Consider the following 144,179-nt stretch of genomic DNA (forward strand, 5'->3'; position numbering starts at 1 on the left):
GGGGGTTATGGTCTGCCGTACTGACATGGGCATCGACGTGCGCTAGTGTGGCAATAGGGCTTTTGTGTGGCAATTGGGAGGTCTCAGGTTCAACCCATGCCCCTCAAGGCCGGTGAAGTAGGGGTGAGATCAATACTGCACATCCCCCCTCAACCTGGGCCATAGATTCCCTCCGGCTCTGACCAATGTGAGATAGTGACGGGGGGGGGGGGGGGGGGGGGGGGGGGGGGTTGGGCCTCATCACTAAAGAGCATGGCGTCTTAAATGAACCCTCGGTGATGGGATCCATGGAGGAGAAGTCTAGGCACAAAAATAGAGACACACATCGTCGTCCAATCTGGAAAAAGTAAACTCGTACAGCGAGAAAGTAAACTCAAACAAGCATAAGTAAAAGTAAACACACATGCATTGCAATGAACTATAAGTGTGTGCATGGTTAGCACACATGCCTTGGACTGCAGGGACTCAAGTTTGAAAGTCGAATTCTGCAGATTTTTTTTTTGGGACTGTCCATGTTCCTCGAGATCAGTGTGTGGCTCGACAACCGTAGATCCCATCCGTGGGATTGAGTTTTGAGTGTTGAGTGTTGTGGGGGGTGGGGTCTTGAACTCAACGCCTTGGCCGCAATTAAGACACTCTCCTTCCATTTTACAGCAACGTTTCTTTTCAATGGAAGGTGTAGCCTCGGGGCTGCTCTCGCGCGTCTCGCCAGTATCAAGCAGTAGCTCTAGCAGAAGAGAGCTGTGCTCGCAAGCTTCAAGCTCCGCAACTGCATGCCGAGCGTCAAACTCTAGGAAGAAGGGCATCGACCTGCGGACAGATTTTAAGTGTTCTTACCTTACAGGAAGCCTTCATGGATCCTTCTCCGGATCTTCTCTTCGGACAGCTACACGGGACACCATCGATCAAGCCATCTCTCGTAGTAACTTTCGCAAGGGAATCGTCACAATGGTATGCTTTTCACCTTATCTTGGGGGTTTCTACCTTGTGTGGATGAGATAATGATTATGCTCCAGGGATGAAATCTCAAAGGTGGAGAGACTTCCTGGATGAGAGAGAGAGAGAGAGAGAGAGAGAGAGAGAGAGAGAGAGAGAGAGAGAGAGAGAGAGAGAGAGAGAGTATCATTGGTGCAAGATATACCAGAAAAACATTCAAAAGACCCAGTGCAAGTGGGGAGCAGGTGTTCATGAAGTGGATTTTTGAGAATTTGAGCCTAAGGACTATGTAAAAGCATTGACCTTTTGACATCAAGCTTGAAGCTTTCTTCAATTTGAAAGGAGCCTTGTGACTTCACCAAACAAGAAGTTAAGTCATCATAGGTGTCGCACACTACAAATGCAACAAGATTTGACACAGTTCCAATATGGTGCCTTCACATTGGGACTTTGCTCCTTGCAGTAGCTCCGTTATTCTCTTGTATTGAGATAAGGAAAGAATGTAAGTTAGTAGGGTTAGAAGCGGATGGCCTTCCATGTCCGGCTTGGGCACAGTGTCACAAATTGCTGACGTGTCAAGACATTGAAGAACGGAGCCAACCTGCAAATTCCGGCCGAGGGGCCTAAACCCTAAGAAGAAGCAGCAACAGAAGTAGAAGGGGCACAATAAGTTTTACCAACTTGCAAAGTCTTGTCGAGTGGCCTATTTTTAAAGAAGAGTTTCCACCAACTTATGGGACCTCGTCAGATGGGGCCCAGGGGACCTAAGGCATTAAAATAAAGCAAGACTGTGCACACACACACACACACAATCTCTTGCGTGGAGAGTTGATGATGTGGCACCTGTATGGATAGAATTCCGCAATTCATGTTGGCTGTGCTGACGTGGCACTTGTACGGATTTTACTTTTTTACAAAACGCGTTGACAGCTTTTGGCGCTAGTGCTTTTTGGGCTAGATGATTTTGAGTTTGAAGCTTTTCATGCTTTTGAGAGGCCAAGGGCCTTTAAATTTGAGCCAAGGGCTCATTCTCTGCCATGCTTCAGCGTGAAGGTGCAGAGGATGGAGTACCGACAATGTACTGAGTTCAAGCAATATAAAGAAATACCGAAAGGGGCGCCAAGGTTTGGTTCCAGTGCTCTCTTGGGGTGGAATTTTGCCACTCCCCGTCTTGTGTCGTGCATCTCTTTCAGTTCATTTGTTATTTGAAGTACTTAAAGTTGTTCAGTCTGTTCTTTTTTGTTGGCACGTGGTGTCCGTCTTGTGACAGTGGCATCCGGGCTTCATGCGTGTGCTTTTCTGAAAGCGTACCGGTCCTACCAAAAAGAAAACAGAGCAAGATGCGCTTCTAAGTTCCGCCGAAAATGTTATTAAAGAATCTTCGTGTCCCGATCCCGTCTTCATCGCTTTGTCTTACAAGGCATAAGCCATAAAGATCACTTGCACTAAGGATCAAAACTTTTTTTTTTCGAGCCACCGTTTTTCTCAAAGGCAGTGCCATGAAGTGTGGAAGTCTATAGCTACCAAGCCGCACATTCCAAGGACTTGGCAAGCTTTCAAGAATTTTTTTTGCCCGAAGTTATATGCCTTCTGACATCTTCCTTCGGAGTACAGCTTCTGGCAGAGTGGGTAATCCTGAAATGCTTGCCACGGAAACCCTAGCAGATTACTGTCACGTGTGCACTTCACTTGCGCTACGTGGACATGCTTCTGCTACAGTCTAGCATGATTCATTAGCTTAGGACCTAGCCTGCCACCTTTGTGAGCCTCTATCAGGACGTGCATGTCCAGGCCGATCATAGTTGCATACCCGCTCTTGCATAGGACAACATTTCAGCATGTAGGTAATTTGCCGCGTGTGAACCACCTCTTATCATGCTATTTTTTAATAACTCATTTTTAGCATTTTATTAGCATGGTCGTGGGGCTGCAATTGTACTTGCTCGACCCAGCCTTTGCCTCCTATATAAGGAGCCTTTGGGCGCTAGCACTTGGTAGAAGAGGAGCAACAGCAAAAGAGCCTACAGACTCGTGAAAGCAGGCCAACACCAGCGTTTTCAACCCCTTTTCTCCATCAGCGTTTTCAGCCCTTGAAGACCAGTGTTTTTCAGCCAGCCTGAGCATTGTTTTCAGCCTAGTCAGCGTTTTCAGCCCAAGACAGCCAGCGTTTTCATCTTGAAGCGCCAACAGATTTGAGTCTAGCCTCGTCGTGGTTGCAGATCCCTTGCCATCGACATGGCTAGCAGATTCCGCATTCAGCCTTAGCGTCGTCGTTGTCGTCACCGTCGTCGACAGAGTATCCCAGCACCTAGTACCCCTTGTGCCTTGGCTCGACGTAAGGATCCATAGACCCTACAATACCTCGTCGCCGTCTTCATTGTCGTCGACATAGAACCCAGCAACACCCCGCAGTACCTCAGTACCTTTAGCACCTCAGTACTTGCTGTACCCTTCTGTACCCAGCATCAGTACCCATTAGCATTAGCATCTCAACATTTAGTCATTGTATCAGCATTGTGCAAGAATAAAGAAAGTACTTGCTCTTGCAACAGAGCAAGGGGGTCTTGAGGGTTTGGGACCCAACATCCGGTGTCAACTCTCTCTCACTCTCTCATGTCTCTCTTTTCATTCAGTTCAGTTTGGTTCCGTCAAGCGAAGTAAAGTGTCCCTTGTGTTTGTGCGGAGTACTAGATCCGACATAAATCCTTAAACACTTCCGCTACACCTGACATTGGTATCAGAGCTATGTGTGTGCTTCAGCTTCGAGAACTCGAGGGAAGAACCATCAAGAACCAAAGACCCCACGAAGAACCAAAGAACCATCAAGAACCATCGAGAACCAAGAACCCCAAGAACCCAAGGACCTAAGAACCACCACGAACTCAAAGAACCTCTCCTGGTTTTTTCTCCCCGAAAGAATCTTGGAGTCCCGATCATGGACTTATTAGCTCCCATCTTCATTGCCATGTCTTTGAAGGAAGATTGACATGATACACGAAAACCCAGATCTCGAGTACCAGGATCTACTTGCCTCTTATGCGGATATGGAAGGAGTTGGAGACAAGATCCCTAACCCTCTTCTGCATTCGCATTCGCATGTAGCGTGCATTTACTTCCGTCGACAAGCAACCCTTGGAAATACCTCCGAGCACCCTTACCTTTCAACTTCACCCGCAATGTTTTCACGACATGACTATTAGAGTGGTAGTACTTGCTCGCAAGGCAGAGTCAGCACCAAGGCTGGTAATCTGTGACATCAGTAAGCCTACCTAGTAGCTTGTGTGGTCGGTGTTTACATCGCAACAGACCTACATCCGTAGTATTCACCAGTTTGGAGGAGTTTCAATCCGCTTATGCACATGCCTATACCTACTATCCGCGCCAACAACGCCACCAACCGCAACTCGGTGTGGCTCTCAATGTGAATGAGTTGGGAGTGGCCTACTGCCCAGGTCGGGGGATAAGTCTGCTGTAAGCAACTCTGAAGGTAGCAATCCAAATGATCAGGAGTGTAGAAGAGCAATTGCACTACCATCCAAGCCAAGCTCCGGGTGACTCTGGATGTAGTTAAGGGATGCCTGATCTCCCACATCTCGCGGGTAAACTCTCCAAGAGAGTCCAAAGCACTGAAGTCCCACTCCAGTTTGTAGATCCAAGCAATGAACCTGTCCAAGAAGAGATCCAAGATCTTCTCCCTAAGTCCATGTAGATGCTCGTGTGTAAGCAAGTGATCTGACGTGTCGAGGTTGAGAGCGTTTTCAGTTGCAACCTTTAGCACTAGCAGAAGAAGTTCCGAACCTCGTAGATCTCACCTTCCGGCAGTAGATCCTCGCCGCACGGTCAGATCCCGCAAGGTTCCCAGTTTCAGCCCGGAAAACGCAGATTTCAGCGTCTGCGTTTTCAGCGCGTCGTCGTTGTACCGTCGTCATCGACATCGTCACCGACATAGAGTCAGAATTCAGCAGATACAAGATTTGTAGATTTCAGCCAGTAGCGTTTTCAGATTTCAGCCCGTCTCGTCGTCGTCCTCATTGTCGTCGACATCGTCGGCAAGTCCAAGCATTGTAGAGATTTGTGCAATCATAAGTAGACCGCTCTCGCCATAGAGAGTGGGGCCTTCGGAGGAGGGTTTGACAACATTCTGGTGTTGTATTCTCTTCTCTATCTCTCAGTCTCATGCACTTCCATTCACAGTGCCCATTCACTTTGTTTGTGTCCATTGCACTCTCTCACTAAAGGAACGGAAGGCTCTTCCTTCCTTAAGTAAAAGGAGCCTTGAGCACAGTTCGGAGCACTCATCTTGAGCAAAGAACAACATTCATTCCGTTGCACCTTACATTGGTATCAGAGCTTTGGCAGTGTTCTGTATCACTCAAGGAAAGAACCACAAGATTTTTTTTTGCTTGTTGCGGTCGCACGAACCCAAGTTCACTTGGGCCTGCCGATTTCTAATCGTGTTTTTGAAGAGTGACAGGAATCCCAAGAAAGAAGGGCTTGTCCAGCCTCCCCTTGTGCCTCTTTTCACTCATTGAGAGCGGACTGTGCACTTAGCGGCCGGCCAATCGACGTGAGGTGGGAAAAATCAACCTTGGTGTGAGCGCAAGGCCGCCAAGGGGTGCGCCCGCAGAAAAGAGCCGTGTTGGGTTAAAGGCTTAAATAACCCCTTTTTGTACATTTTTATACTTTGTCCAGGAACCTAGACACATTTTTTAAAGGTCACTTATAATAAAAGTGGGAAAACCCAAAACTCACTCATTGAGTTTTTCCCAAAAACGTGAGCTCTCTCTCTCTCCCTCTTCGTTCTGATAGCGCTTCCCTTCTGCAGCACAGTGTCTCCACTTCAAGCCTCAAGGCCTGCACATCTTCGCGTGCTCTATCACTTGCACACACCGCTGCGCGCTCATCAAGCCGAACTCGGGTGAAGAGAAGATCCTTCTCTAACACAGATTGCAAGCGAAAGAAGAACCTCAAGAACTCAAGAACCCCAAGAACCAAGACCCCCAAGAACCCAAGTTCCTTGTGAACTTAAGAACCCAAGACTACAAGAACCCACGACTTCAGTGGATGGTCATCACTCGAAGCGGCATCGATACTTCGCTTGGAGGTGATGAGCATGAGAGAGGTGAAGAAGAATTCTCCCCACCAAGAGCTTTTTCTGACCCTCCCCCTTCCCCATCTATGTTAAGGATTGCACTAACTCCTATGGAGGCTTTGGACCAGATGTTTATGAAAAAGAAGTTAGAATGCGAAGCAAGAAATGCAGAAAGAATGGCAGAAATGGAACGCAGACACGCAGAAAGAGAAGTAGAAAGAGACGCAGAAAGAAAGGCAGCCAAAGCAAGACAAGAACAGAGCGACCGACACAGGAAAGAGTTCTGGCGACTCTTTTCTCAAGTTCAGGCACAGATGCAAGAGATTTGGGGAAAGGAGACTCTCTCAGTCTCTTCGTCTCGCAAGCATGACACACAGGATTTGCATGATTATGAGAAGCATGATGAATTGAATGACAATGATTTGCATGATGATTTGGATGACAATGACAAGCATGATGATTTGCACGATCAAGATGTGATTTCTCACAAGCATGATGAGTTGCATGAAGAAGATGTGATTGTTCACAAGAAGGATGATGTGTTAGTTGATACTTTTTCTAGCGAAGCTAATCTCGTTGCAAATTATGAGAAGCATGATGAATTGAATGACAATGATTTGCATGATGATTTGGATGACAATGACAAGCATGATGGTTTGCATGATCAAGATGTGATTTCTCACAAGCATGATGAGTTGCATGAAGAAGATGTGATTGTTCACAAGAAGGATGATGTGTTAGTTGATACTTTTTCTAGCGAAGCTAATCTCGTTGCAGATTCGATCAATCACGAAGGATCGATCTTGGCTCTCGAGTCGAGGTCCAAAGAACCCCCTCACGAAGAACCGATCTTGGCTCTCGAGCCTAGGTCCAAAGAACCCCCCTGTAAGGTGCAGCGGAATGAATGTTGTATTTTCTCAAGATTAGTGATCCATATTTGCTCAAGGTTCCTTTTAGTTCTTATGGAAGGGAGAGCCTTCTGTTCTTTATGGAGAGTGCTATGATCACGAACAAAGTGAGTGGATATTGTGTGTGCGAGTGAATGAGACTGAGAGAAAGAGAGAAGAGAGATACGACACCAGAGACGTTGTAAAACCCTCCTCCGAAGGCCCCACTCTCGTCGGCGAGAGTAGTCTACTATTGATTGCACAAAGGTGTACAATGATGATGCATGGACTGATGCAACTCGTGACTATGTCGGTTGACGACGACGATGACTTACGGGCTGAAATCGATGATCTTCTATCTGTTGAAAATCTGCTAAACTTGGGGCTGTGTTGGGGCGACTGAAAACGCAGGTCTGGCTGCGTTTTTAGGGCTGAAAAACGTTGCCGTTTTGATGTTGAAAAATGTTGATGGTGCTGCTGTGATTCAAGGCTGAAAACGCTCAGTATCTACAGAGATGTGGCTGCGTTTTTGCTGCTGCACTTGAGGACTGAAAACGCTGATTGTCTGATGCGACAAAGGGCTGAAAACACTGTTTTCCTGCAGCCTTGATGGCGATCTTGAAAACGCTGGGGGCTGGTTGCTGTGGCGGTTCAACCAAGGCTGAAAAATGCCAAGAGAGGGGAGGTCTCTGGCGATGAAGAAAACGCTAGGCTTATGGGGGTGCTTGAGGGGTTCTTGCTGAGAAGGTGCCTGTTGAGCGGGGAGCTCCTACTGCCTCTTCTGCCATTGAGTGCTAACTTGGGTTTGCTTATATACAAACTTAGCAAAATTGCCCTACCTACTCTTGTTGGAAAGTCACTTAAATTAATAAGTGAAAAATGTCAAAAATAGGGAAAATAGGCTAAATGCACTGGAAAAATCCCCTAACTGATTCTAATGGATTCTGATGGGAATATTGATGATCATGCTGTGTGCAACCAGAGGATATGCATCTATACCAAGTGACTGGGCATGCACGGTCTACGAATAGACTCACAAAAGTGCCAAATCACTTCTAATCTAGACTGACTGGACTGACGGAAACCCTGTTATGTTGTAGCTTCTCCACGGACACATAGGGTTGGATGTGTCACGTGACATCCCCTCCTTTTTAAAGTGAGGTACTGGTACCGAGCTGCATGGCTTCCTTGTAGTTTGCCAACAACTCTGGATAATCCTTGAAGAACTCTTCGTCTACCCATACCGCTTCATGGGTTCCTCGATCCTTGAACTTCAAAAAATATTGTCGCACTTGCCTCCGAACTATGGCGAAACTGATGCAACAATACCTGCTCCGACTCCATAACTTCAGCTTCATCGATGATCTCCGGTTCTTCTTCTTCCGAAATGTCCTTTGGAGGTGTTCCCTGAAACACTTTTAACCAAGAAACATGGAAAACGTTGTGCATTGACCATGAGTTAGGCAACTGCAATTTCATTGAAACCTCATTTGTCTTTTTAATGACTGGAAATGGACCATACATACGAAAAGACAACTTAGGACATTTCTTTCCAACTTGCTTAAGACGTTGTTTCATGATTCTTAGATATACCGAATCCCCTTCCTTGATCGAAACATCATGACGATGCTTATTAGCTTGCCGTGAATAAGATTCCTGAGCCTTGCTTAGCCGAAGCTTCACACTCTCAGAAATCTCATCCAATGACTGACTTTCAGCATTGGCATCAAGCATTTGACTGACCGAGCGAGTCAAAAGTGACTGGAACGGATGGCCAAAAGCTGCCTCATACGGAGTTCGACCAATTGCAGAAGAAAAAGAGTCATTTAAAATAGCCTGTACCAATGGAAGATAGAGCTCCCACTGAGACTGCTGATCATGCACATATGACTTTAAAACATCAAAAGCCAATCGATTGTAAATTTCTGTTTGACCATCTGAGTGTGGATGAAAAGCCGATGAAAAATTCAACTTAGTGCCAAAATTTTCAAAGAGTACGCGCCAAAAATTGGACGTGAACTTAACATCCCTATTTGAAACAATTGACTTTGGCAAACCATAGAGGGGGTACCAATGCTTAATGAACAATCGTGCTACATCTTGTGCAGTAACTATGGCTTTACAAGGAATCAACATGCAAAATTTGCTGAAACGATCAACGATTGTTAAATATTGAGTGTTCTTTGAATGCAAACTTGGTGGTAGGTTAGTCACAAAATCCATAGAAATATCTTGAAAAGGTCCATCGGGAATAGGCAGCGGAAGCAAAAGGCCTTGCTGCTTACCTCGAGGAGCTTTTACTTTTTGACATATAGTGCACTATGTGACATAACGAAACACATCTTTCCGCATTTTAGGCCAATAAAAAAATTGTTCAATTTTTTCCAATGTGGTGTTCATTCCCCTGTGCCCACCCGTGAGAGAATCATGTGCATCATGCAATATGGTTGGCCTGAGAGAGGACAACACACATAAACGTTGACGAAAAAATAACAATCCGTCACGAATGAGATAGTTGGTGGGCCCTTGGAAAGCAAGAGCCCGCAACCAATACTTACCAAACTCGGAATCCGCATACTGATTCTTCATGCTGTCAAAAGACTCACCCTGAATAGAAAATGTGAGAACCAAATTCTGTCCTTTGCGACCCAAAGCATCTGCAGCAGGGTTAGCTTTTCCAGGCACATACTCAATCAAACCTCCAAATTGCTCAAAAAATTGTGACCACCACGCTTGGCGATCACTCCAATGTGCACTAGGCATAGACTGGAGCCATTTGAGGGCTTGATGATCTGTGCGGACTGTAAACTCTCTACCATACAAAAAATGCTTCCAATGCTTAAGAGAGTGAATGACAGACAAAAGTCCTTTATTATAAACTGAATAATTCTTTTCCGCACTATTGAGCTTCCGGCTAAGGAAAGCTACAGGACGACCATGCTGCTGAAGCATAGCGCCTATGGCGACATTGCTCGCATCCGTCCATACCTCAAAGGGATCATCCCAAGAGGCAAGGATAAGAAATGGTGCTTCTGTCACCGCAACCTTGAGAGCTGTAAACGCCTCAATGGCTGCCTCGGGCAAGTCTACGCGCTGACGGCGAGTCTTTACCCCTTTCAAAACATCAGCCATAGGTGCAACAATGCGTGCAAAATTCTCTATGTGCGAACTATATGCTTGACATAAACCAAGAAAAGAACGCATATCATATGCAGTTTTGGGCAAATCCCAATTACGAACCTGTTCCACCTTCGCGGGGTCTACCTTGATGCCTTTTGCAGAAATGATATAACCCAGATAAGTGACTTCAGTAAGAAAAAATTTAGACTTCTTAGCTGCAATGTACAACTGACACTCATCCAAACGAGTTAGTACCCTTTCAACATCTCTTTCATGTTGTTCCCACGATGCAGAAAAAATGAGAATATCATCTAAAAAGATGAACACACATACACTGACCATATCGCCGAAACGACCTACCATGAGACGATTGAACGTACCCTCTGCACCTGTCAATCCAAAAGGCATAACAATATACTCTCATTGCCCTCGCTCGGTGCGAAAAGCGGTCTTGAAAATGTCGTCTTTGAATACTTGTACCTGATGGTATCCACTTTTGAGATCGACTTTGCTGAAAACCTTTGCCCCATTGAGCCTATCAAGGATATACTCAATGTGAGGCATCGGAAACTTGTTCTTGACGGTCATCTTGTTTAATGCCCTGTAATCAACACACAAACGAGACGAACTATCCTTCTTGCGAACAAACAAAATAGGAGCAACAAAAGGACTTACACTAGGACGTATGAATCCTCTAGCCACCAACTCCGTGAGTTGTCGCTCTAACTCTTCCTCTTGTGTCTTATTCAAACGGTCATGGAGCCTGATTGACAGGCTGTGCTCCCTCCATAAGCTCGATGCGATGGTCCTCCGGCCGCTCGGGTGGGAGACGAGGCGGAAGATCATCCTGCAAAAAGAGATGTTTAAACTTCGTAAACAACTCCGAATACTTAGCTGGAGCCTGAATGCTCTGGGAAACTGGAGCAGCATAGATGAATGCCGCTTGTGCTCTTCGTCGTAATTCACGCTTTACCTGCACATGAGAGATGAGAGGTAAAGAATGCAAGCCCTCCTCAACACAAATGATGAGGGGGGAATCAGTTTTGGCATGTAGAGTGAGAGTGTTAGCCTCAAAATCAATGAGAGGGTTCAGTTCACGAAACCATCTATGCCTCAAAATCAATGAGAGGGTTCAGTTCACGAAACCATCTATGCCAAAAATCATATCACATCCTGAGAGAGGAGACACAAGAAATTTCCTACGAAACGAAGCTTGTTGAACGGTAAACATCACATCAAGGCACTCCTTCGTGATGAGAGAGTCCATACCAGGAGCGAAGACAGAAACCTCGAGAGGAGATTTCTGATTAACCTCAAGGCGGGCTCTCTCAACAAGAGGGGGACTAATCGCATCATGCATACTGCTTGGATCAGACAATATGATAAAACGCTGACCTTTTACATGACCATAACACTTCATGAGAGACTCATCCATGTGTGTGTCAGAGTCAGGAGAATATACAGGTTGGTTTGTGATAGTGCTTGTGGTTGTTGTGGGTGCCTTTTGTTCTTTAGGTGGGACTGTCTTAGGACAAGCCGCCTTAATGTGACCCTTGACGTGACATTGAAAACATCTACCTTCTTTAGCATAAATCACTTGTTCTTCAGCCGTGATGTATCCTCCTACAATTCCTTGTGAAGCTTTTTCATCAGGGGTCAGCTTAGGTTTTGCAGGTGCTTTAGCTTTACCCTTAGATTCATTGTTAGAGTTCTTTTCCGAGAAATTAGAGGAAGAAGGGCTAGAAGAATTACCATTCTTTCCATTCTTACCGTTCTTACCATTCTGTGTGTTCTGAGAATTCTGCGGGGTTCCTTGAGAAGTCTTGTTTTCCTTAGGCTTTCCTTTGTTGTGCTTCATCTCGTGTGCGAGAGCAATCGCTACCGCTTTGTTGAGATCGATTGGATCTAGTACCTCGACATCATATTTGATATACTCGTCCAATCCGTAAAGAAATGCCTCCTTGCGCTCCGAATCCGATTTGCGTAATTGAGTGCCGAGCTGCAAAACACGATTAGAGAAACTTGAAAGACATAACCGGCATACCATTTTGCTTGAGAGCACGCCAATCGTCCTTCAATCGTGCAAGGTACTGAGGTGGCATAAACCGTGCCTTGAGCTTGTTTTGGAAATCAGCCCAACTGAAAGAGAGGGGCGTGAATTCGTCGGCTTCCTCTAGGTGCGCGGCTAGCTGTGCCTCTTGCCATGCGTGGTACCAATTTATGGCATCCCCGGCAAGGTACATAGCTGCCTTCAAAACTTTGCTATTTCCTGTTTTCTTAGTTGTCACAAAATAAGCATTAAATTGATGCAACCAAGAATGAATAACCGTAGCATCCATCTTACCGTCATACTTACTGAAAGTCAACTTCTTTGTGATCGGGTGGTTGGAATCCGCATCGTGGCTTGCGCCACTTGATGAACTTCCACGATCTTTGGGTGGTTCGGATTTTGAGGCACGTACCTGTTGAACCAATTCTTGAGTTCGTAGTTCTCTTTGAGCCTCTCGCTCGATCTCCAAGGCCGCGCTGCGTGCTGCTGCTTCCTCCTTTCTTAGTTCTTTTCTTTCTTTCCGTGCGTTGCGTTCGCGTTCTAAAGCAAGGCGATTGTCTTCTTGTTGTGCGGCAAGTCTCACTTTTCTTTCGTCGCGCTCACGGTCCTTAGCTGCTTGTTCTGTGGCAAGTCTTGCGTTTCTTTCGTCGCGCTCACGGTCCTTAGCTGCTTGTTTTGTGGCAAGTTTTGCGTTTCTTTCGTCGCGCTCACGGTCCTTAGCTTCTTGTTGTTCTGCTTTGCTTGCGAGTTGTGCCAACGCAACTCGATTCGTTTCTTTTTGTTGTGCCATCATGTCCAGCATCGACTTGACCATCGCCTCCATAGACGTGGGTCCAACTCGTGGCGTAGATGGCGAAGGGGGAGGGTTGGAAAAATCTCCTGGTGGGGAGAATCCTTCGTCGCCTCTCTCATGCTCATCACCTGTATGCGAAGTATCCATTCCGCTTCGGGTGACGACCATGCACTATGATCTTTGGTTCTTAAGTTCACGAGGAACTTGGGTTCTTGAGGTTTTCTTTTGCTTGCAAATCGCGTTTGAGAAGGATCTTCTCTTTACCCGAGTTCTACTCTTTTTCGCGGGCGCACCCCTTGGCGGCCTTGCGCTCACACCAAGGTTGCTTTTTCCCACCTCACGTCGATTGGCCAGCCGCTAAGTGCACGGTCCGCTCTCCATGAGTGAAAAGAGACACAAGGGGAGGCTGGACAAGCCCTTCTTTCTTGGGATTCCTGTCACTCTTCAAAAAACACGATTAGGAATCGACACGCCCAAGTGAACTTGGGTTCGTGCGACCGCAACAAGCAAAAAAAATTCTTGTGATTCTCGTGGTTCTTTCCTTGAGTGATACAGAACACTGCCAAAGCTCTAATACCAATGTAAGGTGCAGTGGAATGAATGTTGTATTTTCTCAAGATTAGTGATCCATATTTGCTCAAGGTTCCGTTTAGTTCTTATGGAAGGGAGAGCCTTCCGTTCTTTATGGAGAGTGCTATGATCACGAACAAAGTGAGTGGATATTGTGCGTGCGAGTGTATGAGACTGAGAGAAAGAGAGAGGAGAGATACGACACCAAAGACGTTGTAAAACCCTCCTCCGAAGGCCCCACTCTCGTCGGCGAGAGTGGTCTACTATTGATTGCACAAAGGTGTACAATGATGATGCATGGACTGATGCAACTCGTGACTATGTCGGTGATGACGACGATGACTTACAGGCTGAAATCGGTGATCTTCTATATGCTGAAAATCTGCCAAACTTGGGGCTGTTTTGGGGCGACTGAAAACGCAGGTCTGGCTGCGTTTTTAGGGCTGAAAAACGCTGCTGTTTTGATGTTGAAAAACGATGATGGTGCTGCTGTGATTCAAGGCTGAAAACGCTCAGTATCTGCAGAGATGTGGCTGCGTTTTTGCTGCTGCACTGGAGGACTGAAAACACTGATTGTCTGATGCGACAGAGGGCTGAAAACGCTGTTTTCCTGCAGCCTTGATGGCAATCTTGAAAACGCTGGGGGCTGGTTGTTGTGGCGGTTCAACCAAGGCTGAAAAACGCGAAGAGAGGGGAGGTGTCTGGCGATGAAGAAAATGCTAGGCTTATGGGGGTGCTTGAGGGGTTCTTGTTGAGAAGGTGCCTGTTGAGCGGGGAGCTCCTGCTGCCTCTTCTGCCATTGAGTGCTAACTTGGGTTTGCTTATATACAAACTTAGCAAAATTGCCCTACCTACTTTTGTTGGAAAGTCACTTAAATTAATGAGTGAAAAATGTCAAAAATAGGGAAAATAGGCTAAATGCACTGGAAAAATCCCCTAACTGATTCTAATGGATTCTGCACGGTCTACGAATAGACTCACAAAAGTGCCAGATCACTTCTAATCTAGATTGACTGGACCGACGGAAACCTTGTTATGGTGTAGCTTGTCCACGGACACATAGGGTTGGATGTGTCAGGTGACACCTCCCAGGAAGTATTATGTGTTCGCATGATTGATATGCACGCATTGTTTGAGTGTTTTATTCGTGATCGCTTCCTGTATTTTAGTCAGCGTCTTTATGTGATCCCCTTTCCTAGGCATGACATATTGTACGTTGAGCACGTTTCACTCATGAATGAGCACAAATGTATGCGGATTGTTCATGAAAAGCTGAAAAGTATATATGTAAGGAAGTCACATTCCATGTCTCTGCCTTGGCACGACATAGTTGTAGAAAGAGCACATGAAAGTATGAGCACCAAGCATGGGCATTTCCGTTGTGAATTGCCACAGTTGATTGAATTAGCCCAGAAGAGAAAAATTCGATCTCATTGTTTGCGCGCGTGTGGTGAACGGTTTGGCACTCCGTCTCTTTGTTCATCTACATTGCATGCATTGTCTTTTAGGAAGACGAGATTTTTTCCAATCACTTTACATGGAATAGGTATGTTCATGGTTTTGTGTTGGAAATGGTTTCAGGAATTTTTAGCCATGGAGATTCTTGAAGAAGAAAGAAGCATGGCACTAGATGAAGTTGAAGCATCGAAGGAGCCTTAAAAGACTTCGTATCGCATTCGGTGCGGCCCAAAGAAGCAAGCGTTGCAGACTTTTATGAAGTTCAAGTATCGCATGATCCACACATCAGAGTGGGACGACGAAGAGTCCCTTCCAGGATGCTGGATGCTATTGGCGATCTCCCTCGACGCCATATAGTTCGGTACCAGTACCTCACTTTGAAAAGGAGGGGATGTCACGTGACACATCCAACCCTATGTGTCCGTGGACAAGCTACAGCATGACCAAGGTTCAGTTCCATCAAGTCAGTCTAGAATAGGAAGTGATCTGGCACTTTTGTGAGTCTGTTCGCAGACCGTGCATGTCCAGACACTTAGTGTAGATGCATATCTTCTGGTTGCACACAGCATGATCATAAGCATTCCCATCAGAATCCATCAGAATCCTTCAAGAGAATTTTCCAATGCATTTAGCTTATTTTTTCTATTTTTGACATTTTTCACTTATTATTTTTAAGTGACTTTTGTTGGAAAGTAGGTAGGGCAAATTGAGTAAGTTTGTATATAAGCAAATCTAGACTAGCACTAATTGGCAGAAGAGGCAGCAGGAGCACCTTGCTCAACAGGCAACTTTTTAGCAAGACCAACCCCCGCGACAACTATGGCCTTTTCTCTCAACAGAAGGCGTAGCGTTTTTGCACAAGATCAGCCAGCGTTTTTGCTATTGCAGATTCCCGGCGACAGTAGACAACAGATTAGCCCTAGCGTTAGCAGATTCCCACAGCAACACAACAGATTTCCTAGCGTTAGTAGATTTCGCCGCAAGGTCAATTTTCAGCCCTAGCGTTTTTGGTTTGTAGATCAACCTCAACGTTTTTGCAGATCATCGCGACAGAATCAGCCATAGGACCAGTGTTTTCAATTTTCAGCCTTCAGCACTCGCAGAAGAAGTTCCGAACCTCGTAGATCTCACCTTCCCGCAGCAGATCCTCGCCGCACGGTCAGATCCCGCAAGGTTCTCAGTTTCAGCCTGGAAAACGCAGATTTCAGTATCTGCGTTTTCAGTGCGTCGTCGTATCGTCGTCATCGACATCATCACCGACATAGAGTCAGAATTCAGCAGATACAAGATTTGCAGATTTCAGCTAGTAGCGCGTTCATATTTCAGCCCGTCTCGTCGTCGTCCTCATCGTCGTCGACATCGTCGGCAAGTCCAACCAATGTAGAGATTTGTGCAATCATAAGTAGACCGCTCTCGCCATAGAGAGTGGGGCCTTCGGAGGAGGGTTTGACGACATTCTGGTGTCGTATTCTCTTCTCTATCTCTCAGTCTCATGCACTTCCATTCACAGTGTCCATTCACTTTATTTGTGTCCATTGCACTCTCTCACTAAAGGAATGAAAGGCTCTTCCTTCCTTAAGTAAAAGGAACCTTGAGCACAGTTCGGAGCACTCATCTTGAGCAAAGAACAACATTCATTCGGTTGCACCTAACAAGCATCAACGTTTTTATGCAGATCTACCAACGTTTTGCAAACAACCAGGCACGCGATCGAATAGCTACGTTTTCATCGCGGAGGACCTCCATCCACCTGCGTTTTTTCCAGACCTCATTAGCCTTGCTTGCGTTTTTACTATTGGCTGCCAACGCTAGCCTCTACACTCCTTTTCCTTGCTGGAAATGCCCTCTTCTATTAGCGTTTTTGTCTACCCCTGGCGTTTTGTTTTGGGGAGCTGCGTTTTTTGGTTGCTTCTACGTTTTCAGCACAGGACAGGTTTGGGGTGCTAGGCCTTGCCCATTGGATCTTTGCTATTCCTACAGGGCTCGGCATCGGTGCCTTGTCGGCCCGTATCCTCTTCATTTGCTACACATTTCAGCCATATGCCACTGCTTTTTTCTCTGCTTTCAGCCCACCCGGGGCTGTGCCATTGATTCCCCACCCTCCCCAAACCCTCTGCAGCGCTTCAGACCATTCCGGGAGTGTACGAGCACGCTGAAAATCGCTGGACAGCGGCGTTTTCATCACCTCGCAGTTGCGTTTTTGGGTGGACAAAATCCACATGGCTTGTGTTTTTCACAAAGGATAAAGTTACCTCCTGCCAGGACACCATCCGATGGTGGCCCATGTTAGGTAAAGGTGGTGTGCCTCACCGTGCTTTGCCCGTGTCCGCCGGTCAGTGTCCGATCGCCCACATTTATCTCCTTCTTCTTTATACATACAAAGAATAAGGAGCTCTCACTCATACCCTCACATTGTGCTCATACAGTGAGATTTGGGAGCTCCACCCCACATCCTGTGTCGTGCTCTCTCTCTCCCTCTCTCCCCTTCGCACTCTCCGCGCACGCGCACCGCATTCGCGCACTCACAACTGGTATCAGAGTGGTTTCATTCCTGAAGTCGTTTCCGTGCGCGCGTGCACTCTCAAGAGTGCAAACATGGTTCCTATTTCGGCATTGGCAAATTCAGCTTTCCGAGAGCAATTCTAGCAAGGGTCTTGGGGTTTTACCCCCCTTTCGAAGCCATTCGTGCCATTAGAAACCTCATTCGAGCTACGGTTTAGGAGCTGTATTTTTCAGCTCTCTTTTGGTAGTTCATGCTGCGTTTTTGGGTCGAAAACGGAGGTTTTTGGCATATCTCCCACACCCGGACTCGGATACATGTGATCCAGGAGTCTACCTTGGGGTTTTGGCACGCTCCGGACGCGCTGGTCATATCAGAATTTTGAAATTCTGACCGTTGAATTTTTTGCTGCAGTTGTCTATTGTGTGTCGAGGATTCCACACATGGTTTTCTCTCGGATGTGAGAGTGGTATTTGCTACAAGTTTCCTCACAGGTGGGAGGATACGATGTATGCCTTATGTGGTTTGATGCTTAGGGAGACTCATGTGATTGCATTTTGAGCTCCGCAATGTATGATTCGAGCATGTGTTTTGGCAATCACAGGCAGAGCAGGTATTTGTGTACTAGATTGTCACGTGCACATCTAACCCTATGTGTACGTGGACAAGCTACTTCATGACAAGGGTTGGGTTCGGTTCAGTTCAGTTCAGTCAGTCTAGAATAGGAAGTGATCTCGCACTTTTGTGAGTCTGTTCGCAGACCGTGCATGTCCAGACACTTAGATTAGATGCATATCCTCTGGTTGTACACATCATGATCATCAGATTTTCATCAGAACCCATCAGGAGCATTTTTACAGTGCACAGAACCTATTTTTCCTATTTTCGACATGTTTCACTTATTATTTTTAAGTGACTTTCGTTGGGAACTAGGTAGGGCAATTTTGCTAAATTTATATATCTAGAAACCTAGCGCTAGCACTTTCTGGCAGAAGAGGTAGCAGGAGCACTTGCTCAACAGGCAACTTCTCAACAGGACCCCCCTCAGCAAAGACCTAGCGTTTTTGCTACAGACAGCCCAGCGTTTTTCAGCAAGAGCAGCCCGCTGGCGTTTTTGCATTGAAGATCAGCCGGCGACAGCAAGACCACAGCAAGGACCTAGCGTTTTTGCAACAAGAACAACAGATCAGCCCTAGCGTTAGCAGATTTCCCTCGCAGAACAATCAACCCTAGCGTTAGCAGATTCTCCGCAGCAGATAGTTTTCAGCCCTAGCATTTTTGGTTGCAGATCAGCCCCGGGTTTTGCAGTTCCATCGCGACAAGGACCCAAGAAGCATCAGCATTTTCAGTTTTCAGGAGTTAGACTCCGCACTAGAACCCCCGAACCTCGCAGATCTCACCTTCCCGCAGCAAATCCTCGCCGTAGGGTCAGATCCATTTCAGTTTGCAGTTTCAGCCCGGAAAACGCAGATTTCAGCATCTGCGTTTTCAGCGCGTCGTCGTCGCATCGTCGCCATCGACATCGTCACCGACATAGAGTCAGAATTCAGCAGACAAAGATTTGCAGATTTGAGCCTGTCTCGTCGTCGTCCTCATCGTCGTCGACATCGTCGGCAAGTCCAAAGCATTGTAGAGATTTGTGCAATCAATAGTAGACCGCTCTCGCCATAGAAGAGTTTTTGCCACTAGGAGATTTTTCCGACCCTCCCCCTTCTCCATCTACGACAAGGATTGCACTAACTCCTATGAAGGCTTTCGACAAGATGATCATGGACATGAAGTTAGAAAGCGAAGCAAGAACAATAGAAAGAATGGTAGAAGTTGATCGTAAGTACCAAGAAAGGATGGCAGCCATAGCGCGTGAGCGCGACGAAAGAGAAGCAAAATTTGATCGCGAGAACAAAGCAAGAATGAAAGAGATGTTGCAACTCTTTTCTCAAGTTCAGGCACAGATGCAAGAGATTCGGGAAAAGGAGACTCTCTCAGTCTCTTCTTCTCCAAAGCCTGACACATAGGATTTGCATGATGATAAGCATGAAGAATTGCATGACAATGACAAGCATGATGATTTGCATGATCAAGATGTGATTTCTGACGAGCATGATGATTTGTATGACCACGATGTGATTGTTCACAAGAATGATGGGTTAGTTGATACTGTTTCTAGTGAAGCTAACCTCATTGCAGATTTGATCAATCATGAAGAACCGATCTTGGCTCTTGAGTCAAGGTCCAAAGAACCCCCTCAGGAAGAACCGATCTTGGCTTTCAAGTCGAGGTCCAAAGAACCCTCCCAGAAAGAACCGATCTTGGCTCTCGAGCCTAGGTCCAAAGAACCCTCACAGAAAGTACTATGTGTTCTAATGATTAGTCAGCACGCATTGTTCGAGTGTTTCATTCGTGATCGTTTCCTGTATTTTAGTCAGCGTTCTTATGTGATCCCTTTTCATAGGCATGACATATTGTACGATGAGCACGATTCACTTATGAATGAGCACGGATGTATGCGGATTACTCATGGAAAGATGAAACGTTTGCATTTAAGGAATTCACATTCCATGTCTCTTCCTTGGCATGACACAGTATCAGAAAGAGGACAAGAAAGATTGAGCATCAAGCATCGGCATTTCCATTGTGATTTGCCACAGTTGATTGATTTAGATCAGAAAGTCGAGATTCAACCCCATTGTTTGCGTGTGTTTGATGAACGGTTTGACACTCAATCTATATGTTCATCTACATTGCATGCACAGTCTTTAAACAAGACTAGAATTTTTCCAGTCACAATGGAATGGGTATGTTCATGTTCTTGTGTTGGAAGTGGTTTCAGGAATTTTCAGCCTCAGAGATTCTTGAAGAAGGTAGAGGCATGACTATAGACAAAGATGAAGCATTGAAAGAGCCACAGATGACTTTGTGTTGCTTTCGGCGCGGCCCAAAGAAGCAAGCGTTGCAGACCTTTATGAAGTTCAAGTATCGCATGACCCATGCATCAGAGTGGGTCGGCTAAGAGTCCTTTCCAGGATTCTAGACCCTGTTGGCGATCTCCCTCGACGCCATACAGTTCGGCACCAATACCTCACTTTGAAAAGGAGGGGATGTCACGTGCACATCTAACCCTATGTGTACGTGGATAAGCTACTTTCATGACAAGTGTTTAGTTCAGTTCAGTGTCACAAAGTGATGACGTGGCGGACAACAGAAACCCTAATTTCTGCCAAAAACCCTAGAATTCTTGCAAACCCTAATTTTTGCAAGAAACCCTAATTTCCAGAAATCGCGGAGGCTGCAAGTTTTTTGAAATGATGGGTGACGCGAATTTTGCTTTTTTAAAAAAAAAAAAAGAAGAAAAGGTTCTCTAAGAGAGAGAGAACTGATGCTTTTTGTTTTAAAAGCTTTTGGGGCTCTGCTTTTGGGCATCCCTTGTATCTTTAAATAAGTGGTGAGGGCTTCACTTCTTAGAGCATCTGGACGCAGAGTCTGAGAGTGAAACCCTAGCCACTCTCTTGTACTTTGATCTGATTAATATAAAAAGAAATACCGAAAGAGGCGCCAGTCTTTGGGGCCAATATCTCTAGGCTCGGAACTCCGCCGTGCCAGTGCAAATCTATAGTGATCTGTGAATTGTTTTGAAGTGGTTATTTGGTGCTATCGCGATTGATTCTTGACTTGGAGTGTCCAAGTCTGTTACAGTGGTATCAGAGCACGGCCGATTTCTCTTCTACGGGAAATCTGATCCCCGAAATTTTTTTCTGCGGCACCTATGACTTCAGGCAATGATCAGTCGACTCCCTCTGCATCTGGAGATGCGGGCTGGGATCACAATGAAGATTTAGACAGAGAGTATGGCCCGCCTCGGCCTACTCAGGCGAAGCAAAGAGAGATGGAGCGTCGTCAATTGATTGGTGATGCAACAAAGATGATGCTCAATTTTGCCAAGGACCCGAAGATGGCAAAATATATGAACCAGACTCTATGGAAGAGGTACAGATGGAGTGGCAAAGAACCACAACACCACTCCCGAAACCCGCTCTCAAGAAATCTTCTGTCTCCAAGAAATATACGGAGAAGGAACTGGAGAACGTGGTTGATGCACGGATTGCTCAGCTTTTCGACGTGCAAAAGGACAAAAAGCACGGCAAAAAGCAAAAGAAAGGCACCGACTTCTCGAGATATTTGGGTCGTCGGTCGACATTTGACTGTAAGGTGCAGTGGAAAGAATGTTGTATTTTCTCAAGATTAGTGCTCTTTACTGCTCAAGGTTCCTTTTAGTTCTTAGGGAAAGAGAGAGCTTTCCGTCTTATAGAGAGTGTGGTGATCACGAACAAAGTGAGTGGATCTAGTGCGTGCAAATGAATGAGACTGAGAGAAGGAGAGAGAAGAGATACGACACCGAGGGGTTGTAAAACCCTCCTCTGAAGGCCCCACTCTCGTCGGCGAGAGTGGTCTACTTTGATTGCACGAAAGAGTACAATGCGAATGCAAAGGATTGATGCTGTTGGACTATGCTGATGACGACGATGGTGACGATGTCGACGGCTTCGTGGTTGAAAAGGGGACTGTTTTCTTTGCTGAAAATGGAGGGAATCTTGGGGGCTTATGGCTGAATCTGAGTGCTGGACAAAACACTAGGTTCCGGGTCTCTTTTGGCTGCGTTTTTGGGGGATAAGGCTGGCTGAAAAACGCTGTTACAGCAGAGCTTTGATTGCTGAATATTGACTGTTTTACAAGGCCCAATTCACCCTTATGGCATGTGGATCTTCTGCTGCGATCGAGAATGAAAAACGCTGCTGCTGTAGACACCTCCTCTTGCGTTTATGGTGCTGATTTGCTGCAGTTCTTCCTTGCTTCCTAGCATTAGTAATTGCAGGTTTACTGCTGCCAAGGGAAGAGCAAAACGCTGGATAGGCTGAGACTGAAAACACTGAATTTGCTGTGGCTGCTGGCGTTAGTAGCTTCGGAAGAAAACGCTGACTGTGCTGAGGTTCCTGGCGATGCCTCCAAGAAGGAAGCGCTAGGCTCTGCAAGGGGAGAAGGTGACACCAAGGCTGAAGATGCGGGGGGGAATGGCCTCACCGAAGTTGGAGAGGTTCTTGCTGAGAGGGAAGGAACACCTGTTGCTTTGGAAAAGCCTGTTGTGTGCTCTCTGCTCATCCGCCAATTAGTGCTAACTTGGGTTTGCTTATAAATAAACTTACCCAATTTGCCCTACTGACTACCCAATAAAAGTCACTTAATAAATAAGTGAAAAATGTCAAAAATAGGAAAAAATGGGATAAAGTCATCTGAAAAATCCCCAAACTGACTCTGATGGAATCTGATGGAAATGCTTATGCTTGTGCAAGGTGCAACCAGAGGATATGCATCTATATTGAGTGACTGGGCATGCACGGTCTACGAATAGACTCACAAAAGTGCCAGATCACTCCTAATCTAACTTGACTGGACTTTGACGGAAACCTTGCTATGGTGTAGCTTGTCCACGGACACATAGGGTTGGGATGTGTCACGTGACATCCCCTCCTTTTTAAAGTGAGGTACTGGTACCGAGCTGCATGGCTTCCTTGTAGTCTGCCAACAACTCTGGATAATCCTTGAAGAACTCTTCGTCTACCCACACCGCTTCATGGGTTCCTCGATCTTTGAACTCCAAAAAATACTGTCGTACTTGTTTCTTCGAACCATGGCGAAACCGATGCAGGACTTGCTCTGGCTCCATGACCTATGCTTCATCGATGATCTCCGGCTCATTTCTTCCGAAACGTCCTTTGGAGGTGTCCCCTGAAACACTTTCAACCAAGAAACATGGAAAACGTTGTGCATTGACCATGAGTTAGGCAACTTTAATTTCATTGAAACCTCATTAATCTTTTTGATGACTAGAAATGGACCATACATACGAAAAGATAATTTAGAACATTTCTTTCCAACTTGCTTAAGACGTTTCATAATCCGTAGATACACCCAATCTCCTTCCTTGATCGAGACCTCCTGACGATGCTTGTTAGCCTGTCGAGAATAAGATTCCTGAGCCTTGCTTAGCCGAAGCTTCACACTCTCAGAAATCTCATCCAATGACTGACTCTTAGCATTGGCATCAGGCATTTGACTGACCGATCGAGTGAACAATGACTGGAATCGGCGGCCAAAAGCTGCCTCATATGGAGTTCGACCAATAGCAGAAGAGAAGTAATCATTGAGAATAGCCTGTACCAATGGGAGATAGAGCTCCCATTGAGACTGCTGATCATGAACATAAGACTTCAACACATCAAAAGCTAACTGATTATAAATTTCCGTTTGACCATCTGACCGTGGATGAAAAGCGGATGAAAAATTCAACTTTGTGCCAAAATTTTCAAAGAGTGCACACCAAAAGTTGGACGTAAACTTAACATCCCTATCTGAAACAATGGACTTTGGCAAACCACAGAGGGGGTACCAATGCTTTATGAACAATCGTGCAACATCCTGTGCAGTAACTGTGGCCTTACAAGAAATCAACATGCAGAATTTGCTGAAACGATCAACAATAGTTAAACATTGAGTGTTCCTTGAATGCTGACTTGGTGGTAAGTTAGTCACAAAATCCATAGAGATATCCTGGAAAGGTCCCTCGGGAATAGGCAGCGGAAGCAAGAGGCCTTGCTGCTTACCCCGAGGAGCCTTCACTTTTTGACAAATAGTGCAATGTGTGACATAACTAAACACATCTGTTCGCATTTTAGGCCAATAGAAAAATCGTTTAATCTTTTCCAATGTGGTGTTCATACCCCTGTGCCCACCCGTGAGAGAGTCATGTGCATCATGCAATATGGCTGGCTTAAAAGAGGGCAACACACATAGACGCTGACGAAAAAATAACAATCCATCACGACTGAGATAGTTGTTGGGCCCTTGGGAAGCAAGAGCCTGCAACCAATACTTACCAAACTCCGAATCTGCATACTGACTCTTCATGCTGTCGAAAGACTCACCCTGTATAGAAAATGTGGTTCTTGACTCAAGAGCCAAAATCTGTCCTTTGCGACTCAACGCATCTGCAACAGGGTTAGCTTTTCCAGGCACATACTCAATCAAACCACCAAATTGCTCAAAAGATTGTGACCATCGCGCTTGGCGATCACTCTAATGTGCACTAGGCATAGACTGGAGCCACTTGAGGGCTTGATGATCTGTGCGCACTGTAAACTCTCTACCATACAAAAAATGCTTCCAATGTTTAAGAGAGTGAATGACAGACAACAGTTCTTTATCATAAACTGAATAATTCTTTTCCGCACTATTGAGCTTCCGGCTAAGGAAAGCTACTGGGTGACCATGCTGCTGGAGCACAGCGCCTATGGCAACATTGCTCCCATCCGTCCATACCTCAAAGGGGTCATCCCAAGAAGCAAGGATAAGACACGGTGCTTTTGTCACCGCAACCTTAAGAGCTGCGAAAGCCTCAATGGCTGCTTCGGGCACGTCTACGCGTTGACGGCGAGTCTTTACCCCTTTCAAAACATCAGTCATAGGTGCAGCAATGCGTGCAAAATTCTCTATGTGCGAACTATATGCTTGACATAAACCAAGAAAAGAACGCACATCATATGCAGTTTTGGGCAAATCCCAATTACGAACCTGTTCCACCTTCGCGGGGTCTAGCTTGACGCCTTCTGCAGAAATGATATAACCCAGATAAGTGACTTTAGTAAGAAAAAATTCAGACTTCTTAGCTGCAATGTACAACTGACACTCATCCAAACGAGTTAGTACCCTTTCAACATCTCTTTCATGTTGCTCCCACGATGCAGAAAAAATGAGAATATCATCTAAAAAGATGAACACACATACACCTACCATGTCGCCGAAACGACCTACCATGAGACGGTTGAATGTACCCACGGCTCGTGTCAATCCAAAAGGCATAACAATATACTCCCATTGCCCTCGCTCGGTGCGAAAGGCGGTCTTGAAAATGTCGCCTTTGAATACCCGTACCTGATGGTATCCACTTTTGAGATCGACCTTGCTGAAAACCTTTGCCCCATTGAGCCTATCCAAGATATACTCAATGCGGGGCATCGGAAACTTGTTCTTGACGGTCATCTTGTTCAATGTCCTGTAATCAACACACAAATGAGACGAACCATCCTTCTTGCGAACGAACAAAATAGAGGCAGCAAAAGGACTTACACTAGGACGTATGAATCCTCTAGCCACCAACTCCGTGAGTTGTCGCTGTAACTCTTCCTCCTGTGACTTGTTCAAACGGTAGGGAGCCTTACTGACAGGCTGCGCTCCCTCCACAAGCTCGATGCGATGGTCCTCCGACCGCTCTGGTGGAAGATGAGGTGGAAGATCATCCTGCAAAAAGAGATGTTTAAATTTCGTAAACAACTCCGAATACTTAGCTGGAGCCTAAATGCTCTGGGAAACCGGGGCAGCATATATGAATGCCGCTTGTGCTCCTCGTCGTAATTCACGCTTTACCTGCCCATGCGAGATGAGAGGCAAAGAATGCAAGCCCTCCTCAGCACGAATGAGGAGGGGGGAATCTGTTTTGGCATGCAAAGTGAGAGTTAGAGCCTCCCAATCAACAAGAGGGTTCAGTTCACGAAACCACTTCATGCCCAAAATCATATCACATCCTGAGAGAGGAGACACAAGAAATTTCCTACTAAAAGAAGCTTGCTGAACGGTAAACATCACACCAAGGCACTCCGTCGTGATGAGAGAGTCCATACCAGGAGCGAAGCCAGAAACCTCGATAGGAGATTTCTGACTAACCTCTAGGTGAGCTCTCTCAACAAGAGGGGGACTAATCACATCATGCATACTACCTGGATTAAACAATATGATAAAACGTTGTCCTTTTACATGACCATAACACTTCATGAGAGATTCATCAATGTGAGTGTCAGAGTCATGAGAAGATGAAGGTTGTGTTGTGACAGAGTTTGTGGTAGTTGTAGGTGCCTTTGGTTCTTTAGGTGCGACTGTCTTAGGACAGTTTTTCTTAATGTGACCCTTAATGTGACATTGAAAACATCTACCTTCTTTAGCATAAACCACTTGTTCTTCAGCTGTGATGTATCCTCCTACAATTCCTTGAGAAGCTTTTTCATCAGGGGTTAGCTTAGGTTTTGCAGGTGCTTTAGCTTTACCCTTAGATTCATTGTGAGAGTTCTTTTCCGAGGAATTAGAGGAAGAAGGGCTAGAAGAATTACCATTCTTACCGTTCTTACTGTTCTTACTGTTTTGTGTGTTCTTAGAATTCTGAGATGTCCCTTGAGAAGACTTGTTCTCCTTAGGCTTTCCCTTGTTATGCTTCATCTCTTGGGCGAGAGCGATTGCTACCGCCTTGTTGAGATCCGCGGGGTCAAAGACTTCAACATCAAACTTGATGTATTCGTCTAACCCAAAGAGAAAAGCCTCTTTGCGCTCATCATCCGACTTGCGTAGTTGAGTGCCTAGCTGTAAAACACGGTTAGAAAAAGACATGACTGGCATACCATGTTGCTTGAGATTACGCCAATCCTCTTTCAAGCGTGCAAGATACTGAGGTGGCATAAACCGCGCCTTGAGCTTGTCTTGGAAATCAGCCCAACTAAAAGAGAGGGGCGTGAAATCGTCGGCTGCCTCTAGGTGCGCGGCTAGCTGTGCCTCTTGCCATGCATGGTACCAATTGATGGCATGACCGGCAAGGTACATAGCTGCCGTCAAAACTTTGCTATTTCCTGTTTTCTTAGTTGTGCAAAATAAGCATTAAATTGATGCGACCAAGAATGAATAACTGTAGCATCCATCTTACCGTCATACTTACTGAAAATTAACTTTTCTGTGACTGGATGATTGGAATCCGCGTCGTGGCTTGCGCCACTTGACGAACTTCCCCGATCTTTGGGTGGATCGGTCTTCGAGGCTAGGACTTCGGCAAGAAATTCTTGATTGCGAAGCTCCCTTTGAGCTTCACGATCGGCCTCCATAGCCAATCTATACGTAGCACGATCGGCCTCCAATGCTGCGTTTCTTGTTGCGGCTTTTTCCTTCCTTAGTTCTTTTCTTTCTTTTCTTGCGTCGCGCTCGCGTTCCAAAGCAAGGCGCTTGTCGTCCTGTCGATCCATCGTGGCCATCATTTGCTTCATCATTGCCTCCATAAGGTCTGGCGTAGATGGCGAAGGGGGAGGGTTGGAAAAACCTCCTGGTGGGGAGAATCCTTCGTCGCCTCTCTCATGCTCATCAGCTGAAGGCAAAGTATCCATGCCGCTTCGGGTGACGACCATGCACTATGATCTTGGGGTCTGAAGCTCGCGAGGAACTTGGTTCTTGAGGGTCTTGAGGTTCTTGAGGTCCTTGATTCGTGAGAATCTTGGGTTCTTGAGGGTTTCTTTTGCTTGCAAATCTCGTTGGAGAAGGATCTTCTCTTCATCCGAGTTCTACCCTTTTCTGCGGGTGCACCCCTTGGCGGCCTTGCGCTCACACCAAGGTTGCTTTTTCCCACCTCACGTCGATTGGCCGGCCGCTAAGTGCACGGTCCGCTCTCAATGAGTGAAAAGAGACACAAGGGGAGGCTGGACAAGCCCTTCTTTCTTGGGATTCCTGTCACTCTTCAACAAAACACGATTAGGAATCGCCACGCCCAAGTAAACATGGGTTCGTGCGATCGCAACAAGCAAAAAAAATTCTTGTGGTTCTTGTGGTTCTTTCCTTGAGTAATGCAGAATACTTCCAAAGCTCTGATACCAATGTTAGGTGCAGCGGAAAGAATGTTGTATTTTCTCAAAATTAGTGATCTTTACTGCTCAAGGTTCCTTTTAGTTCTTAGGGAAAGAGAGAGCTTTCCGTCTTATAGAGAGTGTGGTGATCACGAACAAAGTGAGTGGATCTAGTGCGTGCAAATGAATGAGACTGAGAGAAGGAGAGAGAAGAGATACGACACCGAGGGGTTGTAAAACCCTCCTCCGAAGGCCCCACTCTCGTCGGCGAGAGTGGTCTACTTTGATTACACGAAAGAGTACAATGCGAATGCAAAGGACTGATGCTGTTGGACTATGCCGATGACGACGATGGTGACGATGTCGACGGCTTCGTGGTTGAAAAGGTGACTGTTTTCTTTGCTGAAAATGGAGGGAATCTTGGGGGCTTTTGGCTGAATCTGAGTGTTGGACAAAACACTAGGTTCCGGGTCTCTTTTGGCTGCGTTTTTGGGGGATAAGGCTGGCTGAAAAACGCTGATACAGCAGAGCTTTGATTGCTGAATATTGACTGTTTTACAAGGCCCAATTCACCCTTATGGCATGTGGATCTTCTGCTGCGATCGGGAATGAAAAACGCTGCTGCTGTAGACACTTCCTCTTGCGTTTATGGTGCTGATTTGCTGCAGTTCTTCCTTGCTTCCTAGCGTTAGTAATTGCAGGTTTACTGCTGCCAAGGGAAGAGCAAAACGCTGGATAGGCTGAGACTGAAAACGCTGAATTTGCTGTGGCTGCTGGCGTTAGTAACTTGGGAAGAAAACGCTGACTGTGCTGAGGTTCCTGGCGATGCCTCCAAGAGGGAAGCTCTAGGCTCTGCAAGGGGAGAAGGTGACACCAAGGCTGAAGATGCGGGGGGGAATGACCTCACCGAAGTTGGAGAGGTTCTTGCTGAGAGGGAAGGAACACCTGCTGCTTTGGAAAAGCCTGTTGTGTTTTCTCTGCTCATCCGCCAATTAGTGCTAACTTGGGTTTGCTTATAAATTAACTTACCCAATTTGCCCTACTGACTACCCAACAAAAGTCACTTAATAAATAAGCGAAAAATATCAAAAATAGGGAAAAATGGGATAAAGTCATCTGAAAAATCCCCAAACTGACTCTGATGGAATCTGATGGAAATGCTTATGCTTGTGCAAGGTGCAACCAGAGGATATGCATCTATACTGAGTGACTGGGCATGCACGGTCTACGAATAGACTCACAAAAGTGCCAGATCACTCCTAATCTAACTTGACTGGACTTTGACGGAAACCCTGCTATGGTGTAGCTTGTCCATGGACACATAGGGTTGGGATGTGTCACGTGACATTGACAAGGCAAAGAAACAGAAGAAGCGTGTTCGATTTGAAGGAGTACCCAGTTCTTCTTCTTCTTCTTCTTCTTCTGAGAGTTCTTCTAGCTCTTCAGATTCGAGTGAAGAAGACAGAAAAGGTAAAAAGCGAAGCAAGAAACAAAGCTTCGGAAAGGGCAAGAAGAAGGCTACATCTCCCGCAGAGACTGACAGTTCTACTGAGGACTCGTCTATAGACAGCTCAGATTCCGATGACGGGAACTTTTATGCGAACAAGAAGAATTTTTTTACAAAGCTAACCAGTATGACTTTCTCGAAGATAAAAGCAAGAAAGTCCAAGAGTTCAAGGAAGGTGGCCAGTCGATCAAGTTTGATACTTTTTAGGATACTCAAATGCTTCAAAGGCTTTTCCTTTTATACAACAGTTTGACATCGCTTTCGCGGGAGGACGCTATTCAGAGCACTCCAAGATTCGGAGAGCTACCTCTTACTCTAAGGGGAATGCTCGTACTTGGTGGTCCACGCTTCTTTTAAACAAGACTGCGCGAGTTACATGGCTGAAATTTAAGAGGCTTTTTATTTCTTCTTGGTTGACGCAAGAGTTTGAACGAGATATACGAGCTGCTTGGAACCATCTTCGGATGACCAAGAGCGATACAACAAATACTTACTGTGAAAGATTCTGGAGCTCTTTTCTACCCGCCTCTTCATTCAAGAAGATCTTGTTCAGAGAACAGATTGAGCGGTTTACCTTGGGTCTACCTACAGAGATCCGAGATCATTGCTTGGAACAGAAGTCAGCTTCTATTCAAGAGTTGATGAGTCATGCGAAGCGGGGCTTTGCCATTCACTCTGGCAGTTTGACCTACCCCACAGATGAGGCCATGACACAACGAGCCGAACAGACTTCTGGGAATGAAAGTAGAAAGAAAAAGAGCAACCCAGAGAAAAAGGATGCACGACCCAAGCTTACTCCTGAGGAGAGAGCTCGCTTCATCAGAGAGGGGAAGTGCTTTGGATGCGGGGAACATGGCCATATCTCTGCGAAGTGCCCTAAAAAGGCACAGAAAGAACAGAATGATAAAGACGACGACTGGCCTGAGAGTTCGAGAGCATTGAGGAACGTGGCAGAAAAGGCAGATAGAAAAACAGAATTGGTACCACATGGCGTGGAACCTGCACCGAATCTAATGAATGAAAGTACAAACTTTGCCGCTTTTGGGGCAAAGTGAAGGATCAGGAAGCTCTTTTGAAGGAGCCAAGGCCAACTTCTTTTCACTTGGAATTGGCAGCTCGATTTGGAAATTACGCCCGACAGACTGACGCCACAGGCGGAGGTAGTTCGACTGGCACCCGGATGGGATGTTGCCATTACACCGAGCATTGGCAAACATCGTTTGCAATGACATGGGTGTTCAGGGCACGCGAGTGACGTTCTACTCAGGATCCCTTGGTACCACAAGAACTACGCCGTGGTTGACTACCGGGCCAAGAAAGCGTCTTTGATAATTGAAGGGCTTAGAGATTGTACTTGATGAACTTCAGTTTCTTCCTCATTCTTTTGGGAGAGAACTGAACGATGGATAAAGGTTGAATATGTTTTGACCTGATCAAAAGAACGCCAAGATTTTTCTCCACACTCATGCCGATTGCTTTTCAGAGGGCCTGAAGATCAAACCATTGATCTGATACTTGGAAGCACGCCACCGCATCGGCCACCTTACTGTGTGAGCCGATTACAGAATGAAAAGATTATGAACCCAGTGAAAGACCTCGTGGAAAAGGGTCTTGTCCAGCCTAGTACTTCACCGTATTGCTCTCCAGTGTTGTTGGTTTTGAAGAAAGACGGATCTTGGAGAATGTGCATCGATTATAGCACTCTCAACAAAATCACCATCAAGAACAGATTTTCGATTCCTAGGATCGATGATATACTCAACAGGTTACAGGGATCCTCGTGCTTTAGCAGGATTGACTTGAAGAGTGGATATCATTAGATCAGGATAGCGCCAGGAGATGTCTACAAGACAACTTTTCGGACGACTTTTGTGTTATTTGAGTTTTTGGTGATGCCTTTTGGCTTAACCAATGCTCCTGCGACATTTAACCGGATGATGGACATGATTTTTTCGAGAGTACAGGCTATTTGTTGGCACTTTCTTTGACGACGTCATTGTTTTCTCCAAGAATGAGGCAGAACACAGAGATCATTTGCTTCAAGTCTTTCAGGCATTACGAGATCACACGTTAGTGATTAATGCAAAGAAAAGTGAATTTTTCCTACCAGAGATACACTTTTTGGGACACATTGTGTCAGCAGAGTGCAAATGGACCCGGCCAAGATAGAGACTATCCGTGATTGGCCCGATTTGAGGAATGTCCATGAAGTTAGAAGCTTCTTGGGACTGTGTTCGTACTACAGGCGGTTCATACGAAAGTTTGTAGAGGTTGCTTCCCCTTTGCATACCTTGACACAGAAAGGAGTACCTTGACCCACAGAGGTGACTACCTTTCAGACATTGAAAGAGAAATTGACTACGGGACCTATTTTGACTTTGCCGGACTTGCAGAAGTCATTTGAAGTATATTGTGATGCTTGTGGTCATAGTCTGGGTACGGTCTTGATGCAAGAAGGCTATGTCATAGCTTACGAGAGCCGTTTGTTCTCTAGGCCGGAGATGACAACACAGATTTATGAGAAAGAGCTTTTGGCGGTTATCCATGCTCTTACTCAGTGGCGGCATTACCTACTCGGAGCGGATTTTACTCTCTTTACAGACCATCAGAGTTTGCGCTACTTCTTGTCACAGAAGCAGCTTTCGGAAAAGCAGATGCGGTGGACGAACATCTTGTCACAGTTCCACTTCCAGATTGTCCATGTGCAGGGACAGAAGAATGTGGTGGCAGATGCTTTGTCTCGGAAGCCGTTGGTTTTGGCTATTTCCGCGATACATCATAGGAGCTTCGAGGATATGGTCGATCAGTAAGCCACAGATGTAGATTTTGCAGATATTTTCACACGGATACTGGATGGGGAGACAATAGCTGGATACTCCCTTTGGGAAGGCTACTTGATGAAAAAGACTATGTTGTGCGTTACACAACCGTTGAGGGAAAAGGTTATGACTGAATGTCACTGTTCACCTTTTACGAGTCACCGCGGCATTGCTACCACCATGAACGGGGTAGAGAGATACTTTTTGGCCAAGACTCAAAAAGGATGTGGAAGAGTTTGTGCGCAGTTGCTTAGTATGCCACAGAAGGTCAATTTTGACAGGCATAAGGCACAAGGATTGTTAAAGCCTTTACCCATACCCACCTGTCCCTGGGAAAATATTGAAATGGATTTCATTTTTGATTCCCCGAGAACACAGAATGATCACGATGATTTTCCGATTACATGGCATGTCTGAGACGATTGTCTTCGACAGAGACTCCAGATTTATGAGTTTGTTTTGGAAGGCAATTTGGGAGAACATTGGCACGCGGTTGCAGTTCTCGTCATCGTTCCACTTGCAGACTGATGGGCAATTTGAGATTGCCAATTCAGTGGTTTTAGATTTTTTGAAGTCTTGTATCTTGGATCAGAAGACTCAATGGGAAAAGAACTTACCTTTGGTGGAATTTGCCTACAATAACACGATACACTCTTCGACGGGGAAGACGCCATGTGCGATTGTTGAAAGTGCTGCGAAGGTTCCATCCTTCTTGAGCACGAAAGATTAGATATTTGAAGCGGATGAATATTCGTGAGATTTGGATACGGCTTTTGCCAAGGTTCGCGAGACTTTGCAAGAGTCTCAAGAACGACAAAAAAAGGCAGCGGATCGCCATCGTCGCGATTTGAAATTGAAGGAGGATGATTGGGTGCTCTTACGTTTTGAGAAGGCACGCCTAAGAAAAGGAGATGCTTTTTTTTTTCCAAAGCTTAGTATGCGATACTACGGACCTTTCCAGATCACTGACAAGATAAATGATGTCTCCTTCCGATTGAAACTGCCAGATACTTGGAGGATTCACAATGCATTGCATGTGAGTCTCTTGAAACCTATTAAGGGTGATGTGCCTGATGATGGGGAGCCTGATGAGCAACCCGAAGTGGAAGAAAACGAGGAGATCCTTGTTCTTGAACAGATTTTGGCACATAACGATACGAAAAAAAGATAAAGTCCGAAGGGGGTTCTTGTTTAAGTTCAACAACTTTCTTGCATTTGATGCGAAGTGGATGGAGGAGGAGGACCTAGCAGATACTCCTCAGATTGTGAAACTTTACCTCGATGTTTTGGTTTAGCATAGTCTACTCCAAACGGAACCTAGAATTCAGCTTGGCCGAAGATGTGGTGCAGTGGGATGCACAAGAGGGGAGTCACTCTTCTCCTTTGTCAACAGATGCCTCGATTTTGATACTAAAGTCACTGATGTCTCTTTGAGCTTCAGGGATACTGATAGCTGACAGTATTCTGCTGGATGACTTTATGAAATGGAATTCCTGATAATGATACTGATTTGTTCTTGACTTCTTGTGAGTGCAGGAACTAATAGACGAAATGACTGGAGCATTTTGGTCTGATTGATCTCGAATAGACATGGTTGCAATAGGGGTTAGTCAATTCGACATCGATGAGGTCCTGATTGGACCTAGATGTGATTGCTAGCTACATTGCTGATAAATCATGGTCTAAGATCCGAATGAATGTTGAATGTCATGTGATGTCTGGTGATGTCCTGTGATGTTGTGTGATATGACTGTCGATTTTGTACATTTGCTAGATGTGTGTTCCTAGTACGTAGGTACTAACAGTCAGTGTCTGCTAAGACGGTTTATGGCTTTTGTCGGTTTTGCAGGCGTAATCGCGGTCGATTACAATGCTTTCTAGAGGGGGGTATGTCACAAAGTGATGACGTGGCGGACAGCAAAAACCCTAGAATTCCTCCAAACCCTAATTTTTGCCAGAAACCCTAATTTTCGGAAATCACGGAGACTGAATTTTTTTTTTCTTTTTGAAATGATGAGCGACGCGAATTTTGCTTAAAAAAAAGAAAAAAGAAAAAAGAAAAGACTCTTTAAGAGAGAGAGAGAACTGATGCTTCTTATTTTAAAAGCTTTTGGGGCTCTGCTTTTGGGTATCCCTTGTATCTTTAAATAAGTGGTGAGGGCTTCACTTCTCAGAGCATCTGGACGCAGAGTCTGAGAGTGAAACCCTAGCCACTCTCTTGTACTTTGATCTTATTAATATAAAAAGAAATACCGAAAGGGGCGCCAGTCTTTGGGGCCAATATCTCTAGGCACGGAACTCTGCCGGGCCAGTGCAAATCTATTGTGATCTGTGAATTGTTTTGAAGTGGTTATTTGGTGCTATCGCGATTGATTCTTGACTTGGAGCGTCCAGTCTGTTACATCAGTCAGTCTAGAATAGGAAGTGATCTCGCACTTTTGTGAGTCTGTTCGCAGACCGTGTATGTCCAGACACTTAGATTAGATGCATATCCTCTGGTTGCACACAGCATGATCATCAGATTTCCATCAGAACCCATCAGGAGCATTTTTACAGTGCACATAACTTATTTTCCCTATTTTTGACATTTTTCACTTATTATTTTTAAGTGACTTTTGCTGGGAACTAGGTAGGGCAATTTTGCTAAGTTTGTATATATAGAAACCTAGCGCTAGCACTTTCTGGCAGAAGAGGCAGCAGGAGCTCTTGCTCAACATGCAACTTCTCAGCAGGACCCCCCTCAGCAAAGACCTAGCGTTTTTGCTATAGATAGTCCCACGTTTTTCAGCAAGAGCAGTCCCCTGGCGTTTTTGCATTGAACATCAACTGGCGACAGCAAGACCATAGCAAGGACCTAGCGTTTTTGCAACAAGAACAACAGATCAGCCTTAGCGTTAGCAGATTTCCCTCACAGAACAACAATCAGCCCTAGCGTTAGCAGATTCCCCGCAGCAAACAGTTTTCAGCCCGAGCTTTTTTGGCTGCAGATCAGTCCTGACGTTTTGCAGTTCCATCGCGACAAGGATCCAAGAAGCATCAGCGTTTTCAGTTTTCAGCAGTCAGACTCCGCACTAGAACCCTCAAACCTCGCAGATCTCACCTTCTTGCAGCAGATCCTCTCCGCACGGTCAGATCTAGCGCAGTTTGCAGGTTCAGCCTGGAAAACGCAGATTTCAGCATCTGCGTTTTCAGCGTGTCATCGTGGCATCGTCGCCATCGACATCGTCACTGACATAGAGTCAGAATTTAGTGGACAAAGATTTGCAGATTTCAGCCATTAGCGTTGTCAGGAGTTTTTTGGAGCAAGGGATTGCACATATGTACATATACATGCATGGTGCATCAAATAAAGAATTGCCCATTTTTCAGAGCCAGGTGGTTACGTGGGGCCCACATGTGTACAGGTAGGACAGGGTGTACATAGTGCATCGATTTTCACTATTACCAGTACCATTGTGTTTTTTCTACAATAAGGAGGAGTTGGTACCGCGTAAAACTTCTCGAGGAAGCTATCCACGGGCGACGACATTAGGTGAACAGGTGCGTTAGATGGCATCGAATGGCGTCAGGAGGTCGAACGGGGTCAAGTATGGACTCGACGTGGGTGTTTTCTTGTGATACTTATGCAGAAAGGTCATCATGAGGACCACTTTTTGGGGCCACTTCACGTGGTTGCGAGATGCATTATTTGGAAAAACTGAGTGTCAGGTGTGCGGATGATGCAAAAAGGTGACAACTATGCACTGCGAGGTCAGTTTTTGGCCTGTTCGTGGTCCGTTTGAGGTCATCTAAAAGGCCACGGGTGCCCAACTAATAAAGCTAAGTGTGGGAACTGAAAAAATTGAGAGAAGACCAGAAAAAAACATGGAGAAGAGAGGAGGAACAGCTGCAAGTGTGTTTTTGTTGTTTTTGGAGCATTTTTTGGCCCTAAACTACTCATCCGAGGTCGGATTTGAGCACTGTGACATTGTAGGGTGGGGTTTTTGGGCGTTCCGGACGCAATGGCGCTGTCCATTTTGCCAAATTCCTCACAGATTTTCTGCTGTTTTTTCTGTGTAATCTTCTCCGGTGAGTGAAGCCTCTGCTTAACTTTGTGGTTGTATCTGGTGTATTTCCTCAATACTGTGTAAACTATTTGCTCCATTGGTGTTGGGCTGAGCTTCATTGAGTCTAAATAACAGCAATTTGCCTCCTTTGAGCTGAATTGAGAGTGTGTGTGAGTGTGTATGTGTGAGTGTTGAGTGGGCAAGTGGGAAATCTCTCTCTTCTCACTCCGTCTGTGTGTTTCCTGTCTCGGCCAGGCTGGTTGTGTAAGCCGAGTGGTGCCCCATAATGTGTGTGTATCATCCCAAGAGTGTGTGTTGGGTCATTATAGAGGCGTTGTGTGTGTTTTCATCCCGCTCACATTCTTTTGGCGCCCCCACGGAGGATCTTCTTGGAGTACCTTCTGCTTCGACCTTCAAGCTTCGAGATTCAGGGCTACAGGTTACAGGTTACATGGACAGGTACATGTACAGGTACAGGTACAGGTGATTCACACAGGTACAGGTAGCTGGAGTACAGTGATATACTAGCAGTGATGTCACTTGCAGTTGTTGTGGGTATGCATCACTTGGCGCCTATTTGAGCGCATTGTCTGCTGGATTGTACGTTACTTGTGGAAACTGCCATTGTACGCATTTATGGAGCCATACTTGGTTGTATTTGGCAGTCCCAACCATTTCTGAGACTTGGTCTGGAAGATAGTCATTTCTGAGACTTGACTATACGCGATTTGCATTAGCCTTCGTGTGAGGGTCGATAGCGTGAGGTTTTTATTGAGCTGGGGGATTCTCAAATGTGGAGATCCTTTCGGTGATACAGGTAGCTGCAGCACCCTTTTTGTGACCTCGCCATAGGCTATGTACTAGTGAGTCCTACTTGATGCTCGGGGTCTATTGTTGACAGTTTATGCATACATATACAGTCTATATTTTGGGTTCCTACTGCTCTATTTCTGGGGAAACTCGGCCAAAATTTTTTCAAGTTATGATGGCTGGTTTTTTGGTCTTTTGAGCCATTTATGTTGTTATGCTACTGAAATTTTGGCAAAATCAGAGATTAAGTCAGGTGTGCATTCTTGGGAGCTTCATGGTTGGCTTTAATGGATAATCAAAATGGCCCTCAATTCACTCCATTTCATTTAACTCAAAGAATCCAGATAAATATTCATGTGTCCAGGAAGATTTTTTTCCAGCAGCGCATAGTCTTTATGTTCGGGCCAAGAAGATTACGAGAGATCTTGGAATGTCCTTTGCCTGTTGTAATTCCGATGATCAACTATGAAAACTCATTTGATGTGCATGTGTTTGTCCTTATCTAAAGTTGAGCTCCATTGAAGTTTTTGGGGATTGGGTAGTCAAAAGTTTTGGGTTCTTGCACGTGTGTTCAAAGGGGTTCTCGAAGCATTGTAACTTGGGTAGCCATGGCTTTCTCTTATCCGGAGTTTCATGGAAGAAGTGATGAAGATGTGGAAGATTTTTTGGAAAAGATGGAGGTTGTCTGCATTAGCAACCAGATTCATGACCCTGCGCAGATGTTACGTCTTCTCCAAATTTGTTTGAAGAGTGATGCACGAGTCTGGTCCAAAACATTTGAAGAGGAGTTGCGTGCAGCGGATCCACCTATAAGATTGAGTTGGGACAATCTAAGGCATGGGTTGGAAGTGGAGTTTATGAAGATAGAAGATCCTGACAAAGTGTGGCAAGAAGTATAAGGTTTGGTGCAAAAGGAAGGTAAGCCAGTAGATGCGTACATACGTAAGTTCTCATTGGCATGGGAGCGGATGTGCAAGGCCTTAGCACCACAGGTATCCCCACCTGACATGATGAAGAAGGACAGGTTCTTGGCTGGTCTTTGGCAGAATATACGTTGGAGAGTGGAGCTAAAGAAGCCTAGGACATATGAAGATGCACTAGCGGTAGCAAGGAACAAAGAGTGGAAGTTGAGGAAAATGAGCCAATTAGGGGTGGAGTCTTTGCCCCTGAGGTCTGAATTTCAGCCTATAGAGTCTTTACAAGGTCACATGTCAGGGGTTCATTATGAACCGGTGGTTCCTGTTACTACTCAGGTTATGCCAGCAGTGGTCACTACATCGGTGCAAGATGATGGGCTAAGGCAAGACATGAGGCAAGTGGTAGATTTGATGAAGAATCTCAGCCTAAACATGTTAGGTCAAGTGGGAAATATCGAGGTCGAGGGAGGTTTGCAAATCAGCCAGGAGGTGAAGAAAAGCCTAGGAATGGTGTTGGATAAAGCAATGCTAGGTTTTGGAGGCAGACGCCCACATGTTATAATTGTGGAGAGTTGGGTCACATCAGTCCGCAATGTGATAAGCCACCAAGGATGGGGGGAGACATGTATCCATTGCCAAGACAGGTGCTAACTAGGTCAAATGATTATGGCATCGAAATTAAGGGAGACGAAGGAACCAGTGGACTGACCCAAGAAGAAAAGGGAAAGACAAAAGTGCTAAGTGTAGTCACCTTGGAGAAGGCATCAAAGCTAGAGGATACATTAGTGATGCCTATTGGGAAGAGGACCACAGAGGATAAGGAAGGAAGAAGTGTCCCAGGTTCTAGTAAAAAGAAAGGAAAGAGCCATGAAGGCGAGGATGTCAAGGCCAAGAGGAAAAGGAGAGCTCGTCGAAAGTTTCATGTTTCAGATTTTCCACTAGGGGATGGGCAATTAAGCTATGACTTGAAGGAGGATCTGACGAGCAGGAAGGCAGATGTTACTTTTGGGCAGCTTATAGAGATGGTGCCTAAGCTAAAACGACAGTGGAAGAGGATGGTTAACCCAATGGAGAAAGAGCCAGAGAGAGGTTCAGTAAAGGTGTTGGCAATGGATGAGCTACCAGACATTTGTCCAATAGTAGATGTGTGGCATAAAAGGAAAAATTTGGGACAAGGTTATGTGGATGGCGGAGCCCAAATATGCGTCATAACACACTCATGCGTTGAGAAGATGGGTCTGACAGTGGTTGGGGTGTCAGGTTTTCGGATCAGATTGGCAAACCATCAAAAAGTAAAATGCTTGGGTGCTGTAAAGAGCTTAGAAGTGGAGGCATATGATGCAAAGGCAGTGGTTGATTTTCATGTGATGCCAGTAGGGTTGGGAGCATATCCTATTATACTGGGCAGACCATGGTTACGTGCAGTGGGAGCTGTTCAAGATTGGCGACATGGTACGATTAGCCTCTATGGAAAGACAGGTACCAAGAAGCTTTATAATATGGACACAAGGAAACGATTAGAGGAGCTTTATGAAGATGAGGATGAGTCTAGTGATGAAGACTCTTCCACGGTGACAGATGAGGACAGTGATAGCACTACCAGCAGTGATGAGGATGCTGATGTTGCATTTCTTTTGATGGACAAAGAAATCCAGGAGTTTGGTTTAGTTGCATTTGCGAATGAGGTTGAAGAAGAAAGTGAAGGGCCTTATGAAGTGATTGAAGGGCTGATGCAAACCAAGGTTGAGTTGTCAAAGAAGTAGGAATTGATGACACAAATGATCAGTGGAGACCTCTCAGCTATGGAGAAGGATATATATTTACACATGCTGGCTAGTTTTCCTGATTTGTTCATTACTTCATACGAAGAGATCAGAGGGTTCAAGGGCGAAGAGATGCATATAGAGCTGAAAGAAGGTGCTAAGCCAGTGCGGCAAAGGCTAAGAAGGATGGGTCAAGAGCAAATGGAAGCCTTGCGAGAAGAGGTGGACAAGTTGTTGAAGGCAGGGTTCATAGTCCCTGTGGAGACCACAGAATGGGTGAGTCCAGTTGTAGTCAGTCCAAAGAAGGATGGGAAGTGGAGAATTTGTGTAGATTTTAAACCCTTAAACACAGCCACTAAGAAGAACCCATATCCTCTTCCATTCATCGATCAGATCTTGGATTCAGTGGCAGGTTATGAGAGGTACAGTGTGTGTGATGGTTTTTCAGGCTATTTTCAATTGATGATTGCTCTTAAAGACCGCACAAAGACCACTTTTATTACGCCATGGGGTGCTATTGCTACACAGTATTGCCATTTGGGTTGTCAAATGGACCTTCCTTCTATCAAGAGAGAGCAAATTGGGTGTTGGAACCATTCATTGGTAGTTGTGTTAAAGCTTTTATGGATGACTTCTGTGTTTATAGCAGTAGGGCTGAACACCATGAGAAGCTGCAGATGGTATTGGCTCGATATGATGAATGTGGAGGACAACTAAATCCAAAGAAATGTCATCTAGCACAACCAAGGGTGAAGTTATTGGGCCATATGGTGTCAAAAAATGGCATTGAGGCTGATCCAGATAAGGTTAAGTCTATTATTCTTCTTCCATCACCTACGAGTACGAAGCAATTGGCAACTTTTATACACAAAGTGAAGTACATGGCACGGTTTATTCCATTGTCTTCGCAGCTTCTTTATCCATTACAGCAAGTGGCAAAGCATGATCCATTGCAAGGGGATGACAAGTGTGAAGAAGTGTTTCAAGAGGTGAAAGAGGTGTTAGGGGGGTTGTCAGCCATGCAGGCTCCTGATTGGGAGAAAGTGTTTTATGTAAATCCATCAGTAGGGGATGATGCCATTGGAGCCATGCTATTGCAAAAGGGGAAGGGCAGCCATTATATGAGGCCAGTGTATTGTGCAAGCCGAGTGAAGTTGGTAGCGGAGAGAAAGTTCTCGGAAGTAGAGCTAGTGATGGCCAGTGTAATATTTGCTTGTCGATGATTTCGTCATTACTTGCTACCACGGCCTTTTGTTTTCTTGACGAGTTATGCCTTTTTGCCACAGTTAATTAATGGTACTAACATGTCAAATGTGGTGAAGAAATGGGTAATTGAGCTGCAAGAGTTTGAGTTCTCTTTTCTAGTGGAAGATAGTACAAGGGCTACCCTAGCTGATTTGTTGACCTACAAGGAGAATCCCCTTATTGTTAAGGAAGAGGTGGTGAGAAAGGTAGTTGAAGAAGTGCCACAGATCAACAATGCACATGTGTTGTTCTTTGATGGTTCATACAGAAAGAGCCATGATGCAGCTTCAGGGGGTATAGCACTTTATGATCCAGAGGGGAAGCTAGTATGCAAGAGAGGGTTCAAATTGGATGCTCATAGTAACAATGAGGCTGAATATGCTACTCTGGAAGCCGGATTACACATTTGTTTGAAGCATGGGGTTCGAAGGTTGAGCATATAAGGTGATGCCTTGTTAGTGGTGAAGCAAGTGCTGGGTGTGTGGAAGAGCAAGAACACCTCATTGAAGGAAATGTGCTTCAGAATTAAAGGCCTGTTAAAAAAGTTCGAAGCATGGATCATCAGACACATTGAACGTGCTCTAAATGGAGAGGCACATGAAGCAGCTCAAGGCATGATTGGGGAGCTATTTGTGTTGAAGAACACTTTATCTCTTTATCATGGCCGGGAAAGTTTGGCTCAAGAAGAGGAGTTTTTGCTAACAAGAATCATTCCAAAGGAGATTCAGAAGTCTAAGAAGTATGGCTTTGTGCGTAGAGCATACAGGTACAAATTGATTGGTGATGTCTTATATCTGAAAGGGGCTGATCTCGTGTTGAGATGTGTATCTTGGCGGGAGGAGCTTTACAGAGTGTTGGAAGAGAATCATGAAGGCGCATGTGGTGCCCATTTTGCTCTAAAGATAACCTTGCATAAGATTTTGCAAGAGGGGTATGTATGGCCTAGTTTGCACAAGGATGTTCACCATTGGTGTAGGTCTTGCAATAGGTGTCAAACATTTGGGAAGAGAGTGTTGAAGCCAGAGCTACGAAAAACCATTATGGCGTTTGATGTGTTTGAAAAGTGGGGGATTGATGCAATAGGTCCGTTACCTATCACAAGCAGGGGCAATAGCTATATCTTGACGGCAGTGGACTATCTCTCTAGATGGGCAGAGGCTATAGCAGTAAAACAGATCACTGCAAAGGATGTAGCAAAATTTTTGTATGATGAAATATGTTGCAAGTTTGGGGAGCCATTAGAGCTACTCTCAGATAAGGGGCCAGGATTTAGAGCTAAACTGCTAGACTTCTTATGCACAAAGATGAAGATTAGGTGCCAGCATACCACTCCTTATTACCCGCAGTGTAATGGCTTAAATGAAAGATTCAATGGTGAGTTGGTACAAATTCTTTCTAAAGTGACAGAGAACCAAGGAAAGAATTGGGATTTGGAATTTCCTAGTGCATTATGGGCTTACCGTACTTCGGTGAAGACAGGTACAGGGTTTACTCCATTTCATTTGATGTATGGAAAGGAAGCACTATTGCCTGTGGAGGTAGAGTTGCCTGCGGTCAAGATGTTAGAGAAGTTGCTTGGGCCGCCTAGTGATGCATTCAAAGAGAGGCTCTTGCAGTTACAAGAGGTCTAGTTGGATAGGATGAGCAGATGCAGGATAAGGCTTTGGCAAAGATAAATGAAAAGGTCAAAAGTAAGGGTATCAAGAAACATGACTTGGTTTTGCGCGACAACAGTAAGCTGGACAACACCTTCCAAAAGAAGTTTCAAATTAAGCGGGAAGGCCCTTTCAAGGTAGTGGAGTGTTTTTCAAATGGCACATATCAGTTGGCTAACCTGGATGGTGTTCTACATAAGTCAAGGGTAAATGGATTGCGTCTTAAATTGTATCATGCTAGATTGATGATGGTGGAGCAAGATGAGCTGTCTATGGATCAAGCAGTGTTGGTAAGGGATGAGGAGACCTGTGATGCGGCGAGTCTCATATCTCTCTTTGTTGCTGCTGATCATGAATGATCTAGCAGGCTAGGGGATGGGCAAATTATGTCAGGAGTTTTTTGGAGCAAGGGATTGCGCATATGTACATATACATGCATGGTGCATCAAATAAAGAATTGCCCATTTTTCAGAGCCAGGTGGTTACGTGGGGCCCACATGTGTACAGGTAGGACAGGGTGTACATAGTGCATCGATTTTCACTATTACCAGTGCCACTGTGTTTTTTCTACAATAAGGAGAAATTGGTAGCGCGTAAAACTTCTCGAGGAAGCTATCCACGGGCCGACGACATGAGGTAAGCAGGTGCGTCAGATGACATCGAGTGGCGTAAGGAGGTCGAACGGGGTCAATACTTGCACGCGGAGAAGTATGGACACGACGTGGGTGTTTTCTTGTGATACTTATGCAGAAAGGTCATCATGAGGACCACTTTTTGGGGCCACTTCACGTGGTTGCGAGATGCATTATTTGGAAAAACTGAGTGTCAGGTGTGTGGATGATGCAAAAAGGTGACAACTATGCACTGCGAGGTCAGTTTTTGGCCTGTTCGGGGTCCGTTTGAGGTCATCTAAAAGGCCACGGGTGCCCAACTAATAAAGCTAAGTGTGGGAACTGAAAAAACTGAGAGAAGACCAGAAAAAAACGTGGAGAAGAGAGGAGGAACAGCCGCAAGTGTGTTTTTGCTGTTTTTGGAGCATTTTTTGGCCCTAAACTGCTTATCCGAGGTTGGATTTGAGCACTGTGACATTGTAGGGTGGGGTTTTTGGGTGTTCCGGACGCAATGGCGCTGTCCATTTTGCCAAATTCCTCACAGATTTTCTGCTGTTTTTTTGTGTAATCTTCTCCGGTGAGTGAAGCCTCTGCTTAACTTTGTGGTTGTATCTGGTGTATTTCCTCAATACTGTGTAAACTATTTGCCCCATTGGTGTTGGGCTAAGCTTCATTGAGTCTAAACAACAACAGTTTGCCTCCTTTGAGCTGAATTGAGAGTGTGTGTGTGAGTGTGTATGTGTGAGTGTTGAGTGGGCAAGTGGGAAATCTCTCTCTTCTCACTCCGTCTGTGTGTTTCGTGTCTCGGCCAGGTTGGTTGTGTAAGCCGAGTGGTGCCCCATAATGTGTGTGTGTATCATCCCAAGAGTGTGTGTCGGGTCATTATAGAGGTGTGTGTTTTCATCCCGCTCACAGCGTTTTCAGATTTCAGCCTGTCTCGTCGTCGTCCTCATTGTCGTCGACATCGTCGGCAAGTCCAAAGCATTGTAGAGATTTGTGCAATCAATAGTAGACCGCTCTTGCTATAGAGAGTGGAGCCTTCGGAGGAGGGTTTGACAACATTCTGGCATCGTATTCTTCTCTCTCTATCTCTCAGTCTCAGTACTTTCATTCACAGTGTCATTCACTTTGTTTGTGATCATTTGCACTCTCTCACTAAAGGAACGGAAGGCTCTCCCTTCCGTAAGTAAAAGGAACCTTGAGCACAATTGGGAGCACTCATCTTGAGCAAAGTTCAATATTCACTTCCGTTGCACCTTACATAGATTTACAGGTGTTTGCATTGATGTATGCAAAGTGTGGAGATTGGTACATGCATTTGGAGTGCGGTTTGATGCGCTTTGGTTGCTTATGGTTTTGAGCGTGCAGTCACTGGTTTTGTAGTCGTTTTGCTCTCGAAACTTTGGCGAAATTTTTCCAACAGTTTTATGCGCATCATCAGTGCGATCGAGATTGCGATTGCTTGTAGCACTCGGGATTTGCGTGCAGTGTTTTCCCTTTTGGGTGGTGCATCGCGAGCGTGTTTCGCTCTACATTTTTGGTCTTGACCTGTGAGTGTTTGGCCATTTGGAGCTTCCAGTTTTGACTCCCAGCTACAAGTTGAGTCTAGTACTACCACAGGTGTTGCCATTTGCAGTTGAGGACATCTTCTGCAGTGTTTTGGCTTGCATACCATTTTCGACACCGCAAGTGTCTTGAGCTTTAGCTTTGTGTATGCTTTTGTGGGATAGTGGCTGGAGTTTACTCGCCATAGTTTGTGATCGAGCTTAGCTCTCACTTTTGCAGGTTTTGTCAGTTTAGACACAGTTTAGTGTTCTTATATCCATTCTTGCAGGAGTGAGGAGTTGTGTATGCTATGGTTTTTTGGCACATTGGTCATTCATTGACACGTTTTGGCAGCAGTTTTTCACTCACATATGTATGTCATTTGTGGCGCCGTTGAGTGATACTCCGGCTAGAGCGGTTTGGCTCTGTGTATGACTTTGTGAGGTGATCCCGGACGAGTACATTCCGGGATTGGCCATTTGGGCATTTGTTGTTTTCTCCATTGCGATTTACTGTTGAGTTTTTACTCCAGTTACAGAGGAGACTTTGCCGAAATTTTACCAGAAATGTATGCCTATTGTAGAGGCTAGTGCGCTTGACCTTTTGGTCACCTTCTTTGCTTGAGACAGTGGTTTGCTCTCGTGTGGGAGTCTCGTGATCTCGAGCTTTGTTTGCCATAGTTTTGGCATAGATATGGAGACGCTTTAGGTTAGAGGCGGTTCTCGATCACGATCACGACTGAATGTTGGCACTGCGGCCACGATAGGCATATTAGGCGTCGTTGCTTCAGGCGTATGAGGCAGCGGAAGAGGCAAATGCATGGTGCTACTGTGAGGACAGATGCTAGAGAGTATACATGTGACGGGCATGTTACTCTTGAGTCTGCTTGCCTTTAGACTACTTTGTGTCTTGGGATAGCACATTGTCTACGCGCTTTCTACTAGACGAGTATGCAGTTTTTCACGTGACGTCACGTCGTGATTTGTTTTTCTCTTTCTCTAGTGGGAGACTTGGTTGTGTGCAGTTTGCTGATGGTTCAGCATATGACATAGAAGGTGCCAGAGATGTATGCATGTCCTTACCTAGCGGTGCATTGCTTACGCTACGAGATGTACGTTATGTATCAGGACTCAGCCAGAGTCTCATTTCAGTGCGTCAGTTGCAAAGTAGTGGACATTCTGTATTGCTTAGAGAGCGGTCATTTTAGATGCATAGGGGATCACTGGTGATAGCCAGAGGTGCTAGGAGTGGTCTGGTGACACACGAGGCGATGTAGTCTCTGTGTATCTGCAGCCATGTTTGGAGTGAGAGACAGGCGTGTCTCTTCTGCAGATGTGCTGCATGGAGAGCAGGTTGTGCATTTGTCTTGTGGTGACGTTCATGCAGACAGTGGTATCTCTGGGGATGCACAGCTTGGTTTTTCACGGAGGATGAAGTTACCTCCTGCCAAGACACCATCCGGTGGTGGTCTGTGCGGTCTCTTAGTGACTGCTGCAGTACACGCTATCTTCGACATCGGCTTGATCATCGGGACGGGCGTACGATCCTTGGGAGATCCATTCATTCTAGCCATCATTTGGCGGTTGCGCACTCCAGAGGGGTGGTGACTTGTGGTTTGCTATGGACACACCTATACACTCATCAGAGGAGTTCACACGAGATATGGCCGTGCTCATGGCATATGGGATTCCGACATTCCCAGAGAAGACACCACTATCTTAGGTGGACACACTTACCACTTGACCTCGACACGTCAGGTCACTTGCTTACACAGGAGCATCTACATGGACTTAGGGAGAGGATCTTGGATCTCTTTTTGGACAGGTTCATCGCTTGGATCTACAGACTGGAGTCGGACTTCAGTGCTTTGGACTCTCTTGGAGAGTTTACCTGCGAGATGCGGGAGATCAGGCATCCCGCGACTACATGCGGAGTCACCCGGAGCTTGGCTTGGATGGTAGTGCAGTTGCTCTTCTACACTCTTGATCATTTGGATTGCTACCTTCAGAGTTGCTTACACTCACCCTCGATAACCTTCCAACAGACTTATCTCCCGACCTGGGCAGCAGGCTACTCCCAGCTCATTCACATTGAGAGCCACACCGAGATGCGGTTTGGTGGCGTTGTTGGCGCGGATTTTGTTTTGGTTGACACCGGACGATTGGAGGCAGGAGATACAGGCAAGACGGCGCAAACACATTGGTCTGACCTTTCCTCTTCTCAGAGGTTCTGCACAGGGTAGACTGTTGAGTCTGGCTTTCCCCTCATCTTGGATTACCCTACCTACTTGTCAAAGTGTGCAACGGAAGGTGAGAGAGAGAAAGAGACAATGGCACGAGAGAGAGAAGAGACATGACATGAGACAGATGGTGGAAAGGCTGGTAGCCTAATAACTCCAAATGGCTACATGGTGTGAGAAAATACAAGACAATGAGGGTGCCCCCCCTCCTATATATAAGAGAATAGGGGCTGGTTGGGCAATAATCCTCAATATAGCCCAATGACCTAAAAATATGACCCTCCAATATAAATGGGAGAATATGTGACCAAAGCAGGTCTAAAGTGGGAAATGTACTGAACAACCCTAAGTGTGCGTGAGATCCCTGTCAAGCTGGTGTACGGGTGGCTAACCCACAACCAAGGGCCAGTGCACGTGATGTGTGTCAAGCCTGTAGACAGTGTGCGAAGTATCTGGAGAGTACTTTCCAAAAGAAGTGTCTGACGTGCCAAGGGGCACGGGTCTATCGTACAGAGAACCAATGAAGGAGGTGGACAGGGAAATCCCAAATAGAGAAACAACAGTCGAGGGAGAGGGAGGGAGGGTTACTGAGGGAGAAGTAGCAGTGGAAAATACAAGCCACGTCCACATAAGTACCTGTACCAATCCAATCCCCTGCATCTTCCCGAGGGCAAGAGAGCCTCGAGGAGGGAAGATCTGCAATGTCGAGGGAGATCCGTCCGTTGTGCCAGAACCTATATTTGAGTCCATGTCTCAATGTCGGAGAAGGAGCGAAGGTGAGAAGAGGATCTGAGTAACCGCGCCCGATAGAACGCCAAATGACCGCGAAGTAGGGTGTAAGTGACGGGAGAGGCAAGGGAAACCCGAAGGGATGCTGAGGCGCAAAGTAGAGGTGCTGCCCAAAACCTGAAAATGCAGCAAAAGGGATCTCGAAACACCGCGAGAACGCAGGGGTTTGAGCAATATTGTAGGTGATGGAATCACCAGATGGCGAGATCGTAAGGTGAGGGCTGTAAATACACCAAAACAGGCTGAAAATCAGCAAGTAGTTGATCGGGAAGTCACCGGCAAAGTCATGTGAGGGTTCAACTTCCAAGCGGGAAGACCAAGGGGCAAGGAGTGGGGCTCCGGTTGTCCAAGATCGGCAAGTAGAGGCTGAAATGAAAAACGCTTGTTGATGTTGTCCTGCCCAAAAAACGGCAAGGTCTGCTCGCTGCCCTTTTGCAACAGAAAACGCAAGGGCAAAAGCTGGCTGAAAAGCGCTGAGGCAAGTGAGGAAACGCAGAGCCAAAAGGGGCTGCCCTCCTGCAAAAAACACTAGGCCAAAGTGCTGGCTGAAAAACGCAAATGCAGAGGATAGGTAGAAGGTGGCGATCAGGTAGAGGGAGGGGGGTGCGCTAGCAAAGGGTGCAGAAGAAGATACCGTCCACCAAAAACGCAAGGGTTGAGAGCAAAAAACGTTGGTCCCAAAAACGTTGATGGAGATGAAGCAGTTCTTCGCAATGAAATCCTCCGCAGAGTCCTCCCAAGTGTAGGTGATGGCAGATCCAAGCCTAGAGCTCTGATACCATGTCAGAGTGTGCAACGGAAGGTGAGAGAGATTTGATTTGATTTGGTATTAACGTCCGCGGGGGGCCAGAAATGACCCATGGGACCTCAAAGTGATACATAGTCTCCCCTCACGGGGGTGTATGGTGTGGTGTGTGTTATTCTCTTTTTGTGTTCCTATGAGTGTCTTTTGATGCTCAAGTATGCGGGTGAGGTATGTTCCGAGAGTTGTAGGGGAGGGGTCTGTCTTGGATAATAGGTCCGCAAAGGTAGAGCAACTGCTTAGAAGTGGTTGAAAATTAGCCCGGATGTGAGCGTATTCTGGGCATTCCAATGTCACATGTGCTTCATCTTGGGGAGCTTGCATTCTACATGATGTGCATATCCGTTTAGAAGCATCAATTTTCAGCCAGCCCTCTGTTTCTATTTTGAGCATATGTGACCCTGTGCGCATCAAAGAGATGGCTCTTCGTGCCATGTGGGGCATGGGTGTTCGTATGTGGGCCTGGGCTTCCATTGGGTTTGTGCTATAGCCTTCCCAATACTTTGTGTTGACATGCTTGCAATAGTATTCAAATTTCGAGCGGTGTTGCGTTGTCTTCCACTTGGTGTGGAGGCTATTTAGTAATGCAATTTCAAAATTCAGCATGTGTTCCCTCCTTGCCCTCCTCAATAAGCATGTCCACATATGTCTCTACATTCCATTTAGCGAACCATTTCTTAATGTCCTGTATGAGGCTCGATGATAGAAATTTGCTTTTTTTGGTCTTTTGCGGCGCACATCTTGTTTCCCATGCAATGCGGGGGATTCGAGTAGTAGGCATCGCTTTGACCTTCATGATATACGTGTACATTTTTTGCAATGCTTTCATTTCTAGTGGTCTCTTGCCTATCTCCAAGAGTAGCACGGAGTATGGTGTCGTCTTTTTGACCCCCTTGGGCACCTATATATGGAGTCAGGGGGTACCCACAGTCACAGTCTGACACATCTCAGTTGTATTGAGGATCTTTTGCTCTTGTGTTTAGTGGGGGGTTGATCGCCCCCTCTTCCACCATACCTTGCGCATTTGTGTTCTTCTCTCTCTCTCTCTCTCTCTCTCTCTCTCTCTCTCTCTCTCTCTCTCTCTCACACGCGCACTCTCACAGAAACACCCAGATCTGAGGGGGACTGATCGCCCCCTCTTCCACCATACCTTGCGCGTCTCTCTCTCTCTCTCTCTCTCTCTCTCTCTCTCTCTCTCTCTCTTCCGCACACGCGCACTCTCACAGAAACACCCAAATCTGAAAATCTGCCCATTCCCAGCCGTTCCGGGCAGGCAGCTGATACCGGAACAGTCGGCTCAGAACCGTTGGGAACGGCGTTCTTGGGGGGGGGGGAGGGGACTTCTGGAAGCTAGCCGTCAAGGGAGAGCCTTAAACCCTGGACTACTCATGGCGAGAAATGTCCCGACATGAGAAAACTACCTCACTCTGGCCGGTTATAGCCACAAGACAGCCCTCACTCTGTATCACCTGTTCGTGGGAGATACGGGACTGACTGGACGAATCCAGAGAGATGCCAAAACTGGTAACATGAGTGGTCATATATGTCCGTGGCTTTTATGCATGGACAGTTGTTTTAGGATCCAGTAAAGGTGAATTGTTAAATGATCTATTTTAAATGCACATTTTTCTATGATAATGTTATCTTAAAGACATCAAATAAATTGGAATGTCTTGCTCCTATCTAACAAGATCAAGACTCTAGTAGCAAATTAAGGGTTAGGTCCATAAATTGAGCAACCTGTGTTACCTGTTATTCCTTCTGAAGTCAATTTTATCTGGTTTGCTGCTTTGATTTATCTTTTGTGTGTTGAGGATTAAATCTTTTTTTTTAAAGGTCATTCCTTTTCAAAGAGGAGATGCTCGCCAACAGCCGCCTCCAGATTTACCTTCTTATCTCTTCAAAAATCGCATCGTGTTTCTTGGAATGTCTCTGGTGCCTTCAGTTACAGAACTGATAATGGCAGAACTACTTTACCTTCAGTATGAGGACCCTGAAAAGCCTGTTTATATGTATATAAACTCCACGGGCACTACAAAGGCGAGATTCTAACTGTAGCTTTAGTTTTTAGTCAGTTATTTCAGTCAGAGTTTTAATAGGGCTATTGAATACAGGATGGTGAGAAACTTGGATATGAGACGGAGGCTTTTGCAATCTATGACACCATGAGGTAACACTTGCTTTCACCATCATTTTATTTCCCAGTTTCAATGTTTAAACCTGTGCCATAAAGGAAGTAGCTTCTATAGTCAAACTATGAGGACTGCTTTTGGATGATTGCTATTGTGCTTGTGAACAGTTTTCAGTTTTCGGAGAGGAGCAAAATAACTTTGTGCAGAATTGGTTAAACATTATCTTTTGATGCCAAACTTTGCATTGACTTGATTATGCTTATTATCTTTTGCAAGAAAACTCTTTGAGGAAAATATTGAAGGCATCTGACTTTGTAACTAGTCAATTCTGTGTGGACTCTGGGCGTGTCAGTAGTGGATGTATCATGAGTGTGAAGGACACGCTCCTAGGAAAGAAGTGACAATAGAGGTTTACGTTCTCAAAAGCAGTCTTTTTTGATGCTAGTAGCTTATTTTCAAGAGCTGTCTTTAGTTGGTCTTAATTTTTGTTTCCTGTTTTCTTTCTGCTGCAACTTTTGGAAGAAATGTGGGAGTTTTTTCGATGTGGTACGTGACAACCTTTTTGTACAATGATGGACAGATATGTAAAGCCTCCTATCTTCACACTTTGTGTTGGCAATGCATGGGGAGAGGCTGCACTTCTCTTGTCGGCTGGTGCAAAGGGGAACCGTGCTGCACTTCCATCTTCAACTATCATGATAAAACAGGTAAGAGCTCCGAGTAATTGTTTTTGTTTATGCTGATTTGCATACTGCGCTGAAGTGTTGATAAAATTTGTTGCTATGGCAGCCAATTGCTCAATTCAGAGGTCAGGCTACTGACATAGATATTGCTCGCAGGGAAGTTCGCAATGTGAAAAATGAACTGGTGGGGTTTACATTTGGATTGAGTGTGGTGTTTATTCCAATGCTTCAAGGTCCTTCAACGCTTATTTATGTAATTTCTCGATGTTACAGGTTTCACTTTATGCCAGGCATACAGGCCATTCAAAAGAAAAAATTGAGGACGACATAAGACGCCCAAAGTATTTTAGCCCTCCTGAAGCAGTGGAGTATGGTCTTATTGATAAGGTAGTCTCAACATTCTATCAAAACTTCATTTTCCTGCTTTCTGTTGTTGTTTGCGCATTCATTTGAGTGGAGTGATACATAATTATCTTGTTGTATTGCATCTTGAGCACTTTATCAACTATTCACTCGGCTGACATAGGGAATGAAAGAAGTGACAATAGAGGATTACGTTCTCACTTTGTTTGTGCATTGCATTTGAGTGGAGAAATAGAGAATTATCTTGTGGTATTGCATCTTTAGCACTTCATCAACTATTCACTCGGCTGACATAGGGATGAAAAGTTTGGAGCCTGGCATTATAGACGATTACTTTGGTGATATGGGTAAGAGTGTCTTGTGAGTCCGAAAGTCAAAGATATCTTAGATCATTAAGCAATTCGACCATTCTTTTGAATACTTATTAGGTTTGTAGCCAATCATAAAAAAATATTTGGAAGAAATACCTACCATTGATTGAGTTTGCCTACAACTCTTACAAGGGACAAGATCTTTGAGACGGACTATGTTGTTCAGGATTGCATATGGCTCACAATCAGGTTAAGGAGGCCTTGCAGATTTCTTAAGAGGAATAGAAGCAGGCTGCTGCCAAGCATGGATGACTGGTTGACATCAATATTGGCGGTTAGGTCTTGCTTCGTTTTAAAAATGCAAGCTTGCGAAAAATGAAAGGAAAAGAAAGACTTTATTCGAAGAGCTGAGTCAGCGTTTCTATGGACTATCAAAGTCATTGGCCGAATCAACAATGTATCTTCTTTATTAGACTTGCCTTCATATTGGAAGATTCACAATGCCGTTTATGTGAGTCTACTCTGACCATTATACGGAGATCTATCTGCCCTTGATCTTTAGAGTCATGAAAGAAGCTCAGTACAAACTTTGTGCTGATGTATGCTCATGTGTGTGTGCGCGTAATGTGTGGTGTTAGGAGCATGTGTTAGTACCTAGTTCTACACCCACTATTGGGCATTGACGAGGTTAGTGGGGATGTTGTAGCAGAGTTACCGAGAATGCGGAACGGGGACGGCGACGGGAACCCTGCGGAACGAGGGAACGGCGAGGGGTCTGGAACGGGAGGCATAAAAAGACCCAAATAATGCAAGTTTAAGCTCTGTGTGATTGAATAGAAGTAGTATCCGAGTCCTTTGACTCTAATACTCACAAAAAACTTGATTTGAAGACCATTCAACCTTACTATGGCAAACGTGTGTCGTGTAGACTTGAGAGCTTGAGAGAGGGACGGGGAGAGAGAGAGAGAGAGAGCTTGAAAGCTGAGAACTTGAAAGCTTGAAAGAGGCTAGAGCTGGAGTCAAGACTTGAGACTTGAGAGGGTAGAGCTTGAGCTTTGGCCCTTGAAAGCTTGTGTGCATTGTGAAGGTAAGGGGTAGGGGAAGGGGCATTTAATTAGGGGGAGGCTCACAAGGTGAAACACCCAAATCTGAAAATCTGCCCATTCCCAGCCACTCCGGGTCGTTCCGAGCCAACCGTTCTGGTATCAGCTACCTGTCCGGAACGTCTGGCTGTTCTAGACCATGAAACCCCCCAGAATGGTGTTTCGACGTTCCTAGCCCCTGGGGTGGCGTTCCTCGGTAACACTATGTTGTAGTATTTAGTCAATGCTATGCATGATGAAGTTGATGGTTATATTGTCTTATGGGTGACTACCATGAATCTATAGTTGCACTTTTCTTCATAGGTGAATTTAGCTCTTCTTGAATTCATCTAGGTATATGTTTTGGTCGTATTAGCGGACATGTAGATTTCACATTATGAAGCTTTCATCCGAGTAGCGACTAGTTGACACTGTGGAAATTCCTAGTGGTGTGATAAATGTTTGCCCTATCGACTACCTTTTTTGTTGCATTGACTTTTTCAATCTATATTTTTTTCTAGTGCAACGCTTCATCGCGGTTGAGTCTGCCCTTGATTTTCGGAGTCATGACAGAAACTTAGTATGCTGAACTTTGTATTGATGAATGCTCATGTCTATGTGTGTATGGTGTTGAGAGCATATGTTAGTGCCTAGTTCTACACCTAGTATTGGTCATTGATGACATTAGTGGAGATGTTGTAGTATGTAGTCAATACTATGCATGATGAAGTTGATGGTTATATTGTCTTATGGGTGACTTCCATGATCAGTCGTATGTGGACACAGAAGAATATTATATCATGCCTTTGGAAGGGTGCGATGCTTTGTTGGGAATCCTATGGATGTTCCATGTACATGGAGTGTTGGATGTCTTAAAAAAAAAGGTCACCTTGTAGCATAGGGGCAAAACTCACATCTTAGAAGGAGAGTCTGTCCCTATTGTATCAACTTCGGCTATCACTTCTGTTATTAAAAATCATCTTTCTGCGTACTTGAATTTTCAACATGATGTTTCAAATAATTGGCAGTCAAATTTATCTTTGCTAGATAAAGAAAGGTCAGCTGTTACGTGCAGGGTGCACATCTAACCCTATGTGCATGTGGACAAGCTACTTCATGTCTAGGGTTCAGGTCAGCTTAGGAAGTGTTCTGGCACCTTTGTAAGCCTGTGCGCAGGCCATGCATGTCCAGGTACTTAGAGTAGATGCATATCCTCTGGTTGCACACAACATGATCATCAGCATTACCATCAGAATCCATCGGGAGCATTTTACAGTGCACAGAACCTATTTTCCCTCTTTTAGCCATTTTTCACTTATTATTAATAGGTGACTTTGTTGGGAAACTGGGTAGGGCAACTTTGGCAAGTTAATATATAAGAAAGCTAGCGCTAGCACTTTCTGGCAGAAGAGGCAACAGGAGTCCACAACTCACAGGCACCTTCTCAGCAAGACCGGCAAGAGGCCTAGCGTTTCCGGCCAACAACAGAGCAAGACCAACGATTTGGCATCAGATTGAGCCTAGCGTTTTCAGCAGATGCATATCAGCCCTGGCGTTTTGCACACAGCAGATCAGCCATAGCGTTTTTGCAACAACAGACCATGCCTAGCGTTTTTGCAGATTGCAGTCCAAGCTAGCGTTTTGCAGATTCCTGGCGACAGATCATCATAGAGCATCAGTGTTTTGCATTTTCAGCACTTAAGACTCCGTACCGCAGCCCCCAGACCTCGCAAATCTCACCTTCCTGCAGCAGATCCTCGCCCGAGTCGACATCGTCGGCAAGTCCATTGCATTGTAGAGATTGTGCAATCAATAGTAGACCGCTCTGGCCATAGAGAGTGGGGCCTTCGGAGGAGGGTTTGACAACATTCTGGTGTCGTATTCTTCTCTCTCTATCTCTCAGTCTCAACACCTTCAATTCACAGTGTTTGCCCACTTTGTTTGTGATCATTTGCACTCTCTCACTAAGGCAACGGAAGGCTCTCCCTTCCGTAAGTAAAAGGAACCTTGAGCACAGTTCGGAGCACTCATCTTGAGCAACATCAACATTCACTTCCGCTGCACCTTACATCAGCATTTTTGTGAGAGTTTAGTGATTGTTTCTCTGTTTCATTACCGTCTCAATTGCCACGTTGCAGATGCATCAGCTCCTTGTTCGGATGCTACCTTGCTTACGCTTTTTGCTCATAAAACAACCCCACCTATAAATTCAGCCCTTTCTTCCTCATTGCAACATCATCTACTCCTTGAATTTTCACTCTATAATTAGACCAAAAAGCCTCTATGCTACCGCCACGATCTCCCTCCTCAAATCCTCTTCAAGTAGACATCTCTCTCTCTCTCTCTCTCTCTCTCTCTCTCTCTCTCTCTCTCTCTCTCTCTCTCTCACCTTTTTGACACATCGGTGACACTTGTTCTTCTTTATGGAGTTGAACTGTGGGGCGGGAGCATCTCAAAGTCTACTTGAAGGAGTTTGAGAATGTTCAAAAGTGTTTTCTTACAAATTTTCTCCTAGTTAAGAGGCGAACACCATATATGCTCCTACTTCTTGAGTTGGGATTTCTTTCAATTGAGGTTATGGGCATGAAAAGGGTTGTGGAGTACACGATAAAGATGCATCAAAACCCCTCACATCGACTTCCTACAATTGCATGGGAAACAAGCAAAAAAGTTCAAAAGACGCGTAAAAGCAAGATCTCGAGCACGGGATGGATGCAAGACATAAAGAAGTGGTTTGGGAGATGGAATGCATTACATTTTCTACATGATGCAGACTCCCAATGGAATGAAGCTTTTCTACAACGCCAATATATTACAGCTTGGGAGGAATCCGGTGGGTCACACTTCATACATTACACTACCCATATTGCCCCCGACTACAACATGTTCTTCGCTGAAAGAGGAAACCGTACTCACCCTTACATCCCCTTGTCAACGATACGCACTATTGTAGCCATTCGTCTCAGCTCCCACTCCCTTCGATGCGAGACAGGACGTTGGGGCAATGGAGAAGAGCCAAATCTATTGTGCACATTATGCTCACTGCAAGTTCGAGAGTTTGAGTACCACACACTACTAGAGTGCTCAACTTTTGGTCACATCTGAACTTGCTTCCCTCATATTTTTAGCCATGACTTAGACCTACACACTTTCCTCTCCCAGCCAGAGTGTGGGCTCTCCATTGCGACTCTCATCACCACAATTTGGAGCATCGAGACTCATTAGCCGCACACCTACTACATCACATCTCAGCATCGAGCCATTGTAGTAGCATTTGTGCAAGCATAAAGAAAGTACTTGCTCTGGCAACACAGCAAGGGGTCCCTTGAGGGTTGGGACCCGACATCCCTGTGTCGTCTCTTTTCTCTCTCTCGTCTCTCTCTATCATTCAGTTCAGTTCAGTTCTTTCAAGTGAAGTAAAGTGTCCCTGTGTTTGTATGCGGAGTACTAGATCCGAGCAAAATCCTTATTCTCTTCCACTGCACCTGACAGCACGTAGGGGCTCAAAGCGGAGAAGTGGAGCGCTAGAGAGGGAGAGAGAGATCGATGGCAAAAGCGATGGGGGAGAGAGAGATCAATGGTGCAAAGCAAAAACGAGAGAGAGAGAGAGAGAGAGAGAGAGAGAGAGAGAGAGAGAGAGAGAGAGAGAGAGAGAGAGAGAGAGAGAGAGAGAGAGAGAGAGAGAGAGAGAGAGAGAGGGTACCCAAATGCTGGAAGCTCTGCTCACTGATACAACATGCCAAAACTACAAGAGGTGGAAAAAAGGGGATGGGCGCTGCATATATAGGGCAATAGACAAATTTCCCTACTCAACATAAAAACCCCACGATCTTGAAAATGGCCAATAAATGCCAATAAATATGTAAACTCACTAAAAGTGAACTAGTACACATATTTAGTAGCAAAATTGTAGAACAGTTGAGACTTTGACCCTGGGAAACCCTAGGAACAGGGGTCTTGGGTTATGCCAGCCTAACGGGTGGGAAACAGCGTGGGGTGCAATGTCGAGAAAAGATACGTCTACCTCAGATACGGCTGGGCACAGCCACAAAACAACCCCCACTCCTTGATCTGCTCTTGGGAGATATTGGAGCCACCACTAGATAGGAATTTGAACTCTAACACACCTTACATTATTTTGTTAAATGTTAAATGTGTATATACTATATGTTATGTTTCTTAGTTTTCCTCTTATCAATTTTGTTCTCTCTTTTGTTATGAACCTGCAATCAAGGACGATTGCTTTGAATTTACAAGGTTGTACATGATGGATTTTAAAGGTTCCGGTTCGTGGGTCGAGATCAAGGATGCAATTGATAAACCATCCGTCTGTCAGTCATACTCTCTCTCTCTCTCTCTCTCTCTCTCTCTCTCTCTCTCTCTCTCTCTCTCTCTCTCTCTCTCTCTGTGTGTGTTCAGCCCCTGCTCCCAGCTCCCTCGTGCCCCAGCCCCAGCCTCGCGTCCCCGCAGCCCCTGCTCTCGGGCGCTCCCTGCAGCCCCAGCTCCCTCGCACCCTTGCTGCCTTGCACCCTCCCCCTGCGCCCCCCTGCCTCCCCCCCCTTGCGCCCTTGCTCCATCGCGCTTCCCCCCTTGCTGCCCGTGCGTAGAGAGAGAAAGTTCCCCTTTGCTGCTTGTTGCCCTTGCGTAGAGAGAGAAAGTGATACGCTCCCCCCCCCCCCCCCCCGCCCCCCGCTAGTCCGTAGAGAGAGAAAGTGGAGGGGGAGAGAGAGAGAGAGAGAGAGAGAGAGAGAGAGAGAGAGAGAGAGAGAGAGAGAGAGAGAGAGAGAGAGAGAGAGAGAGAGAGAGAGAGAGAGAGAGAGATATGATGATGATGTATTTACGTCCTCGGGAGGCCAAAATGACCCATGGGACCCAAAATCTCATATATGAGACTCCCCCCTTTCCATGTGAAGGAGGGGACGTGTCATGATTCTGTGGTGATTTTGTTTGTGAGTCTCCTCATGTTTGCATCAATATTCAGCCATCCTCCCGTTTCACTTTTGAGCATGTGTGATCTTGTCCGCATCAAGGTGATGGCCCGTCTCGCACGGTAAGACATGGGTGTCCTGATATGTATTTGGGTTTCCCCGGTCTTGTACTCTTCCCAGTATCTCGTGTTTATGTGCTTGCAACAGTATTCAAACTTGGACCTGTGCATTGCATTCTTCCATTTGCTGTGGAGAGCCTCAAGTAATTGTAGTTCAAAATTCAGCTCGTGCTCATGCTCTGTACCTGCCTCTACATGCATGTCCACATGTGCTCCCACATTCCATTTAGAAAACCATATCCTGATGTCGTCAACAAGGCTAGAGGTGAGAAACTTGCTTTTGTGGTTCTTTTGCGGCTTACATCCTACCTCCCATCCTATGTGAGGCAAACGGTTATGAGGCATCAGCTTCACCTTCAAGAGATATCTATGCATTCTTTGCAAGGCAAGCATTTCCAATGGTCTTTGTCTAGTCTCCAATAGGATCACTGAGTATGGTGTTGTGGTTTTTATCCCCTTATGTCTACATAAGAACTTTTTCTGAATTTTCTCAATGTCATTCCATGTGCTGGCTGGAATACTTGGTCCCCATACCTCTATCCCATACAAAAGCGTTTGGACCACACACGCATTGAAAGCCATGGACTTTATTTCGCACCTTCTAGTGACGCTTTGTTTGCACATGTTTTCAAACTCGTAATACCTTGCTTGTCCTGCTTCAATTCTTGTTTTTGCACATTGCCCCCATCTATGATTCGAGGGTATAATGATGCCCAAGTATTTAAAGCTGTCCACTGCTTGAATCTCTTGCCCGTCATATATAAGGGCGGGCTGATCCTTTGATTTGTGTGTACAAATCGCCATACATTTTGTTTTCGTGACATTCACTGAGAGTCCTGTGGCTTCGTAGAAAGTATGTACCGCATCCAAAAGTTTTTGCAAGAGAGACATGCTATGCGCTAAAAGAACCACATCATCAGCATAAATGAGGAGTAGCAAAGTAATGAGACCTATGTTTGGTGCATCTCCATTATCTTGCGTCGTTTGGCAGATAAAGTCCTCAAGCTCATCTATGCATAGCCCAAATAATGTTGGGGACAGAGGACATCCTTGTTTGACCCCTATTGTGCTAAAGAACTCTTTGGAGAAGCTTGTTTGCATTTTCAGTTTACATCGAACCGCATGGTATAGGCGTGCGACCGCAACCCTCAAGTGTATGGGAACCCCAATGGTCTCCATGCGGGACCATAACCCATGACGAGGTACCGTATCAAACGCTTTCTTAAAGTCCACAAAACAGCAGTACATAGTTTCCCCTTTGAGTCGCGCCTCTTCCATCATAATCCGGATTGTAATCAAGTGATCTATGGTACTATGTTTTGCTCTAAAACCTGCTTGACCGAGAGCCCTCTTTCCACTATTTTCAGCCCATGTGCTAATATCTTTTTCTATCAGGCTCCCAAAAAGTTTTGCCATGCAAGAGCCCACCATGATGGTGCGGTAATTCGTGAGTAGGTTACGGTCTCCGCCTTTAAACAAAGCTTTGACCCAATTCTCTTGCCAATCTTCAGGCATGCCTTGGTGGATAGCTTGATTCATCATGCAGTGTATCCATTTCTTGGCTTCATTGCTCGACCATTTCAGCATTTCGGAGTCGAAGTGCACAAAATGTCAGAGGCTTTCCCAGTGGCTAGTTTTTTCAAACCTCTCAAAGCCGCTGCAAAAGTTATAGGTTCCTTAGTGTCAACCTGAATTTCAGCATTCATCATTATTTGAGCATCGGTGGGAGCATAGAGTGTTTGTGCATATACATACATTTCGTCCATGCTGAAATTTCCCATTATATCCTCCTTTTTTCCTTTCATGTTGCGCCATGCTTTCTTGGGCTCTTTCTTAAATCTGATCACCTCTTGCTCCTCCTTCAAAAGTTCATGCATCTTTCTCTTTTTCCTTTTCAGCATCCTGTATTCCTTGGCTGCACTTTCCCACTCCTTCGTGGACTTATTGAAGCACTTTAACTTGCGTTTGGCTGCTTTACATTCTTCATCAAACCATGGGTTATGAAGGAGACCTTTCACTTGTTGGTGATTTCTTTTGGATATCCCCATAGTGACCTCTGCAGCCTCTTCAATTGCTTGACGAAAGGTAGCCCAATTTTCTGAAATGTTTTGGGACATGCATTGTCTACTCAATAGGCTGTCTAGAAAAGTGGCATAATCGAATTTCTTTGTGTCTTGCATTCGATATGCCCAACTTGTCGCCTTTTGGATGCGTTGTGTAGGCATGTGTGGGAGGTCTAGACATACATGAATTGGAGTATGGTCCGAGTTCGGTGACCGAGCCCCAATTTTAAAGTGTCCAATTAAATCCAATGCATTGTGGCTAACTAACGCATAGTCATTAGTGCTTCTTCCATGGTTTGATGTATAGCATGCGTATGTTCCGGAGCTTGCGAATTTCTTGGTGCCATTCATGACTACAAGTTGCATAGAATTCATCATGGATATCAAAGACGAACCTTGTTCATTCATGAGGTGATCGCATGAGCATCTATCCCATATTGCATCTAATACAAGATCGCCATCTTTGTCGGCGGGATGGATTGAGTAGTCAACCAATTGAACCTGTACGTTGGCTATGCGAGCATTAAGATCCCTGAGTATCATCACTGCTGAAACCGGCCTGTTCAATCCAAAAAGGGCGGTAGACTTTACTTTAAACCTTGATTTAGCTTTCACCCATTATTAGTCGTCTATTTTACCTGTACTTTCAAGACACATCAAAGGGGAGAGGGATACAGGCTGCTAGATTGCACCTGTATGAGTAGACGGACACCAGATTGGCCCCTAACTTAGGCGCCCCTTTCGGTATTTCTTTATTATTCAAAAGAGGGAATAAACGCTGTGGTTCCTACAAGCTGCCCCGCACAAACTTGGCTGAATTTCCACTGTTCCAGCCCGATTTCGGCAGCATAACTGTACTAGAACCCTTCACGGTCAGTATTCCCACGCATTGACTGACTTTCCCGACGCATACGGGCACTTTGCAAAACCTGGCGAGAATCTGCAGCACGCTGAATTCTCTGTTTTCAGCCCTGAAAATGCGCCAGATCGCCTGTACAGCGGTCCCCTTGCGTCCCCGAACCTCCTGGGGGTATTAGGGTCCGTTTAGGGCCAAAACCCTAAACCTGCAAAAATACACAGCAGGCTGTAATTCACTGTTTCGGGCTCCGTTTCGCGTGCCGGTCGCATCCCTAGCAAGTCCTCGAGCTCCCGCACCTGTAGGGCTACTTGCCCTTTGAATCGGACGAGATTTCTGGCGTGAAACCTCTCCGAATTCACCTGTACCTGCGGGGGGATTAGCCGCTAGCTAATCCAGTACCTGTGCAAGAGGCTCTTGCCTCGGCAATCGCGCATGAACCCACACAACTGTACATTGGTCAAATGAAGAGCCCACTAGAGGGGCATAACATACTGCCAAAGGGGAGAGAGAGGGCAGTGCGTAGCGTGCAGGGCATCACTCCTGGCACCGCACTGTGCATAAGAGGGAAAGCAAGCACTCCATAGCTCTTAACCTGTGACAAAATCTGAAAATGAGGCTCTCCCCTCTTCAAATTCAGCGCCACTTCTTGTTGCATAAGGCAAGTGCACCAGAAGGTGCCACTTGGCACTTTTACAAGCATTTTCCCGTTTCGGGGTTGCCGCCTAAAAATATCCCAACCGGTTGCCCAGTTGACTTCACGGCAGAGTAAGAAAATGTTCCCTTTGTCATTCCGGAGGTAATGACGCCAACACATTTTCAGGTCCCAAAATAGCAGTTCCCTAAATTTTAGGAGATGCTGCCATTGTATCTTTCTAGGTCATCCGACCCTCTTTGTACACTGCGGCCACATCCAGAACTGAAATGTAGCCTCTGTAGCAAAGGATTCCACTTTGGCTAGTCAATGACCCCACTTGGCTAACCATAGTCCTTGTCCAACCTTAGTGCTCTCTTGCCCTCAGGCCTGGACTCCCTCTGGACAGTTCCACACTAGCTATGCAATGCAGGGCAGTTAGATTTCCCGAGGGGTGTTTCCAAAAGTGAAAGTAAATAGATAATAAGAAAGAAATCAACAAAAAGGATAGATAGTAGTCACACGCTGGTGACATACCCCCCTCTTGAAATCTCAAACGTCCTCGTTTGCATCTATGTCGTACATGCTTACTGTCAACACTGATGTATTCAACACCTGTCGACACATATACGACACATACATGCTCATTGTCAACCCTGGTGTATTCAACATCTCGTCGACTCATGTATTGCCTGCGTGTGAACCCTGTCCCAATGACATAGTGGTAGCTTCGCACTCTGCCATTGCTTTGAGTCACTAACTTTCCAATGACAAAATGGTAGCTGCACATTTTGCCACTGTCTTATAGTACACGTTGGATCCCGTAACACTTTCGAGCATACCCAAACCGACAGTTTAAGAATGCAGTTACACATGTACTCTTTAATAGAAGCAATCACTGTATCCTTGACAGACTGACAAGAAATACTCACTTCTATAGCACTAACCAAACTTTTGGACATTCCATAAGAGCAATTGCCAAACTGACAATCTGTACAGCTCTAACATTGATGTAACAGGTATTTGATTTGAGCTCACTTTAAATACCATGTACATCATTTGTTTCAGAAGCCATTGTCACACTGACAATCCATTTAGCTTTGAAACTCAAGGGGTCAAGGTAGGTTGCAAATCGAAGGCTTCCAGGTAAAGTGATAACACAGTTGGTGACTCTGCAAGTTCACCTTCTTCCATCCACTTAGCATCCATTGGTGGATAGTTTCTGAACTTTACCAAGTAACGCCTAGCAACCTTGCCTTTCACTTTCCTTTCTTTGTGTGCCAAAATCTGTTCAGGGACCAAGATCTCGTCAAGTTCCTCGACTTCCGGCTGATCTTCAGCTGGTATATCTTCTGGCACATCACCCACATAGGGTCTGAGAAGACTCACATGAAACGCATTGTGAATCTTCCAACTGTCAGGCAATTTCAGCCTATATGCAACATCACTGATTATGTCGCATACTTGAAAAGGCCCATAGTAACGCATGCTGAGCTTTGGAAACAGTCTTTCCTTGCCCTTCATCTTCTTTAACCTTGCCTTTTCAAAGCGTAAAAGCACCCAATCACCAAGTGAATATACCACTTCACGACGGTGACGATCAGCTGCTTTCTTTTGCTTTGCCTGAGTCCTTTCTAAGGCCACTTTGACCTTCTTGTACATTTCATCCATGTCTTGAACATACTTATCTGCTTCAAATATCTTATCCTTTGTATGCAGTATGGGAGGAACTTTCTTGCCACCTTCAACTATCTCAAAAGGTGCCTTGCCAGTTGATGAATGCACTGTATTATTGTATGCATACTCCACCAATGGCAAATACTGCTCCCACTTTCCTTTATGCTCTGACACATAGCACTTCAGCAGATCTAGGACAGTAGAATTTGCCTCTTCTGACTGCCCATCTGTTTGAGGATGAAATGACGAAGAGAATTTGAGCGTGGTACCCATATTCTCAAACAAGCCTTTCCAGAACAAACTAGTCATGCGTGGATCACGGTCGCTAATAATCGACTGTGGCATGCCATGATACTTGAAAATATTGCTCATAAACAAGCGTGCCATCTGATCTGGCTTTATCTTCTTCCTGACAGGAATAAAATGAGCCTGTTTGCTGAATCTGCAAATAATGGTCCAAATACCATCATTTCCTGTCTGCGTTCTTGGAAGATCAAAGATAAAATCCATAGCAATACTTTCCCATGGTTTATCTGGAATAGGTAGTGGTTGCAATAACCCTGGTGCCTTTTGCCTGTCAAACTTGACCTTTTGGCATATTAGGCATTCTCGCACAAAGGCATCCACATCCCTTCTCAATGTAGGCCAATAGAAGAATGTCTCAACCGCTTTAACTGTAGCATCGATACCACGATGCCCTGCATACGGTGGGACATGACTCTCTTCCATAACTTTGCGTCGCAATGGCTTTGTGACACACAATCTGCCATGCATCATCATGAACCCGTCTTTAAGAAGATAGTGTTCATGACGTTGTCCATCCATTAGTTGCTCGAAGACCCTTGCAAAATCTTCATCATTTGCATACTGTTCTCTCATATCATCAAGTTCATGATGATAAGGAATCGACACAGCTGAAATTTGTGGCTTCCTTGACAAGGCATCAGCCACAACGTTCTTCTTGCCTTCCACATGCACAATCTGAAAATGGAACATGGACAAGATATTTGCCCATCGCATATGCTTCTCAGATAACTTTGTCTGTGTCAAGAAGTATCGCAAGGTCTGATGGTCCGTTTGGACAACAAAGTCTGCACCTAGCAGGTAGTGTTTCCAACTTAAGAGCGCATGAATCACAGCCAGTAACTCTTTCTCATAGACCTGCATGGTCATCTCTGGCCCTTGCAAAATTCTGCTCTCATAGGCTACTACCCTGCCATCTTGCATTAGCACAGCACCAATGCTACTACCGCAGGCGTCACACTGGACCACAAATGACTTCCTAAGATCTGGCAACACAATGACTGGATCTGAAGTCATCTTTTCCTTTAAGAGATTAAAAGCTGAAATCTCTTTCTGTGTCCATCTAAAGGTGACTGCCTTCTTTTGAAGAGCATGTAAAGGTGAAGCAATCTCAGCGAAATTTCGGATAAACCTTCTGTAATAGGAGCATAGTCCCAAAAAGCTTCGGACATCATGCACCGTCTTCAAATTTGGCCATGACTTGATCGCTTCGACTTTTGCAGGATCCATTCTGACACCATCCTTTGAGACAATGTGTCCCAGAAAGTGAATCTCTTCCAGAAAAAACTCACTTTTCTTTGCATTGATGAGCAACCTATGACTGCGTAGCTCTTTGAACACAATGGCCAAGTGATGCCTATGCTCCTCTTCATTCTTTGAGTAGACTATCATGTCATCAAAGAATGTACCAACAAACTGCTGGTGTGGACGGAAAATTCTGTCCATCATCCTATTGAACGTAGCAGGAGCATTTGTGAGACCAAAGGGCATCACTAAAAATTCGTAAAGGCCAAACGTCGTTCTAAAAGCAGTCTTGTGCACATCCTCTGATCTAATGCGGATCTGATGGTACCCACTCTTTAGATCTATCCTGCTAAACATAGCTGCTCCTTCTAATTTGTCCATAATATCATCAATTCTAGGTATAGGGAACCTATTCTTGATGGTATTCTTGTTCAGTGCACGATAGTCGATGCACATACGCCATGAGCCATCCTTTTTTTGCACCAACAATACTGGAGAACAAAATGGAGATGAACTGGGCTGAATCAGCCCTTTTTCTAACAGCTCCTGTACTTGGCCCATTATCTCTTTCTGCTGAGCCGCACTAACCCTGTACGGAGGCTTATTTGGTGGGCTACAGCCTGGCACCAAATCTATCGCATGGTCCTCGGGTCTCTCTGGCGGTAATTGAGACGGTAATGAATCGGAAAAACAGTCACTATACTGTTGTAAAAACATTGACCTTTCTTTATCTAGCACAGATAAATTTGATTCATCACAATCTGACACTTCACGTGCAAAAACCAAGTACGCAGAAAGATGCTTTTTCATTACAGAAGTAATAGCAGAAGCTGATACAGTAGGAATAGACTCCCCTTTAAGCTTTACATCCAGAATGTGAGTCTTTCCCCTGCTCTGTACAGTGATCTTTTTGTTGTAGGCATCCATGATTCCCTGTACACGAAACAACCAAGGAATACCTAACAACACATCACATCCGTCCAGTGGCATGATGTAAAATTCTTCAGCATCTACATAGGACTGGATATGTAGACGCAACTTTCCAATGATGGGTGTCACAGCCTCTGTATGGCCAGGACATGCCAAACCTGCCTCTGCTGTATACCCCATCTCTTCAGGTCTGATTCCCAACTTTGAAGCCAATTCTGGGGAAATGAAGTTGCCTTTGGCACCTGGATCAAAGAAGATAAGCACTGTTTGATCCCTAACCTTTCCCCATGCTCTGCAAAGCTCACTTGCATCTGAATTTGGCTTGTCGCCCACCATATCTGGCACTAGACCAGCCATGGGCTTCTTTCCCTTCCTGTCCTCCTTGTCTTCAGAATCAGCTGGCCTTTTCTTTGTAGGACAGTTGTAAGCAATGTGGCCAGGCTGCTCACATATAAAGCATTTGTTCTCTGTCCTCAGGACCTTCTTTTGCTCTTCTGACTTGCGAGGAAAACGTCTTTTCCATTTCTTTGCTGGTCCTTTTTCTGATTCAGCCGTAGCTTTGTCTTTCCCTGCGTTGGCCGACTCCTGAGTCCCTTTAGGAGCCTCATTGGGAACGTGCTTCTTGGCTGAATTTTTCTTGCCTGATCCTGCCTTGACGCCAGTGTTAAATTCACAATCTTCTCCCTTGAGCAAACCATTGCCAGTGTTTGCTACCTCGATGAGCTGCGTCAAAGTAGTGACTTTGGTCTTTGTGCAGTATTTTCTCAATCCTTTGGGTAGGCCACAACAGTATTTTTCAATCTGTTCTGTCAATGGCACAAACCTATAGGAAGTTACTGGAAGTAGAGCTTTCCAAAACTTCCGATTGTAATCATCCAGATTTCTGCAAGTGGCAGCATTAAGCTGGTGCCATTCTGTCATGACATCTGCTTCGAAATCATCAGATAACCATGCTGCTGCAAAAATCTGCTTGAAGTAAATCCATGTGGACGGAGCTTGCCCTTGAAGCAATAAAGTTGTCCACCATTGTCCCGCATTCCCTGTCAAGAAAGTGGCTGCCTTGCGGACCTTTGAAGCCTCTGTAAAGTTTCCCCCTGCATAGGCCTTATCAAACTGCTGGAGGAATGAAAGAGCCTTCTTCCTGTCATCAAACCCTGTAAAGGTCGTGAATGACACACCTTTGCCACCTTCTTTGTATGGAGTTGGCCTCTCCAGCGGCGTTAAATTGTCATATGGAAGTGACTGAAACATGGGAACACTATTAGGGTTCATCTGTGTTCCTTGGCCGCTATTAACTTGACCTGGAAATGCCATATTTGGCTGCTGATTTGTAATTCCAGCCATACCAAAATTTGCTTGTGGCATCCCAAATTGTCCCTGAGTGCTTTGAAACCCTGGTTGCATACCCATGACACTGTACATGGGGTTAGGCATCATCGTTTGAGCACCCGCAAACACTGTTTCTGGCGTATAAAACTGATTTCCAGGTGCATGACCAGCCATGCTCTGAAATACCGATCCACCTCCAAAATAGCCAGGGTGTACTGAAGGTGGTGGGAAGACCTGTTGCATAGCCTGTAGGTTGCTTCCCTGCCCATTAGAACCAGCTATAGGCTGCTGAAAGGTGGCGGGCTGAATTGGTACAGCTTGAAAAACTGGCATCTCAGCCACCTGTTCTTGCACCTTAGGCATACGTTGTGGAGACTGCATGTTCTCCGTCAAGTGTACAGGTGTTTCCATCGACTGTGCGGTATGAATCACATGTGCTCGAGCCTTAACAGGCTTTTGAATATGATCCAGTGACCCAACTTGCTGAGACGGAACCGGAGGTTGCAGAAAGACTAAAAACCTCGGATTCTGCATTACTTGTGTGAACATAGCCACAGCAGTAGCCAACTGGGTCCTGAATATATCGTCATCTGTCTGTGGTGGTCTTGAGGACTCACCCACTTCATGTGTCTGTTGACCCTGTGAAGAGGAAACCTCTTCAGTCACATCATCTGGTCTATCAGCCATAATTGCAATTCCCTGTGTCTGGTCTATGATCCCTTGTGTCTTCAAGCCCAAAAACTGACCAAGGCTCACTTCTATGGGAAAAAGTGATCAAATCCCGTCGATGGAACCATGAAACCGGCCTGTTCAATCCAAAAAGGGCGGTAGACTTTACTTTAAACCTTGATTTAGCTTTCACCCATTATTAGTCGTCTATTTTACCTGTACTTTCAAGACACATCAAAGGGGAGAGGGATACAGGCTGCTAGATTGCACCTGTATGAGTAGACGGACACCAGATTGGCCCCTAACTTAGGCGCCCCTTTCGGTATTTCTTTATTATTCAAAAGAGGGAATAAACGCTGTGGTTCCTACAAGCTGCCCCGCACAAACTCGGCTGAATTTCCACTGTTCCAGCCCGATTTCGGCAGCATAACTGTACTAGAACCCTTCACGGTCAGTATTCCCACGCATTGACTGACTTTCCCGACGCATACGGGCACTTTGCAAAACCTGGCGAGAATCTGCAGCACGCTGAATTCTCTGTTTTCAGCCCTGAAAATGCGCCAGATCGCCTGTACAGCGGTCCCCTTGCGTCCCCGAACCTCCTGGGGGTATTAGGGTCCGTTTAGGGCCAAAACCCTAAACCTGCAAAAATACACAGCAGGCTGTAATTCACTGTTTCGGGCTCCGTTTCGCGTGCCGGTCGCATCCCTAGCAAGTCCTCGAGCTCCCGCACCTGTAGGGCTACTTGCCCTTTGAATCGGACGAGATTTCTGGCGTGAAACCTCTCCGAATTCACCTGTACCTGCGGGGGGATTAGCCGCTAGCTAATCCAGTACCTGTGCAAGAGGCTCTTGCCTCGGCAATCGCGCATGAACCCACACAACTGTACATTGGTCAAATGAAGAGCCCACTAGAGGGGCATAACATACTGCCAAAGGGGAGAGAGAGGGCAGTGCGTAGCGTGCAGGGCATCACTCCTGGCACCGCACTGTGCATAAGAGGGAAAGCAAGCACTCCATAGCTCTTAACCTGTGACAAAATCTGAAAATGAGGCTCTCCCCTCTTCAAATTCAGCGCCACTTCTTGTTGCATAAGGCAAGTGCACCAGAAGGTGCCACTTGGCACTTTTACAAGCATTTTCCCGTTTCGGGGTTGCCGCCTAAAAATATCCCAACCGGTTGCCCAGTTGACTTCACGGCAGAGTAAGAAAATGTTCCCTTTGTCATTCCGGAGGTAATGACGCCAACACATTTTCAGGTCCCAAAATAGCAGTTCCCTAAATTTTAGGAGATGCTGCCATTGTATCTTTCTAGGTCATCCGACCCTCTTTGTACACTGCGGCCACATCCAGAACTGAAATGTAGCCTCTGTAGCAAAGGATTCCACTTTGGCTAGTCAATGACCCCACTTGGCTAACCATAGTCCTTGTCCAACCTTAGTGCTCTCTTGCCCTCAGGCCTGGACTCCCTCTGGACAGTTCCACACTAGCTATGCAATGCAGGGCAGTTAGATTTCCCGAGGGGTGTTTCCAAAAGTGAAAGTAAATAGATAATAAGAAAGAAATCAACAAAAAGGATAGATAGTAGTCACACGCTGGTGACAACTGCCCCCTGTGGTGTGTAGGTTTCAGCATCCTGTATTCCTTGGCTGCACTTTCCCACTCCTTCGTGGACTTATTGAAGCACTTTAACTTGCGTTTGGCTGCTTTACATTCTTCATCAAACCATGGGTTATGAAGGAGACCTTTCACTTGTTGGTGATTTCTTTTGGATATCCCCATAGTGACCTCTGCAGCCTTTTCTATTGCTTGACGAAAGGTAGCCCAATTTTCTGAAATGTTTTGGGACATGCATTGTCTACTCAATAGGCTGTCTAGAAAAGTGGCATAATCGAATTTCTTTGTGTCTTGCATTCGATATGCCCAACTTGTCGCCTTTTGGATGCGTTGTGTAGGCATGTGTGGGAGGTCTAGACATACATGAATTGGAGTATGGTCCGAGTTCGGTGATCGAGCCCCAATTTTAAAGTGTCCAATTAAATCCAATGCATTGTGGCTAACTAACGCATAGTCATTAGTGCTTCTTCCATGGTTTGATGTATAGCATGCGTATGTTCCGGAGCTTGCGAATTTCTGGTGCCATTCATGACTACAAGTTGCATAGAATTCATCATGGATATCAAAGACGAACCTTGTTCATTCATGAGGTGATCGCATGAGCATCTATCCCATATTGCATCTAATACAAGATCGCCATCTTTGTCGGCGGGATGGATTGAGTAGTCAACCAATTGAACCTGTACGTTGGCTATGCGAGCATTAAGATCCCCGAGTATCATCACTGCCCCCTGTGGTGTGTAGGTTGCAATATCTGATATAGGTCGGCAAAAGGGTCATTCTTGGAGAGATTATGCAAATCATAGAACGGGGATTCCCGATGTGGGATGTAGCATCCCGCAATGAACATCGATCTCCCAGATGTACAAATCTCAGCCCATATGTATCGTTTGTGTTCGATATACAAATCTTGCATATCTTAACCTGATTTTGCATTTCCTCCTTGTACATTATAGCAACACCTCCATGCCCGCACATCTTAGTACCAGGCCACCAAACCGAGTGTGTAATATATCCTGGAATACTTGGCAGTCTACATGTGTCCCGTTCCCACGTTTCAAGTAGAAAAAGTATGTCTGCTTGTGGTAGAACCTCTGTCAATCCTTCCCCTTTGTGCCAAGGGAAACCTCGGCAATTCCAACTTGTGACGTGTATGTTCGTGGTCCCATGGGTTTCCCCCTGTCATGCTTCTGGTGGTGTTGTCCTTGTGGGGGTGGTGTTCTTTTTCATTCGTTCTTCATATGCCTGTCTTCTTTCCTTTTGTTTCGCGGGTGTCCTGTCTTCACTGATGTAAATTGGGCCGTCCCTTAGATAAATGCGAGCATTTTCAAGTATGATGGCTCTTTCACGTGCATCTAACATTGTGCATACAATTGCGCGATTGTTCTCAGGCCTCTGCTTACCCACACGGTGTGCCCCATACACCACTACATCATGCATGCCAAATGTGTTTGCAAGGAGGTCCGTGACCTCCGCATTCAACATGAGTACTTTCTCATTGTCAGATTCGGGTATGCCTCAGATCACAATATTCATACTGCGTTTCTCTCGCTCATTATACTTTGTGTCATCTACATTTGCATACGTCTCATGTGTCTGCGGAATGGCATTTGGAGTACTTGTTACTACATGTGCCCAGGAGGTCATATTTCCTGTTGCATTATCACTGATGTGTGCAAGCTTCTCGTCGTGTGTAGCTAGAGCGTCTTGCACATTGGAGACCTGTTTGTTTAATGCATCTTGCAGGGCCTGAATTTTCTCATCTTGATGTTGCATTTTCAGATTCTGTATTTGAATTGTGTGCTCCAATTCCTGGTTCTTTAGTGTAAGGATTTTGATGTCTTCACCCTTCTTCATCACCATTTCCTGTAAGGATGAGATAAAGCCCCAAATATCTTGCATCGAGCATAGCACCGATTTCTCGGTTCCTGCACCTGTGTCTTTACCTGTCCCTGTATTTGTACCTGTACCTGTATCCATCTTGGATGGGGGTGTTTGTTTATCCTTTGCATTTGGCATGTTTCTTGTCGGTGACGATCCCACGGAGAAACCACTTCTTGAAACCCGCAGGTTGACTGGTTCACTCATTTATATGGGGTCCACCCTTGATGCAGTGTTGCGCACAGGTGTCCACGGCAATTCTGCGCAGTGTAACAGGGCTGGCGGGGGCAATGGCGGCAGGTGTGCTCCACAGCAATGCTGCGTTGGGGTGCTGGGCTGTCGAGGTGTCACCAGCCAGTGGCAATTCCATTTTTGTTTATTTTCTCTTTCTTTGGGGAATTTCGTTTGTTTTACCTTTTGGAAACACCTCTCTGGAAATCTAACTGCCCTGCATTGCATAGCCAGTGTGGAACTGTTCAGAGAGAGTCTAGGCCTGAGGCCTAAAGAGCACTAAGGTTGGACAAGGACTATGGTTAGCCAAAGTGGGGTCATTGGCCAGCCAAAGCGGAATCCTTTGCTACATAGGCTACATTTCAATTCTGGGTGTGGCTGCAGTGTACAAAGAGGGTCAGATGATCTAGAAGAATGTAATGGCAGAAACTCCTAAATTTTAGGGACTGCTATTTTTGGACGGCAAAATGTCTTCGCGTCATTACGTGCAGTTTGACATGGGGATCATTTTGTTACTCTGTGGCTAAGTCAACAGAGGCTGCAGGTGAGATATTTTTAGACCCGAGGGTCTAAAACGGGAAAATGCACAAATGAGTGACACTTGGCACTTTGAGGCCAATTTACTACTTAAAGAGAAGGCAAAAACGTGATTTTCAGCTGTGAGCTTGTTTTTGAGTGCTGTCACAGGTGGGAGAGCTTCAATGGAGTGCTGGCTTACCCTCTATGTACAGTGAGGTGCAGGATGTCATGACTTGCACACCTCTCACTGCTCTCTCTCTCCCCTATTCTTTATGGTTATGCCCCTCTAGTGGGGTCATTAGATTGATTATGTACAGTCTTGTGGTTTGATGCTCTATTGCTGAGGCAAGAGCCTCCCTGAACAGGAACAGGAGTAGCTAATTGCTACTCCAAAGCAGGGAAACGAGAGGGTGATAACCTCTCAAGTAAACACACAAAAATCAGCACTGTTTTATTGCTGATTTTGGGCTGTTTTGGGACTGATTTGTGCTCGGAATCATGCCAGAATCAAGGGGCACGTAGTCCAAGGCATTGGGAACAGTGCAGGGACAATTGACAACTAAAATTAGGTCAAAAACAGGTCCTAACCAGAAAATACAGCGGTCTGAAATTTACTGTTTTGCAGCCGTATGGATGCCAGATGCATTGGGAACAATGCCCAATTGTCAGAGAACACTTCTGGGAAGTGTTGGGGCTCAAAACAAGTGAAAAACCAGAAATTCCAGTGAGCTGTAATTGCTCTTTTTGAGTTGGAATCAGAGGGTTTATGCCAGTGGAAGTGAGTTCCAACAGGGGATTTGGTTTCGCGCAAGTTTTGGAGCCGTTGTGCTGCCAAAATTTAGCCAAAACAGGTGTTGTATTGCTGGATATAGATTAGGATTCTCGGAACTCTGATTTTTGTAGGTCTGGGGCTGTTTCGATGTCCTAAATCCTTCCAGATTCAAGGGGCAACTAGCCCAAGGTGCAGGGAACAGTGCAGGGGCTACAGGGAGCTGAAAACAGAGGAAAACCAGTCAATAACCAGAAATTACAGAGGCTGGTTATGCTCTGTTTTGGTCAATTAAAGGTGGAATCGGGACAAGGACAGTGTTCTTCTTAGGATTCCCTACTTGCAGACTGTTTTGGGCAGGGTTCTGCGCCGTTATGCTACCCAAATTCCTCCAAATAGGATAGAAACTGTGGGATACAGGTTTAGTGCTATAAGCACTCTTTGTACTTCCACTTAACTGTAAAAGAATAAAGAAATACCGAAAGGGGTGTCTAGGGGCCAATCTAGTGTATGACTCGCATACAGATGCATTCTAGCATCTGTATCCCATTCCCCTCTCTTGTGTCATTATAGCACAAGTAGAATAAACGACTAATAATGGGTGAAAGCTAAATCAAGGTTTGAAGTAAAGTCTACCGCCCTTTTTGAAGTTAACAGGCCGGGTACATGGTTCCATCGACGGGATTAAATCACTTTTTCCTCAAAAAGTGAGCCTTGGTTAGTTTGGGTTAAAGACACAGAGAGAGTTTGGGATGACCTTGAAAACACAGAGAGTTTGAAAGTAGATCGAGTGGATTTACAGGTGAGAAAGGCTACGGGAGTCTTTCTTTGGATACAGGTGAGAAAGGCTACGGGAGTCTTTCTTTGGATACAGGTGAGAAAGGCTACAAGCCTTTCTTTGGATTTACAGGTGAGAAAGGCTACGAGAGTCTTTCTTTGGATAAAGGTGAGAAAGGCTACGAGTCTTTCTTTGGATACAGGATGGATGGCAACAAGGAAGAGGGTTCCTCTTCAGAGGATAGACAGCCTATTCCAACTGCACATGAAATTGGCGAGAGTTCAGGCCAAGCAGAGAAAGCTTTGCAGGTTGTTACTACTGTGACCATGTTCAAGCAATTGATGGAGAATCCAAGATTTATGGAGTTCATACAATCTTCATCGATAGCACATCAAGTTCAAGGCAGTTTTGGCATGCCAGGAACAGTGTTCAGGGGTATGCAAGGCATGGTGCCCAACCCCATGTATGCAAACATTGGTTTGCACCCAGAATTTCAGGGCACACAAGGCCAGTTTGGGGTGTCACAAGGCAACTTGGGTATGGCTGGTTTTTCAATCCCATCAGTGAATATGACACTTGGACATCAACATGTTACTGGCCAGGGAGTACAGATGGCTCCCACAGGTGTACCCATTATGCAAACTGTCTCTTTTGACAATTTGGAGTCAATGGATAAGCTAAAGCAATACAAAGAAGATGATCAGTGAGTCCATTGACACATTCAATGGCTTTGATGAGAGGACAAAGGTTTTCTCTTTCCTCGAACAATTTGACAAAGCATTTGTTGGAAGGAGCATTTAAAGTCAGGAAAGCTGCCACTTTTCTGGAAAAAAAATGCAAGTCAATATGGAATACACTGTTGCTACAAGGACAGACTCCTTCCACTTGGAATGATTTCATACAGGTACCGAATTAGCTAAAGGCTAATTCAAAACAGGTACAAGATGATTTAACAAGATTTCTTGCGAGAAATCTCGTGTAAATCAAAGGGCAAGTAGTCCTATTGATGCAGAAGATCAAAGGCTACGAATTGGTGCGATTGGCACGCAAAACAGAGCCCGAAAGAGGAAAATACAGCTTGCTGTATTTTTTTGCAGATTTAGGGTTTTGACCCTATTTGATGCCTTTTTGTCCCAAGAGCTTCGGGGAAGCTAGAGGACAGTAATACAAGTGATCTGGAGCATTTTAGGAGCTAAAAACAGAGAATTCAGCGTGCTGAATTTCCAGGACAGGTTTGCAAAAGTGCTCTATTATGCGTGGATAATCACTTGGATATGTGGATTTTTGGTTGTGAAGGTTTCTACTACAATTATGTTGCCAAAATTGGGTCAAAAAGAGAATTCTCAGCCCAATAAAAGTGACAGCATAAGGGTAGATCACAGGTTAATCTCCAAAGATCAAGATGAAGAGCAGAGAAAGATTGTTTTCGATGCTCAGTATACAAATTAGTGATATTGCATAAAGGCTGAAATTGCCTGAGAGTTAGAAGATTCACAATGCGTTTCACGTGAGTCTTCTCAGACCCTATGTGGGTGATGTGCCAGAAGATATGCCAGCTGAAGATCAGCCGGAAGTCGAGGAACTTGACGAGATCTTGGTCCCGGAACAGATTTTGGCACATAAAGAAAGAAAAGAAAAGGCAAGGTTGCAAGGTGCTGTTTGGTAAAGTTCAAAAGCTATTCACCTCTGGATGTCAAGTGGATGGAAAAAAGTGAACTTGCAGAGTCACTAAAAGTATGGGAACTTAAAACCTTGGTTTGCAACCTACCTTGACCCCTTGAGATTCAGAGCTACATGGATTGTCAGTGTGACAATCGCTTTTGAAAGAAATGATGTACATGTTACTTACAGTGAGCTCAAATGAAGTGCATGTTACATGAATGTTAGAGCTGTACAGATTGTCAGTTTGGCAATTGCTTTTATGGAATGTCCAAAAGTTTGTTTAGTGCTATAGAAGTGAGTATTTCTTGTCAGTTTGTCAAGGGTACAGCAATTATTTCTATTGAAGAGTACATGTGTAACTGCATTCTTAAACTGTCGGTTTGGGTATGCTCGAAAGGTTACTGGATCCAACGTGTACTAAAAGAGAGTGGCAAAATGTGACGCTTCCATTTTGTCATTGGAAAGTTATGGACTCAAAGCAATGGCAGTGTGACGCTTCCACTATGTCATTGGGACAGGGTTCACACGCAGGCAATACATGTTTCAACGAGGTGTTGACTGTGAGCATGTATGTGTCGTACATGTGTCGACACGGTGTCCGGACACCCGAGTGCTGACTGTAAGCATGTACGACATAGGTGCAAACGAGGACGTTTGAGATTTCAAGAGGGGGGTATGTCACCAGCAAGTGGCAATTCCATTTTTGTTTATTTTCTCTTTCTTTGGGGAATTTCGTTTGTTTTACCTTTTGGAAACACCCCGATGTTCTGGTCGAGGAGACAGACCTACCCGTCTTAGTCTGCTTCCCCGGCCTGAGGAGGAAGTACCTTCCGCTCCTTTCCAAGATAGGCTCAACGATTGGGACTGTCTTGGAGACATCACGCACGGTAGCTTCCGTAGCTGCCAAGGCGGCCGGCATCCCTACAATACGCGTTCTGGTTCGGGACACCCACTCTCTCCCGAAGGTCATGCTACTACCTCGGGTGAGCGGTGGGTGGTTTCGGTAGAGAGTGGAGTTTTCGAGCCCCTCGAATTAGTGTTTCATTTGGCGACAAATGGGCCATCTTGCGAAGGCCTGTTCACGGAGGAGACCCCGACCTACTCCACAGGCCAAGCCCCGGCCCTCAAAGGCTGGCCAGCAGCAGCAGGCAGAGTCACAGAGTACGCAGGTAGATCCACCCCGGAAGGTCATCCTACTACCTCGGGTGAGCGGTGGGTGGTTTCGGCAGAGTGTGGAGTTTTTGAGCCCCTCGAATTAGTGTTTCATTTGGCGACAGATGAGCCATCTTGCGAAGGCCTGTCCACGGAGGAGACCCCGACCTACTCCACAGGCCCACCCGCGGCCCTCAAAGGCTGGCCAACAGCAGCAGGCAGAGTCACAGAGTACGCAGGCAGATCCACCCCCGAAGGTCACCCTACTACCTCGGGTGAGCGGTGGGTGGTTTCGGCAGAGTGTGGAGTTTTTGAGCCCCTCGAATTAGTGTTTCATTTGGCGACAGATAGGCCATCTTGCGAAGGCCTGTCCACGAAGGAGACCCCGACCTACTCCACAGGCCCAGCCCCAGCCTTGAAAGGCTGGCGAGCAGCAGCAGACAGAGTCACAGAGTACGCAGGCATATCCACCCTCCGAGCCTGGGGCTCAAGCAGAGGATGGGTGGCAGCAGGTTCGTGGTCGACATCGGCAGGGGCCACCGCACCAGCCTGACACTCAGAGTGGTCCTCAGGCTCCTGCCCAGCAGCAGTGGGTTCCCACGGGAAACCGATTCGACCCTCTCCAGTAGGACGAGGCCCTTACTTCAGCCTCCACCTGAACCTCACCCTCGACAGCCCCTTCTCCCGCCGAGTTCCGCCCCCCCCTCCCCCCTCTGCCTTTCCATCTCGCCCTCCTACCTTTGCCGATCCCCCTCTCCCCCTTCTCCCCCCCCCGCCTCGGCTGTTAGGAGATCTCTTGGCAACGCCTTTGCCACGAGTCGCTTGGCGAGAGAGGGACAGCCTTTCTTGTGACCTCCCCTTTTGGTGCAGACATCTCCATTTGCAGCAGTTCCTCGTGGTCTGACGAGCTTCGACATTCGTCGTCGTTGGGATTTCTTTTCCTACGACTTTACACGGTTTCTCGGCGACCCCTCATTAGACCTTGCGGCAACGTGCTTCTTTAGTGTTCATGTACTGTTCCTTGCAGCTAGCGGGATAGTTGGACTCAACGGTTGGCTTCCCTTTTCCCCTATGCAGCAGGGACCAGGCTAAGTGGACTATAGACTAAGTGTTGGAGTGGCTGCAGACACAGGCCCTAGAGTTCTCTCATCACATGGGAGACCTAGGGGTTACAGATTTGCTTCGGACTCTTTGGCCATTGGCCAAGTTTGTTGTAACACCTCCAGACGCAGCAGTGTAAGGTGCAGTGGAAGTGAATGTGAACTTTGCTCAAGATGAGTGCTCTGAACTATGCTCAAGGTTCCTTTTACTTACGGAAGGGAGAGCCTTCCGTTCCTTTAGTGAGAGAGTGCAATGGACACAAACAAAGTGGTGAACACTGTGAATGAAGGTATTGAGATTGAAAGATAGAGAGAGAAGAATATGACACTAGAATGTTGTCAAACCCTCCTCCGAAGGCCCCACTCTCTATGGCGAGAGCGGTCTACTATTGATTGCACAAATCTCTACAATGGTTTGGACTTGCCGACGATGTCGATGACGACGAGACGGGCTGAAAACTGAAATCACTAAAGGCTGAAATCTGCAAATGTTTATCTGTTGAATTCTAACTCTATGTCGGTGACGACGGCGATGACGATGATGCACGATGACGCGCTGAAAACGCAGATGCTGAAATCTGCGTTTTCCGGGCTGAGATTGCAAACTGTGGCTGATCTGATCGTGCGGCAGAGGATCGGGAGCGGGTAGGTGAGATCTACGAGGTTTGGGACTTCTACTGCGATGTCTGACTGCTGAAAACTGAAAACGCTGATGCTTCTTGTGAAACCGTCGCGGAGAATCTGCAAAACGCCAAGGCTGATCTGGAAACCAAAAACGCTAGGGCTGAAAACTGTTCTGCTTGTGGAAATTTGCTAACGCTAGGGGTGCTCTGTGGTCTTGCTGTCGCCAAGCTGCTGCAATGCAAAAACGCTGGGCTGATCTTGGTCTTGGTGCGAAAACGCTAGGCTTTGCAGCTGGTGCAAAAACGCTAGATTTGCAGGGGGGTTTCCTGGTGAGAAGTTGCCTGTTGAACCGAAGTTCCTGCTGCCTCTTTTGCCAGAAAGTGTTAGCGCTAGGTTTCTTTATCTACTTGCTTGCTAAAATTGCCCTACCTAGTTCCCAACAAAAGTCAGTTAAAAATAATAAGTGAAAAATGTCTAAAATAGGAAAAATAGGTTTTATGCACTGTAAAAATGCTCCTGATGGAAATCTGATGATCATGTTGTGTGCAACCAGAGGATATGCATCTAATCTAAGTGTCTGGACATGCACGGTTTGCGAACAGACTCACAAAAGTGCCAGAACACTTCCTATTCCTAAGCTGATTGAACCCTGGTCATGAAGTAGCTTGTCCACGTACACATAGGGTTAGATGTGCATGTGATATCCCCTCCTTTTCAAAGTGAGGTACTGGTACCGAACTGTATGGCGTCGAGGGAGATCACCAACAGCGTCTGGAATCCTGGAAAGGACTCTTCGCCGGCTCACTCTGATGTGTGGGTCGTGCAATACTTGAACTTGATAAAGGTCTGCAACGCTTGCTTCTTTGGGCCGCGCCGAAAGCGACACAAAGTCCTCTGTGGCTCTTTCAATGCTTCAACTTCGTCTATAGTCATGCGTCTACCTTCTTCAAGATTCTCCGAGGATGAAAATTCCTGAAACCACTTCCAACCCAAAAACATGAACATACCCATTCCATGTAAAGTGATTGGAAAACTACCATTCCTACGAAAAAACTGTGCATGCAATGCAGATGAACAAAGTGACGGAGTGCGAAATTGTTCATCAAACACAGGCAAACAATGGGGTTGATCTCGACTGTCTGATCTAAATCAATCCACTGTGGCAAAACACAATGGAAATGCCGATGCTTGATGCTCAATCTTGCTTGTGCTCTTTCGGATACTGTGTCATGCCAAGGAAGAGACATGGTGCATACTTTTCATCTTTTCATGAGGAATCCACATACATCCGTGCTCATTCATGAGTGAATCATGTTCATGATACAATATGGCATGCTTGTGAAAAGGGATCACATAAGGACGGTGACTAAAATACAGGAAAGCATCACAAATGAAACACTCGAATAATGCGTGCTGACTAATCATTCGAACATAGAATACTTCCTGTGGGGGTTCTTTGGACATCGACTCGAGAGCCAAGATCGGTTCTTCGTGATTGATCGAATATGCAATGAGGTTAGCTTCACTAGACAAAGTGTCAACTAAACCATCATTCTTGTGAACAATCACAGCTTTTTCCTGCAAATCATCATGCTTGTGAGTAATCACATCTTGATCATGCAAATCATCATGCTTATCATTATCATGCAAATCATGTGTGTCATGCTTTGGAGAAGAAGAGATTGAGAGAGTCTTCTTTTCCCGAATCTCTTGCATCTATGCCTGCACATGAGAAAAGAGTCGCAATAACTCTTTCATTTGTTGGGCGCTCTGGGCTTCATACTATAACCGTCTTTCTTCGCACTTGCGATCGATTTCGGCTTGTCTTACTTTGGCTTCCATGCGTGCTTGCTCGCGCTCACACGCTACGGCTGCCATTCTTTCTTGGTTTTCACGTGCCATGGCTGCCATTCTTTCTTCGGCCGCTTCGCGTGCCTGCTCACGATCGTGCTCAATAGCTACATTTCTTTCTTTAGCCGCTTTGCACGCTTGCTCACGCTTCAAGTTGGCCTTTCTTTCTTCACGTTCTAACTTCCTTGCTTCGCGTTTCAACTTCTTGTCCATAAACATCTGGTCCAAAGCCTCCATAGGAGTTAGTGCAATCCTTGATGTAGATGGGAAGGGGGAGGGTCGGAAAAACCTCCTGGTGGGAAAAATTCTTCTTCGCCACTCCCATGCTCACCACCTCCATGCGAAGTATCCATTTCGCTTCGAGTGATGACCACCCACTGAAGTCTTGGGTTCTTAAGTTCACGACGAACTTGGATTCATGTGGGTCTTGGGTTCTTGGGTTCTTGAGGTTCTTGAGTTCTTGAGGGTCTTGAGGTTCTTGAAGTTCTTCTTTCGCTTGCAATCTGTGTTAGAGAAGGATCTTCTCTTACCCGAGCTCTTCGCTTTCCCGCGGGCGCACCCCTTGGTGGCCTTGCGCTCACACCCAGGTTGCTTTTTCCCACCTCACGTTGATTGGCCTACCGCTAAGTGCACGGGCCGCTCGCAATGAGTGAGAAGAGAGCAAGGGGAGTGTCACGTGACACATCCAACCCTATGTGTCCGTGGACAAGCTACAGCATGATCAGGGTTCAGTCAGTCCAGTCATTCTAGATTAGAAGTGATCTGGCACTTTTGTGAGTCTATTCGTAGACCGTGCATGCCCAGTCACTTAGTGTAGATGCATATCCTCTGGTTGCACACAGCATGATCATCAGTATTCCCCTCAGAATACATTAGAATCAGTTAGGGGATTTTTCCAGTGAATTTAGCCTATTTTCCCTATTTTTGACATTTTTCACTTATTAATTTAAGTGACTTTCCAACAAAAGTAGGTAGGGCAATTTTGCTAAGTTTGTATATAAGCAAACCCAAGTTAGCACTCAATGGCAGAAGAGGCAGCAGGAGCTCCACGCTCAACATGCAGCTTCTCAGCAGACACCCCCCCCCCCCCCCAGGAGACCTAGCGTTTTGCAGATCCAGCATCACCTAGCGTTTTTCCCCATCAGATCAGCCTCAGCTACCGCAGACAGCAAGAGCCCCAACGTTTTTGCAAGAGATCAGCAGATCACCCTAGCGTTTTGCATTTTGTAGAACCACGGCAGCAGCAGGACCCAAATTCAGCCCTAGCGTTTTTGGTTGCAGATCAGCCCCGGCATTTTGCACCTTTATCGCGACGGAAAGTCAAGGAACATTAGCGTTTTCAGTTTTCAGCAGTTAGTACCTGCAGATCAAGTCCCGAACCTCGCAGATCTCACCTTCCCGCAGCAGTTCCTCGCCGCATGGTCAGTTTCCGCAAGGTTTACAGTTTCAGCCCGGAAAACGCAGATTTCAGCATCTGCGTTTTCAGCGCGTCGTCGTCGCATCGTCGCCATCGGCATTGTCATCGACATAGAGTCAGAATTCAGCAGATAGAAGATTTGCAGATTTCAGCCCATAGCGTTTTTGGGCAGCAGTAGAAAGATTGCAGATTTCAGCCCGTAGGTCGACTTCGTCATCCCCGTCGTCATTGTCGACATAGCCTAGACTTGCATCAGTCACATGCATTCCCATTGTACCAGTTTGTGCAATCATAAGTAGACTTGCAATCATAAGTAGACCACTCTCGCTGACGAGAGTGGGGCCTTCGGAGGAGGGTTTTACATCGTCTCTGGTGTCGTATCTCTCTTCTCTCTCTATCTCTCAGTCTCATACACTTGCACGCACAGTGTCCATTCACTTTGTTTGTGATCATAGAATCCTCTCATTAAGAACGGAAGGCTCTCCCTTCCATAAGAACAAAAGGAACCTTGAGCACAGTTCGGAGCACTCATCTTGAGCAAAGCGCAAACAATCATTCCGCTGCACCAAATAGGGAGGCTGGACAAGCCCTTCTTTCTTGGGCTTCCTGTCACGCTTGAAAAACACGATTAGGAATCGACACGCCCAAGAGAACTTGGGTTACGTGCGACCGCAACAAGCAAAACAAATTCCTGTGGTTCTTTCCTTGAGTCATATAGAACACTGCCAAAGCTCTAATACCAATGTAAGGTGCAGCGGAAGTGAATGTTGAACTTTGCTCAAGATGAGTGCTCCGAACTGTGCTCAAGGTTCCTTTTACTTACGGAAGGGAGAGCCTTCCGTTCCTTTAGTGAGAGAGTGCAATGGACACAAACAAAGTGGTGAACACTGTGAATGAAGGTACTGAGACTAAGAGATAGAGAGAGAAGAATACGATACCAGAATGTTGTCAAACCCTCCTCCGAAGGCCCCACTCTCTATGGCGAGAGCGGTCTAATATTGATTGCACAAATCTCTACAATGCTTTGGACTTGTCAACGATGTCGACGACGACGAGACGGGCTGAAAACTAAAATCACCAAGGGCTAAAATCTGCAAATCTTTATCTCTATGGCGATGATGACAATGCAACCACGACGCGCTGAAAACGCAAATGCTGAAATGTGCATTTTCTGGGCTGAGACTGCACATTGTGGCTGATCTCACCGTGCAGCGAGGATCTGCTGCGGGTAGGTGAGATCTGCTAGGTTCGGGACTTCTACTGCGATGTCTGACTGCTGGAAACTGATAACATTAATGCTTCTTGTGAAACGGTCGCGGAGAATATGCAAAACGCCAAGGCTGATCTGCAAACCCAAAACTCTAGGGCTGAAAACTGTTCTGCTTGTGGAAATCTGTTAAGGCTAGGGCTGCTCTGTGGTCTTGCTGTCGCCAGGCTGCTGCAATGCAAAAACGCTGGGCTGATCTTGGTCTTGGTGCAAAATCGCTAGGCTTTGCAACTGGTGCAAAAACACTAGGTCTGCTTTGGGGGGGGGGGGGGGGTGTTCCTGTGAGAAAGTGCTAGCGCTAGGTTTCTTTATCTACTTGCTTGCTAAAATTGCCCTACCTAGTTCTCAACAAAAGTCACTTAAAAATAATAAGTGAAAAATGACTAAAATAGGGAAAAGAGGTTTTATGCACTGTAAAAATGCTCCTGATGGATTCTGATGGAAATTTGATGATCATGCTTTGTGCAACCAGAGGATATGCATCTAATCCAAGTGTCTGGACATGCACGGTCTGCGAACAGACTCACAAAAGTGCGAGAACCCTTCCTATTCCTAAGCTGACTGAACCCTGGTCATGAAGTAGCTTGTCCACGTACACATAGGGTTAGATGTGCACTTGACAAGCAGGATGTAGACACATTGTGGCACTTTTTTGCTGACACGCAGAGCCCACCGTGCTATGTACATATACATGAGTACTCCTAGGTAGAGGAGGTTGTTTTACGCACGGCTCGGTCTACTTGGGGTTGGGCTAGAGACTCTTTGCAGTCACGCCTATCTCGAGGACGCTCGGATGCGGATTACTCCCCATCCAAGCCTGCCTCGAAGATAGCACGGGTAGCTGCTGCGGCAGCATCAGTTCTCTCTCGCTCCTCATGAGGATTGTCTCATGGAACGTACAAGGATTAGATGGGCCCCAGTTTCAGCGTTAGAGGGGCAGACTACGTCACGAGCTTCAGCGATGCCTTGTGGGAGGAGAGTTTGACCTTCTTATGCTACATGAGCATCATCTGTGTGAGAGCCGCATTAGGCGTTGTGGTCAGCTTTTGCGTGGACGGTATGAGACTTTTTGGTCAGCTGCATTTGGACCTGGAGGCATCCAGGGCGGGGTATGTATGCCTATTGCGGATTCTTTGCAGTAGGCCATTGTGGGCAGAGGGATTATTGTGCCAGGCAGGGCTCAGTGGATCACTATGCAGGTTCAGGGTTGTCTCGTGGGATTCCTGAACATCTATGCGCTCAATGTGGCGAGTGTACATCAGAGTTTTAGTCTGAGATTGTTGAGTCTCTGCCGCAGGCAGAGCAATGGTGCATAGGGGGTGACTTCAACATGTTGGAGGAACCCTCTGATAGGATTGGTGGTAGCCATACTACTGTGCATGGAGTTGAGCTGGCAGCTTGGGAGAGGTTTTGTATGAATCTGCGGGTTTCAGATGTGTGGCAGCATTCTAGGCCGTCCGAGGGGCGCTGCTTACTTGCAGAGGATGCAAGAGCAGCATCCAGACAGTCCTTGGTTGGAGGAGCAGTTACAGCAGGCTCGCCAGGAGCTCGTCAGCACAAAGGAGAGGCGCCATGAGTTCGCTTCCCACCAACAGGCATCTCAGTGGACCCAGGTGGGTGACAGAGTGACAGGCGCTTTCTTTGAGGCAATGGGACCCCGACATACGCATGCCAAGGTCAGCCAGTTGAGGAGGCCCGACAGGTCAGTTGCTTTAGAGCCAGAGGACATGCGTGCAGTTGCTACTGACTTCTAGCGTGATCTACTGTCTGCAGAGCCTCAGTCAGAGCGTCAGGATGCATGCAGAGAGCAGGTGTGGGCACAGATGCCTTGTCTTGTGACCGAGGAGATGCGCTAGAGGCTTGAGCTGCCTCTTCAGCTAGAGGAGCTACACATGGCTCTTAGAGCACTCCCCCGTGGTAACTGTGCAAGTGAGGATGGCTTGACCCCCAACTTTTTCTTGGAGTACTGGGACTTGCTTGGCTCAGAACTTTGCAGTGCTTTTTAGCTCATCTTGCACACATGAGAGATGCCTGACAGCATGAGTGAGGACCTGATTTACCTCATTCCCAAGGAGGGTGGCTCCTTGGATGAGATTCGACAGTGGCGCCCCATCACCATCCTCAACTCAGCCTACAAAATTCTTGCCAAGGCTCTGAGTTTGAGGATTCAACCACCTCTAGAGAGCATTATACATGGGACACAAACAGGTTTTGTCAAGAAGCGCAGTATCCTTGACAATATCTTTACTTTTTGAGAGGCTTCTGCCCTCGCGCGGCTCTGTGGTGAGGATCTGGTGATTCTTCTTCTCGATTTTGAGAAGGCCTACGACAGAGTTGACTGGGACTTTTTGGAGGGCACTCTACGCAGGATGGGCTTCTTAGATGCTTGGATCAGAGGGGTGTCAGCTTTGTACAGACGGGCACACAGTCAAGTACTTTTGTTAGAGGTAGAGGTGATCGTTTCATGCTCACACGTTCGGTCAGACAGGGCTGCCCTCTTGCCCCCTTCCTCTTTCTGTTCTATGCTGAGGCGATGAGCAGGTTTTGGTTTCACGGTAGGTTGGTTTACGTGGCTTAGCGCTCCCTATTCGGGGAGATGAGCTACTGGACGCTGAGTTTGCAGATGACTCAGCCTTGTACTTGGATGGCCAGGAGGCCAACCTTCACAGGTGTGAGCAGGCTCTTGAGACTTTTTGTTGTGCATCAGGCGCATTGATCAACTGGAGAAAGACAATGGCTTTCTCGGTTGGTAGTGCTCCTACGCCTGATTGGATGCCAGGTGAGGGTTTCAGGTGGATTCCCCCAAGGAGTGCAGTTCGGTACTTGGGCTATCAGGTTGGTTTGGACTTATCTCCCGAGCAGCAGATTGCTCCCCTCCTCCTGTCTATCAGGAGGAAGTTGTTACATTGGAGCTCCGCACGACTTTCTCTGGCAGGCAGAGTTGTAGTGGTCAACCATGTGTTGTTGGCTACTATGTGGTACATCACTTCTTGTTGGATCTTTTCGAGTTATTGTATCAGCCAGGTAGAGAGGCTGATTAGGAACTTCCTTTGGTCAAGGCGTGACACTCAGATAGCCCGGGCCAAAGTGACATGGCAGGTCATCACTCTTCTCAGGGAGGATTGGGGATCATAGACCCAGCACAACAGAGCAGAGCCCTTCTTGGGAAGTTCATCGTCAGAGGACTTCTTCCAGGTGAGGAGCCCTGGAAGGAGTTCTTGCTTTAGCGGCTTAGTTCTAGGGTGCCTCAGGCTGGAGGCCCCTGGCGACCCTCGAGTAGATGGATTTTCACAGAGATGCGCAGAGTTGGCTTGAGCAGGAGACTGGAGGACCGCTTCGCTGTGAGTCTGCGGAGAGGCCTGGAGCAGCGTCAGCCTACCTGCACGGAGGAGCGCCTGAGACAGCCCCTTGTTTGGAACCCCATGGTTAGCACTCAGAGAGGCCACTTGGTTGGTAGTCGGCCTCATGGTTCTTGGGGTCCCATGGCAGAGGGTCCAACACGCTCTTTAGGTGATTGGCTACAATTTTCAGGCTTGTCAGAGGAGCTTCAGGGCATTCAGCTACTACAGGGCATGAGAGGGGTGCAGAGCATGTGTCAGGACATCTCAAAGGCAGTACCAGCTGAGTGGCTCACACCTCTCGAGTCAGCAGCACCCAGATGGATGGGAGCCTTCACGCGACTGGAGGTTCTAATCTCAGTTCGGGCTTGCTCAGAGACTGTACCCTCCCTGTTTTTCGAGCTATAGGGTGAGGGACGCTTACCCCGAGTTGCAGTAGAGGCCCCACAGGTGGCAGAGTGCTGTTTTCAGAGGATCCGAGTGGTGGGCATCTATGGGAGGACTTGTGTCATAGATCCCAACCGAATAGCTCTTGAGACTGTGGGCTTGGGAGAGCTGTCCACTGGCACGAGTACAGTGGGATCTTGGAGAGTGGCTTTGGAGGGATGTAACAAACTGCTGATGTGTCAAAGCCCTAAAGAATGGAGCCAACTTGCAGGTGCTGGCCGAGGGGCCTAAGCCCTAAGAAGAACAAGTAACAGAAGAAGTCCTACCAACTTATGGGGACCCCGTTCGATGGGCCCCCAAGTGACATAAAGAATTAAAATAAAGCAGGACTCACACACACACAAGAAATCGCGAAGCTAGCTGATGACGTGGCAGATTTTCAAAAATCATGCTAACTGATGCGTAGCATGCTATACCGATTTCCACGTTTTGCGTTGACTGCTGACATGGCAGCTGTACGGAATTCCGGATTTTACGCTGGCAGCTTTTGAGCTTTGCTTTTGGACCAGATGCTTTTGAGTTTGAAGGCTTTTCACTGTAATTGCTTTTTAGACCAAGGGCCTTTAAATATGAGGTTAGGGCTCATTCTCTGGCATGCTTCCTGGAGAAGGTACAGAGTCTGGAGTACCGGCTTGTACTGTGTTAATGCAATATAAAGAAACACCGAAAGGGGCGCCAAGGTTTGGGGCCAATACTCTCTAGGGTGGAATTACGCCACTCCGTGTCGCGTGTCGTCTCTCTCTTTCAGTTCAGTTGTTATTAAAGTGTTAAAAGTCTGTTCAGTCTATTCTTTTCTATTGGCACGTGGTGCCCGTCTTGTGACAGTTGTATCAGGGCATCATGCGTGTGCTTTTCTAAAAGCATACCGGTCCTACAAAAGAGCAGACAGAGCCATTGGAATTTTATTTGTTATTTGAGGTATCTTTGCCATCCAACCCAACTTATGGGGATTGTAAGGATTCTAGGTACTAATCCTTTATTAAGTACTTAAACTCATGATTAAGACTTAAGAAACTTGAACTGAACTCAGAAAACTTGCTTTGAGAGAGGCTCCAAAACTGAAGAATTGCACTGAGCATGCTTCTTAAGAATAGTCGTATCCTCTAAGACACGAATCGTATTGACCACAGATTTTCCTTTATCTTTAGCAGAATCTGGTTGTTCAACAGTTGATGATGTTTCCGCGTTGGAATTTCTTTTCGAATTAGACGGATTTGGTTTCTTTGGACATTGATACCATCTATGGTGACCACCGCAAATTGTACATAATCCTTCCTTCTTTGAAGTCGAAGATCCATTTGACGAAGAGCCTTGCTGAGTATTGGAATGCCGATCTTGAGAAAAATCACGTTCTTTACCACGATCAAGTGGAGGAACATGTGAAGAAGATCTGCTTTGAGATTGTCGATCTTGAGAATAGAACCTTAAAGCTGAATAAGGTTGCGTTGCTTGCTGTCTGAATTGAGGCTGATGTTGTTGACTTTGGCTATAGCTGTCTGTGCGATCGCGCTGTGAAAAGCGAGAGCTATTTGAAGATCTGTCACCAGGAAGAAAATTCCGTGTAGGGCGCCGATTATTGCCAAGACGCTCCACATAAGCAATTGCAGCATCCAAGGTGGTAGGTTTGTATTTGTGCACATCGTCCTTCAGGTTGGGTTCGAGTCCGTTGATAAAGCTGTGAAGTTTATCAGAGGGACTAAGGGTCTCTATCTCCAGAGTTAGCCTTTGGAACTCTGTGATGTACGTGGCCAAGGAACCTGTCTGGCTCAGGCGGCGAAGAGAGGACCAGGCATGAAAATCCGCATTGGCAGGTTCGAACGCCTTGCGAATAGCACGCTGGAATTTATCCCAAGAAGGTGTGTGTTTACCATCAGCAACCCGTCGTTGCCACCAAAGAAATGCTGTGTCCTTGAGCAGAGAACTAGCAAGTGCAACGTTTGCACTCTCGACCAAGTCTCTGTTCGATAAGTAAACCTCCATTTTGAATAGCCATTGGTCCGGCAAGCTTGTCGCGGCAACCAGTAATGGTTCCGGCAGTTTAACATCAAGCTTCTTCTTTTGTGCAACATTAAAATTTTTGTAAAGTAACTGAAGTTCGCGATTGTCTACCTCTTCAGTTGGATCTGGTTCGTTTGGTTCGTCCACTGAAGCTTCGGAAGAAGGCGTTGAAGATGGTGCATTAGTAGTCCCAGAAACAACAGGACAACTTTGAGAATTGTTTTGCGTCTGCATCTCATCCAAGCGAGTGTGAAGTGATGCGAGACTTATGGAAAGTGTGGCCATCTGCTCCCTGATAAGAGTAAGGGCATCGTCAGATTGACCACCTCCGTCCTGAGAATTTGGCATGGATACGCCTCAAAAGGAACTCGAACATGTGCAGGTTTTGGGTCGGGAACAGGTTCTGGGACGGGTTCTCCGTGAGCGGAAAATGCCTCTAGAATAAGTTCGCGCTTTGGAGTCGGGAAATCGGGAATAATTATCTCTTCTGGCTCTGAGCAGGCGAATCCGGAATCACGATCATTTCATGCGTAGTGGAATTTTTGGGCAAGATTTTGTCGAGGAATTTTGTCTAACAGATTATCCAACTGCTCTCGTCAGCAAAAGGGACTGCGCGCAGAGTGCGCACACCAAGCCAGCACTGGGAGAAAAATGGCTTCGCTGGCTTTCTAGCATTTTTTTTGCGTGACTTAAATTGAAAGGGTGAGTTCACACGAGGTTTTTTTAAAATTTGGGTGTTTTCACATTAGGTTTTAATTTCGGGGTTTATTTGGGGCAGTCCAACCAGTGTGGACGGCCACTTAATATTTTAATAAGTTAAGTTCTCAACTTATAAGGGTGCTGCCAGCGTAAAATAAATATCCAGCGTACAAAATTGGCCAGCGTAAAAGATTTCAGCAGGCAGCTTTTGAGCCAGCGATTCAGCCAGCAAAGAGTTGCAGCAGTGGGGGAAAAAAAACCAGCCAGCGCTAAAAATTCAGCAATTTGGGAAAGGGTGCGATTCAGCCAGGAAATTGATGCTGCAACCCAGCAATGTAGAAAAATAGCCAGCGCCAAGGGTCATACCTTTTGGAAAAGGATGTTAGCGTCGAAGAAAAGAGGTGTGACTCTAGGGAAGGGGCGCACCACTTCAAACAGAAGGGGCACGGACGGCTACGAAGAGGCACAACCAGATGAAGGGGTGCCGATGAAGGGGTGCATCGCGAGGCGTCCATCAGGGAATTTCAGTATGTACATTGAGTATGCCACCCCGTCGTATCTTTGCATCATATATATGTATTACTAATAGTATAGGGTAAAGGTTACCTCATACCATCAACGAAGAAGTTGAATTCCATCTTTCTTCTGCTTCCATGCAACTCCGGGAAGGCGGGGGAGAGGGTAGCGGCGAGGGTGAGAGGCTCAGAATCTTCGGGTCTTGGAAAAAATTCTGCTTTGATATCACTGTAAGTGATTCTAGGTACTAATCCTTCATTAAGTACTTAAACTCTGAAACCAGACTTAGAAGACTCTGTGTTTGATTGATTGAATGTGTGATACAAGGGCTCCTTATATAGGAGACGAAGAGACATAAATGAAAAGACACGTCTCTTGGTGAAGAAACATGACTTTAGACGTAAAGACACATCCTTTCGGCGAAGAGCTGCAACCATTGGGTGAAGAGTCGCACCCGTAGAGCGAAGGGGTGTGACCAGTCGTCGAAGGAGTGTGGCTTTTGGCGAAGAGGCACGTCTCTTGGGCGAAGGGGTGTGACCATCCAAGCGCAGGGGTCCTGTTTGGCATGGCACCTCGCGTATTTGCAACTAGTAGTAGATGTATTGCTGTTAACATAGTCACAATCGTCACAGGGTCCCGGTCTGATGGGGCCCTAAGTGACAAAAAGAATTAAAATAAAGCAGGACTCACACACACACAAGAAATCACGAAGCTGGCTGATGACGTGGCAGATTTCTAAAAATCACGTTGATTGATGACGTGCATGCTATACGGATTTCCGCGTTTTGCGCTGACTGCTGATGTGGCAGCTGTACGGAATTCCGGATTTTACGCTAGCAGCTTTTGAGCTTTGCTCTTGGACCAGATGCTTTTGAGTTTGAAGGCTTTTCATTGTAATTGCTTTTTAGGCCAAGGGCCTTTAAATATGAGGTTAGGTCTCATTCTTTGGCATGCTTCTTGGAGAAGGTGCAGAGTCTGGAGTACCGGCTTGTACTGTATTGATGCAATATAAAGAAATACCGAAAGGGGGGCCAAGGTTTGGGGCCAATACTCTCTGGGGTGGAATTACACCACTCCGTGTCGCGTGTCGTCTCTCTTTTAGTTCAGTTGTTATTGAAGTATTAAAAGTCCGTTCAGTCTGCTCTTTTCTATTGGCACGTGGTGCCCGTCTTGTGACAGCGGACCCTTTCTCCTCAGCAGATCATCCAGGTGTCCCTTTCTTTCAGTACACTGTTCGACTGGGACGTCACATACTAGCAGCGCAAAGAGAGGCTCATCTTGTTGCAGCACCTCATTGGCAGGAGGAGGGTCTCACAGCTAAGTTCTTGGCAGCTTTTTAGGAGACGTTGTGGGACTCCAGACAGCCGAGGTGAGTCACTTTGTTCCAGTGGTTGGCTGGTTGCACACCGAGCTACAACAGTTGGGAGCTGGCTTGTACATAGTGGTCTCTCGGCCGCATGTGCAGCTTGTGACCATCTTGTGGAAAGTCAGCGTCACTGTCTTTGGGACTGTCCTTTGGCACAGTAGGTGTGGCTTCGTGTTCTTCGACACAGCTCGGCAGTACTCTTGGGGGGCAGTTGCTTGGTCTACTCTCATGGGCTCGGCACTTCGTTTTAAGCTATCCTTCACCAGCAGGATGATTGTCACGTAACACATCCAACCCTATGTGTCCGTGGACAAGGTACAGCATGATCGGGGTTCAGTCAGTCCAGTCAGTCTAGATTAGAAGTGATCTGGTACTTTTGTGAGTCTATTCGTCGACCGTGCATGCCCAATCACTTAGTGTAGATGCATATCCTCTGGTTGCACGCAACATGATCATAAGCATTCCCATTAGAATCCATCAAAATCAGTCAGGGGAATTTTCCAGTGATTTTAGCCTATTTTTCCTATTTTTGACATTTTTCACTTATTAATTTAAGTGACTTTCCAACAAAAGTAGGTAGGGCAATTATGCTTTTGTATATAAGCAAACCCAAGTTAGCACTCAATGGCAGAAGACGCAGCAGGAGCACCTTGCTCAACAGGCAACTTCTCAGCAGAACCGAAGGACTTCTAGTGTTTTTGCTTCACAATAGCTTGGCTAGCGTTTTTGGACAAGACCACCGCAGATCAGCCAGCGTTTTGCTCTTGCAGATCCCTGGCGACAAGACCACAGCAGATCAGCCTAGCGTTTTTGCATTTGCAGAACCACGGCGACAGAAACACCAATTTCAGCCCCTAGCGTTTTTTGTTGCAGATCAGCCCCGGCTTTTTGCACCTTTACCACGACGGAAAGTCAAGTACCATCAGCGTTTTCAGTTTTCAGCAGTTAGACATCGCAGATCAAGTCCCGAACCTCGTAGATCTCACCTTCCCGTAGCAGCTCCTCGCCGCACGGTCAGTTTCCACAAGGTTTACAGTTTCAACCCGGAAAACACAGATTTCAGCATCTGCGTTTTCAGCGCGTCGTCGTCGCATCGTGGTCATCGACATAGAGTTAGAATTCAGCAGACAGAACATTTGCAGATTTCAGCCCATAGTATTTTTGGACAGCAGTAGAAAGATTGCAAATTTCAGCCCGTAGGTCGACTTCGTCATCCCCGTCGTCATCATCGACATAGCCTAGACTTGCATCAGTCTCATGCATACCATTTGTACTAGATTGTGCAATCATAAGTAGACCACTCTCGCCGACGAGAGTGGGGCCTTCAGAGGAGGGTTTTACAACGTCTCTGGTGTCGTATTTCTCTTCTCTCTCTATCTCTCAGTCTCAAACACTTGCACGCATAGTGTCCATTCACTTTGTTTGTGATCATAGCACTCTCTCATTAAGAACGGAAGGCTCTCCCTTCCATAAGAACAAAAAGGACCTTGGGCACAGTTCGGAGCACTCAAAGTTCAAACATTCATTCCGCTGCACCTAACATTGGTATCAGAGCTTTGGCAGTGTTCTGTATCACTCAAGGAAAGAACCACAAGAATCACAAGAATTTTTTTTGCTTGTTGCGGTCGCACGAACCCAAGTTCGCTTGGGCGTGCCGATTCCTAATCGTGTTTTTTGAAGAGTGACAGGAATCCCAAGAAGGAAGGGTTTGTCCAGCCTCCCCTTGTGTCTCTTTTCACTCATTGAGAGCGGACTGTGCACTTAGCGGCCGGCCAATCGATGTGAGGTGGGAAAAAGCAACCTTGGTGTGAGCGAAGGCCGCCAAGGGGTGCGGCCGCGGAAAGGAGAACTCGGGTGAAGAGATGATCCTTCTCAAACGCGGTTTGCAAGCGAAAGAAAACCTCAAGAACCAAGAACCCAAGAACCCAAGTTCCTTGTGGACTTGAGAACCCAAGACTCCGAAGAACCCAAGTTCCTCGTGAACTTAAGAACCCAAGACCACAAGGACCCACAAGAACCCACGACTTCAGAATGGTCATCACTCGAAGCGGAATAGATACTTCGCTTGGAGGTGATGAGCATGAGAGAGGCGAAGAAGAATTTTCCCCACCAGGAGGTGTTTCCAACACTCCCCCTTCCCCATCTACCACAAAGATTGCACTAACTCCTATGGAGGAGTTGAAGCAGTTGTTTATGGAAAGACAGTTAGAACGCGAAGAAAGAAAAGCAGAAAGAGAAGCAGAAAGAAAGGCCTACGAAGAACGAAGGGCAGCCATAGATCGTGAATACAAAGAAGGAATGGTAACCATAGAGTGTCAGTTCGACTTGGAACAAAAAGAAAGTCAAGCCAAATTTGATCGCGAGAACAAAGCAAGACAAGCAGAATTTGATTGCGAGAACAAAGCCCTCAAAGAAAACAGCGACCAACACAACAAAGAGTTCTGGCAACTCTTTTCTCAAGTTCAGGCACAGATGCAAGAAATTTGGGGAAAGGAGACTCTCTTAGTTTCTTCTTCTCCCAAGCATGACACACAGGATTTGCATGATTATGAGAAGCATGATGAATTGAATGATAATGATTTGCATGATGATTTGAATGACAATGATAAGCATGATGATTTGGATGCCAATGATTTGGATGACAATGACAAGCATGATGATTTGCATGATCAAGATGTGATTTCTCACAAGCATGATGAGTTGCATGAAGATGATGTGATTGTTTACAAGGATGATGTGTTAGTGGATGCTTTTTCTAGCGAAGCTAACCTCGTTGTAGATTCAATCAATCACGAAGAACCAATCTTGGCTTTCGAGTCGAGGTCCAAAGAACCCCCACAAGACGATTCGATCATTCAGGAAGAACCGATCTTGGCTCTCGAGTCTAGGTCCAAAGAACCCTCACAGGAAGTATTGTGTGTTCGCATGATTGATACGCACGCATTGTTCGAATGTTTCATTCGTGATCGTTTTCTGTATTTTAGTCAGCATCTTTATGTGATCCTTTTTCGTAGGCATGACATATTGTATGTTGAGCACGTTTCTCTCATGGATGAGCCCGAATGTATGCGGATTTTTCATGAAAAGTTGAACAGTATGCATTCAAGGAAGTCACATTCCCCGTCTCTTCCTTGACACGACAGAGTGGTAGAAAGAGCACATGAAAGTATGAGCACCAAGCATGGGCATTTCCGTTGTGAATTGCCACAGTTGATTGATCTCGATCAAAAGAGAAAGATTTGATCATTGTTTGCATGTGTTTGATGAACGGTTTGTCACTCCGTCTCTATGTTCATCTACATTGCATACACAGTCTTTAGAGAAGACAAGATTTTTTCCACTCACTTTACATTGAATAGGTATCTTCATGGTTTTGTGTTGGAAGTGGTTTCATGAATTTTCAGCCATGGAGATTCTTGAAGAAGAAAGAAGCATGACTCTAGACGAAGTTGAAGCATTGAAGGAGCCATAAAAGACTTTGTCGCTTTCGGCGCGGCCCACAGAAGCAAGCGTTGCAGACCTTTATGAAGTTCAAGTACCGCTCGACCCACACAACAGAGTGGGACGACGAAGAGTCCCTTCCAGGATTCCGGATGCTGTTGGCGATCTCCCTCGATGCCATACAGTTCGGTACCAATACCTCACTTTGAAAAGGAGGGGATGTCACATGACACATCCAACCCTATGTGTCCGTGGACAAGCTACAGCATGATCAGGGTTCAGTCAGTCCAAGCAGTCTAGATTAGAAGTGATATGGCACTTTTGTGAGTCTATTCGTAGACCGTGCATGCCCAGTCACTTAGTGTAGATGCATATCCTCTGGTTGCACACAACATGATCATAAGCATTCCCATCAGAATCCATCAGAATCAATCAGGGGAATTTTCCAGTGATTTTAGCCTATTTTCCTTATTTTTGTCATTTTTCACTTATTAATTTAAGTGACTTTCCAACAAAAGTAGGTAGGGCAATTTTGCTAAGTTTGTATATAAGCAAACCCAAGTTAGCACTCAATGGCAGAAGAGGCAGCAGGAGCACCTTGCTCAACAGGCAACTTCTCAGCAGAACCCAAGGACTTCTAGCGTTTTTGCTTCACAACAGCTTGGCTAGCGTTTTTGGACAAGACCACCGCAGATCAGCCAGCATTTTGCTCTTGCAGATCCCTGGCGACAAGACCACAACAGATCAGCCTAGCGTTTTTGCATTTGCAGAACCACGGCGACAGAAACACCAATTTCAGCCCCTAGCGTTTTTGGTTGCAGATCAGTCCTGGCTTTTTGCACCTTTACCGCGACGGAAAGTCAAGTACCATCAGCGTTTTCAGTTTTCAGCAATTAGACATCGCAGATCAAGTCCCGAACCTCGCAGATCTCACCTTCCCGCAGCAGTTCCTCGCCGCACGGTCAGTTTCCGCAAGGTTTACAGTTTCAACCCGGAAAACACAGATTTAAGCATCTGCGTTTTCAGCGCGTCGTCGTCGCATCGTCGTCATCGACATAAGAGTCAGAATTCAACAGATAGAACATTTGCAGATTTCAGCCCATAGCGTTTTTGGACAGCAGTAGAAAGATTGCAGATTTCAGCCCGTAGGTCGACTTCGTCATCCCTGTCATCATCGTTGACATAGCCTAGACTTGCATCAGTTTCATGCATACCATTTGTACTAGATTGTGCAATCATAAGTAGACCACTCTCGCCGACGAGAGTGGGGCCTTCGGAGGAGGGTTTTACAATGTCTCTAGTGTCGTATCTCTCTTCTCTCTCTATCTCTCAGTCTCATACACTTGCACGCACAGTGTCCATTCACTTTGTTTGTGATCATAGCACTCTCTCATTAAGAACGGAAGGCTCTACCTTCCATAAGAACAAAAGGAACCTTGAGCACAGTTCGGAGCACTCATCTTGAGCAAAGCGCAAACATTCATTCCGCTGCACCTAACAATGATAGTGATGCAGGGGGGTCGACCTACACTCTGATGAGCGCGCAGCAGTGGGTGCAAGTGATAGAGCACGAGGAGAAGTGCAGGGCTTGAGGCTTGGAGAGGAGGCACAGGTCTGCAGAGGAGGAACGCTAGAAATCAAAGAAGAAGAGGGAAAGAGAGCGCTACACAATTTGGAGGGGAATAAGTGAGTGAGCAAAAATGGGCTCACATTCTCTTTATTAAAAGTATAGGACCATTTTTAAGTTAGTGGCCAAGTTCAATGTGAACTTGGCCAAAGGTTAGTAACCTTTAAAAATGTACATAAAAGGGGTCATTTGGGCCTTTAACCCAACAACATCCCACTTAAAGGCATAACTGGCGCCCTTAAGCTACGTGACTCCCACCATCTGTATGCATAGCTGATGTTGTGCTTTGGGTAAGCACTTAGTGAGAGCATCTGCTGGATTTTGTGATGTATGGACCTTAACCAATGTAATAAGGCCATCCTCAAGCACTTCTCGAATGAAGTGATACCGCACATCAATATGCTTTGTGCGTGCATGAAACATGGCATTCTTTGCCAGACATATGGCACTCTGGCTATCACAACCAAGCATAGCTGCCTTGTTAGGCAAACCAAACTCACTGCATAGGCGTGCTAACCAAATGGCTTCTTTGGAAGCCTCATTGGCTGAAATATATTCAGCCTCTGTAGTAGACAATGCAACGATCTTTTGCAATCTAGAACACCATGAAACAACACCTCCTGCAAGAGTAAACACATAGCTACTTGTGGATTTCCGTGTATCCACATCACCAGCCATGTCAGAGTCACAAAATCCCTTCAACTCCAATGGTTCTTTACCATAGAAGAGGCATTTGTTTTTTGTCGCTTTCAAGTACGTCATAATGGACTTCACTGCATCCCACTGCAACCTGCCTGGATTAGCCATAAACCAGCTTACAACTCCCACTGCATGGGCTATGTCAGGCCTAGTAGCAACCATAGCATATATAAGTGAACCACAAGCTGAAGCGTAAGGCACACTTTGCATGCCATTGGCTTCTTCCTTTGACTTGGGGCAATCATCCTTGGAGATTTTGACATATGGCTGTAATGGCACGCCAAGAGGCTTTGCTTCAGCCATGTTAAATCTGTCTAGCACCTTTTCAATGTACTTTTCTTGCGCAAATACAATATGCGCTGGTCTCTTTACCTTCTAACACGCACTCCAAGTATATGTTCAGCTGCCCCAAGATATTTCATTGAAAATGCAGATTTCAGCTGTCCTTTAAGAGCATCAACAATGCTTCTTTTCTTTGCAGCTATCAACATATCATCCACATAGAGCACAAGAATGATAGGGCTGCCATCCTCATCACGTTTGGTATACAAACAATGGTTTGCATGGCTTCTTTTGTAACCATGTTTGAGCATGAAGCGGTTAAACTTCTTGTATCATTGTCTACATGATTGTTTCAGCCCATACAAGCTTCTATTGAGCATACATACCAAATGTTCCTTGACAGGAATAACAAAACCCTCGGGTTGCTTCATGTAAAGCTCTTCCTCCACATCATCATGCAAGAAAGCGGTATGTACATCCATTTGGTCCATTTTCAAATCAAGGGCAGCCACTATGGCAAACAATACATGCAAAGTGGTCATCTTCACTACAGGAGAGAACACTTCCTGAAATTCTATGCCCTTGGTTTGAACATATCCCTTTGCAACCAGCCTTGCCTTATACTTGGGTTTTGCATCAACTGTTTTGATTTTATACACCCATTTGTTAGGAATAGCCTTCCTTTGGGCAATTCCACCAAATCCCAAGTATGATTAGCATGCAAAGCTTTAATCTCTTCCTGCATAGCAATCTCCCACTTGTCACTGTGCTCACATGTCTTTGCCTCTTTATACGTAAGAGGCTCTCTCTCATCTGTCAACATAGTGTAATGCAAAGAGGGATCATAGCTACTCACAGGCCGTCTTGGATGAGTAGACCGCCTCACCCAATGATCCACATTATCCGGTAACGGGTCTACATTAGGTGGCATGATAAAATCATCAACAATGGGCTGTTGTATATCATTTTCAGCACTATTTTCAGCATTGTTTCGTGGCTGCAAATGCCCTTCAGGAGCCTCAATTTGCTACCCAACATCTTCTGGCTCAAACACCACTGGTTCATCTACATTTTCAGCCATATGTGGTGCATCTTGAGGGTCAAGAATTGGCCTAACAGGTGGCTGGTTATGCTGAAATTTGACCCTTTTATGGTGATGTTTTGAGGCACAATTGTTTTGAAGCAGCCTTGCCTCTTTAAAAACAACATCCCGGCTGCGCACAACCCTTTTTAGCTGAGGTAACCAAATCCTATAACCCATTTCGCCTTCTTCACCATATCCCATGAAGAGGCCTTTAATGGACTTGGCATCTAGTTTGCTTCTCAACTCAGATCTAACATGCACAAAAGCTTCGCAACCAAAAATGCGTAAGTTATCATATGAAGCAGGCTTGCCAGACCAAACCTCTTCAGGGATGTCATCTTTCAAAGACATGCGAGGGGATCAATTGCATATATGCACTGCAGTTTTCAAAGCTTCTCCCCAAAATCCATGAGAGAGATTAGCTATGGACAGCATGCATCTCACTCACAAAGTGTCCTATTGAATCTTTCAGCCACACCATTAGAAGAGGGGATGTATGGCACAATAAGCTCTCTCTTGATGCCCAAATTTTCACAAAATTTGTTAAATTCAGCACTTGTGAACTCTCCCCCATTGTCCGTACGCAAGCATTTCAGCTTTCTACCTGTTTGGGTGGTCACAAATGCACGAAATTTTTTAAACGCAGCAAAGGCTTCATCCTTAGATTTAAGCAAATAAACCCAAATTTTCCTAGAATGATCATCAACAAAGGAGACAAAATAGCATGCACCTCCCATAGACTTAGTAGGCATGCTACATACATCAAAATGTACAAGATCAAGCACACAAGATTTACGAGAGACACCGGAGTAATAAGAACGCTTTACTTGCTTGCCATATTGACATTCATTACAAAAGTCAAGCTTTGTGTCTTTAGCATCAAGCTTATTCAAAGTAGAAAGGCCCTTTTGGCTCATATGGCCAAGCCCCTTGTGCCATAACTCCATGTGAGAGTTAACAACACGGCCTTTCCATGCATGCAGTAAAGTGTCCCTTTCTTTGTGCCCTTTACAATCAGCCTTGAGCCTTTAGTCATTTTCCATGATCTTCTCTCAAACAAGATGCTGTAACCATGCATATCCATCTAACCAAAAGAAAGCAGACTCTTCTTGATTCCCGACACATATCTAACATTATGGAAGACAAGCTCATTTGTGCCATCTATGAAGAGATGCACAGTGCCAATACCCTCAATGGAACATGCATGATTGTTTCCAAGGTATACATGGCCATGTTTGCTTGCATCAAAAGTAGAGAAACACTCCTTGATAGGAGTCACATGAAATGAAGCACCGGAATCAACTTACATAAGTGTGGGATAATGCATCATTGACAGTCAACAAAGCATCAATAAGATCACTCTTGGTGATCTGCATGTCTTGTGTATGAACATTAAGAGAGAGATCAAGGTCACGAGCATCATCATCTGACAAAGTGGCACACAAGATGTCCTCTACATTTGACAACTCCTCAATCACAACACTAGAAGCCACATTGGCCTTCTCTTTGTCCTTTGAGCTATCCTGTGCATCTGTCTTGACTTCCTTCTTCTCTTTCTTTTTGTCTCCGCCATTCTTTTTCCGTTCTAACTCGGCTTTGTAGTACCTGCAATCGGGTTTCTTGTGACCTTTCCTGCCACACTGATAGCAAGTCACATCACCCTTGCCTTTGCTGGCATTTCCCCTTTCCTTACTCTTACTCTTACTCCTTTGTGCATAGACATTCTTCTTCTCTGTCCTGCCTCTAACCATGTTGGCAGAGCTGCCTCCCGCTCCACCTGCTTTCCTCCCGATTTCCTCATTCAAGATAGAACCCCTAACACCATCAAAGGTCAAATTGGGGTTATTCGACAATGAAACCACCAATGTTTCCCATGAATCAGGTAAGGTCATAAGCAAGAAGATAGCTTTCAGCTTATCATCAAAAGGAGGCAAGCCTGAATCCTGTAACTGCAACAAAGTACTTGTAAACAACGACAAGTGCTCTGCAGCGCTCTTGGACTCATCTAGTTGCATGCCAACAAGTTTTCGCATCAAATGCACTTGGTTGACAGGTGTTGTATTCTCATACATCGCCTTTAACTTCTCCCACACGTCAAAAGCATTTGTGAGACCTTTCAAATCAATGACTGTCTCATCGGTCATGGCCATTTTAATGTATGTAACTGCCTTCCTATTCAGGCTAACCCATGCTTCGTCCGACATATTCTGTGGCTTTACTTGTTCAAGTGCCCCTTAACAATCCTTAAGAAATAGGATTCCCTGGATCCTATCTTTCCAAAGGTCAAAGCCTGTTCCATCGAACCTCTTAATCTCGAAGAGATTCTTCACATCCGAAGAAGATGAGACCATAGTTGCACGAATAAGAGGGCTTATACGCTGAATTTTTGGGCAAAATGCACCAAAACCGGAGTATAACCTCACAAAAGTGTGCACTACAGCTCCAAATGGTCACAGGAGCAATTTGGGGCAAAATGAGTCGATTTAGGCACAAAAAACAATTTCTGAAATTTATGCACAGAAAATTTCAGCGAGTGAATTTGTGCTCAAAAACAACAAATTTAGTTGTTTTTAGCCTCACAGAACATACATAAGGCTAATGCACAACGTTTAGAAGCATGTATGAGCAAAAGCTCCAATTTGTAGCATCAAATTGCACAAAATTGAGCCACAAATGGTCATACATAGCCAAAACTTGTCAAATGTGCGTAGATTCCATCAATTTGCACTTTCCTCAATGTAGATGCATAAAAAATACACTTGCAAAAACCTGTGTAAATCTGAAATTTACTGAAAACACTTTTTTTGGGACCTGTTTTTCGGCAATTTCTTTGTTTTCGGGTAGCGGAGACCTAGTAAAGATGTTTCCATACCTTAATACATGATTTGCAAAACTTGTATTTTGCTGTCATAACCTGTATTTTGCTGATTTTGACCTAATTTCAGCCTGTTTTAGGTCAATTTGACTTGCCGGGAGTCCTCTAGTGTCCGGGGACGAGTCCTTTGGCGATAAAATTGCAAAATCTTGCGTGAAAGTTGACCTCCTTGGCTAAAAATCAGCGTTTGTAGGTTTGGGAGCAAAACCTAATTTGGCTCTGATACCAGTTGATGAGCGCGCAGCAGTGGGTGCAAGTGATAGAGCACGAGGAGAAGTGCAGGGCTTGAGGCTTAGAGAGGAGGCACAGGTCTGCAGAGGAGAAGCACTAGAAATCGAAGAAGAAGAGGGAGAGAGAGCGCTACACAATTTGGAGGGGAATAAGTGAGTGAGCAAAAATGGGCTCACATTCCCTTTATTAAAAGTATAGGACCATTGTTAAGTTAGTGGCCAAGTTCAATGTGAACTTGGCCAAAGGTTAGTAACCTTTAAAAATGTACATTAAAAGGGGTCATTTGGGCCTTTAACCCAACACACTCCAGCCTGCTATAGAGCTTACTCCACAGGAGTGGTGCAGTGTGAGAGAGGAGTGTTGGGAGCTCATCAACGGCCTGACACTTTGGTTCATCTGGCGGGCCCGCTGCTTCCGCATCTTCGAGGCTCGCCCTGTACCACCAGTAGAGACTGTTCGGGATCTTTGGTTGGAGCTGATCCATGCTCTCAAAGGACAGTTCGAGAGACTCTAGGGCAGCTTCGACCGCATGCGGGAGCGCAGAGAGGGTTTCCTTGGACTGTGGCGTCCTGGGCCCTTTTTCACCATGGTCCAGGGTGTGCTCAGATGGCACTACCATCCACCTGTGTGGCTTTTCCCTCCTCCCATCTCTTGATTTAGCCTCATTGTACATATGCTGGTTTTTCATTGGGAGAGTCTCCCCATCATGATTGTTGTAGCCCTCTCTGGCAGAGGTAGTTGTAGCCCTATGGGAAGTGTCATTAACTAATAGAAGGATCTTTTCTCGGAAAAAAATAAAATGACGGAAACCATTAGCAAGATGAACCGCAATCTATTGGGCACAATAAAAATGCTCAAAGGACATGTGTTGGTCCAAGAAAGCAAGATAAATGCATTGGAAGATCGTGTGACGGCTCAGGATGAAGAGATTACGTCACTCAAGAAGGATCTCGCTGAAGCACGATCAAGAAACACACTTGAAGAGAGAGAATTGCAACCCTCAGTAATAGAAGAACTCAACACGATCAAGGAGCAAGTACGGGCCATCAAAGAAGGAGAAGAGCAGCACAAAGAAATGACGACGACTTGGGTGGATGTTATTACGAAGACTCGGCAGAAGGCGGATGAAGCCGAGAAATGGATCGAGGTTGCCAAGAAAGGAAAAGGGAAGGAAATAACGTCCACGTCTACACCCACTATTATTAATCTAACACTAGAGGAGCAAAGAAGACGTGTGCACGCTTTACATGTGAGAATTTTTGGCCTTAAAGACAAAGATAATGTGGACGAAGAGGTAAAAGAACTCATGGCTTTAATGGGGGTTCATGAGCCGATGCACACAAGAGCTTGGAGGGTGGGCAACAAGAAAAATGGAAGCAATGGGGAAACCTCGAAAGAAAGGGCACTCATCCTTCGTTTCCCTCCATGGAAGCGAAGGACTTTTTGAAGAAAAGGCAAACTCTTAAGAAGACGGGCATCTTTCTCGGAGATCTCCCCTCTCGCAGATCGCTCATATGCAAGAAGTAATGCTGGAGATTAGAGCGGCAAGGGAAAAAGGCAAGATTGCCTTTTATCGAGATGGCAGAGTGGTAATACTGGAGCGAGGCTCCACATGATGGTGCAAGACCTATGGGCATAGTTACATGGGACGGCGGGTCAGGGTCGGGAACGGGGTCGGGACGGCAGAAGTCAGGAAACGGGGATGGAGGTCGGAACGGCAAAAAAAAAAGAGAGTTTTTTTGGCATTTTTTGACCTACACACATGCCACACACATAGAGCATCACTTTGACCATAAATTTACACTAAATAGACCAAAGAACACGAGTCATATAGGCTGAAATGTGCTAATAAAACATCGATGATCGATGGATACAAAATGAGAAGTGCATGCCACAAGGGCTCAAGAGTCAAAAAGCCTAAAGGACTTAGGACAAGCCTGAGGCCTCAAGGATAACAAAAAGTACAAAGGGCTATGTAGTAGGTAGAGTCGTAGACTCAAGAGTCTAGACTCGAGAGTCCAGTGATCAATGATCATCAAACTCAAGAAGTGCTCGCCTGCTGAATCTCCACATCGTCGTCGTAGTCGAGGTCGTCAGCGACGTATGAGGCCTCGGGAGGCTCCCATTGAGGCTCGAAATCCTCCTCTAGCTCCTCCAAAAGAGTATCGGCCATAGATGGATTCTCTTGTGCCATCTCCCACTCAGTGAAAGGATTTGCCTTGTGTGTGACGCTCTTGGCAAGCATGCGCAAGTTAGCGCTCACAAACACCAAATCATTGGCCCTCTGAACCCCAAGGCGATTCCTCTTCTTAGAGGCAATGTGGCTGTACACACTCCATAGTTGCTCCAAGCAACTAGTGGTACATGCTTGGCCAAGGACACGAACAGCCAAGCGTTGCAAATGTGGGCCATCTCCTCCATAGTCCTCCCACCACAAAACCGAGCCAATCTTGTTGCGATCAAGGTGTGCATCTACACATCCATAGGAGCCCTTCTTTTGCCTGTAGTTGAGTAGCTCATCTCTAATCTTGCACCTAATGTCACTGCTAGGCTCACTGCTCTCCAATGCAAGCCGCCATCCTTTGCTCACCTCCTTGTCGGTCTCTTGACGCCTTCCTTGAAACTCAGGGTCAAGCATATAAGCTACCGCATGAAGTGGAGAGTAGTATCCATTCCACCTCGACTCACACAAGCCATGAATTTCCGCATACTGAACAGGGTCAGGCACAAGCTTCTCAAGTGCCTCTATCATCCGATCCATGGCTTCGTAGACTTTGCCAATGCATGGCTGCAAGCCATCCACCACTCGAAGTAGGTGTAGAATAGGCTTGACCATGGCGTCAAGAGTCTTCACCTCCTCCCACCAAGCGGCGTCGTCGGCCCATTCTCGGCATTTCAAACCTACTGCTGATGTAGACTCCGGCATGGCCTGGAACTCATCACTGAGAAAGAGGCCCCTTAAGGCTCCGCCACATGTAGACAAGCGGCCTAGCATAAGCCAATTAAATGCAAACTTGTCTTTGAATATTTGAGCAAGGACAAGTGGCTCCTCTTTGAGAATTCATGGCGCACTTTTTGATGGTTGAGCACAAAGGAGACAATTGGAGAGGCGTCACCAATGGTGGGTGAAATCCATGACAAGTTCCCTATGTCCTTGAGGAGGTTATTGAGGCAATGCGCCATGCAAAATGTGACATGGATGTTGGGATACATGCCCTCAATGATAGCTCCGGCTGCCCTATTTGACGCCTCTCCATCTGCAACCATACAAAGGACATTCTCTGGGCCGGTGATCTCTATGGTGCTTGTCCACTCCGCAGCAAGCATCTCGGCGGCCTTGCCACTATCGGATGCATCATGTGACTCCACAAAGTACATCTCCCCCCGAGAGTAGGCCACCATTCCTTGGATGGACCGCTTGCGGGTGTCGCTCCATCCATCTACAAGAAGAGAGACGCCATTGGTCTCCCACAAATCCTTTGTTGCTTGGGCCGCTTGCTCCACGGCAAGCTTCTCTTTGTCAAGGAGGGTGGTGCGAAGCCTCTCCGATGAAGGTGGCACATAAGAGGAGCCATATTCCCCTATTTTCGTAACCATGGTTCGAAAGTATGGGGACCTATCCACACAAAATAGAGCATGTTGTGTTAGTATGGAGAGTCAAGAGTCGAGAGTCGAGAAGTTATAACCCATTATGAATACAAAATGGAAGATTGCAATGTGCATATGCCAAGGGAAACTCACCGCGAAGCATGGAAGGCAATGTGGTCGTGGAAGAAGAATCGGGCAACCGACCTATCCACCTCTTCCTTCAATTTAGGATTCCAATTTTCGTTGAGAGTGGTTTGGCGATGCGGAAGGGAAGAGAACGGTGTAGATCCATGGCTCTTGAAGGTTCGAGAGATGTCGTCAAGGTTGGCTTCCCTTTGCTCTCGCGGTGTCGCCGTGGCGGAGGGATCAACGGCAACAAAACGGTCCCTCTTGGCCGCTTCCGCAACCTCATACACCGTGAGCTTCTCAAGAAGATCCAACCTCTTCTCGGGAGCTACATAAGGGCAAAACTTCACCTCGTGACCGGGTTCATGAAGAAGATGGGCTCGCACTTTGTTTGAACCACCCGATCTCTTGTATGGACATAGCTTGCACGTCCATGGTCTTGCACCGCCACCTTTGCCACGCGAGCTAAAGTCGACTTCATCCCACCACGACCAGGTTTGCACGGCGGGCCTCCTTCGAGAAGAAGCGGCTTGAGAAGTGGAGTTGGCTTGAGATGACATGATGGTGGAGAGACTCGAGAGAGTAGAGCTTAGAAGTTAGAAGAGTTAGAGGAGAGCTTGTGTGGAGAGAGAGTAAAGGAGAGCTTCAAAGTGGGTAGAAGAGGGAGAGGAGAGCTTCAAAGTTCAAACTTCAAAGTGGGTAGAAGAGGGAGAGACTTGAGAGTGGAGACTAGAGTGTAGAGTAGTCAATGGTCATGCTTCAAGCTTGAGCAATGAGCATTGAGTAGAGAGGAAAGCATTGATGATTGAGACTTGAGTAGCTTGAGCCTTGAGCTTGAGGGAAATGGAATGAGCATTGAGACTATGAGTATTAAGAGGCCCAAGGGAGCCTTTTATAGCCTCCCAAGGGCCAAGGCTCCAAAAATATGGTAGTTGGGGCTGCAGAGATCCGTTAAAAACGATAAAAAACGGGCAAATTTTTGAATGGACCCCGTCCGACCCCGGCCGTCCCCCCTGCGACCCGCCCGTTCGGCCCGATTTCCGTCCGTCCCTCGGCGTTCCCTTCCGTTCCCGGCCCGGTTACGGCCGTCCCCCGGCCCTAGGGCCCGTCCCCTGTAACTATGCCTATGGGACCACACTCAAAGTTGCCACCTTTGAACTGTAATGGATCCATGCGCCTTGATGTGGGTGCTTTTGAGGATAGTTTTATTGGAAGGGACATCATCTTCTACTCTGAGACACATCAGGCCCCTGGGCAATCTATGCCTCACATCAGTGGGTACAAATGGGAGACAGCCAACAGACATGAGACACGATCAGAGTACAGAGGGCGGGGATCAGGGGGAGTGGCAGTGTTATCGAGAGAGGAGTTGCAGCCATTGATACATATAGTCTGCAGGGATGAGCAGGCTAGGTACATGTGGGTGAGATTGAGAGCAGAGACAGACAGATATCTTTACATCGTATTTGCTACTTTTCCCCGAGCACGTCAGTCTATGCATCACCCAGACGCCAGTCCCCCTTTTCTATTTTGAATGATGACATATGGGAGTTCTCTAGAGATGGTGACATTATCATTCTAGGGGACTTCAATGCTAGGACTGCCCATCACCAGACAGTCTTCTATGATACTTCATAGGAGATTTGAGAGAGTTGGATGCTGTAGAAGCGGGCCTGTCCAGACTGTCACAGGATGTGGAACATACTGAGTATGGACGACTCTTGATAGACATGGGAACTGCACATGGATTGGCCATCTTGAATGGCCTACAAAGATTTCCCGCTGCGGGAGGTTTTACATGCTTTCCTCACAGACATGGAGCCAGCACAGTGGATTATGTCATGGCACAACCGAGTGTCATCTCTAGTATCCGTGATCTCACGGTTGGACCCAGATCTGTTGGGGTGGCAGTTGATCATGCCCTTCTGTCAATGACCATCTCTTTTCAGTTTAATGTAGCACACAGTCCACGGGCAGCAGCACCTACTCGCTACACCTTCACGCGGGAGACGGACTCTGTATATATAGATGGGATCTACAGACGGTTGTGCACTGAGGAGCCACGGCGACCTTTGGAAGAGCGTCCTACTATACTGACACATACGTTACATGAGGCAGCAATAGAGGCATACCTACACACTTTGCCTGAGCAGCAACGCCGTTCTGGGAGCATGCCACAGAACAGTTGGTATGATGCGGAATGCCGCGAGACTAGAGCCAGACTTCAGAGGGAGGTGCTTTTGGGGGACATCACTCACAGATGGTCACAGATTGACTTCCGACGCCTAGTGTGGCAGAAGAAGAGGGCATTTTTGGCTCAACTAGAACAGGATTTATACCAACTATTCTTGAGTCAGGACTCACGAGAGGCATGGCGGCTCTTTCATGAGCACCCCCCCCCCCCCCTGTCATTACCTCTACAGAGGCCTGGGGCCAGTGGACAGTTCCTAGACAGCCGCCCCTTCCCGACCCTCCCGATCCATGCCCACAAGCATGTGCTTTTTTCACCGCTGAGATGGTGAAGAAGGCCATTAACAGGATGAGGACTGGGAGAGCATATGATCATGATGGCTTAGTGGCTGAGCATTTCATGCATGCCAAAGATATACTAACAGAGCTTCTAGCAGTTATGTTTAACCGTGCCATGTGTGAAGGCTTGCCTGATACTTGGAGCCTATCTACCATTGTACCTATCTTCAAGTCAGGAGACCCTATGGAGCCTGGGAATTATCGCACTATCATGATTGGACACACATTGGCACGGTTGTACGCATCCATTCTTGAGTAGCAACTCAGTAGATGGGCAGAGAAGAAGAGGATGCGCGCAGCCGGGTAGGCAGGGTTCAGGAGAGGCTTTTCTACTCTTGACCATAGCTTGACACTCAGAGCCATCATTGAGGAGGGCAGCTCACATGGGAGACGGATCTATTGTAGCTTTGTGGACTTCCGCAAAGCATTTGACACTACCCAGAGCTAGATTGATACGCAGACTACAGGAGATGGGAGTACCCACAGAGCTCATTTGGGGGATCATGGCATTATACAGGTCAATAGTGGGGCATGTACGCACCTCAGAGGGTCTATCCACACCGGTTCACTCCACTATTGGGGGTGAAGCAAGGCTGCCTGCTCTCTCCTACTCTATTCGGTATGTATGTGGATGAGGTTGCTGACTAGAGGTGCATAGCTGGCAGGGACATGGATTCCACTATTGTTATATGCTGATGATATTGTGTTGATCTCCGATTCCTCGGAGGGGATGCAACGCCATTCAGATGCTTTGCATAGGTTTGCCCACGAAAGTGGTTTGTCTGTCAACCTTGGTAAAACCAAGGTTATGGTGTTTAATACCACCCCATAGTGGATCAAGAGATCAGCACCTACATTCACATACAGATAGGAGACAGTGGAGTACACAGATGCTTACACTTACCTTGGAGTGGTTTTTAGCGGACCAGCATTTTCATTAAGGAGGGCAGCAGAGACCAGATTGACTAGAGCCCATGCAGCATTGGGTAGATTGTCAGTTTCAGGAGCCTAGGACGAAGCTCTGGCTCTTTGACACTTTGGTGGCTTCTGCATTGCTCTATGAAGCTGAGATATGGGGACCTTCATTGGATCATCACGGGAGGTCGGGTTGCACTGATGGATGGGGGGACATGGAGAAACCTCTCGTCTCTATGATCTCGTGGCTCATTAGAGCCAAGGCTTCAATACCACGTGCCATTATCCGAGCAGAGCTAGCGGCCCCCCCACTAGTGGTTGAGGCGCTCACCAGATCAGTCTCCTTCATACACCGCATGTGGGAACTTCCCAGAGACAGATATGCCCGCCTTGCACTTGAGTCCTCTCGACAGTTAGCCATGCAGGGAGATACCGCATGCTGGTATGGGGAGATGACATCACGGTTTCAGGAGCATGGGTTCAACATAGACAGACTGCCCAGACACAGGGAGAGCCTGATGAGAGAAGAGGCTAGCCAGTCTCAGAGACGGATCACAGATTTCTTTAGAACAGACACTGGACAGCCGGAGGAGTTACTACCACAACAGAGCTCACATTTGTCTCACACCAGAGGCATACTGATTGACCGAGCGATTGAGCTGGGGAGATCCAGACGCCCACGACCGCGGAGGACTACACAGCATCGACGGAGGCTGCAATAGAAGATTGGAGTCAATTTGGGGAGGCATGTACGCTGCCCGGTCAAACTACTGACCATGGAGGATATTGATGAGATCCGCCAGCGACCGATGCTGGATCTCCTGTGATTTAGCTATTTAGCTATCCCACCCAGCTGCTTAGTTCACATCGAGCGGCTTAGGATTCCTTAGTATATTTATTTTGTTATGTTATGTTGTTATTGTTGTTATTTTTGTTACTCTGACTTTGTATCAGATCCATCACATTGTAACTTTCTGGTCTCATAGGTCACTTTGGCCTTTTAAAGACGTTAATATAACATTTCATTTCATCTCTCTCTCTCTCTCTCTCTCTCTCTCTCTCTCTCTCTCCCCGCCCCCCCCCCCCGCTAGAGAGTGCTGATTTCTCTTTTTAATAAACCTGAAATTCAGATTTCCTCTCGTTAAAAATCTCGAGAATTTTCTCTCTAGTATTTTTCTTAAAACTGAATTCTTTCCCTTTCATAAAAGGCGCTTCTTACTTTTTAATGAGAAAAACTCTTCTTCTCTCCCATAAAAAGAAAAAAAGTAATGGAAGAAGCAGTGGCTGCTCAGCTAGAGGTCTGTAGATAGCTCCGAGCTCGAGCAGGTTCTGCACCTGCTATGGCAAGTCCCACTGTGACATGGTCTTTGTGGCTCTAACTTGGCGTCTGAGCGTTTGCTGCACATCTAGTTTATTATAGAAGCTGCAAGTTGCGCAGGAGCTATTTACATTGGTCACAAAAGCCTTCTGTGGGATTTAATGCTCCCAAAATTCAAGAAATGCACCACTGCTTGCTGGTAAAAGGCACCACATCCTGACATCGTCTACAGTCTCCACCCACCAATAGGAAACAAGCTTAATTGTAATTAAAATTTGGAATTTTTGTTAAGAGATAGATTCAATGTTCTGCTTGTGTTCATTATGAAACCCACTTGTGAGAGTAGCACTTTCCTCCGGCACCAATGGAAAGAATATAGCCAAAAAGTGTACACGTCACTATAGCCTTTGACCTAGGCCAAAAGGAAAAAGAAGATGACTTTAATTTGCACATTATCCTGATGAAAATGATTGTTAAATAAACAAAATTTGCAAGTTGCTATTGTTGGGGATTATTGCATGAAAAGAAAGGCTGCATATTTTTCTATTTGACTTGCCTTTGTTTGTTGACCCTTTTTCTCCCCTCTGATCTTTCTGCAGGTTTTGTATTCTGAGAAGGGACAAGAGAAAGGGGTTGTAGGTGATCTGAAAAGAGCTCAGCTGATATGATCAACAATAGCGAGTAGACTGGAATGTTGGTTTTCAAGTGCCATTACTGTGGTCAGTTGACCAATCTCATGAGTGAGATGCTGATTGTAGTCTCTCATGTGCATCCTCGTGTGTCGCATCAAGTCATTAGCTATAGCGAGGCCATACTATAGATTGCTGCAGTTGGCACTTTCTAGGCATAGAGTTTTTATATGTCGAGGGCTACTGGGAAGAATGTATTATTCTTAAATGAGATTTCTCACATCTGGTTTCATGTATTCATGAGCTTGTTTCTGGTGGTATTTTCATTTGTATCTTTTCTTCACCATACCTGATACCTGCTGAATGCAATATATGCAAAGCTTGAGCTGGCTTTCATGCTACCAATAAGCTGTTTTGCATCTTGCAATCCATCATGCCCCCCCCCCAACACCCAAAACCACCACCACCACCAAAAGGAAAAAAAAAGGATCCTCTTCCCCCTGAACATGATTTTGTATATGCTTTGCAAAGGTATAACCTTTGATTCTGGATAAGCTAAAAAAATAAATGAACTGAGTCAGCCTGAGGAGTGGAAATAAATGCAACATTGTGGCATGCATTGGTAACATAAAAGAGCGTGTCTCAATTGGTTGAGCATTAGTGATGTAACCCCTAAGGTTGCGTTCGATGAGTGTTACCCATTTCCCCATGGGAGGAATTGGTCCCACAGTGTGGCTCCTTGTGGGAACAACTGTTGTAAGACATGGATATGTTTGAGTTCTCCCTCCTAAGCTTGCATTGATGGCAGAAAAGAAAGAGAAAAAAGCATATGCCAACTTTGGGGGGGGGGGGGGGGTTTCTACAAATGACTGTATGAGTACAACTGATTGTCTTTTTGGAATTCTTCAAAGAAAGAAGCACTTCCTCTTTGTTGGCTACAATGGATATATTGGAAGTGATGATGATGATGTTGCGCAATTGGAAGCGACTTGACCGGGATCAACGTAGGAGAAGTGTTCAAGAAGAGAGGAGGTGCATCTCCTTGAGGGCAGGTGGAAGTAGCATACGGAAGCTATTCCAACGGGTCGACATGAGAAAGGTCGATGATAGAGAGGATGAATATAGAAGGGATCCTAGCCACTCACAAAGAGTAATGATTGCAAGCATAGATGCAATGGATATACTCGTAGTGATGACGGTAGAGGTGGGGTTCTTGTGGGACATGTATGTTAGATTATGGAGAAAACACAAAGAATGTGCGTGTATATGTGCGACATTCACACAGGGAAAATAGGAAGCTGCACATTGATAGCTTCGTTGTGTGGACTCATTGTAAGAGCATCCATAATTGAGTCGATTGTTGCCTCATCATGAATGCATCGCAAGGCTAAGATTCTTGCGGGATATTCATGTCAAAATATGGAGGAGATATAGTAAACTTTAGGTAAACAAGTGCCCATGTTTGCATTGGGAAAATAGGGGGTTGAGTTCGCATGGATAGAGGAAGCATTGCAGACTGTAGGTGTGGGTGCTTGTGGGACGCACCATTTGCAACAAGATCATTATCACACCACTCTCTGAAAAGTTGAGGGTAATGAATTCCTCTTGTGCCTTGTAAATCCAAAAAAAAGGTGACTCCCCTATATTGAAGGAGAAGCAAACATGATCAACACTAGAGGAGGAGCATATTGTAACCTTTCAACATTGGAGGAGATGAGCATACGAGGGGTCACGCTCCCTATGCTTTGTAATAATTGGGTGAGGATGGTGTCACCTCCCCGCCATACATATGTTTTTTTTTGGGGAGCACAAGCATGCGAGCACATATTGCATGTCTCCTTATATTTTAAAGATTATAGCTCAAAATTTTCATTACTTAGCTCTACGGTTGTGTGAAGACAAGCCACTTTTGTGGCTATAAGAATTTTTTGTGTAAGTTTTTGTTTTCATGAACCATATAAAATCTCATCAAAACCTTTTAGGGATTTGTTCGTAAGGCATGCAAGGAGCTGCATGCCTTTTAGGGATTTGTTCTTGTAAGGAGTTGCAAAAAATTGCAAATGTAATTTCATAAAAATCAAGTATTTTTCAAGGTGTTTAGGTATAATCAAACAAACACTGCTCAAAAGTCTCGATATGTAGAACCCTTAAAAACTTGCAAAGCACATTGAATTTTTTTTGAAAAATACTCGAAAATGTAAACAATGAGAATTCATGCTTATGCTATTTTTAGGAAAAGGTTAGCAACTTGTTTTAGGCGTGAAAAATGTGTAAGCTGTCAAATTCAAAAACATTTTTTGCAGCATTTTACTATTTTTATAAAATCATAAATTTTAATTTGCACTTTTTTGGTTAAACGGTACACTAAAATGTTCCCCTATGTGATAAAAAACTCTATGATATCGTATATTTATGGTTTCATAGTCAATTTTAAATAAAAATGACTTCATAGAATGAGGTGCCAAGCCACTTAGTGTTAACATCTACTAAATGTCAAATGTTTCAATCTTGTGAGATTTGGATAATCAATATGCTATGCACAAGCTCCTTCAATCAACCTATGACACAAAATCAAGGTAAATTTTTACTCTGTCATTGCAAAATACATATGCCATATGTATACCATTAGTTGTACTGAATCCTTTGAACTGATCTATAAAAGTAATCATGGCACATTGGTTTTTATTACTTAAGCTAGAAAAAACCAAGGCAAAACAATAAAACACGTATGGGAGTAAAATTCCTAGCCAACTTACAATTACACAAATATTCAACCAACTACTTTTGCGTAGCCTCATCAGACTCCAATTATTAGTCTCTCATTCTTAAGGGCTCATTTTTGTCCATTGTTGGTAGGATGATGCATGACTCATTCAAAGCCTATATATGTTAACAGATTACAATTTGCCTTCTCTATGTCAACATGAGATTATCCACATCTAAACAAGCTAGCAAAGTGTCACACATCCAATTGAATCCATTCATTAGTCTCTCAGTCTTCAAGGGGCTCATTTTTGTGCATTGGTGACAGGCTCATGCATGGACTGATTTAAAGTCTATATAAGGCAAACATTTGCCTTCTCTATATCAACATGAGATGCTTGATATTTAAACAAGCTAGCAAAGTGTCACACATTCCTTATGTGAGTAATCTCTTTTTGTTTAGTATATGCAAGCAATTTATTTATATCATGGAAAGCAATGAATTTTTGTAAAATTGGGCTTATTGCTATACAACGATCAATAATGAAACCATTATTGAATGAGTTGGGGCCATCAATCTTGGTAGTACTTTCACACGTTACTTCCAATTTACTTTTACATATTTAGATGCTTTGCTTGTGCCTAGGAATAAGAAGAATTTTCTCTCTGCCTCCACACTTTCCTAGGTTGGTTTGCTTCTCAACATTTGTGCATGAGAAATGTACTATTCATGATCTCAATTACATCTAATACTATGTGGTTATTATGCCACATGTTTTATAAGCTTAATAACTATGACAAACATGTGGAGGATATGGAGAATATAGTTCCAAATTAGAACACCAACTTAGATGCAGAAAAAGTGGCATTCATATTTTGGTCATCTAAGCTTGCTAGTTTCTTGCATTGAAAAATCTAATATGGTCCCATCATTGCCCATACGTTAAGAACTTGTTATGTTTCACATATGGGATTCTCCTATTGTTAACAAGTGCTTCATGTGTGGGCAATGAAGGGACCATATTAGATTTCTAAATGCAAGAAAAACAGCAAGCTTCAGATGACCAAAATGTATGCGAAGGATGCTATAACAAGCTTTTTCCATTAATATGTGCAAAGCTTCAGAATCTCTCCCTCTCTAGATATTTACAGAAAAACAAGATTCCATCTTCTGCATTTGGCGATCACTGTGCTTGGAGAAAAGCTTTTGTTGACCTACACTCACAATTTCCAGGGTAAAAGTGACATGTTTTCTCAGAGTTAAATTGCATATATGAAGATCAACTCATGCTTTGTCCAACAATGGACTGTGTTTGGAGGCATCTGATACCAAAAACCATTTTTATCTTCTCCATGAGCACATTTTCACATTCACTATGTATACATTGTCAGGTTCTATTTGAGTTCCACTTGTATCTACTATTTACTTTATGTGCTTTGGGGAGGCTATATATTTATTTCGAAACCCTCAACATATAAGTGAAAGTAGAGAAGGATAAGGAGAAGGCTATGGAGGTGAAAGCTTGGAACCTTATGTACTTGCTTCACAAACCTATAAATGCTTTTCATTAAGTTGTGTATTAGTTTATTAATTTGTGTAAGTCTGAACTAATTGCTCTCTACATTTCACTCTAATTTGAACCCCACAAGCTTGGGTGAGTTTGTGATTAGGATGTACCCACAAGCATTAGTACAGAATGCAACGATGAACATTGTGTGATTCGCATTAGAGTTAACATGTGTGTGACCATTAAACCCTTTCATTAGTTCTCTCTTTTTAATTTAAATGACCTCCAATGATTCTCCACTCTTTTTCAACTCATAGGTACTCACCCATATGTGATGGTTCCATGGACTATCCGGGTTGCTACCATTTTTGGATTAATATTTTTGTTGATTCATTGGAGCTGTGCTACAAATAGAGCCGACATTTGGTGTTGTTGCCAGGGGTGGTAGCTTACACTCGCTAAAGGAGATTTTTAAGTAAGAATGAGTGATTAGAATCAGATTTAGGTGTAGAAACCTCCTCATTTTAGAAATTATTCACTAATTCGTGACTTATTGATTAACACTTTGTCGTAATGCCAAAATTTTGGTAGAATTGGTATGTAAGTGCATGAAATTGGCATTGTTATTCGGTAAGTGGAGTGGTTATTTGATTAATAAATTTACTAATTGCACTACTTGCAAAGTCATATGCATTCTTATCAAGTGTGTGTACACTCTTTTGAGTGCGTGTATGTTTAATTTTGAGTGTGTCTGCCCTTAAAATCAAGTGTGTGTGCACTAAACCAATGTGTAATCTACTGGGACATACTGGGTCTAATGTTGTTTCCTTAATTAATTTCTCTGCCTGATTCGCGTCGACCTTAACTTTCAAATCCAGTGCCTAAGTTGCATCCGGTGCACACGTGAGGTCGCCTGGAACGGAGCACCTGCGATCTCTGCTCCCTGTGGCCTGTCTCCCCCTCCTGCACGCGCCCCTGTCCGCTGCACCCCTTGCACGTCTTTCTCCTCCTCTACCGCCCGTGATCGCAATAAGCTGCAGAAAATCCCTGACGTTCTCTGCCTTGCAAGCGCACAAAGCCCTGTTGCACATAGAACACGCCCCTTCCCCACCCTCCGGGCTGTTCTGCATCCACCCCCTTCACACCTTGCCTTGGAGACTAGCCCCCTCGTCATCGTCACCTGCTCTACTGCATTGCGCATGATAGCTCCCCGTTCACAAAAGGTCTACAGACTTGCCCACCTAGATCCATGCATCCACACTCGACTGGCATCTCCCTCCCTCTCCCTCTCTCTCTCTCTCCCTCTCTCGCCACCTTGGCGCTGACACCACAAGCCTACAACGCGACCACGCCTACTATCTCACAGGTCTGCCAGGCCTACAACGCGGCCACCCCCGCTATCTGACAGGTCTGCCACCTTAAAGATCTCCTTCTTATTCTCTCTCGCCCGCCAGATGGCGACCGTTGCCTTTTCCTCTTTGATTAACCAATGCGCATCTTTGAAGATTCCCACTAATGTGACCTGCTCCGTAAATTAGGGTCACATACTCGTGAATTTGGCAAATGTAATGATTGATTTATGTTATCGACATTATTAATTGATCATTTGAGTGCTTAATGTGTATGTTTGATGAGTTAACATTTATGTGTGCACTTAGAAATTGGTAAAAAAATTACTAATTGTTAGGGTGTGTGCATAAAAATTGACTAATGTGCATGCTCTGTCATAATAATCAATATCTAATTATCCTAAATGATTTTCTCATGTGAAACTGATCATTTAATATGGGGAAGTTCCAAGGGAGAAAAAGCTAGAATATTGGTTAAGTTAGCAGACCGGCCACAATAGGGATCCAAAGGGGGGGCCATATGCAAAAGAGCAATGTGCAACAATGGGCTTAAAAGACCCTAAGGTTCAGCCCATTAAGACTTCCAAAATGCTAAGGTTCCAAAATTCGAAGGTTGTGTCCAAAGGTCAACTTTAGGGAAAATTGGATGCTTTGTGTGTGTCCCAAAAGTCTTTGTCAAGCCCTACATAGGAGGGGGCGTTCCCACAAGGTATACTCAAATCTATTGGATGGCCGTGGAGGTGGACCAATGAGAATTAGGCTAGAGTAAATCTAGTTTAATTAATTTAAAAACACTTAATCAAAGAACCAATAAGAATTAAGCTCTCTAGAAGACTATTGGACAGTCTCCCAAGGGGACCAATGAGCATTCAACAGCCCAATGGCTTGCCTGATTCCTATTGGCCAGGAGGCAAAGGGGTCCAATGAGAGTTTAGTTGAATTATTAAATTACCTAAAGCTCTCATAAAAGGGGAAAGGGGGACACATGTCAGAAGGCTATCACTTATGCTGCTTAATTGTCATTGGCTAAGCCTGGGGAGGTCCAATAGGATGCTAGAATGAGTAATTAGCAAGGGGGGTCGACCAAGAGAGAGAGGGGGACTGATTTTTGCAAGGCATTATCACACACACACTCACACAATCTCATGTGTGAAGTAAAGAAGACTCTCTCTCCTTCTCAAGCTTTAATGGAAAGCTTATCACCTACTCCAAGCTTATCACCTACTCCAAGCATCACAACTCTTGGGTTTGTGATGCAATCCAACCAAGAGCCAAGCTTCAATGAATGCTCATCTCCTCTACCATGCTAATTACTAAGCTAAGCTATGCTAATATGAGTGATTATGTGAGGAGATGTACATCTTTCTCATAAGAATACTCCTTCTTCCTCTCAATCTACTCTCATACCCCACTAGCTCTCACCATCTTTGAAGGTGTGTGAGGTCTTGGGTCTAAGACCGTGAGGGAATTGATGTTGTGTTTGATGAGTGTTTTGCATAGTGCATGAAGTTTCCATCTTCATTGCACTAGCTAGTATTGAAGGAACACAAGAAATTGTATTTGTAAAATGTCTCTCTTGATGGGAGAAACCATAATACAAAGCCTTTTGGAGGGGAGACCGGCTCCATGCAAATCCGGTCCTGAACTGGTGTCAATTGCTTAATTTCTCTCTCTTTTGAAGTATTGTTCATGCTATCTAACTAGGTGTTATGCTTTTTGTTTCTTTCTCCACTCAAACACTCTTGTTAATCTCATTAGGAATAGAATCACTCATATTAGCATAGCTTAGCTTAGTAATTAGCATGGTAGAGGAGATGAGCATGCATTGAAGCTTGGCTCTTGGTTGAATTTTCATTACAAAGCCAAGAGTTGTTGGTGTAGGCCTTCCTTGTCACAAGCTTGGAGTAGCTGATAAGCTTTCCATTAAAGCTTGAGAAGGAGAGAGAGTCTTCTTTACTTCACACATGAGATTATGTGAGTGTGTGTGTGATAATGCCATTAAATGTTACATTGGTATCAGAGCACAAGGTTTCTATTTTCTTGCTCAAGAAGGGAGGTCCTCAAGCTAGCTATAAATGGTTGGTACTATTAATTGCATGTGAGTAAGTAGAACAGGGATTTTTCAGCCTTGCAGTGCGCCTGTCTTTGTGCAGTTAACGGGGCATCACCGTCGAGAGCTATGGTCTTAATAGTGGAGTCCTACGGGGCTTGCCTACGGCTTAACCACTATTGAGCTATTAGAAGCTTGATAGGAGCTGGTGCTGTTTTGGTGTTGAACGACCCTCTCTTCTATTCCTTGCAATTAATGGTATTCGAGCCACATGTACAGTAGCTTGAGTGCTTTTTCTAAAGGGGTAAAGAGGAGTAGCAACTAGGGCTTGAAGTGCCAAAGTACACCTAAAAGTTGTTAGAATGGCTGACAATAGTAAAGAGATTGAAATTAATGTTGATAACTTTGATTTTGCTAATGAGCAAGCTACTAATGATGCCCCGATGCTTGTTAACTATCTTGTTTCTAGGCTTCAACAAGCCATGGGAAATCCATCCCTCCAAAGTGAAGTGCAAAGGCAGCTTTGTGCTCATGGAATTCTTCAAGCTCCTCACCATGACAAGAGAACACCTAGGAAGCCTTCTTGTGAGACTTCCAAAAGAGGTCTCTCTCCGATTTGGGAAGAATTGAAGAAGAGGATCCCTATGAAGGGCTCAAAAATTTGTCAAAGTACACCTAAAAACGTTACACCTAAAAGTTGTTAGAATGGCTGAAAATAGTAAAGAGAGTGAAATTAATGTTGATAACTTTGATTTTGCTATGAGCAAGCTACTAATGATGCCCCGATGCTTGTTAACTATCTTGTTTCTAGGCTTCAACAAGCCATGGGCAATCCATCCCTCCAAAGTGAAGTGCAACGGCAGCTTTGTGCTCATGGGATTCTTCAAGCTGCCCACCATGATAAGAGAACACCTAGGAAGCCTCCTTGTGAGACTTCCAAAAGAGGTCTCTCTCCGATTTGGGAAGAAGAAGAGGATCCCTATGAAGGGCTCAAAAAGTTTCTCCTTGATGACACATCTCCTTCTCAAAGGAGAATTCAAGAGCCTCCACCGAAGTAACGAGAAAGAAGTGAATCTTCTGCCATCTCGACGGAGATGGCTCCACGAAGACGGCGGGCTAAACGCTCTCCATCACCTCCAAAACGGAGAAGACCATCGCATACTTCTCCACACCAACTTCAAAGAGGGATGACAAAAAGCAAGAGAAGAAAAAGGCGAGAAAGAGGACACCCTCTTCTCCATCTTCTTCATCCTCTTCCTCTTATGAAAGTGATGGTGAATACAAAGAAGATCAAGGAAAGAAAGGCGAGAAAGAGGTCACCCTCTTCTCCATCTTCCTCAAATTCTTCATCTTCTGAAGAAAGTGATGGTGCAACCTTTGAACCATCAAAAAGAAGAGGCCATAGGAAATCCTATGCCACGTGGAAGAGGTTGTCCAAGCTCAAGAAATTCAAAGAGGGAGGGAAGAGAATCTCTTTCCTTACGTATGATGGCACTTTTGGTGCTAAGCTCAAGAAATTCAAAGAGGGAGGGAAGAGCATCTCTTTCCTTACGTATGATGGCACTTTTGGTGCTACGGACAAAGTCTTGGCCTTTATCCAACAATTTGATGTGGCGTTCGGAGATGAGGGCTTCACGGAGTCCTCTAAGGTACATCATGTAGCTATGCACTTTCAAAAGTCCGCTAGACAATGGTGGTCTAGCCTACCAGCCAACGGTGAAGCTCCACGAACATGGAAAGCTTTAAGAGTGCTTCCGTTATGAAGCAGTTTTGGGCCACCGATGCCAAAGACAAAGTACTCACCGAATGGCGAATCTTGAAGCTCTCTCCCTATGAATCCATCCACAAATATGTAGACAAGTTTTGGGACCTACAACTCAAAGCCACTGTCTTCAAAAAGTTGGATTTTGGAGAGCAAAAGCAACAATCTTGTGTGGGCTTAACCAAGGAAATGGCGGAGTATGTCAACTCCCAAAGGCCACGGACCATATCGGCGGTAATACATCATACTATGGTGGCCTCTCGAATCAATTTCCAAACAGGGGCTAAGAGGAATTGTAAGCCTCCTGAAAACAAGGGTTCCAATGAGCCTAAGGGAAAGGACAATGTCCAAAAGTCTCCTAAGGGAAACTCCAACAAAGTTAAAGAGAAGGGAGTTTATAAAGGCAAAAATAAACTCTCTCCTGAAGAGCTTGAGCGTTATCGCAAGGATAACCGGTGTTTCAAGTGCGGCGAACAAGGGCATGCGTATCGCACTTGTCCCCAAAAGAACAACCGCCATGATCCTCCTAGAGCTACCTTGGTCGAAATCCAAGAGGAGGAAACTCACCACAAAGGATCTCCTCTATGCCATGCTTGGAAAAAGGTAAGAGAACATGATTATTTTATTCTCTTTGACCCCGGTTCTACTCACAATTTTATATCTATAGAGTTGGCCACCAAGCTAGGCATACAAGCCTACGAGATGGGAGATGTCCTACCCGCAGACGGTGCTTTCAAGGGGCAAGTAGCTTCAGTCACTCCCTTAATCGGAAAATTGAGGCTCCATGTCCAAAGCTATGTGGACAAAGAGGACTTCTTTATCTCTCCTCTCAAGCATGAGGATGTAATCCTAGGGGCACCATGGTTTGATCGCATGGCTGCCAATGTTAAATTCCCTGAAAGGAGAATCTCCTTTAAGTTCAGGGAAAAAGATATGTATATAGATGCTAAGGAAATGGGTAGCACTATACCCATTGTACATACACAAGCTTTCAACAAGTTAATAAAGAGCTCTATTTCCGTGTACATGATTTTTATTAAAGATTCTCAAAATGAATCTAATGTTTTAGCAAAAGAAAATATACACAATCAAAAGGAATTAGAGTTATCCAATTTTCTCAAGGGGTTTCAAGATGTCTTTATTGACGACATCCCTTGTGAGCTACCTCCTAAACGAGGTAATGATGACCATGCAATTGAACTTCTTCCAGGAACTTCACCGCCTAATAAACCTCCTTATAGAGTTTCTCAAGCTCAACAAGAGGAGATTATGCGGCAAGTGCATGAGTTAGTTGAGAAGGGCATGGTTAGGCCTAGATCATCTCCATTTGGTTCTCCTATGCTACTAGTGCAAAAGAAAGATGGCACATATCGTATGTGTGTCGACTATAGAGCACTAAATAGAATCACTATTAAAAATAAGTTTCCCGTTCCACGGGTAGAAGACCTATTTGATAAGCTACAAGGCTCCACCTACTTCAGTAGGATTGACCTAAAAAGTGGCTATCATCAAATAAGAATAGTTGATCAAGACATTGTAAAGACCGCATTTTGCACTACGTTTGGTCTTTATGAATACATTGTCATGACTTTTGACTTGACCAATGCACCAGCCACATTCAACCGCTTGATGGAGAAGCTATTCAGGCCTCACCTAACCTTTACTGGAGTGTTCTTTGATGATATCATCATCTACTCTAATTCATTAGATGAACACAAGCGACACCTCCAAGTAATATTTCAAGTTCTAAGAGAGAATAAACTTTATGTTAATCAAAAGAAAAGTGAAATTTTCTTACAAAAATTCAGTATTTAGGTCACATTATCTCTCAAGATGGCATCCAAATGGATCCATCAAAGTTAGAGGTAATAAAAGGATGGCCTAAACCAAGGAATCTTCATGAGTAAAGAAGCTTTATAGGTATGTGCGCATAGTATAGACGCTTCATAGAAAAGTTCTCACTAATAGCACGACCATTACATGACCTAACAAAGAAAAATGTTAGGTACACATGGTCTGCCAAGGAGAACAATGCTTTCAAAAAGCTTAAAGAAAAGCTTATCTCTCAACCTGTGCTTACATTATCGGATCTCTCAAAGCCATTTGAGGTCCAATGTGATGCTTGTGATGATTGCCTTGGAGTTGTTTTGCTTCAAGAAGGGCACGCCATAGGCTATGAAAGTCGAAGGCTCGACTCTGTTTAGCAAGCTCTAGGAATATATGAAAAGGAACTCCTTGCAGTTCTACATGCCTTAGACTCATGAAAGCACTATTTATTGCGGACTCCTTTCATTCTACGAACGGATCACCAAAATCTTAAGTACCTCATGACGCAAACCAAGCTCTCTGACAAATAAATGAGGTGGAAAAATTTCCTTTTGCAATTTCATTTTCATATTGCTCACATTGCTGGCAAGCATAATCAAGTAGGCGATGCACTCTCAAGACGGCCGAGAGTGAATGCGGTTTCCATAGAAACTCACTATGACATCTCTGCCCAGGTGGCGGGAGACTCACTTATTTCTCGTTCCTTCGGTGGAGGCTCTTGAATTATCCTTTGAGAAGGAGATGCATCATCAAGGAGAAAATTTCTGAGCCCTTCATAGGGATCCTCTACTTCTTCCCAAATTGGAGAGAGACCTCTTTTGGAAGTCTCACAAGGAGGCATCCTAGGTGTTCTCTTGTCATGGTGGGGAGCTTGAAGAATCCCATGAGCACAAGGCTGCCGTTGCACTTCACTTTGGAGGGATGGATTGCCCATGGCTTGTTGAAGCCTAGAAACAAGATAGTTAACAAGCATCGGGGCATCCTTAGTAGCTTGCTCATTAGCAAAATCAAAGTTATCAACATTAATTTCACTCTCTTTACTATTGTCAGCCATTCTAACAACTTTTAGGTGTACTTTGGCACTTCAAGCCCTAGTTGCTACTCCTCTTTACCCTTTTAGAAAAAACACTCAAGCTACTGTACCTGTGGCTCGAATACCATTAATTGCAAGGAATAGAAGAGAGGGTCGTTCAACACCAAAATAGCACGAGCTCCTGTGAAGCTTCTAATAGCTCAATAGTGGTTAAGCCATAGGCAAGCCTCGTAGGACTCCACTATTAAGACCATAGCTCTCAACGGTGATGCCCCGTTAACTGTACAAAGGCAGGCGCACTGCATGGCTTGCCAATGTCCATAGTTTCGGATAGAGATCCTAGAATGACCAGTAATTTTTGAAAGGGTCTCTTTGAGAATTTAGAAACAAGGTTAAACTTCTCTTCGGCCTATCACCCGCAAACGGATGGCCAAAGTGAAATAGCTAACCTAACAATTCTCGATCTACTAAAATCCTATGTAACGGAAGTAGATCAAAGATCCCAATGGGGGAAGTACTTACCCTTAGTGGAGTATGCCTACAATAACACTGTACATACTTCCACGGGAAAAGTACTTTTTGAGGTAATTGAGGGAAGATCAAAAAGTCCCTTGCTACTTAAGGTACACGGGAAGATCTTTACTGTAGATGAGTATAGCAGAGACCTACAAGGATATTTCCAAAAGATTAAAGATGCTATCTCTATCTCATAGCAAAGGCAAAAGGCTGTTTCTGACAAGCACAAAAGATCCCAAGCCTTTAAAGAAAATGATTGGGTCTTACTCAAATTTCCCAAGGCTCGATTAAGGCACACGACGGGCAAGAATCCTAAAGGACACCAAAAGTACTATGCTAAGTTAGGAAAAAGGTACTATGGTCCCTTCCAAATTCTTAGGCCAATCAATGAGATGGCCTATCAACTCAAGTTGCCCAACCATTGGCTCATACACAATGATTTCCATGTGAGCCTACTAAAGCCTTACAAAGGAGAGCCACCTCAAGAACCAACTATTGAATATCCACCGGAGATCGAGGACCAAGAAGAGGTGCTGCAGCTCGAGACCATTCTCTGACATGAAGACAAGGTACTAAGAGGCGGTAAGACTATCTGACAATATCTTATTAAGTTTAATAATTATCCTTTTGAAGATGCTATATGGATGCAAGGCATACAATTAAAGGATAACCTAAACCTTGTCAATGCTTACAATGCTTCCCTAGAGTAAGCAAATGTACAAATGTAAAAAATGAACAAAGTTTTTGTCTTATAAGACTCTCTTTTTATTTATTGTGCACAAAAATGAAGTAGTATGCATGCTTAGATCAAGTTTGCGGAGACTACGTCTCCCGAACACCAAGTAGTGCTTGTCACTCTACTATGGAAGATTGATAGGACTAATGTGCAGACATGCTTGCGGCACCCTCAGGCTCTCAAGCACCAAATGGACTAGTCATCCATTTTGGAACGATGTCGTAGGTAACATAGGGATTCTCTACCCGCTAAGAAAAAGGACTCATGAATATGCTTTATCTTCTCTACACCATAGTCGAGGAAGACTATGATTTCAAGAGAGAGGTAATGTCATATAATCAATATCTAATTCTCCTTAATGATTTTCTCATGTTAAACTGATCATTTAATATGGGGAAGTACCAGGGGAGAAAAAGCTAGAATATTGGTTAAGTTAGCAGACTGGCCACAGTAGGGATCCAAAGGAGGGAAAATAGGGATCCAAAGGGGCGGCCATCTGCAAAAGAGAAATGTGCAAAAACGGGCTTAAAAGATCCTAAGGTTCAGCCCATTAAGACTTCCAAAATGCTAAGGTTCCAAAATTCAAAGGTTGTGTCCAAAGGTCAGCTTTATGGAAAATTGGATGCTTTGTGTGTGTCCTGAAAGTCTTTGTCAAGCCCTACATAGGAGGGGGTGAGCCCAAGAAGTAGGGGATGAGAGAGAAACTCATACACACACACACACAAGCTCCCTTTGTACACAAGGGGAAAGAGGGACACATGTCAACTCCCTAGCCCAGATGCCCACACGGTGTACTCAAATCCTATTGGATGGCCTTGGAGGTGGACCAATGAGAATTAGGCTAGAGTAAATCTAGTTTAATTAATTTAAAAACACTTAATAAAAGAACCAATAAGAATTAAGCTCTCTAGAAGACTATTCGACAGTCTCCCAAGGGGACCAATGAGCATTCAGCAGCCCAATGGCTTGCCTGATTCCTATTGGCCAGGAGGCAAAGGGGTCCAATGAGAGTTTAATTGAATTATTAAATTACCTAAAGCTCTCACAAAAGGGAAAGGGGGACACATGTCAGAAGGATATCACTTATGCTGCTTAATTGTCATTGGCTAAGCCTGGGGAGGTCCAATAGGAATCTAGAATGAGTAATTAGCAAGGGGGGTCGACCAAGAGAGAGAGGGGGCTGATTTTTGCAAGGCATTATCACACACACACTTACAAAATCTCATGTGTGAAGTAAAGAAGACCCTCTCTCCTTCTCAAGCTTTAATGGAAAGCTTATTACCTACTCCAAGCTTGTGAGAAGGAAGGCCTACACCAACAACTCTTGGCTTTGTGATGCAAATCCAACCAAGAGCCAAGCTTCAATGCATGCTCATCTCCTCTACCATGCTAATTACTAAGCTAAGCTATGCTAATATGAGTGATTATGTGAGGAGATGTACATCTTTCTTGTAAGAATACTCCTTTTCCTCTCAATCTACTCTCATACCCCGCTAGCTCTCACCATCTTTGAAGTGTGTGAGGTCTTGGGTCTGAGACCGTGAGAGAATTGATGTTGTGTTTGATAAGTGTTTTGCATAGTGCATGAAGTTTCCATCTTCATTGCACTAGCTAGTATTGAAGGAACACAAGAAATTGTATTGTAAAATGTCTCTCTTGATGGGAGAAACCATAATACAAAGCCTTTTGGAGGCGAGACCGGCTCCATGCAAATTCGGTCCTCAACTGTTGTGAATTTCTTAATTTCTCTCTCTTTTGAAGTATTGTTCATGCTATCTAACTAGGCGTTATGCTTTTTGTTGCTTTCTCCACCCAAGCACTCTTGTTAATCTCATTAGGAATCTATTCTAATGAAATGCTCACTATGTTCATGCTAGTTTCCGCTACACACAAGTTACTAGGCCATTAAATGTTACATGCTCAGTTGGAATTGTGATTGCAAATTGATGTGTGTGAAGTGTGATTAAGATTTCCATGGAGCAAGAGTGATCCAATTTGTTTGGTTTTGACTAGATTTAGTTCAAAGAGTTTGGATTGATCATAATTTGCATGATTAGAGTCCATGCAAAATGTAGATCAAACGGTTGCACATACTTGACTCCAATTTTTTACATCAACTGACACTTGATCAAGATTTAACCTAGAGATGATTTTTTGAGATTTTTCACATGTAGTGACACCAAATTAGCACTTGGCTATCTTTGCTATTGCTAGACCATCCACCCTAACTATATCCATATTCAATCTAGATTGACATACTTTTGCGATCATGGATCCTGAGGCCCTATTTTGACTAATGTTTATTCATAGTGAGCTGGATGGATTGCCTCTGACATACATATAGATACCTAACAGATGTATGTATTGCTCCTGTATTGCTTCAGTCTATAGACCGTAGGACATTTAGTTTCCAAACGCTTAGAGCCATAGTACACTCGACACTATCAAATCACCTTCTTGATGTTTTTTGTACATTGTGTAGACACACGACAGAGGATATTGCAAAGAGCATCATGCTAGCAGTTCTTGAGGATTATACTGACACCCTCGAGCTGATACAAAAATTGTATCTTTGTATTTGTTTTACACCGGATCCTTGCATAAGGATCGAAGAGTCTACATACAAGAGATGGCTAGACCTAGGGAGTACCCTTCCTACAACATAGCTAGAGCTATCCGACCACGTTCCTTACGAGGTATATATAGGAGCTTTGATGATGAGGCTACCTATACATTGTTGTGTGGATGATGCTATTCCCCTTCTCCGAGTAGGGATGTTTTACTTGCTTCAAAAATTGATTAATGCATGGTATGAAGATTTTTTTTTTGGCTTATCTCTTGCTTTTCATTAAGTTGTGTATTAGTGTCTTAATTTGTGTAAGTAAGAACTAATCGCTCTCTAATCTCTTGATGACCAATTGTGTGCTTGATAATGGTGTTGTTTTTATGAACAAAATATCCAAATAATTGATTGGCTTCCATGAAATTTCAGTGTCAATGTGTTGTGAAGAATAGCACATGGTCTTTACAAGATTTTCATCCTAAAAAAGAAAAGGCTGTTGGTATAAATGGGTTTACAAGTTGAAGATAATCCAAATTTCAACATTTTGCGTTATAAGGCTATACTTCTCACAAAAGGGTTGTGGTCAAGAAATGGATATTATTTCAACCGAGCTTTTGTTCCTTGTCATGTGATGCCTTTTGTGGAATTTGTGCATTCCTTATACAAAATGGTTGGAATGTACATCAGGTGGAGTCAAAGACAAGATTTTTGGATGGTTTGTTGCATGAAGAAGTGTATATAATGCATCCTCATGGTTTTGTTCAAAATGGACCCATGCAAGTTCAAGTAATCTTTGCATATTTTAAAGAAAACTCCTTATGCTTGGTACAAAAAGCTACATACTTAGCTACACTTGGTTTTCATATTAGTCCCATTTAGAGCACATCATATAAGTGTGCAAAGAGATGCCTGTTTCAAATAACAAAATTTGGTGATTGATGTGCATGTAAACAAGCCCCCTTTTGAAATCATTGCCCCCTCAAGGCACATGTAGTGCTTGAGATTAATTGTTTATTCTTTTTTGAGTCAATATAACATCTCACCACTCACAATTGTGAAAAAAAAAGTGTGCAAAGAGATTTATTTGCAATCATTGTTCTTATTTGGATGACCTTTTGTTGCTACCGGGTTCCAATGAGCCATCGGAAGCAATTCATTTGTGTACCTTATTAGATGGTTGACTTGAGATCTCCATTGGGTTATCATACATCTAAAGTTGATAAGGTCATCTTTGAACTCTAACATTGTGTGTTTCTTTTCAATATCATTGAGCTTTGACTTCCATGCCACCCCCATAAAGCAGTGCTTTGTCTTTGATTTGATCCACTATTTGAATGCACCTCATTTTCTCTATAGGTTCCTTATAGGTTGGATATAGAGCTTGATATAACTTGGGAAATTCATGCTCCTTCATGGGCATGGCATACATCGAAACAAGGAAGCCTAGCATAGCCTCAATATAGTTCAAAAAATTCTCATTTTCCTACTACATCAACCTCCTAAGGACTTTGACTAGACTAAATAGACTCTTCAAAACTTGTTCTTGCTCTGTGATCCTCATATTGGTGAGCTTGTCTTTGCTATTGGATGGAATTTTTTGAAGCAAAGTAGCTACTATGTGGTCCAAGACCCTTTTGGAAATCTATAGTTTTAGAAGAGTCCCTTTGACTTGTCCTAATATCCTTCATAAATATGTAAGGTGGTCTATCACCTAGCAGTAATTCTAGTTGAATACCTATAATTTGTACATTCATCATTGTCATCTTTTGGGTTTAAGGATTCCCATTAGTGTCAACCTATGCAAGCATATATTTAGGTATTTGATTGAGGAATTGGACCACATTTGGATGAGGAGGCAATTGGAATATTTATTGCTCATGGTAGGTCAAAACCTTGTATTTCTTCACCATCCTCTTAGCAATGACAAATAGCATCTCATACCTCTCTAGATCTAAATAAGCATTGTCATCTTGGGAGTGAGTTTGGATTTGGAGTTGCTTTTCTTTTGTACTTCTTACTCATACTAAGAATGTATCCACCTAGACTACTTTCCCCTTGTTTCTATGTGTAAAGACCATCTACTAAGTAGGATCAATTTGGTCTACTAGGATTCTAGGTGTTTCATCTAGTTGTTTGATCGAGTGGATATTGGGATTGGTTAGCTGTCCGATTAGCTTGACCTGCTCCTTGGATCTAATCTGGAGCATCTATCTCTGATAATTATCATCATCTTTCTTGGAATCCGTATCTATGTCCGTAGTGCCATATTAGTCATCCTCCTCCGTATCTTCCTCATCTTGGATGGCTTGGAGGTGCTCCAAACTTGCCCAATTTTGCTAAGAAACTTGTACATATAGTGGCCTTATATTTGCAGCCAAATTTAGGAGGTCTAACTAATTCAGAGTTAAGTTTCCACTCGGGCGGGGGGGGGTCCACTATATGTTAAACCTCTATATCATGTACCTTCAAGGCTTATTTATAAAATCCCTTAGCTGTGAGTTTTTCACCAATAAAAGACCCTTTTCCTATTCAATTTGTAAATATTTTTCAAGATTGTTTTTTCAACACCCTTTTGTATGCAAAAATATGAGAAAATATAGAATAATATAATCCCTACTGCTAAACTTACATGATAGGCATTTTTATAATTTGAGTGACCCCCTTGAGGGTTTCAATAATTATTTGTGATATCTACTAGGGACTTGTAGGTATACTTATCCATTATTGATTGCTTTATTATAGTGTTGTCTTCCTTTAAACTATCTATGGTTGTCCACATAGACGGGTTCTCTTTTAGTTCTTGCCATTTTTTAAGATTTGAATTGTAATCCATGTCATGTTCCATTGCAAGTAGGAGACTATGCACAAAAATTTCCAGTGGTACAAGAGTCTCTGCTCATATAGCATTTTGAAAGGTTTCATACTAGTGATAATTTTGTATACTGTTTTTTATGCCCATAGTGTAGTTTGAAGCTTCTCATCCCAATTGTGGGGTTCCTTCTAAACAATGTTTGTCAAAATAGTGTTGATGGTCTTGTTACAACTTTCAACTTATCCATTGCATTTGGGATAATACGGTGTGGATTTTTAATTCTTGATAAAGAAGATTCGGTCAATATCTAGATAGCATCATTTATGAAATGAGCTCCTTGATCTAAGACTATCTCCAAGGGGAGACCATACTGACATATAGTGTGCTCATATAAGAACTAGGTTGTGGACTTGGATGTATTGCTTGGGAGTGCCTTAGCTTCCACCCATTCGATAACATAGCATGTTGCCATTAATAGATACTTATTCTTTCTAGGTGTGACTTTCCTGAAAGGTCCCATAAAATCCAAACCCCCATTATCAGAGGTGTTCAGAGGTGTCATGTTTGCTGCAGGTCTTCCCATTATCTCTGGAAAATACTTTGCCACCATACACTAGCTTGAAATATTTTCTTGTAAGTGATGTCAGTAGAAAAGTGCCCTTCTAAGCTCCCAGAGTGAGCTTCAAAAATAATGTGCATCTTTCCTTGCGTAGGCACACATCTTCTTAATACTCCATCAATACCTAGTGCACATAAAGATCTAGCTATGATTGTAAACTTTAGACTTCTGAGAAATGAGGGCCTTCTTAATGGACCGTGATGAGTCATCTAGTATTCCACCATATTGCAGGAAACTATACACATCCTATCACTCTCAATTTGGCTCCTCCATAGTCATTTTTCTAAACAATTTTGTATCCATTGGTTCATCTCTTAAGGATGATGAGGTACCTTTTGTGCTTTCAGACAAAAAGTTGCACCATAGTGAGTCTTTCCAGCCTTATGAAAGACCTTAAAATCAAATTTCAAAGGAACATAATCCATGTGATAAATTTTTGTTGGATGAAAACCTATTAATCAAAGAAAGAAAAGCTTGATGGTTAATATAGAGGTGAAAGAGCTTCCCCAACAAACAATTAAATTTTGTAGTACCAACAAACAATGTCTAAAAATTTTAGTATTAAAAACCATTCCTAGTGCCTCCTTTTAGTGGTTGAATACCCTTGAATTTATTTAATGAATATTTGACTTGCAAATATACTAGATAATCACTTTGGCCATCTGGTTGAGCTAAAATATCACCCATTGCCATGCTAAAAGCATAAGCATGCACATGAAAGATAACATCCCAATTGGGCCAACAAAGCAATGGTTTTGTGCTAATCTCTGTCTTCAAATTCTAAAATAATCCTTCACATTTGAGGGACCATACAAATTGCACTCTGTTTTGGGTTAGTTCATATAGTGAAAGTACCTTAGCTACAAAGATATGAATGCAACTCTGATAAAAATTAATGTATCCCAAAAAACTTTTCAGTTAAGCTGCATTGGTGGGTGCCCTGATCAAGTAGACACTTTGGATCTTGTCTTTGGCCATCTCAATCCCAATTCTAGACACCACATGAACAAGTAGCTATCCCTTCCAGACTATGAATACTAATTTGAAAGGATTGAAATAGATCCTCTTTTCCTACACCTATGAAATACCATCTCCAAGACTAGTAGATGCATCTCTTTAGAAGAATAGATGGTGAAATCATCCATGAAGATTGCTTGAAAATTATGCAAGAACACACTAAATATTTCCATCATAAATCTCTAAAAACTTGGAGCATTGGATAACCAAATGTCATAACCAAATACATGAATGCTTCCCATTCAGTGATAAAATTTGTTTTTGACTCTATCTTTTGCTAATATGTTTAGCTAGTTATATCCACTATAGACATCCAAAAAATTGTACATCTCATGTCTAGCTATCTCATTAAGCATAATATCTATGAATGGTATTGGAAATGGGTCTTTGACCATCCGAGCAATAAAATTTTTATAATCCATGCATACTTTGAGTTTTCCATTTTTCTTTGGGACCACTACCATGGGAAATACCTAGTTGCTGCTCGCCATCACTACAATGAAACCCACCTTTGAGGGTTGACTATCTCTTCTTTGACCTTCTTAGCATAGTTTGGATTGATTCTATATATTTGCAATTTGACTGGTCTAGCATCAGGCTTAAGTGGTATTTTGTGATGACAAACCTCAATCAACTCCTTTCAGATCTGTGTGCTCCCAGGCAAAGCCATCTCGATATTTCTTAAAAATTTGTCTTGCCTTATTTTTAATATCTGGCTTAGGTATTTGTTAATCTTTATCATCTTTGAATTTGACTTCGAGCCCATATTCCATTCTTCTACTTCCTGATTAGCTAGTAATAAACCAATTCAACACCCTGCTCCCCTTTTATTCTAGCTAAGGATTCAACTTCTTTCTCTGTTTGAATTCTAGATGAATATTTGATATTAGGTGTATTTGAGCTTTTTTGAGACTACTCTCCTACAAATAGTATTTGACCTACACCATATGGTATTCCCATACTCTGATGCCTCGACTCTGTGTTACAACTATCTGATCTATTTTCCCCATTGTATTCTCATTTGAGGCCTCCCTAGGTATGTAATCCTCTCCCTCAATTGAAGCTTTGACAACCACAATAACTGATCTCTCCCCTTAGTTCAATTCAATGGATCTATTTGAGTACTACTCTTGCTCTTTTGGTGCCTTCTTTTGATCTAGTAGTACCACATTTAGATCTATTTATGCCACAGGGAAGATGTTCATTATGGCTAGCATTCATTCTATCTTACTGGTCCCATATTTCTTACATCTCTAGTTGCATGGATCTTTTCTAGATTTTGGTGCTCTTTGGAATCCTTCTATCTGTTCCTTATATGGTTAGTGTCTGGTCAATGTAGTCATATATGACTCCTACACTTATGAGCCAAGGTTTTCTCAACAACATGTCCATTATCAAAAATCTACTTTCAAACCCCCCCCCCCCCCCTCCCCCCCCCCCCCCCCACACACACACACACACACACACACACACTTTCATTTGCAAATTTTCAACTAAGCCACTAGCTGATAGTATTCTTTGATTTTCCATTCTTATTATGAAAGGTTCAAGATTCATTTCAGTGATTCCCATTTTCTATCTGATATGCTCACCTTGTATATTCACTCCAGCACCCCTATCTAGAATGACTCATGATAGTGGCTCCCACTATTTTATCACCTTGTAGTCAATCTAAATAAATGGTACCTTGTCATCGTTTATATCAAACCATGCTTTTGCCATCACTTCATGTTCGTTCTGTTTGCTTCCCTATTATGAACTTAGGAGCCTCACGTAATGGCCTTTTGATGTCATCTAGCTCAATAGTCATCTTTTGGATCCTTTCACATACTTTGCCATAAATCTCGTCTTGCTCTTTTTTAGAACTACTATCAGAATTGGACAACCTTTCCTTCAAAAAGCTCTCCTCATAGGGCCACATATCTCCTCGCCTTTCTATTTTCTACTCATTGGATCCTTGAATGGAGATTCAATTTGTCCCTTCTACATAGCCGATAGCTAGAATCTCATATTTATTAGTCTTTCAGTATCCAACATTGAGTAGTGCTTGCTTCCACTCTTTAGAGATTTTATGATTTCCTATAGACAGTATCCACTCACTTCTTTTCTTTATTATCTAGCCACTTGGATAGTTGAATGAAGATTCAAATTGTTCCTTCTACATAGTTGGTAGCTGGAATCTCATATTTAGCACTTTTTGAGTATCCGACATCGAGTAGTGATTGCTTCCACTCTTTAGATATTTTGGTTTTCCTATAGATAGTATCCACTCACTTATTTCCTAAATGATTTCTTCAAATTTGAATGTCATAGGGTTTCTTTCAAAAACTTAAAGATTTCTTGATTTCCAAGTTTGTTTGAGATAGCAAAAGTGGACAATCTGTGTGCAAACCAAAATGGCTTAGTTATTGAGCACCTTTCCTCCTAGAATTAGATCATTCTTGAAAAAGTGGATTTTCCAAGTCTCTAGAGAAGTGACCTCCTATTGGCCCAACATGTGCTTGCTCAAGAACTGGTAGATACTCTCTTTTTGCGGCACATATTCGTAAATTGTAATCATTTCCTCTTTGATAAAGGTGATTTTCAGCTACTACATAGTTTTTGCTTCTCTCTAGATTGAGTGTTGTTTGGATCGTCTTATGTTTGCTGGAAAGACTCCTCTTTCTAGGTAATCCACAAAGTATTTTCCCCACTTGGGTGATGCTGCTTATTTGAACAATGCAACATGCTTGATCAGTGCTTGAATTGCACAAGTGTCACATGAGCTAACATAGTCATGGACACTTTGCTGCATATGAGGCCAATACACTCCAAGTCTCATCAATCTTTGAAAAGTTTGTGGTTTTGCATTGTGAATCCCCGTTGTTTGTACATGAGCCTGTCTCGAGTACACATGCACACACAAGTCATCCATGTAAATTTCTAAGAATTTTCTTAGATATTATTTGAATGCATGACTCATTGGTCTCTAGAATGTAGCAGGTGCATTGGTCAAGCCAAATGGAATCACCCTGTAAACAAATATACCCCATTCTATTGAAAATGCTATTTTGTGGTGATCCTTTGGCTTTATAGTGAGTTGATCATAGCCCAAAAATCCATCAAGAAAGCCGTAAGATTCCTTGCCCGCAACTCTCTCAATCACATGATCTATGATGAGTAAGGGATAGCTGTCTTTGATAGAGGCAACATTTACCTGCTTGAGATTCATATGCACTTGCAATTTTCCATTCTTTTTGGGAACTACCATGATTGGCGACTCCCAATCTGTGTGTTTGATCTCGTAGATAAACTCCACCTCTCTAAGCTTGTCTATCTACTCTTTAATCTTCTTTACAAATGTCTCATTGTAAGTATAAAGACGTTGTCTGCATGGCTTAGCATCACTCTTAAGGGGCATTGTATGTTGATATATACTTGGATCTACTCCCTTAAGATCCTTATACTACCAAGAAAACACATCTCTATACTGCTTGACAGTAGCTATTAAAAGCTTCTCTTTCTCTTCAGTGAGATCCATGTCTATGTAAAGCCGGTCTAGGTTTAGCTAGGTTAATTATCTTGCATTCTCAAGACCATCTTATGATGTACCTGGTTCCTTGAGTTCTCTCACTGGTTGCTAAATCACAATTTGTATGTCTTAAATGATGTACTTTTTATAGTGAGAGGGTGCATCAAATTTCTCCGTGTTGAATTCCTCTTCACTTTCCATTTTTGTTGTCCAAAATTCTTTTAGAGTCTATTTCAACTTTTAATATTCGCATTATTGTTTAGTTTTGGACTTTTTTGTTTATGACATCACTGTTTCCTGGGGTTCCTTTTTGTTTTTCTTCTTTAGATTCATATGTAGAGAAGTTGTTTTCAATGGATTGTTGGAATTAGGGTTGCAGAGAAACACACACAGCTTGGAGAAGATGAAGGAAGCTCAAGGCACACAATAGAGAGTGTGTTACTTAGTGTGCAATGGAAAGATAGATAGCCCTAGAGTGATGGGTGTATGTACAATGCACGGGGGAAAGAACCTCCTAAAGAGGGAAAAAATGCCTCGGCGGTCCTAGTGTGTTTACACACATCACTACCACATGTATATGGTAGCAAATCCCTCCTGGACTGATGCGGTGAATGAGAGCTGGCACATGAGTAAAGGGAAGTGCCATGCCCTGCGGACATGATCAGTCCACAAAGGGGAGTAAGCCCAAAGCTTTGTGGAAAGCTTCGAGCTTCTCACGAGTTGATCTCTCCTGCTGAGAGCCTCTCCCTGACATAGTGGTAATGCACCTCAATGTGCTTTGTGCGAGCATGAAAAATTGGGTTCCTCGCAACTGTCAATGCGCTCTGAATGTCAATGTAGATAGTGTTGGCAGTGTCCTGTCCAACACCCAAATCAGCCATAAAGCATCTGAACCATACACACTCAATTGTAGCTGTGAAGACTGCCCTGTACTCAGCCTCACAACTCAAAGTGGCCATAGTAGGTTTCTTCTATGATATACATGAACTGCCAAGCATGAAAAAAAAACCACTTGTGGACACTCGTGTGTCAAAACAACCAGCCCAATCTGAGTCCAAAAATGCATGTAAGTCTGGTACAGGGAGGATTTGTTACTATATACATGTGGTAGTGATGTGTGTGAACACACTTAGGACCATCAAGGCATTTTTTCCCTCACTAGAAGGTTTTCCCCCCCGTGCATTGTATATGCGCCCATCACTCTAGGGCTATCTTATCTTTCCATTGCACACTAAGTAATACTCTCTTTGTTGTGTGCCTTGAGCTTCCTTTGTCTTCCCCAAGCTGTGTGCATTTTCCTGCAACCTAATTCCAACAATTGGAATTGGAGCAGCTTGCATCCTCCCTCCCTGGCTTAGTTGCTAGCAGCTCTAGCACACGCTTGCTCACTTTCTCCGATTTTTGTGAGCTTTGACGACCGTTCATAGGTCAAAAATATTTTGGGAGAGCTTGTAGAGTATGGTCTGCTCAGATTTTTGATTCATGCTCATTAAGCCTCCATTTCCACTATTGGCAGTACTGCATAGGCTATTTTGCCATTTTGTGCAAAAATTCTATCTATGCCATTTTATACATAATAGGTCCCTTACAACCTTCTACGGTTTGTGCTATATGGCACGTTTTTTTCACGCTTTGTTTCTCCTCTTTTCGGGAAGTTTCCACATTAGGTACAATATTTGCCATGGTTGACAACAACACAAAAGTATTCAAGATGTTTGCTACTGAGGATAGATTGGTTGGGGACAATTACCCTATGTGGGTTTACATGATGCAACATGTCCTTGTGTCAAAGTGTGTCTAGAATATTATGTAGGGCATTGATGTACGTCCTGGTTCTGAGGATGTAGGCAATGTTGAGGATGTTGCAGGTTTTGGTGGAAGGATTTCTATTTGAAGAGCTGTTTTTCCTACGACTGAGCAAGCTCATTGGGATGTAAATGATGCATAGGCTCATGCATTGATTGCGTTGTCTATGAAGCACACTATTTACTCCCCACATTAATTCAACAAAATCTACAAAACAGACTTGGGATATTCTCGCTGGTCTTTATGCAAGTCGCAATGAGGCAAAAATTGCATTGCTACGTAAAGAGCTAGAGTCCAAGATCATGCATGAGGAAGATGACATGGACACTTTCCTTGATGGTGTCAAGGATATCAATTAACAACTTATTTCTATAGTCGAAGTCATTTTAGACAGCTCCCTTGTGAATATTGCTTTTGATGCCTTGCCAGATAGTACTTGAAGACTTATGACCCAAGGAAGTCCAAAAGTTATCAAGTTTGATGCATTATGCACATTGCTATTGCAATAGTCACTTTCCAAAAAAAAAAGGGCTAGACATCATGCAGTAATAGGACTTTATTGCCGCTCAAATAAAAGGTGGTAATAGTAATGTAGATACTTCTCATGGTTCTTCTGCGAGTGGTAAATCACCTGTTCCTAATGCTTCTACTAACAAGAATTTTTTTGGTAATTTTGGTGATAAGGGCAAAAAGAAGATGTGTTGCCATTATTGTAAAGCTAATGATCATTTGATCGAAGAGTGTCCTAAGTTGAAGGCCAAAGATGTAAGAAGAAAGAGGCTGGCTCCACTACAAATGCTGGTTTTGCTATAAATGTAGCTATTGTTGAGTCTTCCATAAAAGGAGACTGTGATGTTGATGTTGATGTAGAATGGGCGTTTAGTGCAGAGTGCACTTATGATCCTTCTGTCCACGATGCATGTTTGTCAATTACTGCAGATGCTCATGTGTGGTGCTTTGACAATGGTGCTACAAAGCACATTACCTCTCATCGTGACTTGTTTACCCTCGGGGGGTTCACTATGTGTAAAACTACCATATCACGTGCGTTCAAGACATGTTTGTAAAACCCCTTATCTGTGAATTTTTTAAAGAATGTATTGTACCCTTTTATTTCAAAATCAGTAAGTTTTTTTCAAATTTGAAAAAATAATGCCCTTCTGTATGTATATTTCTGTAAGTTTCAAGAACTTTAAATACCCTTCTGTTGAACTCACGTGATAGGTTACATTTTTATTAGGTGACCTCTCATCTCTCAATGACGTCCCTCATGGGAATTCAGTCACTTGTGCCAACAATGACCCTTATTCGGTCAAGGGAGTTGGAAAGATCGTGTTGATTGCTGCAAATGGCAGTTCTTTCACACTTGTTGATTCATTTTATGTACCTGGGATCAAGAAGGATCTTTTGTCTGTATCTGCACTTGCCAGACTTTGTCTTTTACTCAAATTTATAGATGACAGATGTACAGTACACGATATCAGTTTTGGTGATGAGATTGTTGCATCATGCATTTTATGTCGTAAACTGCATAATCTCACTTTGTATGACAAGTGTGGGTAGAATTATGAAAGTACACTTGTGGATTCTAAGGCTATTTTAGATGCAAAACTTTGGCTTGCACATTTTGGGCATCTGAATTTTGCCAGTTTGCTACGTTTGCAAAAATCTGATATGGTTGCTTCTTTGCCACCTCTTGTAGCACCTGTCAAACATGTTTGTGAAGGCTATATTTTGGGTAAGATGCAGCGTTCAAAGTTTCCAAAGCATTAGGAAGAGAATGAGATCTAGGAGGGCCTCTTTTTTTCCCACGAGATTATGGAGATAATTTAACATTTTAACAAATAGATGCACGTCATGTGTGCAAGAATGGTGGGTGTGTAAGAGAGGTATATGAGTGGTCAAAGGATGCACTTGCCCCCCCCAAAAAGAGGGTGGACAATTTTATGATTTTTGGCCTTCCATACCTCCTACATACAATCTCTAATTTGAATGGAGATTACAGATCTGTGATCTACACACCAAGCTCTTTATATATATATATATATATATATATATGCTACATGATATGGTTTTACCCCGTTAGATTTTAAATTTCATTTTGGGGGAAAATTTGCATTCAAATAAACTAGCCGTTTTGGCTGTTTGAATTCAAAAGTTGTCCTTTGATTGCTTTCTTGATATCAAAGGTTTGACTCCCTTAAATTACCAAATAAAGAGGCCCTCCTAGACTCCATTCTCTTCCTAATGGATGGCTCAATTAGGGCCACATGCAAAGTTCCACCTTGTGCATTGTGATATTTGTGGGCCCATGCAAACTCCATCCTTGGGAAATTACGTTTACTTTGTTACTTTTATTGATGATTACTCCAAGCATGCATGGGTGTATCCGCTTAAGGAAAAGCCCAAAGTTTTTATGTGCTTCAAAAAATTTCTAGCTCCATCCTTGGGAAATTACATTTACTTTGTGACTTTCATTGATGATTACTCCAAGCATGCATGGGTGTATCTGCTTAAGGAAAAGTCCAAAGTGTTTATGTGCTTCAAACAATTTATGGCTATGGATGAAAACATCTCAAAATGTACTATGGGCACCCTCCATTCAGATCAAGGGGGGAGTATATGTCTCATGAATTTAATGGGATAAAACACCAATTTACAGCGCCTTATACACCTAAACAAAATGATGTTGTTAGAGGTCTCTTACGAAAATGGCACGATGTATAGTCAAAATTCAAGCTTTGTTGCATTTGTTTTGGCTTGAGGCCATCATGTGTGCCATTTATGTAGTGAATAGGTGTCCTACAAAAGATATGCATTTATGACTCCATATGAAGCATGGCATGATAGAAAACCTTCTATTGAGCACATGCGTGTTTTTGGCTATTTGGCATATGCTTTGGTGACACAAACACAACGCAAAAAATTGGATGATAAGGCTATCAAATGTATTTTTTTTGGTTGTAGTGCTGCCAAAGCAAGGGTTACATGTTGTATCATTTGCAAACAAAGGGTATCTTGGTCTCATGGGATGTTGTGTTTGTGGAAGATTCTGCTCAACCCTTGCTGTCATGTACTAGAGACGTAATGTAAGCTCATAGGACATTTATGACACTTTGTTGCCTCTTTTCAATGGTGGAAGTTTGAATGTAAATTCCAATGAGGCAAATGTACAACCTATGGGGGTTCCTAAAAATGTTACATATCAGCCTATTACTGATGCAGATGGTACATGATGTACTTGATGAGAAAAGGGCTGAGAATGAGCATGCTAGAGGTATGCCTAAGCGGTTGGTGCATACTTTGCATGACACTAAATAGGATGCACCTTTGTATACTCGTACTTGTTCAGGTTCTTTCCATGCATCTTATGCATCAGATTATTATGCTTTGGTTGTGTCTAGCTTATGTGATGTTGAGGAACCTCTATCTTTTGATGAAGCAAACAATTCAAAAAAATGAATGGTTGCCATGAAATTTGAATATGATACACTTATAGAAAATGACACATGAACTTTATGTGATTTGCCTATTGGAAAAAATGTCAATGGTACAAACTGGGTTTACAAGTTATAACGCAAGCCAGATGGTGAGATTGATTGCTATAAGGCTCAACTTGTTGTTGCAAAGGGTTATGCACAACAAAAAGGCATAGATTATGAAGAGACTTTTGGTCCCACTTGTCGTACAACTATTGTGAATTTTCTATGTGCATTGGTAGCTTGTTTTGGTTGGGATGTACATTAGTCAAACATTGTTACTACTTTCTTGAATGGTGACATATGTGAGGAAGTTTATGTAACGCAGTCTCATGGTTTTGTCAAGAAAGGAAAGGAGGATAAAGTGTGCAATTATAAGAAAGCTTTGTATGGGTTGAAGCAATCTCCTTATGCTTAGTATGAGAAGGCTGACACTCATTTGGTCAAACAAGGCTTCCATAACAATCCATTAGAAAGCACATTGTATGTAAAGCGTGAGGCTTACAGCCCTTTGTGGACTCATCATGTCCTCAAGGCATGGCACTTCCCTTTAATCTATTAGCCAACTCTTGTTCACCGCATCACTCCTAGGGGGGATTTGTTACCATATACATGTGGTAGTGATGTGTGTGAACACACTTAACACCGTCAAAGAATTTTTTCCCTCACTAGGAAGTTTTTCCCCTGTGCATTATATATACATCCATCACTCTAGGGCTATCTTATCTTTCCATTACACACTAAGTACTACTCTCTCTGTTGTGTGCCTTGAGCTTTCTTTGTCTTCCCCAAGCTGTGTGTGTTTTCTTGCAACCCTAATTCCAAAACATAATTGGACTCAATTGAGATGACACAATCCTCACCTCCAATGTGGTCTCATGTTCCCCTACAAAGGAACATAATTTCCTTAACGTTCTACATTTACTCTCTCCTAAAACATCCATCCCTACATCTTCGTACAATGACTATATATCCCAAGGTTATATCTCATAGTCCATGTTGGTCTCTGAAATTGGTGCTGACTGTAGCATGGCACTACCATCTTTTTGGTTTATGATTGTTTCCCATAAGGTTTATGGCCACATCTTATTCACTTTAGGAAATGGCAGTATATCCTTAATTTTGGCCTCATCCGCTGTGTATGCAACCATCCTCATATCCAATGATGTTCCATTTCCCGGTTTAGTTGGTTTGCCCATTTTTCTTCTTTTTGTGCGCTTTTGTCCTCCTTTTCAGGTATCAACGCTATTTGTTCAAGGATGCTCAATATCTCTAGCTGCATTAGAGCTTGAGTTGTCTCTATAAGTCATCTATACATTTCCAATTGTTTTGTTTCAACTTTTGGATGCAAATACATCAACCATCTTTGCTCTAGGGTTTGATTTCTTTTCTGTCTCACCTTGTAGGCTTGCATAATGGCATCTAAGTTCTCATTCACTTTTTCTACTAAGACTAAACCAACTGATACGGTTTTTGACAATTTTTCCTTTGTTCTCTTGCTCTCACTTGAGATGTTCCCTTGTTTGGTGTAATTATATATCTAAGACCATCTTTTTCCTTAGCCTTTTTTATTTCATTTTATCTTTTTTTTTTTTTGTTTCCACAATTTCCGTTGAGTCCTTACCGTGTTAACATTTCAAACTTCCTTTGTTCTAGAAGTTTTGGTTCATCTCCTACAAGCGTGTTTTTTGTTGCCTCTTGAGCTCAACCTCTCATCACTGCATTGGCAAAAACTATTGGCTCTGACTTAGATCCACTAGAACAAGGTAGAACTTTGAATGACATTCACAATCTCTTTCCCCTTGTTCTCTGGGTTCTTTGCATATTGTTGGATCATGTGCTCTTTTCCACAACCCTCACAAAATTCAAATATTTTCTTTCTCTCACCCTTGTTTGAACAAACTTGTGCCCAATGGTTACGTACACATTCGTAGAATGCACCTTCTTGTTGAGGAGGTAGTGGTGCTCCCATTGGTTGTCATGTCCTAGGAGGGTATCCTCTAGGTTTTTAATTTTGGTTTTCTATGAAAATGAGCGTATTTTCATCCATCGTGTATTGGTTTCTCATTGGTTGAGCCATATATGAAGGTTCTCTAGTCTCATTGAAGCTTACCCAAAAAGGATAGTCCTCAATGGCACATGCTACTCCTTTAGTCTCTCTCTCTCTCTCGTATGTTTCTATAGGCTCCTCATAGTACGTAGTTGATAGCACCATTTTCTTACTGAGTGGTTCTTCCCACTTTGTGTATATCAAATATTGGCTCACTTGTGTTGAGGTAAAGGTGGCTATTGGCCCAACATCGGCTGCAACAACTGCAGTTTGTCTCCCCCTTGTGCTGCATTGTTGGGTCCTATCTGGAATAGTTGTTGCATTACTGGAGGTCTGTATGGCCTTTTCCTGATGTATTCTTGTTTTTGAAAATACTCATTCATTTTGTGGTTGGTATATTTCTACTCGATGGCACAACACTTCAATGATCTTGGTACATTTTCTACCTGTGGTGGCTATTGTTAGAGATTAGGATTTTGTTGATAAGCCCGGTTCATCCTTCAGATCATTCCTTGACCACTTGATCAACATTTTGTGTGATTGAAGTAGAAGCATTACACTTTGTAGATGAATCAATAATGGTTGAAGAGGCACTATTGGTGGTTGTGTTTGTATCCTCCGATACCTCTCCACTCGGAGGTTCATCTGTTAGACATGTAATTTACCATGTGAATTCAAACGAATGGGTCTTTTTATTACCAAATTTTTAAAAATTTCAACAGGATTATATTAACAAAAGGGTGTTTTTAATTGATTTTAGAGAAAAAACCGTAAGGTTTTGTAGGAAAAGGGGTTTTTGAATTACGTTAAGCATGTAACTAAAGGGGGGTTTTTTAATACCCTTTGAATGCACATTATATGAATAGTTTCTTAAAGGTGCACCCCCCAAGCCTCTTCGTAAGTCTTGCGGTTGGCAACTAGACACAACACTTCTCTAGTAGTGACTTGCTCAAATGTGGTGCACGCCTTAAGGTGAAAATTATTTTTGAGAGTTTCATTTTTCAAACCCTCTGTGAGGAGAATTGATAACCATTCATCTTGAAGTAACTCTTGCACATGACATTTCTTGATATATTGTTTGGAATGAAGCAAAGCTTCTTCACTTTTTTGTTTTCCTCTTGCTTAAAAGCATAGATTTGGGAGACCATACTGTGCTTGATCCGTCTTTTGAAGAATTCCTCCGCAAACTCTCATTGGAGCTGCTCAATGTTTAGGAAATCTTTGCTGCTCAATCTCTACCGTTGCTTCTAAGGATAAACTAAATCCTTCGTATTGAGTATGGAAATTTGCAACTTATTCTTCTCTTAAGACTTTCTTAAAGAGTGAAACATGTGCATATGGACATCTCAAGTAAATCTCATTAATCAGGTAATGTTTTAGGTGTTTTACAAATCTCAGGAATTTGGAGTACTTAATCAATCTATTCACATATATGCCAATCCGACATATTCATTGCAATGTCAAAATAGTAAACGAGAAAGTGAGAGAAAGTCATACACACAAATCAATATCTAAACAAAAGGGAGATGATAAAAAAAGAGAGAAAGTATTGCCTGTAACATCTTGTGCCAATCATGGAACTTCAACCCATACAATTGAATGCTTCCATCTTTCTTTGCTTTTGTGAAAGCTCCCTTTAGTGACCTCATGTATCCCATTGGTGTGCAAATAGATGCAATGGAACCCTTCAGTTGATCTAGCTCATCTTTGGTTAGCATCAATGGTGCTTTAGGGAGCACAGCATTCCCGTTGGGGGCTCAACGTGGAGTGGAAAATGCACGGAGATGCTTCAAGGCCCTAAAATCTTCCCTCGCCCCCAAAGAGTATTTTTTGCCAATAATGTGGTCCCACAGGGTGTGAGATACATTCTTGAATATGTGCATGGGATCCAAGAGGTGTTGTATTTTGAAGTCCTTCCAATATGGAAGCCTTAAAAATATAGAATACCTTGACATACCTTTTGGTGGAGTAGTCGAGGCTGGATGACTATTGTAGTGCTCTTCCCAAATAGTTTCCCAATCCGCCATCATGCGCGTTAGTGGTGTCCTCCCATTTGTTGGAGACTTGTATTTGCTATGAATTTGGG

The 144,179-nt window shown here is 44.4% G+C and overlaps 1 protein-coding gene across 1 annotated transcript; it reads left to right on the forward strand.

Annotated features, from left to right (window-relative positions):
* Positions 1–608: 608 nt before the first annotated feature.
* Positions 609–111,153, forward strand: CLPR4 (CLP protease R subunit 4). Its single transcript, XM_086526771.1, has 7 exons — positions 609–951; positions 50,691–50,894; positions 50,969–51,024; positions 51,567–51,693; positions 51,776–51,853; positions 51,943–52,056; positions 110,723–111,153. Exons 1-7 carry the CDS (start codon positions 670–672, stop codon positions 110,789–110,791), a joined length of 930 nt encoding a protein of 309 aa, XP_086382897.1. The 5' UTR covers positions 609–669; the 3' UTR covers positions 110,792–111,153.
* Positions 111,154–144,179: the final 33,026 nt, after the last annotated feature.

This window comes from Adiantum capillus-veneris, chromosome 13 (assembly GCF_014529385.1).
Source record: "Adiantum capillus-veneris isolate H3 chromosome 13, ASM1452938v2, whole genome shotgun sequence".
NCBI classification, from domain to species: Eukaryota; Viridiplantae; Streptophyta; class Polypodiopsida; order Polypodiales; family Pteridaceae; genus Adiantum; species Adiantum capillus-veneris.

Bases quoted from the DNA above. Each gene is read 5' to 3' on its own strand.
- CLPR4 (XM_086526771.1), top strand. From the start codon at position 670: ATGGAAGGTGTAGCCTCGGGGCTGCTCTCGCGCGTCTCGCCAGTATCA. The intron at 50,895-50,968 runs GCGAGATTCTAA...TATTGAATACAG, and splicing joins ACTCCACGGGCACTACAAAG to GATGGTGAGAAACTTGGATA. The intron at 52,057-110,722 runs GTAGTCTCAACA...ATCTTTCTGCAG, and splicing joins AGTATGGTCTTATTGATAAG to GTTTTGTATTCTGAGAAGGG.